This window comes from Octopus sinensis, linkage group LG10 (genome assembly GCF_006345805.1).
Source record: "Octopus sinensis linkage group LG10, ASM634580v1, whole genome shotgun sequence".
In the NCBI taxonomy this organism is placed as follows: domain Eukaryota; kingdom Metazoa; phylum Mollusca; class Cephalopoda; order Octopoda; family Octopodidae; genus Octopus; species Octopus sinensis.
In genome coordinates, this window is record NC_043006.1 from 42,324,867 (window position 1) to 42,469,045 (window position 144,179).

The window sequence follows — 144,179 nt, forward strand, 5'->3', positions numbered from 1 at the left end:
AAGGGAGTTTGTTGAGCTGCTTATCAAGGCCCTTTTTAGTGGGGGAGACATATAGAGTATTATTATTATTATTATTATTATTATTATTATTATTATTATTATTATTATTATTATTATTATTATTATTATTATTATTATTTGAAGGCGACGAGCTGGCAGAATCGTTAGCGCACCGGGCGAAATGCTTAGTGGTATTTCGTCTCCCGCTACGTTTTGAGTTCAAATTCCGCCGAAGTCGACTTTGCCCTTTCATCCTTTCGGGGTCGATAAATTAAGTACCAGTTATGTACTGAGATCGATCTAATCGACTAGTCTCCTCCCCAAAAATATTTCAGGCCTTGTACCTATAGTAGAAATTATTATTATTATTATTATTATTATTATTATTATTATTATTATTATTATTATTATTATTATTCAGTAGTCTTATTTTTATAACGTGCTTTCACTTCACTACCGAGCGCAGCTCTCTATACCTTGGGTATGTGCTGTGGTTTGCTGTGATGCTCTTATGGTTACTGTATTGAAAGTGTTTTGTGTAGGATGTGTGCATTTTCTGTATGTTATATATATTTGTTAGTCCTGGTGTTTTTTTTTATGTATTAGTCTGAATTTTTTTTATCATACCTAATGCGCCTACTATGATAGGAATTGTTTCTGTGTTTAGCTTCAACATTCGAGTTACCTCTATTTCCAGGTCTTTGTATTTTGAAAGTTTCTCCACTTCGTTTAGAGAAACGTTGCCATCTGTTGGTATTGATACATCAATTAGAAAGCATTTTTTTCTTCATAATCTCTGACAACTATATCTGGCCTATTGTCCTTAATTTCTCTATCTGTGTGTATTGGCATATCCCATAGTATTGTTGCTTTCTCATTTTCTGTAACCTTTTCTGGCGTGTTCCAATACCATCTTTTTTCTGTTGTTATTCCATAGTGTTGGCATAGCTTCCAGTGTATGTAGGTTCCAACTCTGTCGTGCCTGTGAATATATTCCTTCTTAGCAAGGACTGGGCAGCTAGAGACAATATGATTTATTGTTTCTTGTCCATCTCCACATATTCTGAAGTTACAAGTTACGTTTCTTTCCATTATTATTATTATTATTATTATTATTATTATTATTATTATTATTATTATTATTATTATTATTGTTATGAAGAAGAAGAATTAACTGAAGCAATAGTATAGCGAATGTAACGCCGAGAAGTAATTAGTTTCGTCTCTCTACGTTCCGAGTTCAAAGGGTTGTCTTTGCCTTTCATCCATCCTGGGTCTTTAAAATAAATACCGGTCTGAGGTCATTTTAATCAACCAATTCTTTCATACATTTTTTTTTTTTTTTTTAAATCTTGTTGCAATGTAAGAAATTAATATTATTGGCTGATGATGATGTTTTATTCGTGTTTTGGGGTTCCGCAATAATTTCATAGTCGTTAGATGCGTTTTCTGTTCTGTTATATTGAGTGATTCTAATAAAGCACATGTTGGTGAATTCAGCGTTTTATTTGTAGCTTTCCTTCACAAGGCAATCAAAGAAATGTTGATTTCTATGTCGGCTATTACTGGGATGTGAGTGCCATTTGCTTAGTGGCGCATGACGGTGAATGAAAATGAAAAACTTTTATCGTAGCAAGGATCTCGGTAACGGCGGCGATATAAGGCGCAAGCAACCGTGTACAAAGAAATTCGATGTTTATGACATTCATTTGAAAATTAATTACAACAACAAAAGCTGTATTAGCGGAGATAATAACAACAATAAGAAGTATTATAAGAAAACAACAAGAATTTACAAATACAGTAACAGGGAACGTAAAAACACTAACGCACAGCAAAACGAAATCTTAAACAGATTTGCAGCCAAAAAAACTTCAGAAAACTAGCAGCAGTATTATCGACATCAGCAATGGTAGCAGCGGTTACAGCAGTAGCAAAAGTAATTGCGACCCCGATGACAAAAATAACAATTTCATCAACCTTATACGTTTGTAGATCAGAACTTGCAAAAGTGAAAAATGAGAGGTTGACGGAAGCAAGTCATGAACAGTAGTAAACTTATTTTGTTTTCCCCAACACCTTGCGGGGGAAAATTCAAATTCCTTTTAGGTAAGTTGTTTGAAAGGAAGTCTATCATCGTTGCTTTTGAACACAACTATAAACCCTAGAGATCTATTACAAACAAAGGAGCATATCTAAAATTGCGACTGAAACGCATTTGATTATATGTCTTTTTAATCAAATCCAGCCTCGGGCTAAACAACCACAAGAAACAACTTCAACAGCTAAACCCCATTTATAATTAACAAGAAAATCAATAAGCCACAAGGGGAATAAAAGATCTTAGCTGACGTTACAGCAATTTCTTAATCTGTTCGGATAGTCGTAGTAAAATGAACGGTGAAAAGAACGTGATAGCATTGAAAAGCAGGGGCTTTCTTTAACATCCCTGCGAGTAATAAATAAAGAACTGCAACGTATTAAAGGAACTCCTTTTGAGCACGATTGGTATCACAGAATCCTAATTGCCAAATACTGAAGCAACGCTTGGTTATAAAATCTGGAGGCGTAAGAATGGACAAGTATGAGAACATTAACTTTTATCGGTTACTGATTTCAATCCTTGGACTGCGGCCATGCTGGAATACTGCTTTGAACAGCCTTGAACGGTTTTTAATCAAACAGGTCGACATCTACTCTTTGTTCATTTTCTTTTCTTTTTTTTAAGCCTGTAACTTATTCTATCGTTTTCTTTTACCAAACTGCTAAGTTACGGGAGTGTAATCAAATCACTACAGCTATCAAGCGATGGGTGAAAGCAGACAACCACTTCACAAAGACACCAAACGCACGCATATATATATATGTATGTATATATATATGTATATGTATATATATATATATATATATATAATATATATATAATATAATATATATATATATATATATTATATATATATATATAATATATATATATATACATATGGAACAAAAATGTAATAGAGGACAATAAAACATCCGGACGGATAGACGATACAAAGGCGGACAGGAAAAACAACAATTAGGGAAAAGGGGCGGATCATTCGTGGCCTTCTTTCGTCAGTCGAGTTACCAGATGTCCTTACAGTTTCGGGCAGTTACACTTGAGACTGTTCGATCTGGTTCCCTCCAAATAAAAGTCTAAGCTAAGAGCATCACATTTTTTGTAAGAAAGCTAGCGAATGTATACGACAAAAAATGGAAAACTTGGTACACAATTAAAAGTACAAACAACAATAATATAACGACAGGTGTCTATCGACTGAGCTGGCGTATATAAAGTGAAAGTCTTAAAGCAAGAACATAGATGATATGTATGTCTGTCTGTCTGTGTATATGTATATATATGTGTGTGTGTGTGTATATATATTATAATATATTATATATATATATATATATATATATATATGTATATATATATACATATATATATATATATAATATATATATGTATATATATATATATACCACGTGACCGACCAGTCTATCAGATGTTGCTACACATCGCTTTGTTTTAGCCTTCAGATGACGCCACCCCTCTGGCTAAGCGAGCAGGTCAACAAAAGAAAGAGTGAGAGAAAGTTGCGGCGAAAGAGTACAGCAGGGATCGCCACCACCCCCTGCCAGAGCCTCGTGGAGCTATCGGTGTTTTCGCTCAATAAACACTCACAACGCTTGGTCTGGGAATCGAAACCGCGATCACATGACCGCGAGTCCCCTGCCCTAACCACTGGACCATTGCGCCACACACACACACACACACACACACACACCACATATATATATATATATATATATATATATATATATGTATATATATATGTATATATTATATGTATATATATATATATATATATATATATATATATATATATATATATATATATATAGATATATATATATATGTATATATATATATATATATATATATAGTTGATCAAAACAAGAAAGCACAAAAAACACAACAACGCGAACACACAACGTGGAACAAATATAGTATTATTGGACGCTCAGGAAAGAAGGAAAGAAGAGCGGTGCTCTTCGTCGGAAACATAGGAGAGGGAAAGATCCAGAGAAGGGAAGACAGAGGAAAAATATCGCCAACGGTACACACGAGGTCACATTTTGAAAGATCGGAAGGAAAAGGGTGAAGAAAGATGTTTTCAAAGACAGAAGAGTAGTATTGTCAAAGACAGCAGAATGGTAGGAGGGGGAAGGTGTGTGTAAGTGTGGATATGTGCGTGGGCGGAGGTCTGCGTGTGCGTGTGTGTTTGTATGTGTGCAATGATGACATGTGTGTGTATGTGTGTGTGGTTGTAACTGTAAACAAAGGGCTAGTAGTAAGGCTGGCTAGTAGAATAAGGAGTGGTGTTTTTTTTTCCCTGCCACAGGTCAGTCCTGTTACTTTGAAGTATGTGTGTGTGTGCATATATGTATATGTATCGTGTGTGTGTTTTGTTTGTAGTGTGTGTGTGTGTGTTCGTGTGTGTATGCGTGGAGTTTGGGTGTGTGTCGAATAACTGTGCTATACTTGGTGTATGTGTGTGTGTGTGTGTGTGTGTAAGCGTATATGGATGTATATGCGTGTATCCGTGGGGTTGTGAGTTTTGGGTGTGTGCATTGGTGTGCGTGTGTGCGTGCGTATGTGTGCGCATGTTTATGTGTGCGTATGTATGTGTGTGTGTGTCTGTGCATATATGAGTATACGTATGTGTATATGTGTGCGCGCGTGTAGGCATATATTGTGTGTATGTATATGTATCGGTGTGTATGTGAATTTGTGTATGCGTGTGTGTGGGGGTGGGGTTGTGTGGGCATCAGTGGCGACTCCAAAAATCATTTGGGGCTAGAAATATTGCAGAAAAAACGTGAAATTCTTCGAGCAGGCATGTGTCTTATGCGAAATCTCTGATGAGCTCGAGTGCTGCTGATGACCTGGAGTCGCCTCTTTGTTCTTCTTTGGTGGATATTGTTAGTGGAGCGGCCATGCTTACACTGTAAAGCTAGAAAGAAAAATGGCACGATCAGGCTCAAACTTCGATCACGTGACCACAATAGTACCGACTATGAGCACGCATGCGCAGAAGGCAGTGTGACAATAATAAAGATATGTTATAGCGAAAGTGCAGATAATTTTTGACTTTCTCTTGTATTTAACTGGTCAAATTTCTCGGCGCGATACGCATATTCCCCCATTCCAGATACTCCGACTTTTTCTTACCGCTTTGATCATAAGCGTGGACAGTGTGAGATTTATTATTCTTTCACCAACATTCCTTTTATGGCCAACCTGTCTTCTACTTCAAGTGTACTGTTACATAACTGACTTCCAAATAGTTTTCCGCTTTACGTTGAAGGGTATGTATTTGGCTGCAATTTCTAGTCTGGTGTTACCCACATTTTGCACTGTATGCAGTAAGGTGATATTTGCATCGCAATTTGTCTTGATAGAACAAAATCGTTATATACATAAGATGAAAGAGATGGTACTGAAGACAACAAATAACCAGTAAAAACATCAGGAAGTATACAGTTTTTTTTTTTGTTTTTTTATGTTTTTATTGATCGCAGTTTTAAGATGCGCACAGCTTCAAGCAAAACGTGCTTCTGAAATGATTAGTTCATCGGATAGTGGCAGATTTAGTTAGTAATATTAGGAATATACTTAGCAGGCATTGATGTGATTCTGCAAGAGTATATCTATGGAAGACAATAGTGTTGAGAAATAATCCAGCTGACATTATACAGGAAAATAGTCTTGCAAAAATATTAGTGAGACCCAGAGAAGTGAAGAGAATAGGAATATATGGCAGAGCTACTGTCAGAGTTATATTCTAAGCATTTCTGTACGCAAGATCGAAAGCTGTCCACTGGATCCGGAAAGTGGGAGTATAACGTGATTCCAACGTAATGACATGATGTTTTATTAAACCAGAACGATAATGCAATGACCAGCCTAGGTTAGTTACCATAAATCCTCGAGTATAGTCCGCCCTTGAGTATAATACGCAGGGGATTTTTAGGTGGCTGTACCTCTGAAAAGACTAAACCTTGTGTATAATACGCACCCCTTCTCTAACTTGAGTCAAGGAGGTCTATATAACGTCCTTGGTTTGTAAAACTGTACACGGTAACGTCCTTTATTATTATTGTATATATATAACATAATACAAACGTGTAGTTTTTTGTGCATTTTGTTTGCAGAAAATAAAGAAATAACAGTTTAATAAATGTTGCTTACTGCAAGTTATGGATGATTCTTTTATGACTTCATTGCTTTCAGGCTTAGCTTAGGGTATTTCGCGCCCGACATCACAAAATGCGTCGGAATAAACATTGCCGGACAGCAAATAGAGACTCGGACATTGCTTAGAAAATAATTTTCATGTTTAACCTTTAAATTTTGGGGAAAGGGGAAAAATTTTGCGGATTATACACGAGGATTTACGGTATGTGGAAATTTCCGGATTATTTCGAGATAAACGCAGAATGACAGAGGTGTTCGCTAAAATATGTGGTTCTCAAACTAACACCAACCAATACATACACAGGCATATACACACACACACACACACACAAGCATACACACCACACATGCATATATTATTGGACTTCTTTGCCCCCCCCCCCTCACAACCCATCTTTGTTAATGAGAAAACAAAATTGAATTTGCATCAATATAATTCTTGTATCTTCATCACAGTGCTGGATAACTTTAATACTTTAAGACTATCTGAATTTTTCTAAATGTGGTACGAGTATCGGTGTGTAGTTAAGAAACCTGCTTTTAACCGTGCGGTTTCGAGCTCAGCATTTTCCACTACTGCCCTGGGCCGAACAATGCCTTGTGAGTTAATTTTAACAATCCTTTCTAGTATAGGTACAACGCTTGAAATTTGGGAGTAGGAGACTAGTCGATTACATCGACCCCAGTGTTTCACTGGTACTTAATTTATCGACCCAGAAAGGATGAACGGTGAAGTCGACCTCGGTGGAATTTGAACTCAGAACGTAGCCATGGGCGAAATATCGCTAAGCATTTCGTCCTGCGTGCTAGCAATTCTGCCAGCTCGCCGCCTTCGAGTTGATTTTAATAATAGAAGGAAAGATTAGAGACACTGTTCGACATGGTGGCCATCGATATCCCCGCACAGCAATCATAGAACAGCATTTCAAAACAGAAATTGGTGCATTTTCAGTATTAGTCTATTTTCAGTATTAGTCAAATTTTGGTACTAACCCAGCAAGTTCAGGGCAGGGGTTAAGCCGAATACATCGACCTCAGTGCTCAACTGGTATTTATTTACATTCCCCGGATATTTGTCCTCATCTTGTTTGTTGTTAACACAACGATTCGTCTGATATACCCTCCAGCCTTCTTCGGGTGTCTTGGGGAAATTTCGAACCTGGGTTCTCATTCCTATGGCATTTTTCGATTTTGTTATTATTATTATTATTATTATTATTATCATTTAGATCACTGTCTGGAATCGAACTCGGAAACCACTACGCCATATGTCCACGGGCATATGGCGTAATGGTTAAGAGCGCGGGCTACTAACCCCAAGATTCCGAGTTCGATTCTAAGCAGTGACAGAACAATAATAATAATAATAATAATAATAATAATAATAATAATAATAATAATAATAACAATAATAATAATAATAATAACAACAACAGCAAAATCGAAAAATACCTTAGGAATGAGAACCCAGGTTCGAAATTTCCCCAAGACACCTGAAGAAGGCTGGAAGGTATATCAGCCGAAACGTTGTGTTAACAACAAAGAAGATGAGGACAAATATCCGTCAAATGTAAATAATGTACATAATTCCTCATCTCTTAAATATAGACCTAGTACTTAATTTATCGACCCCAAAAGGATGAAAGACGCTGCCGACCTCAGGCGGAATTTGGACTCAGAACGCAAAAAACGGCCGAAATGCCGCCAAGCATTTTGCCCGGTGCAGTAGCGATTCTGTCAGCTCGCTGCTTTGCAGTATTATATTATTAGCGTCATTACAACTCCAGGCAATGTAGGTGAACTCAAATTGTCCAAAGTTGTAATTCTTATTTGGTAGACTTGAAATTTGATTAAGCCTCAAGCTAGATCACTAGATCTAACCTTTCTGGAGATCTTTATCTCCAAAAAGGCTAGATCTAGTGATTTAGCTGGCCTGTTACTCTGGTCTGCAGTCCATTGATTTGGAAACCGTTCGTGCTGGTAGTTCTGAACAATTGCGGTTATCGTTACATAAAATGTGCCTTCATGTGCTGAGAGGAATTCTGGAGAACTACTTATCTTTTTCTGTAATTAAACAAGGCTCAAAGAATTGCTTCAAAACGTCGGAAGTTGATTACATCGACCATGGCGTGTCACTGGTGCTAAACTTATCGAGCCCGAAAGGATGAAAGGCAAAGTCGGCCTCGACGAAATTTTAACTCAGAACGTAGTGACGAAAGAAATACCGCTAAACATTTTGCCCGACGTGCTAACGAGTCTGCCAGCTCACAGGGCCAGCAATTTTGGGGGAGGAGCAACGTTTCTGCCAGCTCGCCGCCTTAATAATAAAAAATAGACCTTTCTCCTACTATAGGCACAAGGCTTGAAATTTTCGGGGAGGCGGTAGTCGATTAGATCGACCCCAGTACGCATCTAGGCACGTAGCTACAGGCTCAGCACCCCCAGTTAGAATCTCAGCCCTTACACCCCCAGTATGGAGAATTTGTTTTATCCACTTTTGAAATAAAATACATTGTCGACGACACCTTGCTCATAAGCAATATCTGAAGTCGCTAAAGATGCAATAAATTGAATTTCTTTTGATTTATATATATATATATATATATATATATATATATATATATATATATATATATATATATATATACACACACACAAAACATTCAAACACTGAGGTTGAAATCAGCAGATGTCACTACTGTTCACATCATCTGTTGATAAATTTTAAAATTGAAGATATCACCAGCAGTGACATATGTGGGACGCAGGCGCAATAGCATTAAATAGCTATGAATTATAAATTTGTATGAAGCGTTAAGATGCTTAAACAAGCATCCACTTGCTAGAAATAAGAGCTAAAGTCTTAAATTTATCCACCGTACCGCACCGAGATAACAAAAAAAAGCAGTATGCGAGGAAAACAGAAAGGATTAAAACATTTAACAACACAAATAAAAATATTATATATATATATATACCATGTTTGACGGTGAAACTCGAAGCAGATAAAGCTATAAATAATTGCGCGTAAATACTGAGTTTTAAAAAAAGCAAAAACAGATGGTAAAAGCTGAAGGCTGTCCGTACGACTCGAACCCACATCTTCTGTAAACAGGACAAACGTTCTATCATTGTATATGGTATTGGGTAGCATTGTTTTGATGCTCACTATAAACCTACTTTAGAAATAGAGTAGAAACTATTTTAATTATTTGTAAGAAACAGGAATTCAACGCTTAAGAAGGAAGTCAAATTTAGTTACTTCCTCCTTTTTATCTTTCTGTCGTTTGTCTTTCACTTTTACCTCTTTGACCGATTGCAACTGGGGGTGCTATCTTGATAGCTGGGGATGCTGAACAGGGCTTCGTACAAAAGCCTTATATTTTTCGGTTATTTTTTCGGGATTTTTTTTTTTTTTTTTTTTTTTTTCACATTTCTTGACGTTGTAACCTGGTCAAAACTTCTGATGTATTTCAATTTTATTTTCATTTTACTTGTTGCAATCATTAAAATTTATGTATTTTAAAACTAAACTCGAAAGAGATTTCGGTTCAAACAATTTTTTTTCAATTTCTTCAAAGTTTTGCTTTTTTTAGTTAAACACAAAATAATTTCAGTATAAACGTTGTTCAAAGAGTAAGAAAAGATTATTCAGTGAAAGTTCTCACATGAAAAATACTTACTGAATGTATATTTTGAGAAATTTCAAAAATTTTCTTTCCTTTTTCTCGAATAATAATCCTCTCTGACTAGTAGAAATAAAATGACTTTTTAATGTCCGTCTCTGTTCGTATATATACGTGTATAGTGATGCGTTTACTACCATAAATCTCTAACGACAGCAACAATTCTTCACATAGGGGAAAACGGGGCAAGTTGACTACAGGAGCAAGTTGACACCTTTTCTCTAGAGAAAATGCGAAACTACTTTCGGACGATTTAATGACATCATAGTAGAGCTTCGTTTTGCTTTCACTGTTGGATTATGCAATGAGCTAAATTGCTTTTTTTTATCTCCCTCTCTCTCTCTCTCTTTACAGACCTAAATCTATAATTGTCAGGGTGCAACACTACAAACGCAAAAGTGAGAGGGTAACCCTTCCACAGGATGTAATCCAACAGGCTATTCAACAGGTCCGAGCTCGTGTCATCTCCTTGCGGGAAGCCTCGAGGACATTTGGCATCCCTTTAAAATATCTGTCTCGCTGCTGCACCAAGGCCGTTGAAGCAAACAACAACGATCACAGTCTTAGTGGATACAAAAAGCCACGGCAAGTTCTCACCGACGAGTTCGAGAATCAGTTGGAGGCTTATGTTTTAGTTGCCACAGAAATTTACTATGGGCTTGCTCCAAAGGATGTGCGGTAATTGGCTTTTCAGATAGCAAAGGTACATGGATGTAATATCCCTCCAACCTGTCATGGGACAGAAATGGCAGGTGAAGACTGGTTCTCTGGATATCTTCAACGACACATGAATTTATCCATAAGAAGTCCACAGGCAACAAGCTTGGCACGAGCAACAAGTTTCAACAAGACCAATGTTGCTATGTTTTTCAACCAACTTGCTGAGGTGATGCTTCGGTATAAATTTGATCCATTCAATATCTACATGGATGATACTGGCATAACAACCGTTATTGCCAGAAAAGGAACAAAGCAAGTGGGGAAAATGACAAGTGCGGAGAGGGGAACTCTGGTCAGATTGGCATGCTGTGTAAATGCCGCTGGAAACAGCATACCTCGTTTTTTTTTATTTTTCCCATGAATAACTTTATGTCATTTTTCCTGAACAATGGACCATCAGGCAGCGATGGAGGTGCTAATCCATCTGGTTGGATGTGTGAAGAGCAGTTTGTGAAATTCCTTCAACACTTTGTGAGGAATGTGAAATGTTCAAAGCATTGCTGGACAATCACGATTCCCACCTTAGTATCAAGGGGCTGACTTATGCATCAGACAATGGCATCACCATGCTTTCTTTCCCACCTCACTGCACACACAGGTTACAGCCGTTGGACATAGCGGTCTATGGACCACTGAAGAAGTACACAAACACTGCCATTGATGACTGGGATATCAACCATCCTGGCCAGACCATGACCGTTTATGACATTCCGTGTATTGTCAAAACTACATGGCCATTGACTGCAACTCCGACGAACATTCTTAATGGCTTTTCTTCTACAGGAATATGCCCTTTCAATCGCAACATTTTCACAGACAACGACTTTGCACCAAGCTATGTCACTGACCGACCGAATCCTGCACTTTCAGCACCTGGGCAAAATGCTTAGCGGTATTTCGCTCGTCACTATGTTCTGAGTTCAAATTTCGCCGCGGCCGACTTTGCCTTTCATCCTTTCGGGGTCAATAAATTTAGCACCAGTGACACGCCTGGATCGATGTAATCAACTTTCAGGCCTTGTGCCTTTTGTAGAAAAGATTATTCTTTATTATTAGTCATTGAAAAGACTGCAAGTAGCAACGAAAGAGTTTTGACAAACAAAAGCAAGACAAATTAGTTGGATATTTAACCAATTGGCAAATAATAAAGAACAGGAGTGGAATTAAATCTTGCGAACCAGATACAAAAACGAAATTCCACGATTGTTTGCTTCAAGCTTCTGTAATAAAGGTTAAATGGTTCATCATTTATGGAAAGTAAATGACATTATTAAACATGCGGGCTTGAATGAACGAATGAAATTAATTTGGAGAAGCTTTATGTCCCTTTATTATGAAGTTATGTCCCTTGGATGAATGACAATCGATAGTTTTTTGGGGTTTTTTTTTTTTTCATTGAGAAATATATACTGATAATATAAAAGGCTATTAAATGCTTGCATTTTAGTCTAACCGAAACCTACAGATAAAAAGGGTACATATATAGTTCTCTTTTATATGTACTCGCTCATGATCTTCGCAGTTTATTTCTTTTAATAGGCAAATAATTATTGTATATTGCAGAGTTGTTCCCCTTATAAAACATGTTCCCAGCAGTTAGATCTGTGAAAAATAAAATGTTGTGTTTTCTACTACTATAACATAATGAGAAAGCACTGCGAGTGAGAAATGTCAGACTTGGTGTACTTCCCCCACCCCGCCAAACAATGCCCCAGGATTCTGGTTACTAGTGACAAAATAATGTTCGTAATGCTGATTAAAACGTGCTTATCGACACCTCATCGGCTGAGCGCTGGAGGTTAATTTGGTGCGTTACACGAGTCTCTGGGTTTCAATTAGAGATCAGCATAACAATGACCAAGATCATGGCAACCAACAGACACCCCAGATAGCTTACCATGCGATTACAAGTGGTTGTCAGGCTTGGGCAGATTGCCAACTTGAACTGCCCGAGCAAACACCGGGTGCGGAATTGGTGCAAGAAGCTCTTGGGCACTCGATACGGTATGGAAGCAAAAGCATCAAGCAGAATCTCTTTTAAAAACCCCTTTGTCGATCCAGTAGTGTTGTATTAGTGTGAAGCATGGACCTAGGGTAGCTGACATCAAGTGACTGGGGAAGTTTGAGATGATGTGCTACCGGCGATCGTTGTGGATCAGTTGGACGATTCAATTCTAAAGTAGACAAAAAGCTGGCGACGATGCTCTGGTGATAGACACTGCAATATTCATTGTAACCACGTTACAAGAACTCAGAAGTCATATGACTGAGTTCGTAGATTACAAAAATTAATATGGAGCGATTGTGTCGAGGACAGGATAATGATGACCCACGTGGAGCGAGCAGCTGCTGCTGGCGACCGCTGCGTTTGGCGAGGAGTTATTGAAAATGATTATAATGCCTTTCGTAAAAATCTTGCCTCGTTTATATTAAGACTATTTCACAGTTCTTTCGCTATTTCAAAATTTACTTTAGATATTAGTTTTCATTTCTTGAGGAAACTGCATCCTTGATATTTGAAAGTCTCAAATGCCAAATCTCAGGAAAATTTATCAAAATGTAAAAACAAATTGTTCAAATGTAAGCGTTAGTTCAGTGCAGCGGTTCTCAACCGGAGTCCATGTGATCCTTGAGGGTCCACATAAGATTTTGTTGTTATCTGTGCGCAATACATTGGTTATATTTCTCCAATACACAAAATATTCTAACCATTTTTGGAAAGAGTAATTGCTAATAAATAATATTGAATTATAAAAATTGGACATTAAACGGTTATGAGGGTCCATCCCAGTAAAACTGGAATCAAAGGGATCTACAGGAAAGAAAAAAATGGTTGAGAACCACTGGTTTCGAGGGACGACTGACTACCAGGCACGTAGCTACGGGGGGTGGGGGCTATGGGGTACTTAGCACCCCCAGTTGATTATCTCAGTTATTATCTACTTTTGAAAATACCTTTTCGGCACCGAAAAAATAATCAATATCTGAAGTCGCTAAAGATGCAATAAATTGAATTTCTTTTGATTTAGTAGTTAGTAATATGAAAATGGGGGTAAATTAGAGCTAAGCATTTTGCCTGGTGTGCTAATGAGTCTGCCAGCTGACAGGGCCAGCAATTTGGTGGGAGGGGCAAGTCAATCACATCAGTATTCAACTGGTACTTATTTCATCACCCTCCTCGCTTTTCCCTCGGGATGCAAGGTAAAGTCGATCTCGGTGGCATTTGAACTCAGAGTGCAAAGACAGACGAAATACCTATTTCTTCTCTACCCACAAGGGGCTAAACACAGAGTGGACAAACAAACGGATTAAGTCAATTATATCGACCCCAGTGCATAACAGGTACTTATTTAATCAACCCCGAAAGGATGAAAGACAAAGTCAACCTCGGCGGAATTTGAACTCAGAACGTAACGGCAGACGAAATACGGCTACGCATTTCGCCCGGCATGCTGACGATTCTGCCAGCTCGCTGGCTTAATAATAAAGAATAGACCTTTCTACTATAGGCACAAGGCTTGAAATTTTGAGGAGGCGGTAGTCGATTAGATCGACCCCAGAACGCAACTTGGCACGTAGCTACAGGGGGTATGGGGTGCTCAGCACCCCCAGTTAGAATCTCAGCCCCCTACACCCCCAGTATGAGAATTTTGTTTTATCCACTTTTGAAAATTTGTTGGCACCAAAAATAAGCAATATCTGAAGTCGTTAAAGATGCAATAAATTGAATTTGTTTTGATTTAGTAGTTAGTGATATGAGTTTCAGCTTCTTGCTTTTGCTTAATTAAGACACAGTGTCTCCATACCGTATGGAGTGCCCAAGAGCTTCTTGCACCAATTCCGCACCTGGTATTTGCTTGGGCAGCTCAAGCTGTTTGCTGTCGCAGAATTGGCTGCTGACCCGGTCATCAACTGTGGGTTGAATTAAGGAGTGGGAGACGCTGGGTCAGTTGTTGTTGTTGTTGTTGTGGTGCTTGTGGTGGCAACGACAGTGCTGGTGATTGTCCTTGTTGCTGTTGAAAAGTATGTGAAGAATTGTTGCTGTAGTAAACCCATCGCTACACACATATATATATGTTTGTACATATTTATTCGCACACATTCCGATAACAAGGTTATTCATTCACGATATGGAAACGTTTCTCATGGCACCAGCAGACAAAATGAAAAGAGGAGTTACCCCGAAGGACAGCGAATGAGATACGCTAGAACAGCCACTATGACTCGCTCTTGCGGACAGCAATCTCCACTGCGATAGCGGTGAACAAGGACATGGCCCGGGAGCCAAGGACGCCGGAGGTCTCAACAGCCATAGACTCAACCATAAACCTGCCGAAGAGCGGCTGAACTTACCCAGGATATTAGTAGCATATTTTTTTTTTCTTTTCTTTTCTCAACCCCTATTTGACGGAAGCTAAAATCAGAAGGACCAAACAAAATACCGTAAGAAAGGTGTTAAGACACTAAAGAAAGTAATTTGTGAAAGCCGAAATCTTAGGACATGGGTTCTCAAAATGGGCGCTACCGCCCCCTGGTGGGCGTTGAGGGGGTCCATGTGGGCGCTGGTGTCTGAGAGGGCAGTAGAGAAAAAGGCATTGGGAAGGAGGCAGTGGTTTGGGGGATGCTATGTATTTATATTATTATAGTACTGTATACAAATTATATATTATATTAAATATCAAATGATTCATAGTATATATAAATTAGTAAAATATAAAATGTTTATTTATACATAAAAACAGGGGTGGGGCGCTGAGTGTATTATGTGACCATGAGGGGGGAGGCAAAAAAGTTTGAAAACCTGTGTTCGGGGGTCAAATTTGTCTTGTTTTTTATCCACATTCTGAATTTGTTACTTTGCTTTCTTATACTTACCGTGTTTTATAGCACATATGACGCTCTTTTTTTCCCCTAAAATGTGTCTAACGAATTACCCCGGATCCTATAAGCAAATTTGTTTTAAATATTATATGTTTCAATGCACTAAGACTTTTTTTTTTCTGAATGTTCGCTGCTGAAATTGGAGAACGTGTGTGTAATTTCTGCCGGCAAATGCGCTTATTTTGCTTTCTGGAGGTATTATGGAAATAAGCTTATACCAGTTATGCTGTCTGTTTATTACCCACGAATAATTGTGACACCACACGATTTGAATGAAAATAAGAAAATGCGCAGTTATGAAATTTGCTCGCCGCTTCTCCATAACCAGACCAATCCATTTCTCGGCCGTATTGTAACTTGCAATGAAAAGTGGATTCTGTACAATAAAAAGAACGTTCTTTGCAATGGTTGGACCAAAATAAAGCACAGAAAACCTTTCCTAAATCCAAGCTCTTCAAAAAGAATGTTATTGACTGTTTGGTGGTGTACTGCTGGATTCATTCACCAGAAAAACCATGAAATTGCCAAAATGAATGAAAAACTGCTACTTCTCTTCCCCAGACTGGTCAAAAGATGAGGGCCAATCATTCTTCATGACAATGCTCAGCCACACGTTTCACTAATAATGCTCCAGAAGTTGAGGGAACTTAGATACGAAGTTCTTCCCCGCCCAGTTTATTCGCCAGACCCTTCTCATACTAACTACCACTTTGATGGTTTCCTGCGAGAGGAAGAGCTCAAAAATCAAACTGACACTGAAAGTGCATTCAGAGTTCATCAGCTCCAGAACTTCAGATTTTTATGTTACCAGAATAAACAAACTTGTAATTCATTTGTAAAAATGTGTTGATTGTAATGGTAATTACTTTGATGAATAAAATTTCCACATTGTTGAAATATATATTACGATGAATTCCAGCTTTCAAAACGTTGCTTACCTTTTACTCAGCCCGATACATGTTGGTCTCTAGTCCAAATATCGCTGTTAAGTCGACACCTATTGCCTCCCAACGCTCTATGACAGCCTCTCATCATTATCACTTACCGTCTCTTCTATTTACCATAATAAGCTGTGTAACGAAAAATGACATTGGATTTTTTCCCCATTTTTCAGCATCATGTTGGTTGTGTAAGGAAGGATATCGGACCTAGCGATATTCACATACGCCCTACCTCCCTCTTTACCATTTCAGTTCTTTCGGCCACCATCACCAAACGTGTGTCAGGTTTCTTTCTACCCGGTTTATTCTAACATAACCTTTTCTGTTCAGTCATCACCAGTGACATCCATGTCCACCTCTACAGCCACCCCTCACTGCAATCACTGTCATTCGCTTGTTTCTTGCACCTGCTCACAGAGTAAGTCTAAAAAAAACCACCGATGCCATGATCAAGTTCACCCACCACACTTTGCTAAGTGGTTTGCGAATGAGCGAAGACAACGTTGGTAAGATATGGCCGTTTTGTCCTAACTTCTCTAGTGCTGGTGCCACGATAAAATGTACTCGGACCACTCAGAAAAAGTAGTTGGTGTTATGAAGGGTATCCAGTCATCGAAATCATATCAAAAATTAAACCTCCGCCTGAAAACATCTCCGAACCGTCACTGAATGGTGGGTGGGGGAGGGCAGCAGTAACATTTCTTAAGAACTGACTCGCAACTATGTAACAACCTATCGAGATCATGCTAAGATAAGAAGTGGATGTAAAATGGTGTTGATGATGATTGCGGTGTTCGTACTCACCTTGTTTATCAAAACCAATAAACACCGATTGCTATTCAAAGTGAAAAAAGTGAAATCAGGATCAACCAATATTCCTCATTGGAATTACACAAAACCACATGTAACATTTGGGTGATTTTTGTTGATTTTTTTTTTATAATATTTTTTAATCACTATTTTGTTACAAAACCCAAGAAGTCAACCAAAACTTATTAATCTTCAGCATCAGATCACACACACACACACAGATGAATGATCCAAGATCTGAGAGAGAGAGAGACAGAGGGGGAAAAAAACATGCTGGACATTATAACTTGATACAAACATGCATACAGAGCAGAAAAGCAAAAGGAAATGAACACACATATTCTTTATAGGTTAATAAGGCTACCACTGGTTTCATGCCACCAGAAATTTCTCAACAATTATCAAGTCTGTCACAAGGATCACTGGGACTCGTCTCCAAGATGGAGACGAGTATCAACGAGAAATTTTTCCTGATATGAAACCAATGGTAGCCAAAGTGACCCACATATAAAGAATATTTATCCACCAATGCAGTGTTGAGCACTCATTCTAACTGCTCAATATTAGCATATACACACACACACACACAAATCACATCAATAAATAAAACTATCAATAATCAATACTTTAATATAGTATACATTGTTTTGTTGTTCTTTCTTCATTTTTATTGAAATATTTATAGGTTTATTTTTTGACTTTGTCTTGACCATTCATTAGCCGCCCAGCGAGCAACTCGAACTTTTAAAACCTCACTTTTAAACTGTCTCTTTTAAGCAAGTTGAAAAGGAGAAGCTATTTCCAAACTTCCCAGCTTCCAGAGTAAAGGACAGAAATTTAGATTAAAAACAAGTTCAACATGCTTCCAAATACCAAAAACACACATATACACAGGGATGTAGACAATCATACACACAGGTACATTTATATATACATACATACATATGTAATCATAAATATATATTCATACACTATATATGTGCATATGTATTATACATGTTTATACATATATGTACATATGTGTATATATACCTGTAAATATGTATAAGCATATACACACATTTAAACACACACACATATATATATTTACAAATATATGTATGTGTATATATAATACATACAAATACATGTATATATAGGTGTATATACATACATATATATATATGTATGTATATATACACACACACACACACACGCATAACATAAGAGAGAGCGAGAGAGAGAGAGAGAGAGAGAGTGTGTGTGTGTGTGTGTGAGATTGCATGAATGTGTCTGAGCAAATAGTGAGAAAAAGTTGATATCTACATTTAATGCTTGATGGACATCCACTAGTGATCCACTGATAAACTGTTTTCCCTTCAATTCAAATTCACACCATCCCAAAAATAATGCTACGTCCACCCAACAGCCACCAAGAAACCTTCTCCTACACCTATCAACTACCTACACTTGCTAAAGCAGTGAAATCTACCCAGACAGCCATTTCAGAGTGTTTCCATTTACCCACACCCAAATCAACATTTTTCATAATGTTTTTTTTTATTTGTTTTGGTTTTTTTTTTATTTGTTTTGGTTTTTTTCCCTTCTTTTTTTACCCTTTCTGCTTTGAACTCATAGGCAGAGATTAGAAGAAAAAAACTGTCATAGATAAGGGCTTGACATTATTGTTATCTGCCCTCATTGTAACTAACTATGGCTTTATACAGAAGATTTGTCAGTGATATGATGTTAAAAAAAAAAAAGAAAAAAAACGATTTGCTGTTTCAATAATAGATAGGATCGCTGCAAAGATTTTGCAGAATGGACAAATAGTTAGAAAGAAATTCCACCCAATAATATGGGGAAAAATCTTCTAAGTCTAAAGAAAACTAGCCATAAAGTTTGGCTATTTCTGTACCAATTCTAACCTCAATACATTTCAGATTTCATTAAACCATAATTATTATAATTTATTATATATATATATATACTTTTTGTTTTAAGTAGGGAAAATTAACTGATAATCAAGAAGCTAGAAACAGACTGGTTTTGTTTCAAGATAACACAAATACATATCTACCAAGCCAGAACAAACCTTTTGCTGTGATTGGCTAAAAAAAAATTTTTTTTTTAAATCACCTCAGCCCCTCACTCTGCATTGAATAAGAGACAAAGAGGCAATAACTTCGTTTTACTCTTTTAAACTAGTAAATCTTAAAAAAATAAATAATAAAATAAAATAATTATGAAAGTAAGAACAAAAACTTATACTTTAAATGTTACATTTTTTTTTCATTTTCTTTTGTTTTTAATATGAGAAGGATAAAGCTTTGGCTTAACAAAATACATGGATAGAAGTCAGAAGCTGCTAGGAACCAACCTACATGCTTTTATACATATATATATATATATATATATATACAGAAGTGTGATGAGACCTGGCAGAACTTAACTTACAAAACAACTAAATTATAAATATCCTCTACTAAATTTTCTTCCATTAACTATTTGCTTTTGGTCCCCAAGAAGTAACCATGGTAACAATGTTAGAGAGTATGACTCGCACACACAGTCATGGAACATTGAAAAAATGCTACAAGGGAAGGAAGGCAACTGAAAAAAAAAACAAAAAAAAACACTATTTAATGACACGAAGATGTTTCACATTCTCACCCTTTCGATAAAAAAAAAAAAAGGGGTAAAATATTTGGAAAAAAAAAACCCATTTTTAAAATATAACAAAAAATAAAATAATAAACAGCAAGCAAAGATGGACTTTGCTGGTTTTACAAAAACAGAAGAATGCAGCTGTGATTCCATATCATGTCTTATTAAAAAATAAAGTTTAAAAGAAAAAACCCAAAAAGCATGAAATGTGTGCTGCTCTTAGGAACATTGATGGAAATAGAAGAAAAAAGTCTGTCAGAACTGAGAGAGAGAAAGAGGAAGCAGGTTAGACAGAGAAAAAGAGGTTAATGACCTTGACAGATATTGATGTTGCTGAAATACAAATTACCCCAAAAAGATGATAAAAAAAAAAAGCAATCAACAAGTTGTTCCAATTAATTAATTAATTAATTAATTAATTAATTAATTAATTAATTAAAGTTAAAAGTGTAGAAAACTGTTGTTGATTTTTAACCAAAAGAAATATAAATATATAATGTGTATATATAATACATATAGATATTATATTATGTGTATATATATATATACATATATATATATATACATATATATATCTCAAATGCACCCAAAAAGAAACTGCTATGCATATCCACCACAACCAAACTCCTGTTCCCTCGAAATACTTCTTCCTTTTAACAGGCAATCATTATTATTATTATTATTATTATTATTATTATTAATTTTTTTTTGTAATTTTTATTTTTTACATTTTTGTATATTTCTGAAACAGTTCAATCCATTTCGTAAAGTGATGCATCAATGAGTGTGTGTATATATATATATACATACACACACATATATATATATGCACACACACACATATATATATATATATATATATATATATATATGTATGTATGTGTGTATATATATAAGGGGTGGTAGCTGTAGTAGAAAGAACTGAGTAAACCTACTTCCATATATCATCAGATAGTCCAAAACATAAAACAGGTGAACTGTGTTGATGGCCAGCAGCCACAATAGCAGAAAGTCAGTCAAATTTACTCCCTGTCACATCAGTGCTTTTCATCTTCATTTTATTGCAGTTTCGTAATTTGTTTTCCAATCCAAATAAAACTTCTTGGATAATTTCTTCATGAGGAATTTTTGGGGTGTTTTTGTTTTTGTTTTTTTTTTTGTTGTTTTTTTTTAATTTATCTCCTTTTTTGCTGTTTTTTTCTTTCTGTTATATTGATTTGGAACTTTTTTTTTCTTTTTGTTTTCCTGTGTACATTTACACGTGTATGTGTGTATGTGCGCATGAATGTGTTTGCGTGAATGTGTGCATGCAGTGTTTCCTTCTTTCTTTAATCAACATTTTTTTTTTGCTGTTTCTCACTTTTGTTCTCAATGTTCAAAAAAAAACAAAAAAAAAAAACAAATGAAAAATCAGAGTTGGGAGACAAAGAGAGGATGATGCTACAGCTGCTGCAGCTGGCCTGTAGCTGCTGCCATTGTGGCCTTATTTACAACATATCTTTGTGGATCCTAAGAGTCCCATCACAAAGACATTTTTTTTATTTACTATATTCTGATTTGTTTTCTTTCTTTCTTACACTGCCCACATCACTTTAGTCAATTTTTACAGTAGAATAGATCTTTCTCACAAAATAACTGGTGCCTATATACCCAAATGTACCTGAAAAGAGAGAAGTGATGTTTTAGACAGACACAAACTACATTATCTTTCATAATACAAAAAGGCAGAATTCTGCTTAAAGTACCCCATATAACCCCTCGTAACTTTTTTTATTTTGCAAAATTTTCAAAAAGTCTTTGCAAATTTGTGTTCTACACATGATAATTCATATGACTATGAATGAAACAAAACAAAAGAAATTTTTGTGTGATTGAAGGGATATTTGGCTGTTACTTTTATTGCCTCTTATGACTACCTCATAACATCCTTGTTTGTTTGTCAGTCTGATGTATTGATACGGTTCTATATTTATGAGATGAGGAATTATGTATATTATTTACATTAGACGGATATTTGTCCTCATCTTTGTTAACACAAGGTTTCGGCTGATATACCCTCCAGCCTTCATCAGGTGTCTTGGGGAAATTTCGAACCTGGGTTCTCATTCCTAAGGTATTTTTCAATAATAATAACAACAACATCAAAAAAGGACAAAACGAGTTCTTCCATCAGGATAATGCTCGGCCACAGACATTCCAAAGGTAGGAGCAGTTTGAATGGGAAACTATGCCCCGTCCACCATATTCACCAGACATTGCCACATCTGATTATATCATTTATTCCACTGTCTTCAAAATCATTTGGATAGAAAAAATATGAATTCTGTAGACGAGGTCAGAACAGTACGGGAGGAATATTTTTCTTCACAGACCAGTGAATTTTGGAAGAGGGTCCTTGCAAGTCTACCAGACAGATGGAAGAGCATTGTAGAAAATGAAGGAGAGTGTATTTTAGATTAAAAAAAACTTTGCTTATCTTAATTTTGAAAAATAAAAGTTGTATAAAAAAGCCACATTATTTATGGAATGACCCAATATATACACACAATACTCATCACACATTTCCCATACTGTAAAACACAGGAATAGAAAAAGCAGTACTTACCACACATAATCCCTAGTGCTAAACTGAACAGTGCCATGTAGCCAAAGTAAAAAGTTGTCTGGAACAATCCATACATCCTGAAGAGATAAAATTCTATGGTAAAACAGCAGTAATTCCATTTATCAATATAAATTATCAACAAAAGGTGCAATCAGGAATGCTATAGACTCACCCTGCAGGTTATATATGAACCAGACCCCTCTCTTTAACCCTCTCATTACTATATTTCTAAGTAAAACACACCCCTTATGAGTTTCAATTAAATTATAAAATAATCATAAATTTAGACTAGTTTCATTAAACTGTAACTTTTTTTATATATCAACATAAGATTTTTGGAACACAATTGAAGAAAAGGTTCTTAATTCCAGTGCATAACTTTTGTCTCAGAGTAACTCTAATTACAGGTGTAAATACAAGTAAACAAAATACTATCTGTTTTCTTGGTTTGTTTACTTTCTGCGTAATGGTTTGTTTCCATAGTGATCGCTTCAAACAAGCCTACAAGCTTACATTTGCTTGATTTCTCCATACCTTCCATCGAAAAGCCCCCAAATTCAGAATCACTGCTTGATAGCATGAAACTGTTGTCCATTTTAAAAGTTGAAAAAATAGTCACCGAAGAAAAATGTGGAAAAAAATTTCCCAAAATTCGCAGAGCTAAGATATTACATCAAACAACGTTAGATACTGTGACTTGATTATTTACAAAGTGAAATCAAAGGATTTCATGCATATATTAACGAGTTTTGTACTGAAATTCACATTTAAATATCAATGGGTTTGCTCAGCTGGCTTCAGCTAAGTTGGTCGTTGGAGTCAAAAAATTTTTCAGCTGGGTTGGTAACAAAAGGGTTAAGGGTTATTTAAATCTTAGGCAGGGTGACTGGTTCACATGACATCAAGGCATGTCCACATAAGAGTGGATCTATGTGACACATATCTAGAGGCCAGCCTTTCCATGAGTCTTGTATGTTTTAGCCAGAAAAACATCTGGTGTCTGACCCATATCTGCAACCCTTCACAGGTACTATCAACTCAAGCCAGAGTGGAATTGGGAGTAGTGGTAACTAAGGGGCAGCTCAGTGCTCCCTAAAACTCATTATCAGCCAAGATGGAGCTCCACTGGATACAGTTTAGTGTGTTACCCAAGACATTTGCATATACATACACACACATAAATACATGTACGTATGTATTCATACAAACACATATATACAATTATACATGCATACATACACATATATATATACACACACACATTCATACAAATAACCAAACACACACAGCCATACACACACATACACACGTTTCAATGGTGTCTGCATGCATGTAAGCACTGCATAGAAAGAGCATCAGAATTATGATAAACCTGCCCAAATGACTTCAAACTGTCGTTTTTCTCGTCCCCAAATCTAATCCTAATCCCCAAAAGTAAAGATTACTACCCAATAATAGAGCAGAATGTCCATGAGATAGAGGGATTATGATAAAAGTCACTGTTTGTTATTCCCAATCATTTTTAATTGACTGAATTAAACGATCAAAGGATTCGTTATTCAGACAGCAAAGTCAGAACAACGATATGGAAAGAGAATGAGAGGAAACAGCATACTTACTTTGTTTTGAAAAAGAAATAGTAAAAAGAGTAGAGATAAACATAACTTGATGTAGAAGCCCCAGCCAGAAAACTGGTCCACTGCCTGCAATACACAAACATTATTAGTATTATTAGCTGGCCCCGTGCTGTCAAAAATTACAGTTAATTGTATTTTATATATAAATAAGGTATAAAATAAGGTATAAAATAAGGTACATAATAATCACAGATACAAACAATCACATACTTCCCTTGTACACACACATACTCACAGAGCTGTTTGATTTTTCTTTCAGCATTGAATGTTCACCATCCCACCTTCAGTTTGATATCACCCCCTCCTTTCACAATCATATGTTGTGACGGAGAAAGACACAAGAGTATTATTATAGTGGATTGTTTCATTATGAATAAGCATAGTCTTACACAGTGCCATCACTTCTGGAATAAGATATACAGTACTTTGGAAGAATTTCCTTGGTGCCATGTAAAGGCATCTGTGCTGGCACTATGTAAAAAGCACCCATGCCGGCGTCCTTGTATAGCACCTGTACTGGTGCCATGTACAAAGGAGCCATGCTGGTGCCATATAAAAAGCACCCAGTGCACTGTGAGAAGTGGTTGGTGTTAGGAAAGGCATCCAGCTGTAGAAAGCAGACAATTGAAGCCTGGTGCAGCTCTCTGGTTTGACAGCATCTGTCAAACCATCCAATCCATGCCAGAATAGACAACAGACAGATGATGATGTGTATCCGTTTCTAGGTAACTGGATATATTCCCTCATTAATCAGACTATCTGTCATCAATAGATTTCATGATCAACATCAATCAATATATAATCATGCTGATTGCCAAGCATTTGTAATATAAAATAAACTAGGTAAGTATCGCTGAGTTGTTAAAATGATTGCATAGCTATCATTTAGTTTATCCAACATTTCAAACACAGGGATTTGGGTTCGATCCCATGTGTAGTTTCTTGGACAAATGTAGTCTCCCATAATCTTGCATTAACCAATACACTGTGAGTGAAATATGTAAATGGAAACTGGGTGGAAGCATGTGTGTGTGTAGGTTACTGATTTTGTTTTTTGTCAATGTTTGGGGAAATGTCAACAAGAAACAAAAGTAAAAAAAAAAAAAAGAGCACAAATTGTCAAAAATAAACCAGTGGTTGATCCACTGGAAGCCTGACCAAAAATGTGATTAACTAACTGATATAACATTAGAAAAAAAATATGTAACAGTTTAAATATAAACAGTTGCAGTGTTGAAGGTGTTTATAAGCCATTTAAGAAACATATGGAAGAAATGTGCAGCATGGAATTTTGTCAATGAATATGTCACAGTCTCAAAGCGACGAAAATATTTTGGCAAATTAAATTTAAATGTTGAAGTGAATCTATTGGTTTTTGTGTGTTTTTAAATGGCTTATAAACACCTTCTATGCTGCAACTGTTTTTGTTTCAGCACACGATCTCAGCTCAGGTCACTTGCTATGGAAGTACATTTCCATAAAATTTAAATATAACTATATTTAAAAACGTTTTGCACAAAACTTTTTAGACACACTAACACACAATCTCTTTAAACACACACACACACACACACACAGAGGCACTGAAAATAAAATCCACTAATCTTTGAGAGTATCAAAATAAAAAAATAATAAAACTATACATTAAGGGGCAACACACAGAGGAGACAAACAAGGACAGACAAACAGATTAAGCCGATTATATCGACCCCAGTGTGTAACTGGTACTTGTTTAATCAACCAACCCCCCGAAACGATGAAAGCCAAAGTCGACCTTGACGGAATTTGAACTCAGAACGTAGTGGCAGACAAAATACTGCTAAGCATTTCGCCCGGCATGCTAACGTTTCTGCCAGTTCGCCATCTCTGGTTCTGCTACACAAGTTTCCTATTTTAAAGTGACCTAATTTAGAACTTCCCATCAAAATTTCATGCAAATTTATCTTCCAATCACTTGCTTAATAATGACATTTTAATAAATTCTTCGATATTATCTAAATAAATTTAAACAAAGATAATGTATTTAAACACAAATATGCTAACAAAAAGGCTAAGCAAATATAGAAAAATTGACGTATACACCAACTCCACAAATCAATATGGCTCATATTTTAATTACAATCTTGATAGCTTTAATTGAATAGTTCTGTAAATTTTCAATATTTCAATATTTGTAGGAGGGAAAGGGGGTTGTAACTTGTTTTTCACCTCAGTTATTTTTTATAACTTTCAGTGATTCGTTCTGTGGGCCAGTAACCATGCTAGGAGCAAACATGCTAGGAGCAAACAGTCACGTGTCTAGAAGAAAAGAGCCCCCAACAATAGATGTGACAATACATCAATCCGAAGGGTTGTGTCTAACCCACAGAGCTAGACTTTTGTACACCTGAACAATAATCACATCAATACATAATCTGGTTCAGCTTAACAATCTATACTAAGTATCAAATTTATTTTAAGCAATCAATCAAACAACAACAGCTGAATGTGTAAAGGATTACAATTTTTTGAAATAAAAAAAAGCAGCTTTAAAGTGGACCACTGAAGACTTACTTTAATCAATATATTGAGCACACATGGTAATTTTGGAATCCTTGATTGTCAACTTTTACTGCAAGTTAGCACAAGTACCCCACCATTGCCTGTGGTTATTAATTCTTCAAATAAATACCATCATGAATTCACTATATTTTTTATTTGAATTTTTTTTTTAAATGCTGATAATTTTTTATTGGTCCAAAAATGCAGAATTGCTACATCCAAGCCAAGCAGAAGACAGTTCAAGTTCTAGCTTCACAAAAATGACTGGGGACTGGCAAGCCAGGAGGCCGCACCAGGCTCCAATCTAATCTGGCAATGTTTCTACAGCTGGATGCCCTTCCTAATGCCAACCACTCCAAGAGTGTAGTGGACGCTTTTTACGTGCCACCGACATGGGAGACAGTCAGGCAGCACTGGCATCAGCCAAGTTCGGATGGTGCTTTTTACATACCACTGGCACAGGAGCCAGTCAGGGTGGGGGGCTGGCATCAACCACGGTCAGGTGGTGCATTTTACATGCCACTGGCACAGGGTTATGTACGAGCATATTTCTCTTAATATGTACAAGGAGAGGGAATGTGTTTAAATCAATCGTGTTCAATTAATAAATTGTAATGTTCCTCTCCTAATCTGTATGTATATCCTTCTGCACATGCCTATGTTTGCATCCAGTGCCAAAACATACAGGTCAGCATCCAAACAGCTAAGCTCAATAGCATCATTCCATTTTTTGTAATGGGAAGACTTCTTTGACATTTACCTTCTTTTTTTTTTATTGCTGTTCCTCTCTCTCTTTCGGAGAGGCACAAGCACCTACATGCACATATACACACACGGCAGTAACCTCCGCCTGCCGAATTCAATCACAAAGCTTCGGTCAGCTCGGGGCTATAGCAGAAGACACCTACCCAAAGTGCCACGCAGTGGACTGAACCCGAAGCCATATAGCTAGGAAGCAAGCTCCCTAACCACACAGCCATGCCCGTTACAATTAGAATTAGTCGGAAAGATTTGTTGTTAATCTAAACAGCTATCTAAATTATTAGAAGAGGTATGTTTATTGTTACCAGGAAACGTTACATAGAAGCAGTGTTTCTCATTCATAGGAGAGGCAGTTCAAGCTCTGGCAGAATTGTGAAAGGATTTAAAAGAAGGGAACGCAAATTGCCAATTGTAACAAAATTAAACCAGTTGACATCAATAAAGTTCAGAACTCTTTATAACAAACTTAAAACTCGACAGCAGGTCTCTCTACTTTTAACAGCAACAAAATATACACAAAACAAAAGTGGGAGATCTTTGTGAGGTGAGGTAAATTATCAAACTCATCATCATCACTATTGTTAACTGACCCCTACTAATATTTCTAGTTTCTCGTCATTTCTCTTCTACCATTATCATTTTGGCATCACTGCTCTATCACCATTATCATTGTAATGAGAAGATGAACCATAGGAGAGACATGCAGGGAAATAGAGAATTGATACTGGTGTGGCACTTACCATCGATAATCTTCAGCATTGAGCAGGAAATATGTACAGACAATGGTCACACAAATGGTAACAATGGCAAGGATCAGAAATACCAGTAACATAAAGCCATAGACATAATAGATCTTATAGGCCCAGAATGATGTGAAGATAAAGTACCTGAAATAGAAATAGAACTGAGATGCAGTTAATGTTGGAATGTAATGTAAGGTTGAACAACAAAGAGATTCTATGCTGTCTCCTGAGATGGGGGAGGGACACAATATTAAAGGCGAGTGGAATGGAGACGTTAACAGAGGAAATACAGGCATTGAAAAGAGACTGGGGAAGGGAGACACAAATAGAGAAGAATAGAGAGGGAAAAAAAGACAAGAGATAAAGAAAGAGAATGAGAGAGGAAAGACAAAATGGTGAGACAGAAAGTCAGAGAGAAGTCAGACAGTAAGAAAGAAAACTGTCAGGAGAAGAGAGAAGACCAGAGAAAACGAGAAAGAATTGTAAGGTACTATCAATAAAGACATAAAGAGAATGCTAATTTTAAGAGAGAAGCAGACAGGAAGGAACAAACATATAAAAGGAAACATCTAAAATCATAGTTAAAGATCAAAGAAAAACTTACATTTCAATGAAGATGGAACCAAACGGAAGAACTCCACCCAGTATAATGATCACAGCTGGTTCCATAAACCTGGATAGAAACAATAGCAGAATTGTTATTACAAGTGCAAATAAATTACTACTACTACTATTATTATCATTATTATTATGCAAGGTGATGAGCTGGCAGAATCATTAGCATGCTGGACGAAATGCTAAGTGGTACTTCACCAATGGCTATGTTCTGAGTTCAGTGACTCCCCACATTCTTAACATGGCCCAAAATAGGCTTGGTAAACCAGGTGTTAGAGGTATGATGCAGTTATGGTAATAAGATTTGAAAAGACGTCCATTTTTTTCCACTAACCCAGCACCTGAATCACTGAGTTTGCAAGTACCTACATTGAAAAAAATATTTTTTAAGTAAATAAGAAATTAAGTTTTTAATTTGGAGCATGGTTTACTTACCATTTCTTCTCTGGAATTGGTCTCGGCACAGCATTGATACGGCAAGGATAGTTGGGCTGTCCAGCTAAGTTCCTTCCAAGAACAGTCCCAACCAAAGTCAATGGTAAAATGACAAACAAGCAAATGCATGTTATAGCAACCTGTCAATACAAAATAAAGTAATACATGTAATGTATGTAGAGGGATAGAAGCAGAAAGAAATATCTATAAAGAGAGGGAGGGAGAAACAGAGAGAGAGATTCATACATGTGGTGGTGGAATCCAAACACCCCCGTGAATGGATGGTTCTAAATTGCGTAAGTACGCATGCATGCTGGAGATACAAAAAACAGAGTGGTACGAACAGACGCTTGTAAGACAGTCATAGAAGTTGTTTGAGAAGAGATATCGGAATTACACGTTGGTGAATTGATAATTGTTAAGTGATTATACCAGAAGCAGTTGCTAGTACCGCCTGATTGGCCCTTGTGCCGGTGGTACGTAAAAGTACCCACTACACTCTCAGAGTAGTTGGCATCAGGAAGGGCATCCAGCTGTAGAAACTCTGCCAGATCAGATTGGAGCCTGCTGCAGCCATCTGGTTCGCCAGTCCTCAGTCAAATTGTCCAACCCATGCTAGCATGGAAAGCGGACATTAAATGATAATAATGATGATTTCATAAGACCTTATTAAATCAGCGAGGACACATGGCTTAGTCGTCAGCATATTCAGATAATGATGGTAAGGACATGAGTTCAATTCCTTGTGACTCGTTGTGTCCTTAAACAAGGCACTTTATTTCACGTTGCTCCAGTTCACTCAGCTGGGAAAAAAATTAGTTATACCTGTATTTCAATAGTCTAGCTTTGTCACAATTTGTATCATGCTAAACCTCCATGAGAACAATGCTAAGCATATGTATGTCTGTGGAGTGCTCAACCATTTGCACATTTATTGTACAAGAAGGCTGTTCTGTTGATTGCATCAAATGGAACGCTCGACATTATAACTGATGGACTGCCAGTAATTAAATCAAATTATCATACATCACATATAACATATGTTGTTGTTTACTATGAGTGGGGAATGAATTTGCTAGCAATGGCATCAATATGTATGCAAATAGCTTAGCAGTTTGGTTAAGCTTCTCTGATCTGAGCAAACAGAACTGGTTTCACCTTTCTTTGTGAAACTTTTAAACAAACTAGTACGTAAGCTAACAGCTGATGGAACATTTGTCTATTATAGTGAAGCAGGGAACAATTGAATGATGATGTGTGGTTGATCATCAAAGTTTATCCATGAATGCCCATTTTTCATGCTAGAATGGGTTACAGAAATACATATTAATAAAGCACTGTTTAAAAGTTGGATGCCCTTCTTGTCACCAACCTTACCTATTTTTCAAATAAGGGGTTTTTCACAGCCATGCCTGCACCTGTATGTGCATATTGCCGTACAAGCATGTGTACATGACTTTGGTGTTTTCTTCCAGTGCCCAAGAGAGCTATCACCAAAACAGTCAGTTGTACCAAGTTGCCTGCATCCAAACTGTTGCTCCTAATCATCTTAGTCTACCTTCAGAATCTTATTCAACTTGTTTGTCATCGTTGCATCATTGCAGCTTTGTATGCAATGAGGCTATATGCAGATGTTCATTTATCATTGATCCAGGATAACAGGGTACACTTAATCATAAACCTATGTTACACTTATCACTGACTGATCTATAATATCACGGATTGTCAATCACTCGAAGATTCTGTTAGTAAAGCAAAAATGCACCCCACGACCACCAACAATCCTCTACAACAGAGAATGCATCAACTGTAGCTTGTGTTTATATGACCATGCAAATTTTACACATGGTTTTACTTGTGCCCATCAACATGGAAGCCATGAATAGGAAAAGTAAAAAGGGGCCGGATTCTAACATGCAATGCAGACAAGTGCATTCTCAACAAAGAAAGACTGCTGTGTTCCATGACTTTGGTATCAACAAATCCACTTTTCTTTACATTTTCAAAATGCATGGAGATGACTCATTCATCACTGATTCGTTTATCAATGTGTATTTCGGAGGCTATCCTCCATGGTAAATGAGGATAGATATACAGTGTTATTAAAGCAATCAGTAAGTGGACAGAAAGGAAAAGGAAAGACCAAAAACAGAGAAATGATATGACTTACCATAGTGCCAAATGGAATTGCTCTGGATGCATGGTAATAAATGGCTATGAAGTTGATGAAAAAGGCTGTACCACACACCAAAATAGGGAGGAGGAAGGCACTAAGCATCATTTGCTTGATCCATACTTTACCTAAAAGAAAATAGTTAACGATATAGTAATTTTATTATCAGTCCGAATAAGCTCCCTCTCTGTAAGTTAATGATATATCTTAATTTCACAACAAATCACAGAAATTTAGTTTAATTTATTACAAATGCTAGTCAAAAGGATGATTAAAACAAAAAAAAAACAAGAATATAAATCAGTGAGGGATACCAGTTATCCTAGTATAAGGCTTTATTTAGTTGTTTTATGTAATTGCAACATCCAAACGTGGCCAATGTCAGTACTCCCTGATTGGCTCTCGTGCTGGTGGCACGTAAAAAACACTATCCAAACGTAATCAATGCCAGGCTCACCTGACTGGCTCCTGTGCCGGTGGAACGTAAAAAGCACACACTACACTCTCAGAGTGGTTGGCTTTAGGAAGGGCATCCAGCTGTAGTAACATTACCAGATCGGATTGGAGCCTGGTGCAGCTATTGGCTCTCCAGACCTCAATCAAACCGTCTAACCCATGCCAGCATGGAAAACGGACATTAAACGATGATGATGAAGATGACTGAGTTGTTAGAATAGAATTGTTTGAATAGAGTAGATAATAAGAAATAAGGCAGTTAGAAGGTGTGCCAATACTTTCTAACAGATGTTTCAAAAACAGACACACAAATGGTGCATTTCCCAGCAGACAAAGACAAGGTGTTCATATAGTACTGAATTTAAATATATCCAGAAACATGACCATATGACAAGTCATAGCCATTGAGTAATTCATCAAGGATCCTCTCCAAAATAGAAAAATTAATCAAGAATGTAATTGTTGTAGAACTATCAAGATCAAAACAAACCAACCAGATATCATAATCAAAGACTGACAGAATAGCATGCACTCTGGCAAACATTTGATCTCTCTTTCACTATAACATCACATGGAAAGATCTTGAAAAACTATTGAAGTGCAAAGGCCTTGAAATTGAAATATGCCATCAATGGAGCATACAAATACAAATAGTACCAAATGGTGTCTACAACATAACACCATCACTAGAGCTTTTACATGGCACTATCACCAGTGCTTTTTACACAGCATCATCACTAGTGCATTTAATGTGATGCCAGCATCAGAGCATTTTACGTAGCACCATCACCAATGCGTCTAACATGGCATCATCACCAGTGCTTTTTACATAGAACCATCACTAGTGCATTTAATGTGATGCCAGCACCAGAGCTTTTTATGTGGCACCAGCACCGACAAGGTGATTAAGTAACTTACAAAAGATAAAAAACCCTCAACTGGAGGGTTTTGTCTTGCAAATAATTCTAAGTCTTTTCGCATTCAATTTTACACAACCATAAATACATTACTTAGAAGATCCCTCACTGATGCATAAACTGGAAGTAGTTTTGAAGAGGAAATAAATAAATAAAAGTAATGAGTAAAGGATGAATGAAGAAAATAAGAAATCATAGCGCAGGGAATCTATATATTACCTCCCATACGAGCATAAAGACTGCCACCAAAATAGCCATTTACAGGAGCTGTGGCAGCATATACAAATATAGCAGTACTCAGCAAAGATCCTCGCCTGCAGAGAGAAGAAGAGAAGTAAAGATAAGACAATTCGGAGAACAATTTATTTTATAAAAACAAATAAAGTTGAATAGTCTGGCAACAAAATAGTGTCAAAAATGGATTTTGTTTTACAGTCTAACAATATGAGAAATGTGACATGTGTTGGTAAGAACTGGCTAACAATGTGTTTCATCTCTATATTCTAGTAATCGGCCTATTACTTTGACATTGGTACACATTTACCCATATGTTACAATGTACAATAAATCAATTCAAAAAAAAAACAATGATAATGTACAACAGAAGAGAAATGACATACTACTTACTCAGTGTAAAGTTCTCCCAAAATGGCAAACGAGATAACACAAGTAGCAACGACCCCTATGTGGTAACCTGTGCCGACCAATGCTGAAAACAACATTGGATGGGAAGCTGGACGGAATACATCCCCATGGACCTGTTTCCAACCATACTCATCACCAAGATCTTTCTCCTAAAAATCAAGAAGAAACAGTAACAATAAAACAACCATCATTCTAAGATCATAATGAAGGTTCCTACATGAAATACCAGTTTACTACTGAGTTTACCCCAGGATCTGTTCCAAGCACAACAGTTATTACCCAAGCATGAATTACAAACATAAATTACAACTGGATACAAAATTGTTTAGTGCATCAACATCAGTGACATCTCATCTCTTCTTCTTAACTCATTTATTCCTGGAAGGGTCATGGGGGCAGAGTCCTCCAGTATACCTTCCATTGGGTCCTGTTAGAAGCAACTGCCCTCCAAGTGAGACCAATCGAGCTCATGGACGCTATCCTACGATCTGGCTAGTGATCTACCCCTAGGTCTCTTGCTGGTTGGTTTTCCTTTAAAACTTGTCTAGCAATTCTTACCCTCCTGAGACATCCTTACCACATGTCTGTAGTACTGGAGCTGTGATCTCTCAATTCGGAGAAGTAGTGGCTCTGCCTGGAGTGCCTCTCTGATCTTGAAGCTCCACACCCTATCAAGTAACTTTCCTCCAAAGACCCTTAGGAGGAACCCCATTTCAGCTGCCTGCATTCAAAATCATATTCCATCAGCCATTAACCAAGGTTCAATGACCATAGTTAACGGTAGGCATGAACAGCGAACGGAAGCTAGTGATTTTGGCTTTTACATCTACTTCTCTTCCTCTGATGACCAAATGCTGAAGATGGTGCATTGCAGCGCCAGCTCCTGCAATTTTTGCACTTAATTCAGCATCCTACCGTCCATCACCTGTAAAAACAGCTCCGAGATACCTGAACTTCACCTGTTTCAGTGGAACTCCGCTCATATGCACTGCGCAGGCCTTCTTGAGAACAAGTATCTCAGTTTCCACAGCATTGATTTTCATTCCTGCCAAGCAACACTCAGCAGCAAACCTATAAAGTATTCTGGCAGACCTTCAGTCAACTTCATAAGAAGTCTCCCTCTATCAGGAACTCATTTGGAGTCGTCCTTCTGTATGAAGATAGGTGCATCCTCCCAAGACAAAGAGAATACTTTGCTCATCTCCTAAACTCAATCACAACAACATCTTCCGACATACATGCGGTGCATCTGGAGCGATGACTAACATCTTGGAGACTGAGGTCACAAGAGCAATTAAAGAGCTCAAATGTGGCAAGGCCCTGGAAAGGAAGAAATTCACCTTGAGAAGTTAAAGGTTTTAAATACAGAAAGTATTCTCTGGTTGACTCATGTATGCTAGGCAGCCTGGATCTCTGGAAGGGCACTTAAGCAATGGCAATGTCAGTTTAAAGTTACAAATGTTACAGAGATAGTAAATCAATATATATCAGTATTAATATTCTCATCAATGGGAATGTTAACTTCCCTATGCTACTTGGGAATATCTACAATAGAGCAGTAGGCATAATGCTGTATGTAACAGAGCATTTCTTGATCTTGCAAAACTTTCAGTCCATCTATGAATCCTAGTTTCCTAAGGGTCATTATAACCAAATTTTCTCAAATCTTAGGCCAAACTTTACCATTTGAACCTACTATAACCAACTCACATCACGTGTATCATCCATTAACATTATATCTTCATGCAAGCAGTCTTCTATCCTGCAATAATTAGCCAATGCATTTGACATTTCAAACACTCCGACAATACCTGCCCAAGTACTTATTTAATCTGTCTCTAAAATCTCTGTAAGTAAATTTAATTTGGTTTTGAATTCTTCAATCATCATCCGTTTTCCATGCTGGCAAGGGTTGGACAGTTTGACAGGAGTTGGCAAGCCAGAGGACTGCACCAGACTCCAATCGTCTGTTTTGGCATAGTTTCTACGGCTGGAATCCCTACCTAATGCCAACCACTTTACAGAGTGTACTGGGTGCTTTTTATGAGGCACAAACATGAGTGCCTTTTATGTGGCACCAGCATGGGTGCTCTTTATGTGGCACCAGCACAGGTGCTCCAGATGTGGAACCAACACAAGTACTTTTTATAAGGTGTCAGCATGTAATGGAGAACAAAATATTAAATCCAAGCAATCTGTTCTATTTAACAATAGCATCCTCCTCAACTCTTCTTCTCTATCTCACACTGTAACCCCTTGCTACGAAAAATTGATTTACAAATTCATACATTTCAACAAGGACAAATTAGGTAACTACCAAAAACCTCACTAACACAAAATTGAATATATTCCAACTAGGTCAGAGTTTCTATCAATAGTACAAAACCAGGAGAAATTTTAAGATCATGATAGTTGACAAAACAATTATTTACTATATCATAACTATTTCACTAACAACAGATGTGTCTATTTGCAAAACTACAGACGGTCTGGAGCTGACATGTTGGCATCAATAAACTATCCCACATGGTACATAAAACATAGTCACACTCAGCACACGTAAAGCTAACTAAGACCATGATCAGTATTGGGTAAAAATCACAATCATGAAGGGCAACAGCTGCTTGGTTTTCTTTTTCCTCTACATTTCTAAACTAGTTAGCTGCGCCGCATACCCTCATCACAGACACTCACCTGGCCCAGCTGTCCGCCCACTGTATCACACACTAAATACTTTAGCCAGTCTTCTCTTCCCTAGACTGCAAAACCCCAATGGAATCTCTTCCATATTCACCATTGCAAACATTGATTGACAAGCATTTAAGCTGAACACCAATCACAGTCTGAGATAGCATAGAAAGAGGGGAGGGGGAGAAAAGGAGGGGAATAGATAAAGAGAGGGAGGGAGGAAGACAAATGAATGCAGGGAAGGGAAGGAAGGGAGGGGGAATGGAGGGAAGGAAAGTGGTAGGGGAGGGAAGGATGAAAGGAAGGAAGGAATGGAAGAATGAGGGAAGAAAGGAAGGAAGGAGGGAGGAAGGGAGAAAAGAAAGGAGAAAGGAGGGAAGAACAAATGAACAAAGGAAAACTGGGGCAACTGAGGTGGTGAATGTGATTCTTTTAGAACCACCAAAAGTTACCAGTTTATTCCTTCCAATCTAAACTAGCTCTTCCAGACGAAAGAATGAGGCTGCTGTTCTAAAAGAGGTCAAATGGAGAGAAGCTCAAGCTTCTTCATACAGATCTGTAAACAACAGGTGCCCCAACATGACCACAGCTTTAAAGCCGAAACTGGTTAAAGAGTTAATTACAGCATGTAGATCCCCAGTTTAACATACATACCATGAAGCAGTGAGCTGGCAGTTAGCATGCCAGTAGAAATGCTTAGTGGCATTTCGTCTGTCTTTAAGTTCTGAGTTCAAATTCTGCCAAGATCGACTTTGCCTTTCATTCTTTTCAGGGTCGATAAATTAAGTACCAGTCATGTACTGGGGTCAATCTAGTCGAACAGCCCCCATCCCAAAAATTTCGGCCCTTGTGCCTAGAGTTGAAAAGAACATACATACCCATACAACAAGATCCAGAAACTGTGCACCAATGAAGAAGACAGGAGAGAGAGCAGCTCAACATTGACAAAGAAGTGATAAATCACCATCATCATTTAATGTCTGTTGTCCATGCTGGCATGGGTTGGACAGTTTAACTGGGCTGGCATGCTGGAAGGCTGCACCAGACTCCAGTCTGAGTTGGCATGGTTTTCTACAGCTGGATGCCCTTCTTAATGCCAACCACTCCGAGAGTATAATGGGTGCTTCTACATGCCATTTGCGTGACACAGGGGTGTGTTTACGTGTCACCGGCATGGGTGCCAATTTGTGTGACACCAGTATCTATCACAACCACGATTTTGCTCAGCTTGGTGGGTCTTCTTCTCAAGCACAACATGCCAAAGGTTTTGGCCATTGTCTCTGTAAGGCCCAACACTTGAAAGGAACTCTGCCACTTTGCCTCTATGAGGACCAACAGTCTGAAGTAACAGGACCTCTTTTATCTTTTACTTGTTTCAGGTTTCAGGCATTAGACTGCGGTCATGCTGGGGCACTGCCTTGAAGAATTTCTTGTTAGAAGAATTGACTCAATACTTTTTTTTCTTCAGGATTGGTACTTATTCTATCAGGCTCTTTTGTCAAATTGCTAAGTTATGGGAACGTAACCACACCCACACCAGCCGTCAAGCAGTGATGGGGGACAACATACATGTGCTTCCATACAGTTTCCATCCACCAAATCCACTCCCATGGTTTTGGTTGGCCTGAAGCTATAGCAGAAGTCACCTGCCCAAGGTGCAACGCAGTGGGACTGAACCTGGAACCATGTGGCTAAGAAGCTTCTTACCACACAGCCAAGACCTACAAGAGTTAGTTGAATGAGGGCAGTGATCGTTATAGTAATAAGATATTAGAGTGTGAAATTTTGAAGCTTTACTTTAGTTGGAAGAGCAGTGATACCAACTTTCGCCCAGAACAACAATGATCATAAAGACATATTATGAACAGTAAAGAAAAAAAAAATATAAATTAAAATGAGAATATTTGAAATAAACTCAACTGCTCTCACAAACGAGAATATAGATTGGTGTATAAAACTATGTGTATATGTGAATATACTGTAAAGTGTTAATATGCATGTATAATATATAATATAAGGGAGATAATCAGAGAAAGACTTGAAAGTGAATGTAAGCTATTAATACTTCATGTAAAGTGAAGTAAATGTAACAAATAATCCAGAATCCTTGTCTGGTACCAGATCAATCCCAAAATCTAATCAGTTTGTGCCAGTCACAAGCCCAAACATCCCTGAAAGTTGCATCTGAATCCATCAAGTGGTTCTTGAGATATCTTATCCACAGACAGACAAACAAACACGATTGGAAACAATACCTCCGCCTTCGCTAAGGCAGAGGTAATTAATAAATAAATAAATGCTTACCATGTCGTCAAGATCTTCTTCACGGCTGTAACGAGCATAATCTTTACGTAAGGTCCTCATAAGGATCATACTGACAAGGCCAACCAAAAAGATCACCATCATGAAAGAATTGAAGATACTGAACCAATGAATCTGAATAGAGAAAAGCAAAATTATACTTTTAATGAATTATGGATGGTAGGTGGAGATGGACAGACAGACAGACTAGAATTTAATAATATTCACAGAGGATACAAAGAAATACAGAGCTTTCAGGCAAACAACAAAACCTTATTGTCTCAAGTCCATGGACTAATAGGGACAGTTCCCTGATTTTCATGGCTTATAAGAGACCAAAATCACAACATTCTCCCTAAATAGGACAACAGTCTGTAGCAGAGTTATGCATTTATATCTGAGTGGAGTGGAGCGACATGAAATGAAGTGTTTTGCTCAAGAACACAACTCGCCATCTGGTGCAGAAAATGAAACCACTATCTTACAATCTTGAGTGCAGCACCTTAACCACTACACTAGGCCACATGTGAAGGCCACGTGTGACAAAGAAAAAAAAAAAACAGGAGAAGCAGAGATAAGAGAAATGGAGACGGACGACAGATACAGGAATAAGGTTAAGAGGCTGAAGTGATAAGAGAGAATGAGAGAGAGAGAATGAGAGACAGAGGGGGACTGGCATGTGAGAAAAGCTATAAAGTCAATAATATGTAATAAAATAAGAAAAATAGTTTATTAAATAATGCACAGAATATGTTTCTGACAGGTGCACAAAACATCAATAAAAAAAGTAATAACCATAATTTTACACTTAAATAACAAGGCGGATAAAGATTGTCTTTCTCTCTCTCTTTTTTGTGTCAGCACAAATACATCAAACACTAAAGTAGTCATTTGATTTCTCAGAAAGCTGTTATTTGGTAGCCCACAGCCAAATTGCTTTCATTATTTCCTGCTCCGCTATCAATTAATGCAGTACATTATCAAATCAGACCAAGAGAGAGAGAGAGAGAGAGAGAGAGAGAGAGAGATAAAACAATATCAATGAAAGTAGCAGTTCGTTCATATCAACTCGAGTGGCTACTTCAACATTTAAACTGACCCTATCCGGCTCAAATAGTCTACCTGTTTTATGTTGAAACTGGCCAGATCCAGCCTCTCACACCTACACTACCTGCAATGTTGTTCTAAAAATAGCCACATCATTGAAATCTCAAAGACGCCAGACAATACATGCCCATGGGCATATGGCATAGTGGTTAAGAGCACAGGCTACTAACCCAACACATGACTAATTCAAAACAATGTGAATAAGCAAACATTACTTTTGTTATAATAATCTGAATGGCTACAAAGAGTCATATCAGTAACTAGGGGACTACCTTACTTCTGCCAAGGTTTATTAATGACTTTGAAAGCATATTTTGTGTTTTGTCTTTTTAAACTTTTAGTCAGGACGAATAGCAGTGCTCATGACCTTTTTATAGGGCTTCCAAGACTGAGAGGAAGGAGGGAGAAAATTGTCCTCAAACTGGAGATCAAGCCCAAACACTTGCAACAGAATGGACTCAACTAAGAGCACCCAAGGTGCCAGGTGGTCGTGGTGCTTAGCCAAGTCATGGATTTTGTCTACCACTACCCAAACAGGGTATTATGGAATCTTAACTATGAATGCAAAGAACAAAAACAAATAGTAGCAAGACACCGAGCCTGACTTTCTTACATTTCAACAAACCCAACCCAACCCAGAACCACTAGGCAGCTGGTCAGACCATGATCAAACCACAGTAGTTTGACATGATCAATCTATTAAGCAGCCGATCAGTGTCCAGCCATCACATGATTCAATCTTCTAGAATTTTCTCCTTGCACCCTAAAAAAAGGCAGTTTTTGACAGTAACTGCAGAGTGCTGAGGCAGCCATATGTTGTGTCTCCATTCTTATTTGTTTATTGCCCACAAGGGGCCAAACATAGAGGGGACAAACAAGGAGATTAAGTCGATTACATCGGCCCCAGTGTGTAACTGGTACTTAATTTATCGACCCTGAAAGGATGAAAGGCAAAGTCAACCTTGGCGGAATTTGAACTCAGAACGTAAAGACAGACGAAATACTGCTAAGCATTTCACCCAGCATGCTAACACTTCTGCCAGCTCGCCTGTTGTGTCTCCATTCTTGCCACATCCAACCAATTAAGAGAGATGGCAGATAATAGGCAGGAATTTTTGTCACAATAAATATTTTTTTTATTTTCTCTAGTTTCAGCTCAGTAAGCATCTCAATGTGATGGGCCAGTAAGCTTGTTGTAAACTCCAAGTAAGCTGCTCCTATCAGTAAGCTTGCCATAAACTCCAAGCAGTATGTCCCTCCCAGTATGTAATTGTTGTTAATATTAGTAAAGACCAACACAGTTAAAACTCCATTTGCCATAAAAAAATTTTCTGATAATTGTTCACAGATGTTTTTAATTATTTCCTCTTGCAGCCAGAGAAATACATTTCCATTCATCGACTCAACCAGTCATCAGCTCAGACTAGACCAACAGCAATAACAAAAACGCTACAACCCACAAAGCATACTTCCCACAGACTCTGGCCAAATATGAGAACAGAGAGTCTGAACAAAGACTGTCAGGAATTTTATTCAATACCTTAATGACTCTACCAGTTTGTCACCTTTTGCTAGTTCAGTACCTTGCAAATATTTCCTTTTTCCTTTTAAATCTCAGATCTTAAAATAAATGAGTAGCTGGTCAGATTTGAGCCAGCAATAGCTAAATTACCTCCCTTCAGCAAGGATATAAAAGTTTATACAGGCATTTACGGAGCTGATTTATATACTTTTCCATCAGGGTCTTGCTCTGACTAACATATTAAGGACAATATTTATGTTATAAGCCTAATGAATAAAGAATTTACACTTAGTTTAATTAATACAGCTTCAAATTTAAAATGAAGCCAGATTAAAGTTTTCAGCATCAGGAAAAGACTATCTAATAAATGTATAATAAACCTGAAGGGAAAGAAATGAAGTATCAAATTCGATGTGGATAAATTTCTGAGATTAAGGTATATAATTTAGTATTATCATCATGGTCGTCTTTTAACGTCCACTTCCACATGCCTGCATGTGGATCAGACAGAATTTTATTGGGGTAGATTTTCAATGTTGGATGCCCTTCCTGTCAGCACCCCTCACCAGTTTCCAGGTAAGGTAATATTTCCTCACAGCCAGACATATTTTTGTGGAAGATTGGAAATGAACATAGCTTGCATAATGGTGATGCTTGTTTACAATCATCATGTGCTGTCAAGATAAACACACACACACACACACACACACAGTAGAAAACACTTGACCAAAGTGCCATGCAGTGGAATTAGACCCAAGGCCACATAGTTAGAAAGCAAGCTCTTTAACTATTACATAGTCACACCTGTGCATCATCATCCTCGTCGTTTAACGTCCGCTTTCCATGCTGGCATGAGTTGAACAGTTTGACTGAGGACTAGCAAGCCAGGAGGCTGCACCAGGCTCCAATCTAATCTGGCAAGGTTTCTACATCTTGATGCCCTTCCTAATGCCAACCACTCCAAGACTGTAGCCTGTGCTTTTTACATGCCGCTGACACAGGGACTAGTCAGGCGGCACTGACATTGACCACACTCAAATGGTGCTTTTTACATGCCACCAGCATGGGTGCCAGTCAGGCAGCACTGGCATCAGCCATGACTACGATTTCACTTGACTCAACAGATCTTCTCAAGCACAACATATTACCCAACGATTGAAAGGTACTCCTAAACAGGCCAGTTATGCAACACTGGCATCGGTCATGACAATCTCACTAGGCTTGCCAGGTCTTCTCAAGCACAGCATATCTCCAAAGGTCTCAGTCATTTGTCAAGCACAAAATAATTCCTCTCGTTCAAACAAATCATTAAAACACAATATAATTCAGTCAAAAAAATCTGAATATGAAAAACAAAAGACCCACTTATACAAAATTGGTTGAGAAGTAACAAAATAATAGAATTAAAAGAAACTTACTCGATGTTGGAAAAAGCTGGGATCCAAGTATTTATCAAACCTATCTGCAAACTTAATGGATGATGGGATCCATTTTACCTGGGATTAAAGCAAAATGGAAATCATTAAGTAAGAGACACAAAATGAAACTATTCGACACAAGGCTATTCATTACAAGTGAATATGTAACTGAACTGTCCAATCAAAGTGTATGAGTGTACATCTACACTTTCTGCCATAGCAAACAAATTTATGGCTCACTAGATGAGATTCAGAACACATTCATTCAGTATACAACATTATCAATAAGTAACCTCAGTGATATAGAGAGGAGTTAAGCTGGAAGCCAGGAGGAGACGATGAGCAGTGATTTGGTCACCTCTGCTGACCCACCAACAGGAGGCTGTTATGGTTTAGAGTCAAAACACTAAATGATCATTGTATAATGTTTGATGACATCAGTTCCTCCTGACCAAAAACCCACTCACTTTGGTGAGTGGAAAAGAAACACCTTCATAATATTATCTCTTAGTATCGATACTGTTGCCAATACATATATTTTAGAAATAGGAAAACGTAACAATTTGGCCTTACCTGGTAAGTGAAGGTTAGCTTAATCTTAGGTTCAAGCTTCACCTTTGACTCGCTCGTCAAGTTTACATCAACTATTTGTTTGCCATTGAAGCCAATGTCAAACTTCTTATGTGTCCAGATGTAATAGGTTTCACCACCTTCACCAATCTCTCCAACAATACCTAGGAGTAGAACAGTTGAGCATTAAAGAGAATTAGCTGAAAACCATTGCTGAATATCATCATCATCGTAACATTTAAATTAGAAACGGAGCAAGAGTATTTACGAAGTCACTCAACATGTTAAAAATGGCAGCTAAATCGCCTGTAAATCACACACCCTACCATCTGAAAATGAAAAGATTCATTGGCTGTCTGGAAAAGTAGGAGGGGGACACCCTGTTTTTTTTAGCATTTTTTTACTTGTTTCAGTCATTGGGATGTGACAGTGCCAGAGGACAGCCTTGAAAGTTTTAGTTGAACAAATCGACCCCTGTAATTAGTTGTCTCTTTTTAAGTCTGGTGCTTATTCAAACGGTCTCTTTTGCCAAACAGATAAGACACAGTGATGCAAACAAACCCTCACCAGTTCTCAAGCAGGGGAGGAAAGAAACATACAAACACACACAACACAGGCTGCCATACAGTTTCTGTCAACCGAATTCACTCACCAGGTTCACCAGGCAATGGTCAGCCCAGGGATATAATAGAAGACACTTGCTCAAGGTAAGGTGCCATACAGTGTGACTGAACCCAAAACCACATGGCTGCAAAGTGAGCTTCTTAACCACTCAACCATGCCTGTGCTAATGGCTGAAATGCCACTGATCATGAAGCCAACCCATCAGGACTGACCTGGTGTTAATATAACTATCATAGTAAGCTGAAAGTTGAACTTAATTGTTTTCTTTGGCTAAACATGGATTTGTTGGCAACCCACTTAAAAGATTTCTGAGAACAGTTGCCAACTTCAGATTCAATAAAAACAAAATTTTCTTACTAATATATCAGTTTCCATTTCCATCTTGAAACCCTGCCGGATTAAACTAATCCCCAACATATCAGATAACAACCAAAAAATAGGAGGAGGGGAAACTTGAAGGGAAAGAAATTAAAATACATGAATACAATTGCAATTAATTAACAGTAGTGATTGCTATCAGCAAATGAGTTGAATACACAAACAAACAAACAAACAAGAAACAAACAAATGAATAAAGAGGAATATTCAACGAATAAATTGCAGAGCTTAAGATCATTTTTCATAATTTTAATGTTTGTTGTTCTTCCATGCTGGCACAAGTCAAAAATTGAAAAGTAAAAAGACCAAAATAAAACAATAAGCATTCATAAATCTTTCCAGTCCACAGCTGTTGGCTGTAATTAATATTCTAAATGAATAACCAATTAACAATAGAAATGAACAAGAAAAAAAGAATATATATATATATATATATATATATATATATATATATATATATATATATATGTATATAAAAGCAAATGTGTGTGTGTGTGAATACATATCATTTTCAATGACGATCTATTTATATTTAGCACAAACACACAAAGCAGTGAGGATGAGCATAAAAATGTCTACATATATTTTTAACACGCTCCTGCACAATAGAACATGGGGTTCTGTCTCACACATTCTAGAATTATGTCTCACAGATAAACTTATCTCTATAGACTTAGTGTGTAAAAACACAATGAGCCAAGCACTAAGAAACACCAGCAGACAACCAATGTTTTGGCATAATATCACCTCTTCAGTTATAAACACTACCTTGGTGATTGAAAGCCTAGGAACTTTCATTGCAAAATATGGCAAACAGCAAACAGTACATTTACTGGTGTGTGTCGAAGCTTACTAAGGACATATCTTTATAGCAACTCTTGTTGCCTTGAATGTTTGTATTAAGTTAATGCCAGCAGGGTAAAAGTTCCAGCTTAATTAAAAATGATCAAAACTGCATCTACCACTGAAGAGACAAAATTACACCAAAACACCCGATCTTGTAGTCTGCTGACATCATATGGAGTTTAGCTTGATGTGCTTTCACACACTAATCTTATAGAGAGATTTTTCTTTCAGGTAAGATCCCACAGTAAATGGTGGCTACTCTTGTTATAGATTATTAATGAGACAGTTTTTTATTAGAGGACAGGAAAAAGATGTGCTGCAACCACTGTTAGTAGGGCTGGATGTGTGTGTGTGTAAAATCACATATGTCTGAATGTCTGACTGTGCCTATATAGGTGTGTATGCAGGTGTAAAGAAAATTGTTTGGTTAACGAGTCTGTTTCTTAATCTCCTGGCTTTAGGCTTGGTGTTGCATCAGCAGAAGCAGTTGCTATTGCTATGACTACAACAGCTTTCTGCTATCTCTGCTACTGTTGCCATCAGCTTCCCTTCTAAAGGGGAGGAACAAACCACTCCAACTACATTTACGGCTTCTACCATTTCCACCACCACCACTACTACTACTGCAACTTCTACAGGTGAGAATGGTACAGCTGCAACTACTAATAGCTATTCCTTAAAACCAACAAAAGACAACTGCTTAAAGCACTACTACTACTACCACCACCACCACTACTACTAGTATTACTACTACAACCCAGTAACCATCAAAGGGTAACAAGCTACCAACACCATGTGAATTTATAAGAAAAACACATTAACTTTCAGAACTGTATTATGAAAGATTGATTTAATTTAAATCTAATTTCAATTTATTTTATTTTCTCTTACAGCATGACTAAATCATATTAAAAACTGAAACTGGTAGCATAATTTGATAAAAATGTAAATGCTTACTCTTTTGTCCTTGCTGAGGCTCTCAAAGTATTTTTTTTATTCTTTTAAAATAAATTTACTTGAAAGAAATCTCTCAACCTTTTTATATATATATATATATATATATATATATATATATATATATATATATATATATATATATATAAATTTTTGCTCTGCCACGTAAACAGACCATGTGCTGGTGCCACTTACAAAGCACTTGTGCCAGGGCCACGTAAAAAGTACCCATGCCAGTGTCACATAAGAAGCACTCGTGCCAGTGCCACATAGGAGGCTAACATGCCAGTGACATGTAAGAAATACGCAGTACATGGTGTAATATGGTTGGTGATAGGAGGGGTATCCAGTCACAGAAACCATGCCAAATCAGACTGGAACGTAGTCCAACTCTCCAGATGGTCGAACTGTCCAATCCATACCAGCATGAAAAACAGACATATGATGATGATGATGATGACAATGATGATGATGATTATGAATGTAATTAAATTCAAAGAATTTTATAAGTGTAATAAATCTGAAATATTTGAATACAAAGCACCCAAGTAGGATACTCACCCCAAACTGGTAGATCATCAATGTACATCTGGTACCAGTAATGATTTTTAACAGCATAAACAAATGCTTGATATTTTTCTTCTGTTAATTCTACAGTACAATATTCTGTTTTCTTAACTTCAACTGCAGAAAGAAAATAAAATAAAATAATAATTAAAGCTAAATTCAAAATTATTCCAATAATTTTTAAACGCATAAATAAATCATAACGAAAATAATAACCAAATGTTATTAATTATAAGAATATTTTACACCCATTAGTGCCCTTTTTTTTTTTATTTGATTACCAAAAATTTTTTTTTATACAACTTTATCTGATACTAAATATATTTAAAAAAAAAAAAATTATTACAATATTTGAAAGACACTCCAGACAGGATGACTAAAGATATCTCAGAAAAATACAAGTGCTGCAAGAATATGATGGATTATCCTGCTGGTCCTAAAAAAGGATCATGGGCGCTAATGGGTTAAATACAAGGTTATTCAAAAAGAATGAACTGATTTCATCATGCAATATTTTAATAAGGAAAAGCAATAGAAAACTCCAGCTAAGTTACAAGTATTTACTCACAATCAACTTTTATTTCCTGTCTCACAAGTGTTCAATGTGGCCACCACCTGCAGCCATGGGGAACATCAATGTGACAAAGAGAATTCCTCCCAGACACGTGTCAGCATGTCAAGATCCACTGAGTTGATCCCTGTTGTTATTCAATGTTTAAGATTTTTTTCTCGTGGGGATGTGTAAAAGATCGTGTTTATGTTCCACTGCTACCCACTAACCTCGATGACCTTAAATATCAAATAACAACAGCGATCAACTCAGTCGATTGTGATATGCAGATACGCGTCTGGGAGGAATTCTCTTATCGCACTGATGCTGCCTGTGCAATAGGTGATGGCCACATTGAACACTAGTAAGACAGGAAATAAAAGTTGATTGTGAATAAATACTTGTGACTTAGCTGGAGTTTTCTATTGCTTTTCCTTATTAAAATATTGCATAATGAAATCGGTTCGTTCCTTTTGAATAACCCTGTAAATACACACACACAGTGAGGTGCTTCATTTGCTGAAAAGAGCAAATACATCACACCCTGCTGGCTTAAAAACATAAAAACAATGAACACAAAGTTTTGTAATCCTAGCTGGTCACAATGTAACCAAAGAAAAAAAAAACAAGACAGTCACATCTGGAACATTTCTGATCAAACATTTACTGGATTAGAACAGACCCAAGGCTAAAGAACAAGAACTAGTATAAACACAGATTATCTATACACATTGAATATATGGAGATAGGGATAAAGCAAAGGAAATGAAAGCACATATTGTAAATAGGTCAAACACCTCAGTGAAAATTTTAGAGATCAGTATATACTTCTTTCATATAAGAAAAAATCAATTACAAAATAAAATAAACAGCAATTTGCTATTTAAAACTAAGCAAAAACGTTGCATGAATAAACAGAATCTCAATTTAATACTAGATGAAAACTGTAGCAGGAAATACTAAGTTAACATAGAAACAACAAGTACAACTGTTAAGAAATCTTTTGTACTCTAGGCACAAGGCCAGAAATTTTTGAAGAGTGGGTGGGGCAGTCGATTAGATCAACTCCAGTACACAACTAGTACTTAATTTATTGACCCTGATGTCAAAGTCGACATCGGTGGAATTTGAAATGAAAATGTAAAGACAGACAAAATACCGCTAAGCATTTCGCAAGGCGTGGTAACGATTCTGCCAGCTCGTAGCCTTACTATTATTGAGAAATCACAACAGAAATGAGTCTAGCTTTTATTTGTTTCAGATACTAAACTACGGTCATGCTGGGGCACTGCCTTGAAAAATTTAGGTTGAATGAATTAACCTTAGTACTAACTTTTTTTTTTAAGCTCTCTCACAAACACACACACAATGGGCTTCTTTCAGTTTCCATCTATCTACAAAATGCACTCACAAAGCTTTGGTCAGCCTCAGCTTAAAGTAGAAGACACTTGCCCAAGGTGCTATGCAGTGGGACTGAACCTAGAACCATGTGGTTGAGAAGCAAACTTTTCACCACACAGCAACTCCAGCGCCTGTACGAATAATAACACTGAACAACAAATTTCAGGGTCAAGCAAAAAAAAAAAACATAGTTCTCATATACATTTATGAAGTTGCTTGAGCTAAATTCGAATTTTATAACAAAAATTTCCCATGACATTACATTTTCTTGTAAATTACCAACTTAATAATTATGCAATTATACCAATTTCCACAATACCATAAATTCATTTTGCTCCTAAAGTCAGATTAAATATGTCCATTGTAATTGATTTATAAATATATAATGAATGAGCTTGTTTGTTGGCATTATATAATGTACTGACCTACATTTTAGTATTTACTTCTTTATTTATAAGACATCTCAGGTGTGTCATGCTTCAGGTTCCAGCAGAAATCAGCCAGCATTGCTGGGCTCCATTTTCCCTTATACCTGTTTTCCATTGACGCTATACCTCGATGGAAACTCTCTCCATATCCATCACTTACATCTCCTGCATTCTCTGAGAAGGACAGACGAGAATAAAGAAAGTGTATCTTCAGTGACATATTGCATCCGAGATCTTGGAAGCACTTGATTAAGCACTCCACTATACTCTCTCGCTGGGCCACTCCGTGCTTTCCCAAAATTCCTTTGCATACATCTTTGAATGCATGCCAGGCCACAAGCTCAGTTTCATCCATTGTCACCTCATCAGCTATATGTCAACAAATCTGAGGGTCTATGGATATGCCCTCTTTAACCTTGGCATCATTTATTTTAGGGAAGATCACGTTAAGGTACTGGAAATATGGCTTGTTAAGTTGCAAGTGTTAAATCACAAACTAGATCAGGTTGGGTGATAAGGTGGGGCTTCTTGTCAGATTTACCATGGATATGGATCTATATAACTACAAAAATATTGAGTGTACTTTTATAATTTTCATAGGTTAGGTTAACAAATACCTTAGGAATACCCCATTAAAATTATATCAAAATCCATTCATGACTTTCTAAAAAGCAAAAGCCCATCTAATCAAATAAAACACCTTGTACTAATTTTCACCACCATTTGTTTAACCAGTTTGAAATCAACTCATTTCATACTGAAATGCTTCTAAGTCTCTAGCATGAAACTAGTGGCTTTAGTGTGTCCATATTTAAATAAGAACCCTCAACTATAAAATTACATAAGAACAGCTTTTACTGAACCATTAAGTTATGGGGATGTAAGCAAACCATTACCAGCTATAAAGCAAGGGATGCAGGAGCGAACCCTCATACAGGGGGTGTATACAGGAATTGAACCCAAAACCATGTGGTTGCAGAGTGACAGTCTTAACCACATAGCTACCTTCCAAGCAGTAATTTCACACAGATATTTCTGAAGATCTCTCCAAATTCCTATTGACTCTTAGATTCAATTAAAACCTAAGCAATGTAATTTTGTTTTTAAAAAATATGCTTCTAAAAATAGTCAAAATTAAATATTGCTTTTTTTTTTTTAGGGAGGTGAACATAATGTACTTTCGTACTTTACTTTTAAACAGGATATCACCAGTGTACAATCACAAATTTTATTAACCAGTGTATAATCACTAAGTTTGAACAGGTAGCATAAATTAACATTAAAAAAAAAAAAAGATGTGAAAGAGATTTCAAGCAATAGCTTTTTTTTTTTTGCCCTTCTGTTTTTTGTTTTTACCTTACATGTCTGAATTAGTTACAAGGATGAAATGCAACTGTATTCAAAACTTCTATAACTATATTAGGTTATTTGACCTAATCAATAAGATTTTACAATATAACATTAATTACGTATAAAATACATAAATTGTGGTTTCAAATTAATTACTGATGCTTTGCTTTTTCCAATTATTATGAATATTAAAACAAGTCAAGATATTTTAATTACTTTATGGGAATGACATTTGCTTTAACTCATTCTCTCTCTTTCTCTACCAGTGCCTCTTAACATCTGTTGCTTCTTCATTGCTCATATTAATATCCCCCAACCTCTTTCTCTCTCTCACTGTACACTGCAACAGCAAGCATTCCTTGCAGATACAAAGAGAGAAAGTCCTCAGACACCATTCAATGTTTTTATTCAAGTTACAAAAGTCACAAACCAATTTCTGCAATTATGGCAAACGCAACGTAGTTACATTTTCAATTTTAAAAAATTATACATAACAGCATATGATACTCTGTTCACTTAAATATACCATCACTTTGAAACCATATGATGCACCCTGTCACAATTACAGCATTTGGACCTCTGCTGGTGACAAAGGGCCTCTTGCTCAGAGTAAAAGGTAGACTGTATGACGCATGTGTACGAACAGTCATGCTACATGGCAGTGAAACATGGGCCATGACTGCTGAGGACTTGCGTAAGCTAGCAAGGAATGAAGCCAGTATGCTCCAATGGATGTGTAATGTCAGTGTGCATACTCGACAGAGTGTTAGTCCCTTGAGAGAAAAGTTGGACCTAAGAAGCATCAGATGTGGTGTGCAAGAGAGACGACTGCGCTGGTATGGCCATGTGGCAAGAATGGATGTGGATAGCTGTATGAAAAAGTGCCACACCCTAGCAGTTGAGGGAACCTGTGGAAGAGGTAGACCCAGGAAAACCTGGGATGAGGTGGTGAAGCATGACCTTCGAACATTGGGCCTCACCAAGGTAATGACTAGTGACCAGGATCTTTGGAAATATGCTGTGCTTGAGAAGACTCGGCATGCCAAACGAGACCATAACCTCGTGGCCTATGCCAGGGGTATAACCAGCCCACTTATGCATACCTTTCCTTCATTGGACACTAAACTCTGCTTGCGAAGACCTGTTGAGGCAAGTGAAATCGAAATCAAAATCAAATTCGATGACTGACATCCATGCTATTGGCGCACTAAGAGTACCATACGAGCATGATCGTTGCCAGAGCAACAAACTGGCCTCCGTGCTGGTGGCACGTAAAAAGCACCATTCAAGCGTGATCGTTACCTGCGTCGCCTTACTGGTACTTGTGCTGGTGGCACACAAATAAACATACGAGCGAGGTTGTTGCTAGTGCCACTGGACTGGCTCCTGTGCAGGTAGCACATAAAAAGCACCATTTGAGCGTGGCAGTTGCCAGTACCACCTGACTGGCCCTGCCAGTGGCACGTAAAAGCACCCACTACACTCTCGGAGTGGTTGGCATTAGAAAGGGCATCCAGCTGTAGAAACTCTGCCAGATCAGATTGGAGTTTGGTGCAGTCATCTGGTTTGCCAGACCTCAGTAAAATCGTCCAACCCATGCTAGCATGGAAAGCAGACGTTAAACGATGATGATGATGATGATGATGATGTATAGCCCAACACACTTCCTCTAACTAATTCGTCATAAAAAATCTAAGAGTAGTTTAGTTATTAAAAAACCAAATTCAATTGTTACTTTTTAACTTTGATAGTAAGAAAAACACATCAACGGATATAATTACAATGCCATGCGTGACATTGACATTTTTCTCTTCAGTTATTAGAAGAAAAAAACGAAAATAAAATCAATATAACTACATGTTGACTTTCTTCTAAAGTTACAAATGGTATGTATTCACAGCCACTACTCAAATTTCTTTGTCAAATGAATGGCTTATTTTTTCACATTGCTTTGAATTCATACACCTTGTTTTGAATTAATCTTGTAGCTTCAAGATTTCAAAGGCATTCTTTTATTCTTTTATTTTTTTTCGGTCATTTGACTGCAGCCATGCTGGAGCACCGCCTTTAGTTGAGCAAATCAACCCCTGGACTTATTCTTTGTAAGCCTGGTACTTATTCTATTGGTCTCTTTCACCGAACCACTAAGTTATGGGGACGTAAGCACACCAGCATCGGTTGTCAAGTGATGTTAGGGGGACAAACACAGACGCATATACACACACAGAAAAACCAAAGCAAAGATGAAGACAGGTGTATAAACAACAATCGGGTGTATTAGTTTGACACTCGGGAAGGTGAGAAAGTGTTTTACATTTCGAGCCTATGCTCTTCAACAGAAAGAAACACAAGGAAATAAACAGAGAGAGAATAAAAAAAACTTGAGGAGCTATGGCGACTCATATATACGACAGGCTTCTTTCAGTTTCCGTCTACCAAATCCACTCACAAGGCTTTGGTCAGCTCAAAGCTATAGTAGAAGACACTTGCCCAAGGTGCCATGCAGTGGGACTGAACCCGGAACCATGTGGTTGTTTAAGCAAGCTACTTACCACACAGCCACTCCTATTTTCAGAATGACATTGTAGAGTAGGTGTGAGAAGTCAGATTTGGTCAGATTTAACATAAAACAGGTAAAATATTTGGGCCAGATAAGGCCAGATTAAATGCTAAGGGGTTAAGTCAGTGTGATTGTACCTGAAGTAACTGATCTTCAGCAGTAATAGTTCTGTTTATACCAAATTCAAATCTCATTAATCACAACTGATTTTCCTTGTATTATTAATAAAAAAAAAGCACTAGTGTTATAGGTATGAGATATATTGGCCCAGATGCTTTGGTGTCATTGATTAGATATGACTTATTCGATATCAAATGTATTAATCTATCTCTCATTCCCCCACTGCACACCAACCCTACTGTTTGTGTAGGAGCATATTTCTAGAGAAAGATTTTACATCAATAGTGTTCAATTAGCAAATTGTAATCTCTCTCTCATGGAGGCGCGTGGCTCAGTGGTTAGAGTATCAGCATCATGATCGTAAGATTGTGGTTTCAATTCCTGGACCGGGCGACGCGTTGTGTTCTTGAGCAAAACACTTCATTTCACGTTGCTCCAGTCCACTCAGCTGGCAAAAATGAGTAACGCTGCGATGGACTGGCATCCCGTCCAGCTGGGGAACACCTACGCTATAGAAACCGGGCCCTTGAGCCTGGCTAGGCTTTAAAAGGGTGCATTTATTATTTTTTTAAATCTCTCTCACACATAGTCTGTATGTGCATATTTATGTGTACATGCGTGTGCACAAAACATACAGGCACCAAAACAGGTTGAATCTCCAGTCAGCCATGCCAAATCATCAACATTCAAACAATCATACCCAATCCTCTCATTCTGTGGTATTCATTATCGGCGGCATTTTAGCATGGGTCCAATCATTTATTTGGTTTCTTTTTGACCACTTCTTCCCCTCTCTGTGTTTTTGCCTCTGATGACTAATGAGGCCAATTCTGTGGTATTACACTGAAGACAATTGACTGCAGGTGAGTTTGGCCTGAATAAGGAATGCTAATTACTTATTATAGACAGATACTGTAACTTGACAGTAATTCTTAGAGTAAATTCCAAAATACAGTAATACCTCACTTTACGAGTTTTTATGCGTTTTATTTATTGTTTATAAGTTTTCGCTTTACAAGTGTTCCCCGGGAATTAATTAACTCATATATCAAGGCATTACTGTAAATGGTTTCTACTTCCAAGCGAAATTGTTTGACTTCCAGTGCTAATGCTCCTGAGAAAAGCATGACCATTCTACTTTACACCAATATATTTGAAGTATCAAGAGTATTTTCCCTAACAAAAAGATCAAAACTAAAAGGGTTCCACAGATGCTTTCACATCTAGGAGATTGTTGAAATCTTTAAAGCGCAGGAGTAGCTTGCTTAACAACCACATGGTTCTGGGTTCAGTCCCACTGCGTGGCACCTTGGGCCGACCAAAGCCTTGTGAGTGGATTTGGTAGACAGAAACTGAAAGAAGCCTGTCATATATATATGTGTATGTGTGTTTTGTGTGTCTGTGTTTGTCCCCCCAACATTGCTTGACAACTGATGCTGGTGTGTTTACGTCCCCATAACTTAGCAGTTCAGCAAAAGAGACCAATAGAACAAGTACTAGGCTTACACAGAATAAATCCTGGGGTCGATTTGCTCAACTAAAGGCGGTGCTCCAGCATAGCTACAGTCAAATGACTGAAACAAGTAAAAGAGGTAACAGAATAGCTTTATCATCATCAGCAGCAGCTTGTTTCAATGTCCACTTTTCTATGATTGCAGGTGTCATAGAAAGTTTGTTGAGGCAGATTTTCTATGCCTGGATACCCTTCCCATCACCAACCCTCACCTGTTTCCAAGTAAGCTAATATTTCCCTAATGACCAGAGATGTTTTTTTTTTTGTTTTTTTTTACAGAAAATTGGAAACGAAGACCATTTAAACTATCACAAAATGTCATGGCAAGGAGACAGCAACACACACATGCAGACACACACACACACATGCAGACACACACATACACACATGCAGACGCATACACACGATGATGATCTTTCAGTTTCCATCTACCACATCCACACACAGGCATATAGCAGAAGACACTTGCACAAGGTGCTCATATAGTGTGAAATATTCTTTAATGCTCTCAGTAAGTAATACAGCGCTTAGATGTACAGTTAACAGCACATCAGATAAAATATTAAAAAATGTAAAGTATTTAAATGAAGCACTGGATGCCAAGAACAATGTTGATTCTGTTCCTGCAACCAATTTGTAAAATCTAAATCATTTTTTCCAATCAGAAAATGGTTGTAACATAAACACTGCTACACTCCATACTGCAAGACCCACTTAAGACAAAGAGTCTAGCTTAAACTCAGACTTGGTTCAAGCTAAGCATATGCATGTGGTGGAAGTTTTTGATCACCTGGTCATTTACCATATTTATTTATGTATAAGTCATACAACTTTATCCTTTAACTGACAAAAGCTGAGGTGTGGCTTATACACAGGACAAAGTTAATATGATCGTCATCTTCATTTAACATCCTTTTACCATGCTGGCATGGGTTAGACAGTTTGACCAAAGCTGGTGAGTCAGAGAACAGCACCAGGCTCCAGTCATCTGGGGATTAGTGTGACATTTTTCTATAACCATTATAATAACCTCTGTTCACCAGAGTGAGCTGGTCTCTTCTCAGTCTTTTCTATCACCTCCTTTCACCTCTCATTATCCACTTTGCATTCAACTACACACAAATATGTACAAGCCACCAAATCCAGTCCTTCTCCCTCAGAACACCATAAATCTAGAATAAGGTGGCGAGCTGGCAGAAACATTAGCACGCTGGGCGAAATGCTTAGCGGTATTTCGTCTGCCATTACGTTCTGAGTTCAAATTCCGCCGAGGTCGACTTTGCCTTTCATCCTTTCGAGGTCGATTAATTAAGTACCAATTACACACTGGAGTCAATGTAATCGACTTAATGTCCTTGTTTGTCCCCTCTATGTTTAGCCCCTTGTAGGCAATAAAGAAATAAGAACACCATAAATCTGGAATGTTCTTCATCACTAATGTCTATCACGCGGGAGTTAAGCTACAACAACATTTAATGGCATCGAGTTCCTTGGTCTTGGAGAGTATGCAAAAGTTATTGACGATACTCCTTCCAACAGATTCAGCCAGTAAAAAACAGAATTTATTACTTCCACAATCTCCTACTATGTATTAGTGACCTTCAACAATATATTCTTGCTTGCCAGGATCAAGTCAGAATGACCTCACCATTAACACACAATTATGTTAATGATGCTTTTGCATTGACATTCTTCTTTGCTGTCTTTCACTGGGGCTAGATATTATTACAAGTTCAGATAATTATATAAATTATCTAATAATTGCTAAAACAAATAATTTTAATACCAGCTAAAGATACCACACAATGAGTGAAGGATTTTTGTTTTTGTTTTGTTTTTTTTGAGGGGGGTTGTTTTCTTTAGATGAGAGGGTACTAGTATTTTAACTCTTGATCCATTGTTGAAGGAATTAATGACAGAATATAGCTCTTAAAAAGTCAGCGAACAAGCAGAATTGTTAACATGTCGGACAAAAAGCTTAGCAGCATTTCATCTGGCTTTTTATATACTGAGTTAAAATTCCAGAGAACTTTGCCTTTCATATCTTCGGGGTTGATAAAATAAAATACCAGACAAGTTCTGGGATTGATATAATCAACTTGTTCCTTCCCATCAAAATCATTGGCCTTGAATCCTTTCATGCCGACACCAGGTAACCAGCCTAATGAGTCTTAGGGCTTAAGAAAAATTTTTTTTTGAGTTTTAGAAAAAACAGTACCCATTTTGGGGTACATAAAGAGATTTACTAATCTTAAATATAAAGCTTAAAAATTGATCAAAGGATTTCTAACATAAGCACGAAGGACTCAAATTTAGAAGAAGAATACAGATGATCTAATTAATTCAAGTATTTGATTGGTACCTTATCAACACTCGAGAGATGAAATTGAAAGATAACCTCAGTTGAATCTGAACTCACAATAGAAGTAACATGACTAAAAATTGCAAGGAATTTTGTCAAATGCTGTACTGATTCAGCCAATGAATTGCTCCTTAATACTTGCTTCTAACATAGGCACAAGGCCTGGAATTTGTGAAGAAACAAATACAGGCATACCTCACCCTACGTTGTTAATTGGCTTCTGGAGACACAATAATAACTATTCCTGGTTCTGTACTTCCAGCGTTATAGTATAACGCTTAGCACTTTCATTATGAATTCTCTTAGGAGCCATGGGAGCAAAAAATAAAGTCACAAATGAATGACAGTGAGACAGTAGACGATAACCAGACATAAACAAATTTGAATTCAAAACAATCACAGGAATCATGAGTGACAACAATGCCTAACAGTAGATATGCAATATAAGCGCTGAAAGACTGATAAAGACAGCATAGCTGATTTCATGATTTCATTCACTAAGCTACACTACTTTATGGTGTGTATCTTAACAGTAACTGTACGTATTTTAATATGATTTTATATGCTTGTATTCTTATTTATTGTACAGTAACATGATTTTACATTCTTTTAACAGTTTTCTAGTGATTTTACGATTCCAATATTTGTGGCGGACAGATGCAAAGTCGAGTAAAATGACTTCACTTTTTATTTTTACATATTTTTGAAAACCGACGTATAATCAAGAACGACTTAAATCAAAATCACTTAAGCCAAGGTATGCCTGTAATCAATTTTATTGACCCCAGTATTTGACTGTCACTTTAATAATTCAGAGGGATGAAAGGCAGACTAAGTAAAGACAAAAGTTTTAGTTAGCAGGAAACAAAGCAAGGTTCTATCATCTGAGAAGTAACAAGGCTCACTAGGCAGAAGAGAAGTCAGTAGAAAGCGCCCCAAGAGAAAAGTTGGACTTAAGAAGCGTCAGATGTGATGTGCAAGAGATGACTGCACTGGTATTGTCATGTGTTGCATATGGATGAGAACAGCTGTGTGAAAAAGTGTCACACCCTAGAGGGAACCTGTGGAAGAGGTAGACCCAGGAAGACCTGGGATGAGGTGGTGAAGTACAACCTTTGAACGTTGGGCTTCACTGAGGCAATGTCAAGTGACCGAGACCATTAGAGATATGCTGTGCTTGCGAAGACCCGACAAGCCAAGTGAGATCATAATTGTGCCAGTGCAGCATAACCAGCCGATTTAAGAGTACCCTTCAATCATTGGGCAATAAACTATGCTTGCAAAGACCTGTTGAGGCAAGTGAAATCATTGTCGTGACCAATGACAGTACCACCTGATTGACACCCATGCCATGACGTCCTCGTCAGATGACAACAATGATGACGATATTGAGGATGGTGATGCACAAAAACTTGATTTAAATAAATGAGAAGGTGGTTTTCATTTGCAGTAAAAGATAAAGCTGAGCAACTTTCTCAAATTACTTAACATTATGTCAAACAAAGCAGTAGCATGGATTTGTTTTTTTTTTAAGTGCAAATATTGAATAATATACTAAGATATATTTCAGTGTCAATGTTTTGTGGACATCTGAATGAGAATCAATAGAACATAACCAGTTGCTCCACTTTCAGTTTTCTTACAAATGCACTCTTTTCTTTTACTGGTTTTGAAATGACTATAACAAAAGCCAGCTTGAGCAATAATGGAACTCACATCACATTTCTAAATACCATAAGATATTTTGTCCAATGCTCTGTCAATTGTCTCTACTTGGCTGCCACAGCTTGAAGATAAAGTTTATTGCATCAGTCATTTCTGTGAACATCATAAGATTCACACAGCTTTCAACACATGGCTATGATGTTTCCCCTGCTACTCCTTCTCATCATCAGAGACGCTCACATTGTCAGTCACTGAGAGACATGCTAAACTAGTTAAGGTCAAACAACTAACAAGCAAATCTAAAGAGTTGTGCTGAATAACTGCAGAAGCCCAAGACAAAACATGTACATGTTAACACTTCCAATCAGTTAAGATCAGAAACCATGAGAGCCACTGCCGGGTACTGCATCATTATTAACATTGTAATCAAGATGGTGAGCTGGCAAAACTGTTAACAAGCCAGGCAATATTCCTTTTGAATAGTTCAAATCACAAGGGACCGATATTCTGGGAAGAAAAAGTTGGGCATACTGGTTCATGTGAGATCTGGGCACAATATGGATGGTGAGAGGAAGTGGGACAAGTTAGCCAGGGGTGCCTGAGAGGAGGATGCATGAAACCAGGTAGCTTTAAAGGGCTGAAATGTAATGGTGGTCGGAAAAATGGGCAGAGAAGGGGTGTGAGACATTTTGGCACCACCGTTTTAGCACTGTCCATTTGGTATCACTGATTTGACACCAGATGTTTCTTTCATTGTCTCCTATCCTCCTCTCTCTTTCTTTCTCTCTGTACATGTATATTTCTGTGCTCACACACATACACGCACATGTGTGCATGTGTATTTAACTCCAGCACCAAAACAGGCTGAATGTCAAGTTAGCCAAGACAAATCATCAATGTCCAAATAGTTGCATCCAACCATCTCATTGAAGAGGAGAGAACATCTGTGGATCAAATGTTAGAGTGTGGTGTTGTTGCGCAATTCATGCCAATCAGTTAGATGGCCATTTTTGGATGCATTAGGATGTCCATATGTTGCAACAGCCCCACCCCAGATGTAGGAGCAATACTCAATTGAGGATTTCATTTGAGCTTCATAGGGGATTAGTAATTTTCAGCAGTTGAAGGCCCTCTGGTCGTAAAGAGAGTTATACCTTAAGGGATCTAATCGCATACTTTCTCTGTTTGAAGTGGGGTATATGATATCATTTCCTTGATAGGTATAGTGACTGAATCTCGGCATGACTTCACAGGTAGATTTTTCCAAAGTGTCCGATTCTTGGAGTCAGTACAGGACTGGCATGAAAGTACTATTACATTCAACTAAGTCAGAAAATATCAGAAAATAATGCTGAAATAAAATATTTAAGAAAACATATTTGTTTACCTTTAAAATCTATGTCAAGACCACTAAACTGCAATTCAACACCAAGTAAGGCTTCACCCAGTGTTTCATGGTAATGACTAATGCTTTCTTTTGGGCCACCACAGAAGGGCAACGAGAAATACTCGTAGGTTTCCTGCCGATTGTGGTATGGCCCTACTGTGTTCATCCATACGACCACTTCATCTGAATTGTCATACTGAAAAAACAAACAGAAAACAGAATTAGTATTCTTAATAAAAGGATGAACATACTAAATTTCAGAGGCCAGCAAGTTCTATGGAAGTGCTATATATGCATAACTCAAGCTGTAACTTTAATGTGTCCAACCAACACCTTGCTTGTTTCTTGTCTTGGATTGGTTTACAATTTTTAAAATCTATTGGAAATGTACTTGTCTAGTAAGTGACTTGATTTAAGACTATGAGTTGAAACTTAAGTAACTACATCATAGAAGGGCCATGTTTTAAATGTTGAATATGTGATGTGCATGTATTACAGACATAGCTATAAATTTCATTTTTTTTTGGCACCTCATGAAATATATTTAAATTTTTAGAGAACTTATAATTTTTGCATGTTATCAAATGCATCTTGTACAATGTGGTTGCTACTCTTTTATTAAATTCTCCAACATGGGAAAACATTAACAGAAAGACCCCCAGCATCACCACAAAATCAGATATTCAACATTAAAAAAATGGTTATCTCAGTTTAGCCCTTTTTGATACCCAGCCATCTGAAGCCACCCTGGGTTCTATGGTACAAACTTCCTTTAGCATTTAAACTGGCCAGATCTGGCCCAAGTATTCTACTTTTTTACACTTAAATCAACCAGATCCCATCTTTCACACCTACCCTACAATGTCATTCAAAAAAATATACAATCATATCAAAATCTTGAAGCTACAAAATAATACATGATTAATTCAAAGAAATGTGGATAAAAAAGCATCACATTTAACAATCTGAATCCTAAATGGTTAAAGTGAGCTAAATTTAAACATTCCATCAAAATTTTGTGTTTATGCTCACCAACTGAATAATGAGCTATTCACAAAATCCTTCATTATTTTCCTAATTAATTTAAACCAAAAGAAATATGGTGAGGAAAGGGTTAAACGAAAATTCCAGTCTTCAATACGGAAACAACAGCCAAGGCATTAATACAGCATCGCAGCCTAATGGAAGGTATGAGCATAAAGAAAAATAAGGTATTTAAACATGAATTTCAACAGTGAGAAACTCTTAAAACCTTAATCTTTGTTCCATGCTTGAACAGTCTTACTGACAACAAAAGAGAAGTTCATAAACTGGTAAAAACTTAATCTATTACTTTGCTTGCAGCCATGCTGAGGTACGACCTTGAAGTGTTTAGTCATATAAATCAACCCCAGTACTTTTTTTTTAATCTAGCACTCACTCTGTTGGTCTCTTTTGCAGAACTGCTAAGTTACAGAGATTACAAGGATATAAACAAACCAACACCAATTATCAAGTGGTGGAGGGACAAACACAAAGACACACACACACGTGTACACATACATAGACATACACAAACACATGAGCTTCCATATAGTATCTGTCAACCAAATTCAACCACAAGGCATTGATCGGCCCAGGGCTACAGTAGAAGATTCTTGTCCATGGTGCCGCACAATGAGACTGAACCCAAAACCACGTGATTGCAAAGTAAGGTTTTTAACCAAACAGCTATGTCTAGGAAAATTGGTTTGCATTCCTCATTTTTTGCTTTTTATATACTAAATGATACAAACCTAAATATACACAAATTTAAATGGAAACTTGAATTCTCTTTGAGCTGCAGTCATTTCTAAACTCAGTTTTACTTAAGCTTTATAGATTAACACTGCAAACCCAATGGACTTATTCTATTCTGTCCCAATCACTGCAAATTTACTGTTGTCAATAGTTCTATCCATATTAGTCAAAAGAAAATAGAAATTATCCATATTAAAACCCTTGAAGGATTTTGGTATAGGTCATTGCTGCCTCTTCAAGAACTAATATCATCTTCACACTGAAATTCAGTTACCCAATAGATTATCCTGTTCAATCCACAACTAATGGATTGTATACTAACTATTTCACTGCAATATCTAAAAATGTTGTTATCTGACAATCTAAGATAGTGGAAGTTTTGGTAAAATTTATGTGCAATAAACTTGTTATAATTCTATAATACATTCCGGGTCCAGTCCCACTGTGTGGCACCTTGGGCAAATGTTTTCTACTATAGCCTCAGGCTGACCAAAGCCTTGTGAGTGGATTTGGTAGACAGAAACTGAAAAGAAGCCCATCATGTATATAAAAAAAAATATATATATATATATATATATATATATATATATATATACATATTTATATATATATGTATGTATTTGTGTGACTGTGTTTGTCCCCACACCATCGCTAAACAACCAATATTGGTATGTTTACATCCCCATAACTTAGCAGTTCAGCAATAAGAGACCGATAGAATAAGTACTAGGCTTACAAAAATAAGTCCTGGGGTCACTTTGTTTGACTAAAGGCAGTGTTCCAGCATGGCCGCAGTCAAAATGATTAAAACAAGTAAAAGATTAATACATAGAATATTTTAAGAATTTTTTTTGATACAATTTGTTATAATATCCAGTTCTAAAAATAGGATTTTTTAAACATCGAATGGCTACAATGGTCCATCCAAGTAAAATAGGAATCAAAAAGGTTCACAGGTAAAAAAAAAAAAATGGTTGGGAACCACTGAGATACTAAGATACTCCACTGCAATTAATGCACTCACTGCTTGCAGTGACTATGCAGCTGCAATCAATTGTTCTCTCACTACCTACATTCTAAGCAAAACCTTTCTCTGATGTTATTGTTATGTCATGCTTTTAAGGTCCCTGCTACTGCAGAGTCTCATAAAAGGGATGTATTGATAGTCACACCATTTTGCTCTTCCCTGTTTCAAAATATATTTCATCTTTTACTCTTTTACTTGTTTCAGTCATTGGACTGCAGCCATGCTGGGGCACCTGCCTTAAATAAATTTCAGTTGAACAAACTGACCCCTGCATTTTTTGTTTTTAAGCCAGGTTCTTATTCTATTGGTCTCTTTTGATTAAGCACTAAGTTATGGGGACATAAACACACCAACACCAGTTGTCAAAGATACACACACACACATATATATATATAGCAAGCTTCTTGCAGTTTCCATCTACCAAATCCACTCACAAAGCTTTGGTCAGACTGAAGCTATAGCAGAAATCCCTTATCCAAGGTACAACACAGTGGGGCTGAATCCTGAACCATGTGGTTGGTAAGCAAACTTCTTACCACACAGCCACACTTATGCCTATTTGAAGATATACAAACAATTACAAATGATTGTAATGCAGAATTTTCCAGTCATGCAGTTCTGAAGTCATTCTGAAAGCTAGAGTGAATAAAAGAGTGACAAAAACTAGTTTTGTCAAGCACCAACAACTGCACATTAAAATATCTCTCTGTACTTACGGTCAATTTTAACAATTAAACCAACAAATATCACAAATACAAATAGTCATTTCCACAAGTCAAAACAGTACCTAATCCAAAAGCACAATATTAGTTTTATAAGAAAACATATTAGCTTTTAACTTATTAGCAGTCAGACTAATCAGGCAGATGTAGTACTTCTTTATAACGTCCGCCTTAGCGAAGGTGGAAGTATTGCTTTCAGTCATGTTTGTTTGCCCATGGACAAGATATCTCAAGACCCGCTGGAGGTATTCAAATGAAAATTTGGCCTTGTGACTGGTATGCACTGAATGGATTTTGGGATCAGACCAGGACCAGACGAGGATTCTGGATTATTTTTCCAGGTTTTTTTTTTTATTTTTGAGAGCGGTCAGGTTCATTTTTAGTATTCTCGTTTGTGAGAGCAGTCGAGTTTATTTCAGATATTCAAATTTAAAAATCATCTCCAGCTAATTGTTGAGAGGGCGTTAGTGTTGCCTTGGCAGAGATTTGCGCTCTCTTAAGTGTTCTTGTTTATACTGTTTTGAATTAATCATGTATTATTATCTTGTAGTACCAAGATGTTGATGGCGTGATTATTATTTTTAGAATGACATTTGTAAGATTGATGTGAGAGGCTGGACCTGGTCAGTTTAAACATAAAACAGACAGAACATTTGGGCCCAACAAGGTGGATTTAAATACAAAAGGGTTAACAGAAATTAATATTTTTCCTCAACATATTTCACTAAGCATTCTAAGACAAACATATACAATAAAATAGAAAATAAATCAGAAAATATTCTACAGATTTTAGTGCAACAAAGTATGGTTGCGGAGTTGAGAAGCTTGCTTCCCAACCTTGTGGTCTTGGGTTCAATTTCACTGTGTGGTACCTTGGGTAAGCGTTTTCTACCATAAGCCCCATGAAGAACAAAGCCTTGCAAGTGGAAACAAGCCCGTCAAGTATGTATATGTGTATATACAAGGGGGTGCTGAACAGTTTTGGGCTTTAAGGGTATCACAGAAGGCCAGGCTGGAAGGTCCAACCTTCCAAATTCCTTTACAGGGCTTAGAAAATATGAAGGACCACTGCAATAATGTGTGAATCTGAGAGGGGAGTATATTGAATAAAATCATAATTAACTGATCCTCCTGTATTTTCTTTTACCCAAAGCCAGGAACTTCTCAGCACCACCTCATATATATCACAGTATCAATCAGCCTATCAAATGTTGTATACACCACTGGTCACAACACGAGGGAACACATTGTTGTAACTTTCAGATGATGCCCCCACCACTGATTAGGCAGGCAAGCAGGCCAACATTCCCCCTGAATCGTGGGTCAATCTGTGACAGGTCTACCCATCTTCAGATAAGAGAAATAAATTGTTTTTCACCAGGATACAATGCACTGTCGATCTGGGAATTGAAGTCATGATCTTACAATTGTGAATACAACACCCTAACCACTAAGCCACAGGAACTTCACATGTGTGTGCGTGTGTAGTTTGGGTGTGCGTGTGTAGTTTGGGTGCGCGTGTGTGGTTTGTGTGTGCATGTGTGGTTTGTGTGTGCATGTGTGGTTGTGTGTGCATGTGTGGTTTGTGTGTGCATGTGTGGTTTGTGTGTACATGCGGTTTGTGTGTGTGTGGTTTGCGTGTGTGGTTTGTGGCTTGCATGTGTGGTTTGTGTATGTGTGCGGTTTGTGTGTGTGTGTGTATGTGTGCGGTTTGTGTGTGTGTATGTGTATGCCCTTGTCCTGACATCACGGAGGAAATCTGCCTTTACATAATCCTGTCAGACCCATGTAAGCATGAAAAAGTGGATGCTAAATGACAATGGTGATTAAATGAGACAGTGTCAACAACAGATTTAAGGTAATGATGAGTTTGGCATGGATGAATTGAATAAAGCACAATGTATTACTGGTATTTATTCTACTGATCTTCAGGGGATGAAAAACAAAAATGAAGTTGACAAACTCAAAATTTGAAGTTGACAAACTCAAAACATTATGAAGAGGATTTTAATAATAATAATGATGATAATAATAATAGATTAATTTGGCAAAAAGTTTTTCATGGCTGTGCTCCAGCTTGGTCACATTCTAATGACTAAAAACAGATAAAAAGATATCACTGTTTATGTCTATTTTCCCATGATGGCATGGGTTACATTAAACCTATTGTGACATACTTCCAACGGTTAAACACTCTTCATATTACCAAACTTTGTTTTTCAAATAAGGTATTTCTTTCATCCCATTAGTTTTTTTAGTTACACAATCTTTCACTGAAATGACGCTGATGAATAGGGCTGTGGTGTTGGAGTCGTGGAGTCAGAGTCAGTAAAATAGACCACAATCACTTAATTACATAGAGGAATTGGAGTCGAAGTTTTTTGTTTCAACTCCACAACCCTGCTGATAACAATATGTGAAATTAACACACACGGACTTCATTGCAATTTCTATCTACTGATTCCACTCTCAAGGCATTTGCTGGCCCAAGGATATGGAAACTGTTTGCTCAAAATGCTATGCAGAGTAGGTCTAAACCCCAAAGTGAACATAAAGCTAACTTTGTAACTTCATACACGCCTATGCCTTTATGTATAGAATCGCTATTATATGTGTATATGAATTCATGTGCATGTATACACCATACAACAGAAATATTATATTTAAATTCTATATATGTTCTATATTTAAATTCTATTCATACAGAGACACTAAATTCTATCCTGCTGCCTCAAGGTCATTGCAAACTCATGAAACCAAATCTTAGAAATATTCACCAACACCCTGCTGAGTTGGTTGGAATTCTTGAATTATCACGACTGCAGAATGAAGTCACTGAAATACTATATTTTATTAATCTTGACCATGAATTATACCAAAGCAATTGTTTTTTCGCTTTTTTTATTAACCAACAATTACATTTTGGAAAAGCCATTTTAACCATCTAAAACCACACAAAAACAGTTATATTAACTTCTCTTATTTCATGAGATCTCAAAATTTCCATTACCACTGTGATCCTGTGTCAGTGACAAAGTTGTAGTAAATGCAATAAAAATGCGGCCATGTGATTCCGGGTTCAGACCCACTGCACTGCACTTGGGCAAATGTCTTCTACAATAACAATGGGCTGACCAATGCCTTGTTAGTGAAATTGGTAGATGGAAACTGTATGCAAATTTGTTGTGGGTTTATCTACAACCACCACTTGACAATCAGTCTTACTTTGCTTATGTCCCCATAACTTAGCAGTTCAAAAGACACTAATAGAGTAAATACCAGGGTTTAAAAAATAAATACAAAGTTCAATTTGTTCAACTAAACTCTCAAGGTGGAGGCACATGGCCTAGTGGTTAGAGCAGCTCTAGCAGAAGGTAATGGCGAACTTCAGTTGACTCTTTCACCACAACTTTGTCTCTCTTCCTCCTGCATCTAGCAGTTTACCTGCAACAGACCAGCATCATGTCCAGGTGGGGAACTCATATGCCAATGAAACCGGGAAACCGGCCCTTATGAGCCAGACATGGCTCAAGAAGGAACAAACAACAACTAACTCTCAAGGTGGTACCCCAGCATGGCTGATAGTCGAAAAACTGAAACAAGAGATCAAAAAAAAAAAAATACAGCTTTTTGTTGGTTTTTAAATTACTAAAATGGCCTTTTCACAATGTGATTGCTCCCATTTCAAACCATGGTTTTAGAAGATCAACTCGCATCAGATGTGTACAAGACTGAAATTTCTAACAACCAATTAATAAAAATTTGTTTATCATGTTTTTTCAATCAATGCAAGAATTAGTTCATACTGTATTAGTGAAGTTAACATTAACTAGCTATGCACAAGTTGTAAAATGATGAACATACAAACAATCCACAAGATGCAAGATTTCATTCCTAGATTAATATGCAATTATAGTTTTGAATTCTTTACATTCTGAACACATACCAAACCTGAAGCTGGGTTTTTTTTTTGTTTTTTTTTTTTTGGGGGGGTGGGTTATTGTTTTAGATTTATATTTTTGGTAAGGTTTGCAAATTTTAAGATATTTTAAAGAGAATTTTCTATTCAACACAGAAATATCACTCATCTTAATTATTGCTGCTGCCCATTTTCAAAGCAACAGTATCAAGAATTTAAACAAAGAAATCGCCTAAAATCAGAATAAGGTGATTGGGTGCGGCTGTTTGGACGTAGATGATTTGGCATGGCTGACTGGACAGTTGACCTGTTTTGGCAACAGTATGTTTCAGCACTAGAGGCAAACACAATCATGCAGACACACATGCAGATACAGAAGCATACACACAGGCACAGGAGTGGCTGTGTCGTAAGAAGTTTGCCTCCCGACCACATGGTTCTGGGTTCAGTCCCACTGCACAGCACCTTAGGCAAATGTCTTCTACTATAGACTCAAGCTGACCAAAACCTTGTGAATGGATTTGGTAGATGGAAACTGAAAGAAGCCCGTTGTGTGTTTGTGTGTGTGCGCTAGCTCATACCTGTCTTTTTGCCTGAGTCCCCAACTACCACTTGAAAACTTGTGTTGGTGTGTTTATGTCCCCTGTAATTTGGCAAAACAGACCAACAGAATAAGTAACTGGCTTTAAAAAAAAAATAAGTACCAGAGTTGATTCATTTGACTAAAATTCTTCAAGGCAGTGCCCCAGCATGGCCTCAGTCTAATGACTGATAGAAGGTATAGACAAAGAGGGTCAGAAAGAGCAAGAAACAGAGAGATAGCAAGACATTACACATGCACACACACACATATTGAGAGAGGGAGAGTAGAACAAGAAAAATATTAAAACATTTGATATCAAGTAAGTGAGGAATCTGTCATATATATAATGCTGGTGCCATATAAAAAGCACCCAGTACAATGTGTAAAGTGGTTGGCATTAGGAAGGGCATCCAGCCATAGAAACCATGCCAAAACAGACAAGTGGTGCCTGGTGCAGCTCCCAGTTTGCTAGCTCAAGTTGAACCAGCCAACCCATGCCAGTATGGAAAGCAGAAGTTAAATGATGATGATGATGATGATGACGGGCTTCTTTACTTTTGTCTGCCAATTCTACTCACAATGCTTTGGCTGGCCTAAGAATATAGGAGAAGGCACTTGTTCAAGGCACCATGCAATGGGACCAATCTCAAAACCATGTGATTGCAAAAGTAAATTTTTGCAACCATTCAGCCACAATTCATTATTCACTGGCAATAAAAGATAACATTAAGTCACAAGACACACTAGTAGTGTTACAACCAGACACAAGACTAAATTTCTACCAATCACAGCGTTCACACTATTGACATTTACACACATCACACCGAGGAATATTAAAGCCGCTAAGTCTTAACATATTCACTGGTACCAACATTTCTCTAACACAAATATAGTACCAGTTTAACATTCAGATCTTATATAGAATATGTCAATCATGCAGAAGATCTCAACATCCCTGGCACAGTTCCAACAAATGAGCAATCCAAAATAGTGTTCTTTATTTTTTAAATTATACAAGCATCAAATGTTAAAAAAGGAAACTAAAACACTCAACATCAAAAACTATCTCACCATATTCCAAATCAACTATCAAACACTTGTATGCATTAGTAACACAAGTATATTAGAACATTCCACATTCAGAGTCTCACCCATTGTATATACACCAAATATAGTGAAAATAGCAATTTATTTTCAAGGTCAAAAATTGTATTCTAGGTTCTCATTCCTTTATAATGAATTTATAATAAATATGTGCAGATGTGGTTGTGTGGTTAATAAGTTTACTTCCCAATCATGCTGTCTCGGGTTCAATCTCACTGCACAGCACCTTGCGCAGATTTCTACTATAGCCACAGGTTGACCAAAACCTTGTGAGTGGATTTGCTATCCAGAAACTGGAAGAAGCCTGTCGCAAGCACACACATGTGTGTGTGTGTCTAGACATCATATGATTGCAAATGAGCATCACCATTATACATGTGAAAAACATGTCTGGTCACAGGGAAATATTATTTTGCTAAGAAACAGGAATGGGTTGACAACAAGAAGGGAATTCAACTGTAGAATATCTACCAACAAATTCCATTTGACCCATGCGAGCATAAAAAAAGTGCTCATTAAATGATGATGGTGATGATGTGAGGAATCAAGTCTAGGGAGCAATGAACATTTAAAACTTTTGAAAATACCAAATCAATCTGAACAAAGAATTACATTAAAACTACTCTAAGTGCCACTCTGTCACCATATAGTCAAAACCAAATTTCTTCACAGGACACAAGACAACATACAACCAAACACAATATGTCGATGTGTACATCATTTTTCTAGATTGAACTGAACACCATATATCTAATGTACAGGACCAACACTCTTTCAGTTCTCTCTGTACCTAGTTTTCTAGACTATGGATCTCTGAGGATACTCAACAAATTATGAAACTAGAATGATGCCATGAATGAGCTCAGATAGTGACCTAAAATAAGAAGTGATTAATCCCTCTGCAACCAACTTTCTCAAAAAAATTCATATTTTTCAAATAAGAATTTAAAGAGCAATTAGCCAAATTAGTAACTTCTCTGTTTTAAAGTTGGTGTTGGAATCAGCGCTTAAAAAAAGTTTCTTACATAAAATTACGATAAGTATAAACCTGGATATAAATATTTAAGTTCTTGATAACAACCAGCCTAAGATTGTCTAGTGACCTAAGTTAAACCTTCCATGAAAATTGCATATTAAATTAATATCCCAAACCATTTAGCATCTGAACCAGCTATATCTGGCCGTAATATTCCAATTTTCAGACCAGATGGACCTGGCTTCTCACACCTATCCTACAATGACATTCTAAAAATAAACAATTACTCTTAATTGTTTCAGTCATTTGACTGTGGCCATGCTGGAGCACCGCCTTTAGTCGAGCAAATCAACCCCACAGCTTATTCTTTGTAAGCCTAGTACTCATTCTATCAGTCTCTTTTGCCAAACTGCTAAGTTACGGGGACGTAAACACACCAGCATCGGTTGCCAAGCAATGTTGGGAAGACAAACACAAACACACAAACATATACATATACGACGGACTTCTTTCAGTTTCCATCTACCAAATCCACTCATAAGGCTTTGGTCAGCCTGAGGCTATAGTAGAAGACACTTGCCCAAGGTGTCACGCAGTGGGACTGAACCTGGGACCGTATGGTTGGTAAGCAAGTTACTTATCACACAACCACTCTTGCACCTACTACATCATTAAAATCTTGAAACTACAAGATAATGATAAACTTAAAGCATTGCATTTGGCAGGGTAATATGAATGCCAAAGGGTTGGGTAAATGACATAATTATGTTACTAAATTCTTCATTATTTTCAAAATTAATTAAAACAGAGTTATATTTCTTTCAAGAGAAATATGGAAACAAAAGGGGTTAAAACAGTTTCATATCATAAACTCTTGGGCAGTTTCTAGAATAACCATATGTTGCAAACTAGGCAGAATCTTACTTCAGTCAGCTTAGTGTTCATGAACCTTTTTACTCTTCTGTAACACCTAAAATATATTACAAGTCTCAATGAATCCTTACACAAAAAAAATTATATACCATATCGCTCTCATATTTTTTCATCATAGTTCATATGGTAAATATCATATATATAACAGGCATGTGCCATCAGTAATTACTCGGGGTAGGCAGTTGATAACATAATAGGTTAGATAGGATGATGTCTATATTAGAATAACCAATAATATGTTATGCATGTATAGTAATATCACGATCATGAAATTAGTATTAGCTTGTCTCACTCATTCTCACGGAACCCCTTAGGAACCTTTTGCAGAACCCTAGGGTTCCAGGGAATCCCAGTTGAGAAACACTGGCTTACTCTTTTACTTGTTTCAGTCATTTGATTGCAACCATGCTGGAGTACCGCCTTTAGTCGAGCAAATCGATCCCAGGATTTATTCTTTGTAAGCTTAGTACTTATTCTGTGGGTCTCTTTTGCCGAACCGGTTGTCAAGCGATGTGGGGGGGGGGGACAAACACAGACACACAAACATATACACACACATACATATATATATACATATATACAATAGGCTTCTTTCAGTTTCCGTCTACCAAATCCACTCACAAGGCTTTGGTCGGCCTGAAGCTATAGTAGAAGACACTTGCCCAAGGTGCCACGCAGTGGGACTGAACCCAGAACCATGTGGTTGCTAAGCAAGCTACTTACCACACAGTCACTCCTGCGTCTATTATTGGCTTAGAGAAACAAAAACTTTTTCTCTCAACAGAGTAGCAAATAGTAGCCTGGAAATAATTTTATTCAACCGGTCATGCTAGATATAACCAAATTAACAAAGCGATTCGGTACATATAAAACGGAAACATAATACATCTATAGAAATTATTTGGATTTTAAACATAAACAGAGCACAAAAAAAAAGAGCTTAACACAAAACTGATTAAAATTCAAACGTATAGTATGTGTGAGTGTGTGTCTTTGTGTTTGCAAGCAAGCACACACGTGAATGGGCTTAATTCAGAGAACATGGATAATTACAGAATTTAAAAGAAGCAATTTACAAAAAGACACGAGTTCTAAATCAACGCATTTGAAAGTATGGACATGTTAAATTCAACAATGCAGCAACTTGTGGAAGTAGAATTGCTTAAAAATATCTTTCACATCCAACTACGATGATTCTAGAAAGAGTATCCTTGCTAAGAAATATATATTTGTTCCATTTCAGAGTATTTTACTTTCACTTCTAAACAAAGTAATACATCAGATACAAACAGCAGTGAAAGCTATTTTCAGTAATCAATAGTTCAATATTTCACTAATTAAATAAACTGTCTCAGGATATTCAATTGAATCTAAATTGATTGCTTTTTAAACAAGATTTAATATTCAACAAACCCCACCCCCATTTTAAAGCCCTCTTCTTTCCTAAAGCAACTATTAGCCTTTTGGGACCGCATAACAGTCTTCTTATATTCATCAGGGTTACCTTTTTGAGGTAGTTTTATGGCCAGATGCCTTCCCTGTTGTTGATCCTTTTAGTTGACTCTTACGAAACACAGGGATTATGGTATTCAGGAAAGTCAGTGAGAATAGTTCATGCAGGGAGTATTAAAGACATAACTAGAAAAAAATATGCATTGCAATGGCTAAAATTATTTTGATTTGCTTAAACAAAAAAAAAGGTTACAACACTTAAGGCCAGGAAAAGATGTTACGGATTTTCAGAGGTTTCAATGTTCTAGAGACATCTTAACCTAAAGAAAAATACAAGTGTTGGGTGCAGAATAGTAAAAGGGGTAGGCAAAAACACTAAAAATGATGTAAACAACTAAAAAATTATGAACACTGCACTATATCTCTATTTCTGTTGTAAACATCAGAGTTTTATACACCATACTTGATAGCATATAGGATGCACTTTTCCCAAAAACAAGCCTCAAATTATTACCCCAGATCCTATTTGCAGAGATAGGGCCTCCCATAAGCATTAATACACTAAAACCGTTTTTTTTTTCTGAATATACACTACTAAAATAGGGTGCATCTAATATACTTGTGGATCTTTTGTCATCAAATATGGTAATTTATCTATTGTAGGCAATCATGACCAAAGTAGCTGGAAAATAAATTTGATATTCAAGGTTAACAATCATCAAATTCCTAGCACTAAAACAATGTTCTAAATGAAATGTCATGTAACTGCTGCTCCTCTATATATATATATATATATATATATATATATATGGATGAGGACAGCTGTGTGAAGAAGGGTGACACCTTAACAGTGGAGGGAACCTGTGGAAGAGGTAGACCCAGGAAGACATGGGATCTGGTGGTGAAGTATGATCTTCAAACATGCCTCACAAAGGCAATGACAAGTGACCAAGACCTTTGGAGATATGCTGTGCTTGAGAAGACCCAGCAAGCCAAGTGAGATCATAGTCATGGTTGATGCACCCTTCAATCATTGGGGAATATGCAGTGCTTGTGAAGACCTGTTGAACCGAGTGAAATCATAGCTGCGGCCGATGCTAGTGTTGCCTGACTGGCTCCCATGCCAGTGGCATGGAAATGTACCCACTACACAGTGATTGGCATTAGGAAGGGCATCCAGCTGTAGAAATCTTGCCAAATCAGATTGGAGCCTGGTACAGCTTCCCAGTTCTCAGTCAAACTGTCCAATCCATAAGAGCATGGAAAGTGGACAATAAACAACAACCAAACCAAATTGAGGTCGATCAACATCAGGGCCCCCGTGCAGGTGACACGTAAAAGTACCATCCGTTCGTAGCCGTTCGCCAGCCCTGTCTGGCCCCCGTGTAGGTGGCACGTAAAAGCACCATCCGTTCGTGTTCGTTGCCAGCCTGGCCTGGCCCCCGTGCCGGTGACACGTAAAAGTACCATCCGTTTGTGGCCGTTTGCCAGTTCTGTCTGGCCCCCGTGCCGGTGACACGTAAAAGCACCATCCGTTCGTGGCCGCTTGCCAGCCCTGTCTGGCCCCCATGTCGGTGACATGTAAAAGCACCATCCGTTCGTGTCCGTTGCCAGCCTCGCCTGGCCCCCGTGCCAGCGACACGTAAAAGCACCATCCGTTCGTGGCCGTTTGCCAGCCCTGTCTGGCCCCCATGTCGGTGGCATGTAAAAGCACCATCCGTTCGTGCCCGTTGCCAGCCTCGCCTGGCCCCCGTGCCGGTGACATGTAAAAGCACCATCCATTTCGTGGCCGTTTGCCAGCTCTGTCTGGCCCCCGTGTTGGTGGCACGTAAAAGCACCATCCGTTCGTGTCCGTTGCCAGCCTCGCCTGGCCCCGTGCCGGTGACACGTAAAAGCACCATCCGTTCGTGGCCGTTTGCCAGCTCTGTCTGGCACCTGTGCAGGTGGCACGTGAAAAGCACCCACTACACTCACGGAGTGGTTGGCGTTAGGAAGGGCATCCAGCCGTAGAAACACTGCCAGATCTGACTGGGCCTGATGAAGCCTTCCAGCTTCACAGACCCCAGTTGAACCGTCCAACCCATGCTAGCATGGAGAACGGACGCTAAATGATGATGATGATGATGATGATGATATATATAGGACTGTGCTACAACATACAGATGCTCAAGGCTGCATCCAAATGAAATACATTTTAATATCTGGAAAGGATTCAATCAAAAGGTTTTAACCACCACACATGCAGTTTCCTCTCTTTGCCTATTCTATCCCTACTACAACAGCCTCTGCTTTTTTAAAGTAGCTAACCAATATTACCTCCACCCATCTCTCTTCACCCAGGCACCTTTCCTGTGTCACCTCCAAGGCCTCAAATAAATACTCTTCCCAGTCTTTGCTGTACATCATGTAATTTCCTGCCCCCGAAGCTTTCCTTGTAAAACAAACAAATCTTCAAGTTGTATATCAAATACATCAATCCAACTATTCCAAGAAGGATTATGGAAACCATAGGCACTTTTCCTCACCCACTTTTTGTAATGATCAGCAGCAGCAGTGAAAGAGGGGTTGGCTAGTGTTTAAGAACTAGAGACAAAAACAAAACAAATAAACTATCAGTGGGAAAAGTCATATCAGATTCTTGTTCCCTTCTTTTCTCTTCAACCTTTTAGATTTGTTTAGACATCGGTTAAGTATATTTAGTTCCGATGTTGACGAGTGAGTAATCAACAGGCCAGAACTTGTGATTGACTGACCACATCAGAATAAAAATTTAGTCCCCCACATGAAAGGACTGATACTTAGAATGAACAAAAGGACCAAGCAGCATGATGGAACATGTCAAAAGAATGAAATATACATAAAAACGAATGTGTCCATAGCCTCTCTTAAGCTCACCTCCTTGTTCCTTGAGAGTTTGCTCTGACACCCCATCACTATCAACTCTTATCTTCATCTTTTTACCAGGTTCTCTCACCCACCTTTATATGTGAGGTAGCCATGTATCTCCTCTTTTAGCAACATACCTCTGTTTCACCCACTAACATATTTCAAGCTTTCAATCCACAGCATAAAGCCACCCCTACTTTCAAATACTGTAGTACCCAGGTTTTTGAACAACTCTGATCGCGAATAAATCGTGCTTTTTATTTATATATGGATGGATGGAGATAGATATATATATATATATATATATAAAGCACGATTTATTCATGATCAGAGGCATTCATAAACCGAGGTACTACTGTATAAAATGAATATGAGAAAGACAGGGGGTAAGTACTATTTATTCGTGATTAGAGTTTTTGGAAAACCAACGTTCTACTGTACTAACCCTACTTAGTCAAGGCCAGATTAAGACCCACAGGACTTAAGATAGTTTGGTGCCCCCATATATATAATTCAAAATATAAACAATAATTCATAAATCAATTTTAATTTTTCAAAAAACAAACAAAACTAATGGTAAGATGGAAAATAATGTCTATTTTTGTATACACCCACTTTATATTTGGAAAGTTTTCTCTACTTTTTTTTTTAATTGCAAAGTTTTTGATCAGATCCTCACTATGACACCATGAAGACTTCGAACTTATATTTCCAATCATATAAACTTCTAATACTATTTTAGCAAGTTTAACCCTTTCGTTACCAATACGGCTGAAACCTGCTCTGTTGTACAAATGTCTTGTTTTCATAAGGTTTTAATTAAAATCTTTGGTCACAATTTATGTTCCTAACATTAGCTTAATGATAACTAAGTTATTTTACTAAATTCTTTGTTATATTTAAAGTAACTGAAAGAAACACAGAGCATCTCAAAATAAATACAACAATGAAAGGGCTAACGTGATTTCTTTTGTGCCATAAACCATTACCTTTTCTGTGGTGCCCCCTCCTTCCCTTGATGCCTTAAATATGTGCTTATTTCGCTTAATGGTTAATCCAGCCCTCCACTTAGTGATGTTTTTTTTTTGCTTTTTCCCAATGATCTTTTTCTGCCTTGCAAGTTGCTTGGTAACCTCACTCATGCCAGTGGTATGTAAAAAGCACCCAGTACTCACAGTAAGGTGGTTAGCGTTAGGAAGGGCATCTAATAATAGAAACAATACCAAAGCTGACACTGGAGCTCAGTGCATCCCTGATGCTCACTAGACCCTGACATACACTCTAACCCATACCAACATTGAAAATGAACGTTATGATGATGATGATGAAAAACAATTGTGACATACTCTAATGATATGGTTTCAACTTTATAATTTCTTGAATGAATGACTGAGAAACAACCCAAATGTTTTTAGAGTATCTGCTTCAAGTTTGACTATTTTAAAATCTATATTTCCATCAAGGCTTCTTTGGCCATTTTACCTACGCAGAGAGCAGGCAGGTAAGTAGATCTAACAATATGATGAGTTAATTTGAGCAACTCCGTAATAAAAATGTCACTTTTATATGGAATAGAAAATAAGAATTTGATGTTTATGCCTTTGTTTTGCAAGATTCTTGAAATGAAATCATGTGTTGAAACAGAAGATGGTCATATTTTGCCAGTTAAACACATACACTATACATTTGATATTCACTTCAGATTTATTATTATTATTATTCTAGTTTCATTGTCAACGCTCTTTTGTCACACATCCTGTGACCTCTTTAGTGACTCTTTATCTATTGTGTCTCGAGGGGGTTTCTGCAAACTAAAACCACTCATAAGGCTCTGGTTGGCCCAGTGCTTTAGAAAAACGACACTTGCCCAATGTACCACACAGTGAGACTGAACCTGGAACCATGTAATTGAGAAACAAACTTCTTGCCACACAGCCATGCCTGAAAAAATTTTATAAATTATTTTTGATGGGTCAATTATAAGATTACTAAGTTCACTAGAATCCCTTGCACATGCAAGGACGGGACAAGCAAACCTTTTTAGCCCACCACAATCAATTTTTATCATCTTCAATCTTATTAGGGTGTTATTTACATTATTTACATTTGACGGAGGGTTTTATATATATTTTAATTTAAAGTAAAAAAAAAACTCATAGATAAGCTTTTTGTAACATTTTACAGGGAGATTATTTTAAAGCCTATCATGTCTAAAAACCCATAACAACCCACTGCTCATGTGTGTCATAGGTTTGCTATTACAGTTCTAGGAGAGAAACAATAACCACTTTATATGTCAACATGGTTGTGTGGTTATGAAGCTTGCTTCCCAACCATATGGTTTAGGGTTCAGTCCCACTGTACAACACCCTAAGCAAGTATCTTTTACTATGAGCCAACCAAAACCTTGTGAGTGGAGTTGGTAGACAGAAACTGTGAAAGAAAAAAGTAGTGTATAAGGCAGGGGGGGGTCATGTGTGTGGGTGTGCACTGTTGTCTTGACATAATGGCATCATCATCATCATTTAAGGTCCACTTTCCTTACTGGCAGGGTTGGATGGTCTGACGAGAGCTGGCAAGCCAGAAGACTGTTTGGGTGTAGTTTTTACGCATGGATGCTCTTTCGAAACACCAACCGCTTTACAGAATGGACAAACACGATGGTTGTAAATGAACACCACCTTTAACCCATTAATATTGAAACTGGCCACATCCAGCTCAAATGTCCTGTTTCGTGTTCAACCTGGTGAGATCAAGCCGCTCACAATTTCCTCATAATGACATTCTAAAAATAAACTATTCCATCATTGAAATCATGAAGCTACAAGGTAATGCATGATTAACTTAAAATGACAAGGATGAATAAGCATTATATTTGACAGAGTAATCTGAATGCTGACAGGTTAACCCATAAAGCGCTGCGATTTGCACTTATATAACATGGACTGCTAAGCACATTTTATGAAAATGAGACTACCATGAACACATAAAAAACAAAAAATAGTTCAAATATCTTCTTAGTGTAAAATGGTGGCAAGCATGAATAAGCATTATATTTGACAGAGTAATCTGAATGCTGACAGGTTAACCCATAAAGCGCTGCGATTTGCACTTATATAACATGGACTGCTAAGCACATTTTATGAAAATGAGACTACCATGAACACATAAAAAACAAAAAATAGTTCAAATATCTTCTTAGTGTAAAATGGTGGCAAGCATTACATCGTCTGAAAAGTCGTTAGTTGAACTATTAGTCCTCTTGCATTCTGGGGAGTATTGGAAAGTTTGAGTAATATTAGACCCCAACAAACACCTATAAATTAAATGCATCTATCTGGGCCACGATCATGGCCCACTGTGCTTTATGTATTAAATAAGGTTGTTCATTCTTAGTCTATTGTAAAAAAAAGATGTCTAGCTATGGGAAAATATTACCTTGCTTAGAAACAAGTGTTGGCAGCAGGAAGGGCATCCAGGTGTAGAAAATCTACCTCAATAAATTTCATCTGATCCAATCAAGCATGGAAAAGTGGATGTTAAGTGGTGATGGTTTGCTTATTTCACTGTACAATGGACAGGTTTGTACAATTATATTTTTACTGTAGGCTTAAATTAAGTTCCAACTACTATCATCATATCTCTACATTACTTTAACCTGCCTCTGATTTAGCTACAATTCATTATCATTTCATTCCATAGCACTCAGTGATTTCCATGGAGCTACAGTATCTCTCGAGGCTACCTTACGCCAATAACCAGAGTGCACACAATGCTAAATGCTTATCATTCCCACTTCACTTCTAACTCACATAAACCAAATACAATTATTAGAAACAATTATTAAATTACTGGAGTCAGTAAAAATATACAGACTCCAACACTGGCTAAATGTGTTAAGATTTCCAATTGAATAGCTACAAGTTGCACATTATCATTTTCTAACATCCACTTTTCTATACTCACATGACTTAGACAGAATTCATAGAGGCGCATATTTTGTTTTTCTATGGCCAGATGTCCTTCCTTGTTCACCAATTCTCACCTGTTCCCATGGCCAGACAGGTTTTCACAAAAGACTAGAAACAAAGGAATACTCTTGTATGAAGGTGAGATTTGTTCATAATTGTCTTGCAATGTCAAGACAAGGAAATCACTAAGACACACATATAAACACACACAGACATAAAGGCGTCTTTCAATTTCTGTCTACAAAAGCCACTCACAAAGCTTTGGTCATCAAAGACACTTGCCCAAGATGCTAAGAAATGGGGCTCAATGCAAAATCATGGGTTTGGAAGCAAACTTCTTACCACACAGCCACACCTGAACCTACCTACAGAAAATAATCAGATTTAAGGAAAATCAGGTAAAAAGTAATTTTATTTCCCAGCACAAATATTAGTAAATTTTGTATTTATATGTTTGACTTAACCTTTGTTCTTTAGGCACATAAACTTTTCTATTTTTTATACAATACTATTTTTATTTCAATGTAAACATTCATATCAAATTCACCTCAGAAGCACCCAAAACACTCTGTAAGGTGGTTGGCATTAGGGAGGGCATCCAGCCATAGAAACCATGCAGCAACAGACAATTGCAGTCTGAAGACCGCTTTTGGCTGATAAACTGTCATAGCCATGCCAGCATGGAAAACGGACACTAAACGATGACTCAAACAATGCTTTAACCCTCAAGCTCCCAGGCAAAATAATATATAGTTGCACACGCAGCTCAAGAGTGACAATTTCTGGTAAACTAGTGGACAGAATCACAAGAAAATTCAGGAGAATAACAATAATTGGCCTTTCTCTCAACAACCATATTGGTTTACCTAAATTGCTTCTTTCCTTATCCCTTTCACTAGTTTGTCCAAACCATTCTCATTGTCTGTGTAAGGGTTAACTGTCCAAAGAATAAATATCATCAACAGCTGCTTCAACTGTAAACAGTCTAAGCCTTGCTCGTTTACCAGACAAAGTGCCAGGTTCATTACACACTCAGTTCATCACATAGGTATGTTTTTTTTGTTTTTGCTTTTTTTTTTTTTAGTAAAAACACAAGCAAACACCATTAACAATGAGACATAAAAACACTTGACTACAAAGCTGGAACACAATTAGTCGTCTATTTTTAGTATTTTATCTTCTGTTTCTACGTCTCGTTTATTTTACCACCTTTACTGAAATCCAATAGAGATTACGTTTATACTATTCCCGCTTTACTAGGGGCACGGCGTGACAGGGTTAATCAAGAAAAAGAATGGGTATGCATTTTAATTATCATCCTCATCATTTAATGTCCCTGTTCCAGGTTGGTATGGGTTGGAGGATTTGACTAGACTGCATTGTGCTCCGGTGTCTGCTTTGGCACAGTTTCTACAGCTGGATGTTCTTAATGCCAACCACTTAAAAGAATGCATTAAATGCTCTTTTTCATGCTACCAACACTATCAATGTCCTCATTGCAGCTAACATGACAAGCCCTGAGGAAGATGGGGATGGTTTCATGGCTATGAGGGGAGTTAAAGTAAAATAGAAGCAGAGTAGGACAAAAGAGGTTCTTACTGTAGAACAGTGGTTCCCAAACTTTTTCGGACTGCCGCCCCCTTGATACCCAGGCCACATTCCTAGCGCCCCCACCCCAACTAACCATCACAAACATACACCTCTTTCTGAACCAAATTCAAAGCAAATGTATTTCACAAAAAAAACTTAACCTAATGAACCCATTATTTTGTTGTTTTTACATGAATCTCTACCCCGTTATTGCCCTACTTTTTTTAATGCTCCCTCGAAACTTTCCACCACCACCACCACCCGGGGGGGAGGGGACTATACCGCCCACTTTGGGAACCATTGCAGTAGAACTACATGGCTACTCACATTTTGGAGAGAAAACAAGACTGATTAAAATGGCCACTGAGTACAATACTGTACTTGTTTCATCTTTTACTTTTAACTTTGACGTACTTTAGAGATTTGAACTGATAAACTGAGATGTTTTTTTATTTTCTTTTATAGTATTTACAATTATTTACTGCTTTTATATCCTTCTTTTAATAAAAGCAATCATCGATAATACTTCATAAACTTACATTTAGTTGTTTGTAATGTCTTTTAATGCATAAAAAGCCATAACTGCATAACTTTAAGCTTAAAGATGTTAGGTTTCTAAAATGGGGTCTGATGATCCACAGTGCACAAATATGCAGAGTCCTTTTAATCATTATAAATAGATTAGCCTAATTACAAACAGGGAAGGTGGTGAGCTAGCAGAATCATTAGCAGATCAAACAAAATGCTTGGTGACATTTCTTCCAGTTTTTTTTACATTCTGAGTTCAAATCCTACCAAGGTCGACTTTGCCTTTCATCCCCCTCAAGGTCAATAAACTAAAATACCAGTCAAGTATTAGGGTCGATGTAATCGACTTCCTCCACCCCACCCCACATCCTCTTGAAAAAGAAAAAAATTACTGGTCTTCAACCCTGCAATGGACTGGCATCTCATTAAGAGGGAATGTTGTGAACTTAGACATTTGTAAGCCATGGAAGTCGGGTAACTGACCTATTAAGCCCTTGGGCTTGAAGAAAAATAAATTACTAACAAAAGAGCAAAGGTCAAGGATTCTATAAACTGTGAAGCTGCAGAGTTGAATGTCTTATGAACCAACACCATGATCCTAGATAAAACATCAACTATTTTTCAGATATACTGCCATGTATCTTGTCCTATACCATCACAGTTAGCACCTTACAAATTTCATACAATCATCATCATCATCGTTTAACGTCCGTTTTCCATGCTAGCATGGGTTGGACGGTTCAACTGGGGTCTGGCAAGCCAGAAGGCTGCGCCAGGCCCAGTCTGATCTGGCAGTGTTTCTACAGCTGGATGCCCTTCCTAACGCCAACCACCCCATGAGTGTAGTGGGTGCTTTTTACGTGCCACCTGCACAGGTGCCAGAAGAGTCTGGCAAACGGCCACGATTAGATGGTGCTTTTTACATGCCACCGGCAAAACCTAAAGAGAGTTCCTTTGTCAGAGACAAGGTGAAAATTTCTTTTAAATTTCTTACAGCTACAATTTGAAAGCTGGGGTCGATGGAGACCAGATGAAATCTCCAAGGAGTTTAAATGCACAAGTCTCCAATATTCAAAGTGGCTAACAAGTGCCAGCAGAAAGATACCCAGGAGTCATGAGCTGGATGCAGCTTAAGTCCCTTACAGTGTAAGGACTGAAACACTTGCCTGACTGTGATTTCTTCTCTGAGGACCTTCTGCTGTCCAGCACCCTTGAGAGTTTCTTAGCAGAGTAATCACCTATTATGTTACTATTAACTACAAAAACTAGTTTCTCACATTTTATCTGAGCAACTTGTTTGTGCAATTTTTCTAAATTCTGTGGTACAGGCCAGACTAACACTAAGCAAGGAGCAGCTTCAACTTGAGGGTTAAATTTATTTTAAACCTGGACCTAGGTTATACCTAGTATTGAATTTATGTAAATCTATCCACAATTGTTAAATATCACAAGCTGCAAAGTTTATGCAGTGTCAAAAAAGAAAGCTCAAGTTAGTCACTGAACCTCTCAGAAATAGTAGCCAAACTTACTTCAAAGCTCATGTCTTAAACCCTTTAGTATTTAAATCGACCATATCCGGCCCTAATATTGAATCTGCTTTATGTTCAAACTGACCAGATGAAGCCTTTTACACCTACCCTACAATGTTATTTTAAAACTAATTAATCACATCATCGAAATCTTACAATGTGAATGAACAAGGATTACGTATGATAGAGTAATCCGAATGCTAAAAGGTTAAAAATTTTTAAATGATGATCAGAAGTAGCTGTAGGATAAGTAGCTTGCTTATCAGCCACATGGCCCCACGTTCAGTCCCACTGTGTGGCACATTGGGTGTCTACTGCTATAGCCTTGGGCCAACCAAAGCCTTGTGAGTGGATTTGGTAGACAGAAACTGAAAGAAGCCCATCATATGTATATATATATATATATATATATATATATATATATGCGTGTGTGTGTGTGTGTTTGTCCCCGCCACCATTACTTGACAAGCAATGTTGGTGTGCTTACATCCCCGTAACTTAGCGGCTTGGCACAAGAGACCAATAGGATAAGTACTTGGCTTACAAAGAATAAGTCCTGGGGTCGATTTGTTCGACTAAAGGCGGTACTCCAGCATGGCCACAGTCACATGACTGAAACAAATACAAGAATAGCAAGAATGCCTGCATTTGTCAGGGATGTTCTATTAAAGCTGATCTCCAGCTAAACACCACCAAGTCTACATAAGTGCAGGCATGGCTGTGTGCTTAAGCAGCTCACTTTGTAACCATGTGGTTTCAAGTTCAGTCCCACTGCATGCCACCTAAGGCAAGCATCTTCTACTAGAGTTCTAAAGCAAGCAATGCTTGGGAGAGAATTTTTCTAAATGGAAACTATAAAAGCCTGCTGTGTGTGTGTGTGCTTACAGAGGCATAAACAAACCAGCCAACCCCTACAGTGCTTGACGACCAGTAATGGTTTGTTTATGTTCCCACAACTTAGTTTGGCAAAAGATATTTTTAGAATACTCTCTCTCACTCTTTACTCTTTAACTTGCTTCAGTCATTTGACTACAGCTATGCTGGAGCACTGCCTTTAGTCGAGCAAATCGACCCCGGGACTTATTCTTTGTAGGCCTAGTACTTATTCTATCGGTCTCTTTTGCCAAACCACTAAGTGACAGGGACATAAACACACCAGCATTGGTTGTCAAGCAATGCTAGGGGGACAAACAGACACAAACATACACACACATATATATATACATATATACAACAGGCTTCTTTCAGTTTCCTTCTACCAAATCCACTCACAAGGCTTTGGTTGGCCCAAGGCTATAGCAGAAGACACTTGCCCAAGATGCCAGGCAGTGGGACTGAACACGGAACCATGTGGTTGGTAAGCAAGCTACTTACCACACAACCACTCCTGCACCTATGTAAGTATCAAACACACAAAAAACAAAAAAGAAGCACAAGTACTGGGGTTAGTTTATTCAACCAAGTCAGTGCCCCTATATGGCTGCTGTCCAATGACTGAAACAAGTGAAAGATAAAAACATACTATTGTCTCTGTCATGTCCAACTTACTAGCAAACAAAAATTAAAAAATTAAGTCACACAAACAAACGAATGACAATTCTTGAATACTTTAAATGTTTCTGAAAGGTTAAAAAGTAATAACTGAAAACCAAGAAGAAATTTAACTCTTTAGCATTCAGATTTCTCTATCAAATGTAATAGTTATTTATTCACGCTGTTTTGAATTAAACACACATTGCCTTGTAGCTTTGAGATTTGAATAGTGTGCTAGTGCATTTTTAGAATGATATTGTAGGGTAGGTGTGAGAGGTGGGATTTGGTCAGTTTTAACATAAAACGGGTTGAATATTTGAGCCAGATAGGTGGCGAAGTGACAGAAACGTTAGCATGCCAGGCGAACTGCTTAATGGTATTTTGTCTGTTTGAAGGCGGCGAGCTGGCAGAAACGTTAGCGCGCCGGCCAAAATGCTTAGCAGTATTTCGTCTGTCGCTACGTTCTGAGTTCAAATTCCGCCGAGGCCGACTTTGCCTTTCATCCTTTCGGGGTCGATATAATCAACTTAATCCGTTTGTCCTCTCTGTGTTTAGCCCCTTGTGGGTAGTAAAGAAATAGGTATTTTGTCTGTCTTACGCTCTGAGTTCAAATTCTACCAAGGTTGACTTTGCCTTTCATCCTTCTGAAGTTGATAAATTAAGCACCAGTTGCATACTGGGGTCGATTTAATCGACGCCCCCCCCCCTCCCCGGCCTCCCCAAAAATTTTGGGCCTTGTGCCTAGAGTAGAAAAGAATATTTGACCCAGATATGGCTGGATTAAATGCTAAAGTGTTAATTAAGGATACATCGAAATTTATTATTTCTTCTTCAGTTTGATGTGCTTGCTACAATGCTTAATGATGGAGGCAGGGTTAGGAGCTCTGTTTAGCCCCACAAACTGACATTGTCGACTGAACATTGGTTCTGAACCCACTAAGCATGGCTCAAGAAGATGAACTGTCTAAAACTGCAACATCTATTTGCACTTGGATAAGTTAAGCTGACCAAGAAACTTCAATGTGGTTGCTTGACCTGTAAGAAATAAGAGCCAAATCTCACAGAAGTCATACCTTATTGCCTTATAAAAGGTGGGTGGAATACACTTTATTATGTTATCATCATATACTGAGCGACAAAGAAAAAAATAACAGGATGGTCACGAAATGGTGATCCTGCTTATTAGTAGCGAGTTCATTCAGCTGTGGATTTTTGTGGGCATTGTTTCTATTGTAACAGGTTGTTTTTCTTTAAAAGGTTGATTGATAACTGCAAAAACATCTTGTTACATAATATAAATCCTGTGTCCTACGACAAGAAATTATGCCAGACATTAAAGAGGAGGCGGTGATAGAGCACACAGAAGTTGAGAACAATTACCTGAGTTACTTTACATAACTTTGTAGTGAAAAAACAAAATGTGAAATCAAATTTAGTTTGTGGTGCGTAACTTCCTACCTATCTACCTTCCAAGCAGCTGGTGTAACTGCTTACGGGGCTAAAATAAGGTCATTTACGTGAAAAAAAAAAAAGGAATTCACTAGAGAAATCATTTTTTTTTTTTCTTTCTATGTCATACAATAAACAGAGGAAAATCATGCAGAAATAATTATTGAAAGTGTTTACATATGAATTTTTTTAATGAAGGAGTTAAGTATGGCAATAACGTTAGAACAACCTAATTTAAAAGGGAAAAAATGTTATTAGCGTAGATTTAAATAACCTAAGTTAAGTCTTACAGGCTCTTGAGAAACTGATTTTCCAAAGTAGGTCGAACACTCTCTAACAAAAAATGTATGGTTAGTGTTAGTAACGACCAAGATTGTTGTCATACTAGAATATCAAGTAGTATTAGTCCTTGTACAAACAGGTAATATAATTCACTCCAATCAATCAACTAACTATATTCACTATCTTTCACACATTAAATAATTTTTTTTAAAAAGCAAAAAAAACGAAAGGGTCGGTTCTGGATCGTATAAAAAAATCATTATCTGATTCAACTTGTAAAACTTAGAAAATCTTCATAATCATAAGAATCAACAGAGACACTGAATGGGAGTGTGCACAGGAAACTTGGTCAAACTCGAAGATGAGGTTACACCTGTCATTAAAAGCATTGTCAAGTTACAAGCCAGGATTAAAACGGATATAGAGGGATACTAGTTTCTTCTCAAAGCTAACCTAACAAACAACCACCCTAGCACACACGAATGAACTTGTACCTGTCACAAAGTGATAATAGAACTAGTGACCTCTCCACGCCATCAAAATGTAATTTTATCAAGTCAGAGAATGCCACGAGTAAATACAAGCTAGCACACACACACACACACATATATATATATATATATATATGTACTGCTCTTAAGACGTTATATTTTTAAGTAACAAAGCAAAAGACACACCCACATTTTTTTCTGTTAACGAAAACTATACGAAACACGAACTTCAAATAAATTATTTGAGCTTCTCTGACAAAGAATAAAGCTAATTTTTTTTATTAAAAAGAGGGTGGACAAATAAAGTGAAATAGCTACAGCGAGGAGTCAAAACCAAATTGTGGTCTCGACTAGCCGAAAATTAGATTTATTAATAATTTTATTTTCTCTTAAGATCGACGCTAATGGTAGTTACGTTGCTTAGATATGAGTTATTACCAGGATGTGATGTTAATTCCTTTTGTTTTATTTCAGGAACAACAAAAGAGAAATGGCTACAACAGGTAATGGAAATAGGATTGCTTCCAATGTAACTCCACCCGCGATCACTAATAATAGTAATGTTTTCTTTCTTATATCTGACACATCTACAAATTTATCGACCGCGTACAAGACTTATTTTATCGACCCCTTGAAAGTCTGGCACGTAAAGTCGACCCGAAGCTTAAAATAATATCAGGCATTCAACCAACCACCCAATAAAAAATATCATAGTAAATTATTTTCATTTTTTTTTCTTTTTCTTTGGCAACAAGGGAAGGAAAACCTAGATGAGAAATGCACTTGTTCATCTCTCCCACCCTAACCCCATCAATGGGGCAAAAGACGAACAAGCACCGGAAGAATATGGTGAATTCGTAAATAAATAATTTAAAGACAAGGCGAGTTAAATTTTAGTAATCACTGCTTGGAGAGAAATATAATGGGGGAAGAAGTTAATTGAGAAGGGTTTTCGTCCCTTTCTCGGTATTTCTGGCGGTGTCTTTTGTAATATATCATGCTTACGGTATACAAGGAGATGATAATAATAATAATTATACAGTTGTGCTTACACTGTATGTCAGCAGACAGAGAGGTTAGTGTTTGTATGCGCATTTCATATATATACATATATATACTGTATATGCATACATTGAAAGGTTAACTAGATACGCGATGAATAAGATAGAGAAGAAATAACAGTGATGGTCAAAGATGACAAGGGTTACGGACATTCTTATGCAATAAATAAAATACGAATAAAACGTTCCCTAAACAGAGAGCTAGTACATTGAATGAGCAACACACATATCTAAGTAAAAGGGCCTTGCCCACCCCGCTGCCACAATCCGTCAGCAAGTCTGCAGAGTATAGCGGTGTGAACACAACAAATATACCATTGACTTGACAACAAATATCTGCTTTAATACACTTCATATATATACATGTATTATTCATATACACAAACACAGATAATCCGAGCTCTATGACTACCATCGACACGTTGCAATAATCAAAGCCTGTCTATACTTCATGTCTTTTATGCAAGAACGTAAATGCACACAACATTATCGTAGTCGTAGAATGGAGCTTTGGTGCTTTCTGGTCGAGATAGTGGGCAGTATTCTACAAGAGTCACTATTTCAGAAGCAATGTTAAAATGCCCGTTCCATATCAATATAATAAAATGGCACAAAATATCGCATCTTAACCCTCAACCTCATTTAAACTGTACACTGAACTTTTTTTCCTGATATGAAAGATAACAAACGATTTTTTGTTTCTCACAAAACAGGATAAATATGAGTTTTGTGACGTTTTTTAACGATTTATAACAAAATAAATAGTAAAACATGAATTAATAGAAGAAAAAATGTTAAACAGAATCAGAAAAATTCCTGTAAATACGAAAACGTTGCTATGTGACATAACCCATGATCTAGATGTTATTTTTTGTGTGTCAAAGTTGTACTTACAATATGATTGTGTTCATCACATCCAGTGTGATGAAAGATAGAAAAAAGGATCAAGAAATAATAAGGAAGCTTTAAAGCCATCTATGTCTCTTTCTCTACTTCCGATGACTAAATGCAAAGTTATATTAACGTGGATTGCATGGGAAACTGTTCTGGGTAAATTACCAATATGGCGGCGGCATCCATCGGCCACGTCAACGACAACAACTTTATTAAGGGAGATCACTCTGCACAACAAATCTCCACAATAGTAGTTTGCTGTTTCCTACTTCCCGTTCATTCATTTTACTCAACACGGAAACCGTTTTAATAGTTCGACGGTATAGTAATATTTTACTGAAAAGAAAAGCAAAAAAATCAGACACCATGAAGTATTTTGCTATATCACATTTAGATTATTATTTTCCTAAAGGGTTTTACATTAAGAGTTCGATAGTTCTGCAAATTCGAACATTCGCCTGGATACTAGCAGCCAGGTTTTATTATTTCAAGTGAAAAGGCGGCGGCGAACTGAAAAAAATCGTTAGCTCGCCGGACAAAATGCTTAGCGGTATTTCGTCCATCTTTATGTTCTGGGCTCAAATTCCGCTGAGCGAGGTCGATGTGATCGCCTAACTCTCCGGACCAAAATTTCACGACTTGTGCCTATAGCAGAAACTATTTTTTCAAATGAAGAGTAATGTTTTACTCAAAAGAGAATCAAACACCAAAAAGTATTTTTTGTTATATCGGATTTAGAATTTAATTTTCTTAACGTTTTACGTATATGGCTTCCACAGTTCTGCAAATTAGAACATTTGCCTGAATATTTTACTAAAAAGAGAATTAGACACCTATTTCTGTCCTTCAATACTACTCCACTCAGTTGAAAAAAACTTGTCTTGCAAGTTATCCGGTGACCTCACAGCTACAAATGTCACGTTAAAAGCACCCAGTGTTCTCAATAAAGCGCATGGCATTAGAAACCATCCGGACAGTAGACCTTATTGCATTCTTCTGACTTGCCAATGCCTGGTAAATCGAGAGTGTTGTAGTTCACTTGAAGCATTATGTATTGTTCGTAAAGAATAAAATGTTTCGAATGGTACAACAGTGCACCATAATACAGAAAATGGACTATATACCTGTTGTAATTTAACCATCCATAGTCTGATAATATTTCGGAATAAAATTCCTTCCTCAGATATCCCTAGGAATTGATGGGGTCGCTGCTATAATAGGTTTTCTAGCGGCTTTTCTCTATTTTTTCTGGAGCCCATTTTTTGAATTATAGTGCATTGTGGTACAATTCGAAACATTTTATCCTGGTAAATAATTTAACCCATGCCAGATTGGAAAATGGGCTTTAAGGAATGCATATCGTGGTGATGATGATGATGATTAATGTTGTGGGTTCAACAGTTCTGCAAAGTCAAACATTTGCCTGAATACTCTCAGAGCCAGGTCTTATCATTTCAACTAGAAAATAATGTTTTATTCAAAAAAGAATTATTCACAGACAGTATTTGTTATATTAGATTCAGAATTTAATTTTCACTCAGGTGCTATAAACACAGAAAATGTGCAGAGAACAGCCTCTGTCACATTCCAGGGAGAAAAACTACAAGTAGTTGATAGCTTCCATTACCTAAGGGACCAAGGCAATAGCAGGGGTGGATGCTCTGATAGTGTAGCTGCTAGAATAAGAATAGCCTGGGCAAAGTTCAGAGAGTTCTTACATCTGCTGATGACAAAGGGCCTCTCGCTCAGAGTAAAAGGTAGACTGTATGACGCATGTGTGCGAACTGCCATGTTACATGGCAGTGAAACTTGGGCCGTGACTGCTGAGGACATGCGTAAGCTTGCAAGGAATGAAACCAGTATGCTCCAATGGATGTGTATTGTCAGTGTGCATACACAACAGAGTGTAAGCACCCTGAGAGAAAAGTAGGATTTAAGAAGCATCAGATGTGTACAAGAGAGACGATTGCACTGGTATGGTCATGTGTTGCGAATGAATGAGGACAGCTGTGTGAAAAGTGTCACACCCTAGCAGTTAAGGGAACCTGTGGAAGAGGTAGACCCAAGAAAGCCTGGGATGAAGTGGTGAAGCATGACCTTCAAACATTGGGCCTTACCGAGGCAATGAGTAGTGACCGGGACCTTTGGAGATATGCTGTGCTTGAGAAGACCCATCAAGCCAAGTAAGACCATAGTCCATGCCCTATGCCAGTGGGTGTAACTAGCCCATTTATGAACACCCCTCATTCATTGGACAATAAATCTTGCTTGTGAAGACCTACTGAGGCAAGTGAATTCAAAATCAAAATTGCAGACGTGGCCAACGACAGTACCACCTGATTGGCACTTGTACATGTGGAATGTTAAAAGCATATCCGAATGTTGGGTGTAACCGAGCTGCTTATGAGTACCCTTCATTCATTGGACAATGAACTTTGCTTGTGAGGCAAGTCAAAATCACTGATGAGGCCGATGACAGTACCGCCTGATTAGCACTCATGCCAGCGGAACGTTAAAAGCACATCCGAGCAAGATCATCGCCAGGGCCATGGATTGGCTCCCATGCCGGTGATACATGAAAAGCACCATTCAAGCATGATCATTGTCTTAACATCTGAGCTTGGTCATTGCCAGTGCCACCAGACTGGCTTCCGTGCAGGTAGCATGTAAAAACACCTTTTGAGCGAGAGCATGGTCATTGCCAGGACCACCTGACCGGCCCTCGTGCAAGTGGTACATAAAAAGCAACCACTACACTCTCGGAGTGGTTGGCGTTAGGAAGGGCATCCAGCTGTAGAAACTTTGCCAGACCAGATTGAGCCTGGTGAAGCTTCTGACTCACCAGTCCTCAGTCAAACCGTCCAACCCATGCCAGCATGGAAAGCAGACATTAAACGACGATGATGATGATGATGATGATGATGATGATGATGTCGGTGGTGGTGGTGGTGGTGATGATGATTTTACATTATGGATTCAATAGTTCTGCAAATCTAAACATTCACTTAAATACTAAGAGTCTTTTTTCATTCTTGTCTTATAATCTTATTACTGTTACATCCAAATATGACCCCATGCACAAAAAAGGGCAATATAGGAATGGGTGTGAACAAATATGCGTATTTTTAAGCAGTTGAGGCAAAAATATTCCAATAGAGACTCAACATTGTATCCTCTTAATGAGCAATTTATTCAATTTGTGAAACACTTCATCATCATCGTTTGACATCCATTTTCCAAGCTGGCATGGGTTTGATGGTTTGACTGAGGACTGGCAAGCCAGGATGCCACATCAGGCCCTTCCTAACACCAACTACTCTGAGAGTGTAGTGGGTGCTTTTTACATGCCACATGGTTTGTAATTTTGAATTAGGTGAACTATGTAAATTAATGTAGTAAAAATTTAAAACCTAACTGCTAGATCAGTGGTTCCCACCCTGTAGTCCGTGGACCCCTGACGGTCCGCAAAATTAATCCTGGAGGTCTGTGAACTAAATTCAAAATTCCATATGCCACTACTGCAACAACCACAACAGGTCACTTGATCATTAAAGTAGATTCCATGGACAGCCTCTACTACTAGGTCATACCACTCCCGTCTTCTTTTTCTTCTTCATTTACTTTTTCATCTATTTTTTTCTTCTTCTACTTCTTCTCTCCTCCTCCTTCTTTGCCTTCTTTCTTTGTTAATATTGATGATGGTGATGGTGATGGTGATGATGGTGATGGTGATGATGATGATGATGGTGGTGGTGGTGGTGATGATGATGATGATGATGATGATGATGATGATGATGATGATGGCAATAATAATGATGATGGTGGTGGTGGTGGTAATGATGATGATGTGTGTGTGTGTATGTGCATGCATGTACATGTATGTTTGTGTGCGTTGAGTTTTCTCGTCATGACATTGCATGATAGTTGTAAACGCAAGAGTTAATACCATAGAAACAATATCATTTGTTTCAAATCTTCTGTAAAACATGTAAAAAAAAACCTGTCTAATCATTGGTAAACATTACATTATGGCGCTCTGGTAAGAAATTTGCCTCCCAACCACAGAGTTTTGGGTTCAGTCTCACTGTGTGGCTCTTTAAGAAATGTCTTCTATCATAGCCCAAGGTTGACCAGAGCCATGTGTGTGAATTTAATTAGATGGAAACTGAAGTATACCAATCACATATGTACACCTATATCTATCTCTGTCTGTCAGTATATCTATATCTATCTCTGTCTGTCTGTCTGTCAGAGTTTATCTATCTTTCTATCTATTTATCTATCTATCTATCTTTCTATCTTTCTATCTATTTATATCTCTATCTTTTTTTCTATTTATCTATTCATCTATCTGTCTCATTTCCTATATATATATATACATATGTGTGTGTGTGTATACACATACATACATAATACATGCATGCATGCATGCATACATACATACATACATACATACATACATACTTACATACATACATACATACATACATACATACATACATACATATGTGTGTGTGTGATCATTCATGTAATTATTCTTAACACGTCTAGACAAGTTCAGATGCAAAGTATTCAAATAAGCATCCCTTTAAAGATGCTGAGAGTTAAAAACCGTATACTTCAAAGCCAAGCAACATGAATCACCCTGGGATAAATGAGAAAAACAGATATTGATATTTTGTTCTTATTTCAGGAACATTCTCTGGACAAATTACCGCAGCCTAAAAGCATTTAACAACACGTATATTTTGGCATGGTTTCTATGGTCGGATGCCCTTCCTAATGCCAACCACTTTACTGAGTGTACTGGGTGATTTTTATGTGGCACAAACATAAGTGCTTTTTACATGGCCCCAGAACTCATGAGTCCATAAGATTAGGAGTGCTCAGCTGAGAGAAGGATGTATGTTACATTGATAAGGTTTATATTATGAGGTTGCTTCTAATTCAAAATTTGAATTTTGTTTTACTTGTGCAGTGCTTTTTCACATCAGCTGATAGATTTTACACTATCTGTATGTATATATCAGACCAGCAATTCAAATTAGTTTTGCAGGTGAATCAAGTATATGGCATTAATGAGCTGAAATAGCAGCAAAATATTGTTACCTGTCTTTCTAGTCTACCTCCAGGACAATTTGTTTCACCTGATTTTGAAATATACTGTATGTTTTAATACTGTATATCTTTAAAAAGACCTCTCTTTGACAAAATACCACAGCTACAAGAATTTAACAACACACATACATTAAATATTTGACATATATATATATATATATAAGAAAAATATCTTAATATCCTAACAATTCTTCAAGCCAATCCCATGGAAGACTGGTATTCACCTCCATTTTGAGTGAAAGCACAGAAGTCTTGGGGAAAATTGATCCAAAATGGAGATGAACACCATTCCTCCACCGTGATTTACTAAGACTTTTCCTGAGACTTTTTGCATTTTCATTCAAAATGGGGATGAACACCATTCCTCCATGTGATCAGCTTGAAAAATTATTAAGATATTAAGATATTTCTCTTAACACGAAACCAATAGTCACCTTAATACACAAATAAAGAAATTTTATCCACCAATGCAATGCTGAACACTCATTCTCACCATTCAACATTTACTTATACATACATATACTCTTTACTCTTTACTCTTTTACTTGTTTCAGTCATTTGACTGCGGCCATGCTGGAGCACCGCCTTTAGTCGAGCAAATCAACCCCGGGACTTATTCTTTGTAAGCCCAGTACTTATTCTATTGGTCTCTTTTGCCGAACCGCTAAGTGACGTAAACACGCCAGCATCGGTTGTCAAGCAATGCTAGGGGGACAAACACAGACACACAAACACACACATACATATATATATATTTATATGATAGGCTTCTTTCAGTTTCCGTCTACCAAATCCACTCACAAGGCTTTGGTCGGCCCGGAACTATAGCAGAAGACACTTGCCCAAGATGCCACGCAGTGGGACTGAACCTGGAACCATGTGGTTGGTAAGCAAGCTACTTACCACACAGCCACTCCTGCGCCTATATATATATTTTATATAATATATTATTATTAATATCAGGAAATCAATATTAGAAAATTCTTCAGAAAAATATATACGTGTGTAAAATAATTGTTGTATTAAAAATATAAATATATGTAAATATGTATCAGTATAAATATATTATAATGACATTTTAAAAGTTTCGAATTAAGTTTTTAGAGCATCTTACAATTGTTTCGCAGAAATTCTGTCCCTATAATGGAATCCTATATTGATAAGCATTTATAGACAACTCTTCTGCTCTTCAGAGATATAAAATGTGAAATTTGTATAATTTAAGAATGGTAGATTTTTTTTTTTTAATATGAAGTAATATAGGAAACTGGTATTTGTTTGAAATATAAATTAAAATTTAAAATTACTGCTTTGGATTTTGGTAAGTACACTTTAGTATGAGAGTCTTTAAATCCATATATGCTTCCTTGGTTAGTCTTCTGTAATAATCCATAATAGTTATGTGTAAAATCCATTATATTCTCTTGTATTCGAAATATAGTTCATAGACTTAGATAATATAGAATAATGGAATCCTATATTGATAAGCATTTATAAACAACTCTTCTTCTTTTCAGTGATATCAAATGGGAAATTTATATACATACATACATACATATATATATGTATATATATATATATATATATATATATATATTATATATATATATATATATATATATATATATGTATGTATATATATATGTATATATATATATATATATATATATATATATGTGTGTGTGTGTGTGTGTGAAAGTGACACCGACACTACTCTCGGATCACAACATGGTAAAGCTGACCATGTACGGGCCAAAGAAAAGCATGGACATGCAGTCTACAAGAAACTCTCAGAATCTTTCCAGCTTGAACTTCCATAAGGCAAACTGGAAACAAATCAAGAAAGAGATCCTCAAACAAAACTGGCCTGAATGTCTCTCCTCGCCAGACATCGACATGAAACTTCAACAATTCATGTCTGTAATGCAAGCCATATGCTACAAATGTGTCCCAGAGAGAAAGGCCACTGTACACAAGAGCAAAATCCCCAGAGAGAGGAAAATTCTAATGAGACAGCATACAAAAGTTTCAAATCGCCTAAACAAACAAATTGAAAGCAGTGAAAAGTCCTGCCTGAAAATAAAACTGTTGGAAATTGAAAAATGTCTGCAACTCTCCCATGAAAAAGAAAGAGCAGACAAAGAAGCCTGGGCTATGGACAACATAAAATCTAACCCCAGAGCTTTCTACAGGTATGCCAAAGAAACAGCTACGGTGCACTGTAGGATAGGGCCACTCCTTGAAAAGGATGGCACACTCACAGGAAATCCAATGAGGGTAAGTGAAATACTAAATGAGCAATTCAAGAGTATTTTCACTCCACCCCAAAGACATTTTCAAGTCAGCAATCCAACTGACTTCTTTACCACTGCAGATATAAAATCAGAGGCAGCGATGATTGATTACATCAATATAAAGGAAGACGATGTAATAAAGGCTATTGATGAAATGAAAACAAACTCAGCTACTGGCCCCGATGGATTCCCAGCAATCCTTCAAAAAGTATGTAAGAGAGTCCTAGCAAGACCACTGCAGTTCCTCTTTCAGAGCTTCCTTGCAACTGGCAAACTTCCAAGAAAACTGAAGGAAGGTAAAATATGCCCTATTCATAAAGGAGGTAGCAGAGTGGAGGCCATGACCTCACACATCAGCAAGGTAATGGAACGAATAGTCAGAAGGAAACTAATCACCTTCCTTGAAGAAAATGACTTGCTGCCTGACACCCAACATGGTTTCCGACCAGGAAGAAGCTGCTTAACTCAGCTCCTATAACACTATGACAGGGTGCTGAAACGACTGCTCAACCACTCAAATGTGGAAGTGATATATCTCGACTTTGCAAAGGCCTTTGATAAAGTCGATCATGGAATGATATGTCACAAACTGCATGATCTTGGCATAGTTGGAAAATTGGGAGAATGGCTTCATGACTTTCTGAAGGATAGAAGTCAGGTGGTAGTAGCCAATGGGGCCACTTCCAATAACACGCAAATAGTGAGCGGTGTTCCGCAAGGCACTGTTTTGGAACCACTACTGTTCATAATGACTCTCTTAGACATGCCCTCAGCCATGCAGAGAGCCACGATCACAAGTTATGCAGATGATACAAAAGTTTCACAGGCAATACAGAACCCTGAAGACACTAAGCACCTGCAATGTGAGCTGGACAAAATATACAAGTGGGCTGAAAAGAATAGCATGCAGTTCAATGCTGAAAAGTTTCAAGCTTTATGCTATCAGCATGCAAAACTAAATGCAATACCCAATAAATACACTGGACCTGGAGGGATTGCAATCCCAGAGGCACAATCAGTGTGAGACCTGGGTATTTACATGAGTGATGATGCAACCTTTCATGTGCATGTTGCTAAATTGGCAATGAAATGTAGGCGGCTGACCGGATGGATTCTTAGAACCTTTAGAACAAGAGACCAGGAAACCATGATGGTCCTCTGGAGGACACTTGTCCTAAGCCACTTTGACTATTGCTCTCAGCTATGGTCACCATCCAGTGTCAAGTTAATCACAGAACTTGAGGTGATCCAACGAAGCTACACGAAGAAGATAGCCTCTGTGCAGCACATAAGCTATTGGGAAAGACTCAAGAGATTGAGACTCTATTCCTTAGAGCGTAGGCGAGAAAGATATGCCATAATATACATCTGGAAGATCCTAGAAGGATTTGTCCCAAACTTTGGCATTGAGAGTTACACAAATGCCAGAACTGGGCGCCACTGCATAGTGCCAAGGACTCCAAATTTGCCATCAAGATGTAGGACGAGATACTGTGATAGCCTGGGCTTCCAAGGCCCACAGCTCTTCATTATCCTCCCGAAGAACCTAAGAGACCTGCATGGGGTGGATGCAGATGTCTTTAAAATAAAACTGGATCTCTTCTTGTCAGGTGTCCCAGATGAACCAACTTCATGGCAGGAGGTGCAGATGAGGGCAGCTGCATCAAACTCTCTCATGCACCAAATGGCAATTGCTAAAAAGCATTCGTGAAGTAAAATCATGTAGCAACACCAAATGGCGGTGCCCCAGCATGGCCACAGCTTATGAGCTGAAACTAGATAAAAAAAAATGTTTTTTTAAGATGATGATGATGATATATAGTAGAAATATGTTACGAAAAGAAAATATAAAATACACGTGGAAATGTAAGGGTAAAATATGAAAAATCAACGAAAATGCATATTGTAAATAGGAAAAGGCTATCTATGACAGGTAGTGACAAATATATACATTTAGCTTGACTGAGGTAGTAATACGAGTCATAAAGGTCATTATTATGAGATGATTATAAGATGATAATAAAGTAAGAGAACAAAACAAACCAATGGTTTACGCGAAGGCTATTCATCGTATATATATATATATATATATGCATATATGCATATATATATGCATGCACGCACACACACACACATATATACGAGGGTAAGTAAGTTTTTGTACACATTGTTGTTTCTGTTCTTCCTTGGTGCATATTGTCAGCAAAGTGGCCATGTTTACTTTGCAACACAAAAAAGATACCTGGAGCGATCAAGGTCAAACCTCAGTTGCATAACCACAAGGGCACAACCTTTAGGATGCGAGCACCGAAAGTAGTGCAACCAACCGTAAGAAAGTTTTGGTGAAGGTACAGATAATTTTTGACTTAGCCTGCTATATATATTTACAAGCAAAATGCCCCCTGTGCAATGGACAGTGCTGAGTTGTCAAACATTTAAACCAAATTTTCTCAAAACAACTTGTCTGACCGTCCCATAGGCCTCCCCTTTGAGAAACACTGATTTAACCGACATTTGAGACACCAGCAAAAGAAGAAATAATGATAGACTTCTTTTCTATTCCAAAGAAAAACGATTTTATTCACATAAATATGCAACCGAAGAGTTTAAAGTACCAGTAATGGTAAGGCTATTGACTGGGAGAACACAAACATGGTTTAAACAGTAAGCTTGGCAGGAAAGAAACGTGCCTTTAAGCAGTACAAAAACAACAAAACATGGAAGGTGCAATTATATACAGGTTGACGGAAGAAAAGCAGGACAAAAGCGGCTTTATTGATCCCATTCTCACTAGTCACTGTTCCTGGACTGGACATCATCTCTAGGTGTGGCAATTGTACTGGTGGTAACATATGGTGTGGGGCTGGTCACTCTGTTGGTATCGAGGATAATGGTTTGTTCATCATCTGTGGCAGTGATATTTGGGTCATTGGTTAACTCCTCTGTGTCACTGGTCCTGGTGGTGATTGTACTGGCATGAGACCTGGTTAATCTGCTAATATTGCTGTTGGATGGTACATTGCTGGTAATGCAGATAGCTGTCTAAGTGTCACCATAGCTTCATAGATGACTCCATCAGCTTTGCATCGGCCTCCTACTGGACAGTTATTATATACCCTGCAAGAGCAACCTGCCTCCCCCCTTGTATTGTGGGTGCTTGTTAAAATTCTTTTTATGTTAGGTGCACAACTAAAGGAGACTCTTAAGTCGTGCTTGTTAAATAATTCCCTGTATCTATGTGTACATGTGAAATATATATATATATATATATATAATATATATATATATACTAGCAGAGTTGCCTGAGTTACATACAATTGAAGAATTAGACTTTTCTGTTATATTTTCTGTAATGAACTGAAATACCTATGATTTGAATTTCATCAAAATTGCAGATGAGGGTTATTTCCTTCTTTACACACCCAAACAAAATTGTAATCATGCCACATGTATCCCATACTACTGATTTTTATGCGCATATTCCAAAATTCCAGTCTTATAGACCCTGTTAAAAGGATTTTGCTCCTGAAAAATGGAGGTCATGGAGCTCTAAAATGTGAGAGTTAACACCCCTATTGGGGTGGGTATCTTAATGTCAACCAGAGAATTGTTGAGAATCTTTTTAACTTGGGTCTCATATCTATTGTTTGAATTTCTTTGAAATAGGAAATATATGTTCACTGGGTTTGTAAAAGAGAGCAAAGCTACAGGAAACCAAAAGACGAATAATCACAATAAGCAGTCAGCTACAGTACCCTAGTCGTTACCACTCCCAATGTAGTATTCCTCACCATGCAGTTGACAGATACAGCTGTAAGATGCATTACAAATCTATAGCAATTGGAAGGGCGTGACCCAACTGAAATAAACATTAACAACTGTGTGACGTGAGGGCTAAGGAGAAATGAAAGTCGGAGTTTGCAAATGACCACTATGCTGATACGTAACTGGACAGAATAAATGTACAATCTATAAATGTCTTTGAATAACCAGTCACTCATCTGGGAAGGCCTTGAAATCAATGTTACCATGTGGGGACTATGTGTGACCCAGTGATAATAAAAAGACTGAAAGGAGATCTGCAATCAAATAACTTTACTCAACACTCTGCAACTGAATCAGTGGAGGCAAAGATGCTTCTCATTTACTTGACAATTTATGCAGTACATTGCAGAAATCACAATCTAAGTGTATGTCAAAGCAAACTCTTACACTGTTGTACCATTGAATTACAAATAATGCTCATCTTCTATGCTCGGATGACTCCACAGCTTCCAAGAGTACAACTATTTGTCTTTGCTTAGATAAAATGACAAAATTGTGGGTGTTAAGTCCCCATGAAGGGGTCTTTCTAACTTGTAAGAAGATGAAATTTTATAAATATTACTTCATTTGTGTCTAATATCTATGGTTAAAATTTCATCAACTGCAAAAATATATGAATTGTCATGGGAATTGTGGCCCTTATGCATAGAATATAATTTCCAAATTTCGTAAAGATCCATTTGGTACTTTTGACTTAGTTTTGGATCATAAAAGAAATTACTAAAATTTGGGAGTTAAGGCCCCCATTAGGGTATTTTAGAATCCTCATGTGAAGTGGAAACTTTGAGAATACTTCTTGATGTGTGTCAATTTCCCATGGTTGAAATTTCATCAACATTGAAAATTTATGAATTTTCATGGGGGTTTCTGCCCCCTTTAAGCCATCTGAAATTCAAACCAAACATATTGCATTATACCCGCCCTTATGCATTGAATCTAAGTTTCAAATATCATAAGGATCCATTCAGTAATTTTGGTCCATGAAATTGTATGAAGCACACAGCATTACTCTTCTCCCTAGGCTTCTAGAATCAAATTAACAATCAGTAGTTATATAGTATACAATACAATAAAACTTCTTAAAATATCTTAAATAGAAAAGTTTTACTTATCTTTCAAAAAAACTACTGATTGTTAATTTGATTTTATAATTATTTAGTTGTTGATGATATGTATTTAATTATTAGATTATAACTGTACGCTATTTGTAAGATATTACTTAGTCACTGAAGTATATAGATCGTAAAATAGTTATATGGTTCTTTTAAGATATGTTGTACGTTTTTAATTTGATTTTTAATCTTTAATTTTTAAAAGTATTTCATAAATATATTATATTGATATTTATAATATTTATGTAAGTAATAATGGACTAATTAATTTATTTATTTGTCATTATATGTCTATATATTTATTGATAGAGTAAATTTTAGATTTTAATTACTATATTTGTTGATTATAATTTAGATACTTATTTTTAAATATTTTATAATTATTAGATGTGAACTTAAATCTAAAAATATGAATAGTGATTATTTTGTTAAATAATTTGGTAATCAAATATTAGACTATAACTGAGTTAAGGATATTCAAGAGTTTATTATGTTTTTTAAAGCCATATTATATCTTCATAAATAAATACATATTTCTATCTATTTTTTTACCTTAAAAATAAATATTTAACATAATAAATGGGTTGTATGAAATAATCCTAATGTTCTAAGTTATATACAAACTGAGGGAGTGGTGCAGGCAAAATGCAAATAAATGGTCACACATAAGGAGACCAGCACCAAAAGACAATTCTGTTGTCCCTACAATTTCCCAGCTAGCCTGTGAAGTCTGTGGCTGCATATGAAGGGGTACCCAAAAGAAACTGGAATTTTGCAATATTTCTTTTATTCGCTTAGTTTTTACATGTTTACACTTATATCTCCTTCGAAGTATTCTCCATTTGAAGCATTGCATCAGTCAAGCCGTGTTTTCCACTATTTGAAGTAGTGTTGGATCTATTGCAATGTGATGCCTTTTAACGCCTCTGTCGTATTTTTCTTCATCTCTTCAACATCTGCAAACTCCGTAGCACCAGCTTTCATCATCAGAGATGACTTTTGAAAAAAGGTCCGGATCAACTTCCAACTGTTCTTTCAGTTCACTACATGCATTCACTCGTGACTCCTTTTGATCTTCCATGAGCAAGCGAGGCAAAAATTTTGCTGCAACTCTTTTCATTCGCAACTCCTTGCTCAAAATTCGTTGGCAGGAGCTTCAGGACATACCACTCATATCAACAAATTCGTCAATTGTTTGGTGATGGTCCTCCAAGATCAGTTACTCTCTTTTACTCTCTTTTACTTGTTTCAGTCATTTGACTGTGGCCATGCTGGAGCACCGCCTTTAGTCGAGCAAATTGACCCCAGGACTTATACTTTGGAAGCCTAGCACTTATTCTATCGGACTCTTTTGCTGAACCGCTAAGTTACCGGGACGTAAACACACCACCATCAGTTGTCAAGCGATGTTGGGGAGACAAACACAAACACACAAACATATACACACACATGCATATATATATATATACATATATACAACGGGCTTCTTTCAGTTTCCGTCTACCAGATCCACTCACAAGGCTTTGGTCAGCCCGAGGCTACAGTAGAAGACACTTGCGCAAGGTGCCATGCAGTGGGAATGAACCCAGAACCATGTGGTTGATAAGCAAGCTACTTACCACACAGCCCCTTCTGCACCTATAATTCATGAATTTTTATGATGTTTTCATTCATTCAGATGGTTGATGGACACCCTGGATGAGGTTGATCTTCAAGCAACAAGTGACCGTTCTTAAAGCACGGAAACCACTCATAAACTTGTGTTTTGCTCATGACAGCATCCTTGTAAGCTGTTAGAAGCATGACAACTGCTTTGGTGGCTGTTTTCTCCAGCAGAAAACAGAATTTCATGGAAGCATGCTATTCCTTCAATTCATCCGTCACAAAAATCCACAGGAGAGAAACACTACAAAGCAAAGACGCACCATGTGGTAGTAGGGCAACACTTAACGACGCCGGTTGGCATACTGATGCCTGAGGGTCACATCAAGTGGCTTCTAGCAGTGGAAGTGTGAAGATGTGAACATTCAATAACAGGTTATTGAACATTGATATGTTTACATTTTTTTCTTGGGATGTCTACTATATCAGGACTTTAACCCATATGGATATATGCAGGATTGTACCTAAAGTCTTACACTCATGGATCTATGCAGGATTGCGCCTAAGGACTCATGCTCTGGTTTCTATAACTTAGGAAAGTTGAACTATGAACTTTTATGCTTCTTTTTTCTTCTCTCCTTCCATCTCTTTATTCTTTTACTCCCTTCCTCTATATTGTCATCTTATTAACATATACAGGCACAAGAGTGGCTGTGTGGTAAGTAGCTTGTTTACCAACCACATGGTTCCGGGTTCAGTCCCACTGCATGGCACCTTGGGCAAGTGTCTTCTACTATAGCCTCGGGCTGACCAAAGCCTTGTGAGTGGATTTGGTAGACGGAAACTGAAAGAAGCCCGTCGTATATATGTATATATATATATATATATATATATGCGTGTGTGTGTTTGTCCTCCTAGCGTTGCTTGACAACTGATGCTGGTGTGTTTATGTCCTCGTTACATAGCAGTTCGGCAAAAGAGACCGATAGAATAAGTACTGGGCTTACAAAAGAATAAATCCCGGGGTCGAGTTGCTCGATTAAAGGCAGTGCTCCAGCATGGCCGCAGTCAAATGACTGAAACAAGTAAAAGAGTAAGAGTAAAGTGTATACCATTTTCATTTTCCCTATTTGTCTCTGATGATGGAATATCCCATACTTGAGGATATCCCAGAAACAGCTGAAATATTTTGAATTTCTTCTTATAATAATAATAATGTATATGACTTAAGATGTTTGCCTTGCCTTAACGCTTGTTTGTCCTCTTTAACAATTATATATCCGCTGCATTGGAAATCTGTAATGGCTCCATAACTACTGTCTCAACTATAAACATGGAGCCCCAGTAATCCGTTACAGCACTTAACTAGCATACTTAATCGCTTAGATCATCTGTCAACTAAACCCCCATACTTTGTATATATATATATATATGTGTGTGTGTGTGTGTGTGTGTGTGTATACAAGTGTAAGCACATAAATGTGAAACAAGGTGGAAAAATAGTACTCGAATACCGGAAGTAGAGTAATATGCTTTATTAATAAAGCTGCAAAGATGACAAAAAATCTGTTACTCAGAGTTCCCATTTGTCGGATAGTTTTGGTTGAGAGACTGTCCGATGAATGAGAAGTGAAACTCTGAGTAACAGTTCTTTTTTTTTTTTTGCAGCCTTATTAATAAAACATATATATGTATATATACATAGATATATACATACATTCATACACACACACACACACATATATATATTTTTATGTATATATATATATATATATATATATATATATATATTTATTTATATGTAGGTATATATATTTATTTATATGTATGTATATATATATATATATATACTACATATATATATTTATATAAATACATAAATATATATATATATATATATGCATATATACATATATATATATATATATATATGTATGTATGTACACACACACACATAAAATTAAAAGCTGATAAGCGAAATGCAGTAGTTTAAACAACTTCAGAATACCTCATAAATCTTGTGTTATCTATTTTATAAGACAATTCATACTATAAATAGGCCGAACACTATAATCAACAAAAATCGTCAGTAACCTTAGAATATTAGAAAACTGATACTAAGGACACATCCACACAGAACATGACTGTATGCTAGCCTATAATCAGCCTTTTTTTTATGACATGGCAAAAGAAGTGAACCTTGTAAAGAAACCACAACTATTGTCTCATCAAATAAAGTGAAATTACGACCAATATCTAGTGAGGGTGCCACGTAAAAATCACTCTGTCTACTCTGTAAGGTGAATGGTGTTAGGAAGGGCATCCAGCCATAAAAACCATGCCAAATCAGACCTCGCTGGGTCTGGTCCCACGTAAAAAGTACTGTCCATTATGTGAAGTGGTTGATATTAGGAAGGGCATCCAGCCATAAGAACCCTGCCAAAACAGAAATCACTGGGCTTGGTGCCATGTAAAGAGTACTGTCTATTATGTGAGAGGGTTGATGTTAGAAAGGGCATCCAACCATGAAAACCCTGCCAAAATAGACCTCACTGGGCCTGATGTCATGTAAAAAGTACTGTTCACTATGTGAGGGGGTTGATGCTAGGAAGGACATCCAGTCATGAAAACCCTGCCAAAACAGAAATCATTGGGCTTGGTGCCATGTAAAGAGTACTGTCCATTATGTGAGAGGGTTGATGTTAGAAAGGGGCATCCAGCCATGAAAACCCTGCCAAAACAGACCTCACTGGGCCTGGTGTCATGTAAAAAGTACTGTCCTCTAAACCATGCCAAATCAGACCTTGCTGGGCCTAGTGCCACGTAAAAAGTACTGCCCTCTATGTGAGGTGGTTGATGTTAGGAAGGGCATCAAGCCATAAAAACCCTGCCAAAACAGACCTCACTGGGCCTGGTGCCACATAAAAAGTACTGTTCACTATGCGAGGAAATTAATGTTGGGAAGGGCATCAAGCCATAAAAACCCTGCCAAAACAGATCTTGCCAGTCTTGGTGTCACATGAAAAGTACTGTCTACTATGTGAAGTGATTGATGTTAGGAAGGGCATCCAGCCATAAAATCCCTGCCAGTGAGGCCTGGTGTAGTCCTCTGCCTAGCCAGCTCCTGTCAAACTGTCCAACCCATGATAGCATGGAAAACAGACATTAAATGATGATGAGGAGAAGGAGGATCAGCTGGTCTGGTGCATGAACCTTATCATTTGAGTAACTTTTCAGGCCAAACAGGGATGTCCTTAAGGCAAGAACTAACAAAACTTTATGACTTTCCCTTTATGTTAATTTGCTAATTGGGAAAGAAAGGTTGACTTTTACTAAGGCTGCTGCTACTGCTGCTACTACTACTACTATTAGAAGACTCCCTTCAGTCATGAATGACCATGCAATTGCATCTAGAAAGTTACCCTCCGAGGTACAAGTTTGGGCAAGGTTGTTTATGGAAAACCAGCAGTCGCCCATGCATGCCGGCCTCCCCTCTCCATGCCACCAGTGTTATCCAAGGGAAAGGCAATGGCTGATACAGCTTGGCACCAGTGATGTCGCAACTCATTTCTACAGCTGAGTGAACTGGAGCAACATGAAATAAAGTTTCTTGCTCAAGAACACAACACACAGCCCGGTCCGGGAATCAAACTCACAACCTCACGATCGTAAGCTCGATGCTCTAACCACTGAGCCATGCGCCTTCACACTACTGCTGCTGCTACTACTACTACTACTACTTCTAAAGAATTTCTGGAACCACTGTTGACAGTGGCTTACGCTTATTGTCCAATCCCCATATACAGCATTAATATTCCTCACACTTTCCATGGCATTGTTGCCTTCATTGAACTTATAAAGCAAAATATGCTGAATATGCTCCTTTGTCACTTTCATTAGAGCTTTGAAAAAATAACTTTGAAAATAAAATCGAACTGCACTCTTCAAAACTTGCACCAAGAATAAAGACAAGGTAAAATTACTACCTGCTTTTATAGCAAGTTGATGCAGGTAGTTTATCCCGTCCCCCTCTGACTTTTAGTTCATGCTATTGAAAAAACCCACATTATTTATGGGATGAGGTAAAGCAGTGAGGTGACAGAAATGTTAGCATGCCATGCGAAATGCTTAGTGGTATTTCGTTTGTCTTTATATTCTGAGTTCAAATTCTGCTGAGGTCGACTTTGCCTATCATTCTTTCGGGGTCAATAAATTAAGTACCAGTTGCGTACTAGGGTCAATCTAATCAACTGGCCCCATCCCTAAAAATTTCAGGCCTAGAGTAGAAAGGATTATTTATGGGATGACCCAAAATATATATATATATACATATATATATATATATATACATATTATGATATGTAGAAAAATACAAACTGAGACAAGAACGCATAAAAACCCAGAAGACGACACAACAAACACAGACAGGACATTCGAAGGCCCCAGCCCCCAGTCAAGAACCGGATCATCGTAGCAATTTCGGCAATCTTTCTATTATATTCTTGGTTTACGCTGAGGTCATTACCCAGTGTGTAATTAACTGTAAAAAAGTTGTTTTGGTAGTTTTTACTCATTCATGCCTGGTCTTAAAAGGCATACGAGGGTAAATAAGGATGACATCCCACAAGCCGCCCAAGACAGATTTTTGGAGCTGATGATGATGGTTGATGGGGGGAAAACATGGGGAGGTGGCAATCATTTGCAAAGGTGAATCAATTACCATATATTTTTTCTTTTCTCTTTCTCTTTTACTTGTTTCAGTCATTTGACTGTGGCCATGCTGGAGCACCACCTTTAGTCAAGCAAATCGACCCCAGGACTTATTCTTTTGAAGCGTAGTACTTATTCTATGAGTCTCTTTTGCCAAACCGCTGAGTTATGGGGATGTAAACACACCACCATCGGTTGTCAAGCGATGTTGGGGGGAAAAACACAAATACACAAACATACACACACACACACACACACACACAACACACACACACACACATATATATATATATATATAATATATATATATATATATATATATATATATATTATATATATATATATATACATATATACGATGGACTGCTTTCAGTTTCCGTCTAACAAATCCACTCACAAGGCTTTGGTCAGCCCAAGGCTATAGTAGAAGACACTTGTCCAAGGTGCCACACAGTGGGAATGAACCTGGAACTATGTTGTTGGTAAGCAAGCTACTTACCACACAGCCATTCCTGCAAGAACAAAAAGACTAAGACAGGTGGATGAACAACAAGCAGGTGTACTAGTTTAACACTCGGGAAGAACGGAAAAGTCTTTTATGTTTCGAGCCTACACTATATATACACACCACTTATATCATAGGATACTACTACTACTACTACTACTACTTCTACTACCACCACCACCACCACCACTACCATCTATATATATATGACGATCCTTTAGTATTGATATGCAGTGTCAGTAATAGGAGAGGATATCATTCATCCTGCTTTTCATCCTAGCCTCTTTGTCTATGCCATGAGGGAAGGTTGTGTGGGCGAATGACATCATCTACCAATACTGAAGGATTGCCATATATGTGTGGTAAGAAGCTTGCTTCCCAAACACATGGTTCTGGGTTCAGACCCACTGTGTGACACCTTGGGCAAGTGTGTTCTACTAGAGCCTCGTGCCGACCAAATCCTTGCAAGTGGAATTGGTAGATGGAAACTGAAGAAGCCCATCCTATGTGTGTGTGTGTGTGTGTGTGTGTATGTGTGTGTGTGTGTGGGGGGGGATTAAGACCTTCGGCAGTATACTGTGTAGACCTGTCAAGTCAAGTGAGACTGTAGTCATGGCCAATGCTGTTGTCAGGTCAATGGCACCCGTGCCAGTGGTACATAAAAAACACCCGCTAGACTCTCGAAGTGGTTGGCATTAGGAAGGGAATCCAGCCGTAGAAACCTTACCAAATCAGATCGGAACCTAGTGGAGCACCCTGGCTCACCAGTTTTCAGTCAAACCTTCTAACCCATGCCAGCATGGAAAGCAGACGTAAAATTATTATGATTATGATGATATACATTTGTCCATCTATCTAGCTCTCTCTCTCTCTTCATATATATATATATATATATATAATATATATATACATACATTATTTACATTTGACGGATATTTGTCCTCATCTTGTTTGTTGTTAACACAACATTTTGGCTGATATACCCTCCAGCCTTCATCAGGTGCCTTGGGGAAATTTCAAACCTGGGTTCTCATTCCTAAGGTATTTTTCAATTTTGTTGTTGTCCTTCTTCTTCTTTTTATTATTCAGCTCACTGCCTGGAATCGAACTCGGAATATTGGGGTTAGTAGCCCACACTCTTAATCACTACGCTATATGCCCGTGGGCATATAGAACTGTATTAATATATATATATATAATACAAATAAGAAAATGGAAAAACAAATTCAGTTTGTTCATCAACTTATGGATATTACACTGTTACATTATTTATTCATTTTACAAATGAGAACATCAAAAGCAAACAAAATGTTATATAAATCAATAGGAAATATAATAATACAAATTATATATATACATATATATATATTATAATAAATTAGAGATAAAACCACTATTAGGCAAATCAAACAGTGAAAATCATAAGCCAATACATAGAAATAAAATTAATTAAAAGATATATAAAAAATATAAAATATAAAATATAAAAATCCAATTAAAATATTTAAATTAAAGTTAAAATTTTTTAAAATTATTTAAATTAATAATTTAAACTTATAAATATATATATATTTTTATTATAATAAAAAATATATATAATACTTTAAACTTATAAATTATAAATATATATATATTTTTATTATAATAAATATATATATATATTTATAATTTATAAGTTTAAATTATTAATTTAAATAATTTAAACAAATTTTAACTTTAATTTAAATATTTTAATTGGATTTTTATATTTTATATTTTATATTTTTTATATATTTTTTAATTGATTTTATTTCTATGTATTGGCTTATGATTTTCACTGTTTGATTTGCCTAATAGTGGTTTTATCTCTAATTTAATATAATATATATTTATACTATAAAATTAGATTTAATCCTAAATCTAATTTTTTCCTGTAAGTTTGGATTTACTCCCTAATATTATTATTATTATTATATATATATAATATATATATATATCATACATACATATATATATATATCTGTATGTATGTATACATATATATATATATATATATCTACATACATACATACATACATACATACATACATACATGTGTGAGTGTGTGTTGGCCCACTACTACCACTTGACAACAGATGTTGGTTTGTTTATGTCCACATAAGCTAGCAGTTAGGCAAAATTTACCGATAGTATAAATATCAGACTTGAAAAACGAAAATAAAAAACATAAGAACTGGATTTGTTCGAGTAAATCCCTTCAAGGCGGTGCCCCAGCATGGCCGTAGTCAAATGATTAAAAAAAGTAAAAGATAAATGATAAATATTTTCTCTAAAGGAACACCAGGCTTGAAAGAATTATCTCCCTTGTTCGCATCAACCTAAATTTTTATAATCTAAGGGAGATAACAGCATAAAACACTCCTCAAAACGATATATGAATACAACGGAAAAGTTATTTAATATAAGCTTAAAGCATAATTAAACGCTAAAAATTATAAGTAAAATATATGGTATGAGACTTGATCTGCAATTGCGTTGCAGTTAAAATATTTGTCTCGCGCTCGAATTCCCGTTGCTTCTGTTTTTACTTCGTATGTGATGGGAAAAGACCTGACAGCCTCGCCCTTTGCTCCTGGTCGCGAGGCAGATGCTTTGTCTGGTATGTCACAGTTAGCGACTCTTTTGGTTCTTTTCACATCCTGGGTCCTGGGGTCAGGGCGAGATCCACTGCTTCTGCGGCCGAGCGGATCAAAATGCTGAAATACAGCGATTTGTCTGCAAATTACATTTTCCATCCTGTGGCGTTCGAGACGTTTGGTGGGTTCGGGCCACTAACTGCGAGATTCCTGTCTTCACTGGCAACTCGCCTTGCAGAGGTAACTGGTGAGGCTCATGAGAATGCTTGGCTGTTCCAGCGCATCAGCCTCGCCATCACCCGCAGCAACGCTGCAAACGTGCTGGCGTGCCTCAATAGCTTTTAGAGAAGTTTATCAGCGACCCCAAATTTTCCACCTAAGATGGTGAATTGTTTTGTGGGTGTAGTGACGTTATTTTGGAAGTTTTCAGCGGGCATGTCCTCATCTTGTTTGTTGCTAATACAACGTTTTGGCTGATGTACTCTCCATCCTTCATCAGGTGTCCTGGGGAAATGTCGAACCTAAGTTCTCATTCCTAAGGTATTTTTTCGATGTTGTTGTTGCTTTTATTATTATTATTATTGTTATTATTATTGTTATTATTATTATTATTATTATTATTATTATTATTATTATTGTTATTATTATTATTATTATTATATTATTATTCAGGTTACTGTCTGGCGTAGTGGTTAAGAGCGCGGGCTACTAACCCCAAGATTCCGAGTTCGATTCCAGGCGGTGACCTGAATAATAATAATAATAATAATAATAACATCGAAAAAAAAAGAAAAAAATCTCAAGAATGAGAACCCAAATTCGAAATTTCCCCAGGTTACCTGAAGAAGGCTGGAGGGTATATCAGCCGAAACGTTGTGTTAACAACAAACAAGATGAAGACAAATATCCGTCAAATGTAGATAATGTAAATAATGTAAATAACGTACATAATTCCTCATCTCTCAAATACAGAACTGTATTTAGAAAAAGGAAGTGAGAAAGTTAGCATCAATTCAGTACCAAGTGCCTCAATTGGTCGCACACCATAAGGTTTGCTGAAGAGAGCCAACATGCGGCATTACCACGGGCGATGGCGAGGCTAAGGCGTTGGAACAGCCAATCACCCCACAAGCATCACCTGAAGGATTCTTACTTTGTAACTAGTACCGTTATTTTATCGAGCGTCGAAGAGATGGAAGGTAAATTTGACCTCTAATCCTATCGAGGTTACCTCTGCCTTTCATCATCTCAGAAGTTGATAAACTAAAGTACCAGTTAAGTATTGTAATCTATGCTCCCAATTCTTGCTAGACGTCTGGCAAAATTTGAAATATTAGTAGTGTGTGACCAACGCATACATGCACTCATTCATACATGTATACATACGTACATAATTCTCTCTATCTATCTATCTAGCTAGCTTCTGCCTGTCAACCTACTTACCTGTCTGTCTAGCTAGCTAACTACCTATCTCTCTCTCTCTCTCTCTCTCTCCTCTCTCTCTCTCTCTATATATATATATATATATATATATCTATATATATATATATATATATATATGTAGCAATATCGTCTCTCATTGCTATCTTCACTGTTTGAGAAGAGTATTAAGAATGACCTCGGTCGAGATTACAAACAGCTTTGGCTAGTTTAACATTGTTATAAACACTAATTCGATTGGCTGACACGTTGGTCTCTACTACGCTCGCACCGCTGGTTATAACTTGGCGCAAAATGTCTCGACTTATTTTCGCGCCATAGTCCAAGCAGCCAATCACAGCTTTCCATTTCTGAAGTTCACTGGGAGCCTGGTGAAGCTTATAAAACAAGGTTTCTCAGAAAAAATATTCGTCTTAGGTTTCCAGTCCTTCTCAGGGCGAACCTCTGACCACACAGAGCTCGTCGTAGGCTTTTAGTTCTTTTAAGAGCTAAGTCTCTGACCACACAGAGAATACTCGACCAAGTTCCAGTTTCGAGGCAGGCGACCACCATTAATACAAGATGTTACAGATACCTCTCATACTGTTAGTGTGAAAAATCACCATGAAGAAAACGGTTACAAGATATCTATAACTAGAGAAACATAACCAAGCAGAACATATAATGAAGAAGCAGCAAGAACCAATCGACAAACATCGAAGATTTAAATTGTACACGAGACAACTACAGATTCAACTATAGCGGTTAGGTGAAATTCTCGCCACGAAGAAAACGGCTACAGAAACATGTCTGGAAGTATATTCATATCAAGAGAAAGATAAACACAACGAGTGATTCAATTAATCTCAACTGCGACATGCAATATCTTGATATGGGACTCTTACAGTGTACCTCATAAACGGTAAATCAATTATCTGTTCTTGGGTTCTAGTTTCTTCTAAGAACTACCTTAAGCCATCTGTTATTACCTGTTGCCAAGCCGATACCAACAACATTAACTGTGAATCAAATCCCATCGACAATTCACTGGTCAGTAACTTTTTACGCCTAACGAACACACAGACACAAAAAACATGCGAACACTTACAAACTTCCAACATCAAACATGATTGTAAAATATGTAAAATAAATAATGTATATATCTTAAAAAGAAATCTTGTTGTCATTCCAAACTTATGTGTATTGCCGCTGCATGTAAAAGATAGTCAGTAAAATATAACTTAATAAGAATAGGATCACGTAACTATTTTTATATATATATATATATATATATCTACGTAGCTACCTACCTACCTACCTACCTACCTACCTGCCTGCCTGCCTACCTTTCTATCAACCTACCTACCTACCTACATACATACCTGTCTGTCTATCTAGCTAACTACCTCTCTCTCTTTCTCTCTCTATCTATCTATCTATCTACTTACCTGTCTGTCTGTCTGTCTGTCTATTTACCTACTTATTTCACCATTCGTTCCTGACCACATATTTGACATCAAAACTGCACATGATAAAAATGAATAAAATAAGATAATAGATAACTCTTGTTCTGTCTTGGAAGGTCATCATACGCAATAATAATAACAATTACACTGGTGCGTGTGTTTTTTCTATTGGTGTAATGGCCTTCAACACACGAATTCACATCAAGAACTTTGCATACCAAAAACAAAAGCAAGAAATAAAAAACAGTAATAAAGGACTTATACAAAATGCGCAGGAGTAGATGTGTGGTAAGTAGCTTGCTTACCAATCACATGGTTCCGGGTTCAGTCCCACTGGGTGGCACCTTGGTCAAGTGTCTTCTACTATAGCCTCGGGCCGATCAAAGCCTTGTGAGTGGATTTGGTAGACGGAAACTGAAAGAAGCCCGTCGTATATATATGCGTGTGTATGTTTGTGTGCCTGCATTTGTTCCCCCTACGTCGCTTGACAACCGATGTTGGCGTGTTTACGTCCCCGAAACCTAGCGGTTCGGCAAAAGAGAACCGATAGAATAAGTACTAGGCTTACAAAGAATAAGTCCTGGTGTCGATTTGCTCGACTAAAGGCGGTGCTCCAGCATAGCCGCAGTCAGATGACTGAAACAAATTAAAGAACTAGTGCATTTTAATATTGATTTCCACTTCTGGCACAAGGCCAGCAATTTCGGGGTGGGGTGGATGGTAAAGTCGATTACATCAACTCCTGTGGCGGTGGCGGCGGTGGTGGTGGCGGTAGCGGTGGTGACGGTCGTGTTGGTGGTGGTGGTGATGATGATGAGGAGGAGGAGGAGGAGTGTGACGACGATGAATTAATATTGATCGAAATTGGAAAATTTTTTATTTAAATCGTTAAATAAAGCTACACAGATACATATTTAGTATCAACAAGAGTATTCTCCCTTGATAATAAAGGCTTGAGTTTTGAGATTAATTTGCTGGAAAGCATTTCAATACTTTTTTAAAGTGTTTTTTATCATTTTTTTAAAGCACTTTTATAATTAGGACCCAACCGCTTCATGTAACCACGTCATTTTCGGCCGTAGGCTGTGTAATTTCCTGGTGCATGGTGTTGTTTGTTTACTTTTACTAATATTTTGTAAACATTTCGTACTTTCAAGTTGTCTTTTGTAAATCCATTATGAATGAACAGAAAAATATGGATATTTACTCAAATGGTGAAGCAAATTATAAAGATAATACTCTTACGAAAAAGAAACAAAATCCACAACTTGTTACAAAAGACAAGTGCTATCTATGTGAAAAATATTTACATGTTTACATGTGAAAAATATTCTGCCTGGTTTGTTAGTAAATTTTTCTGCAAATCATTTGTGAAATATCTGGTAGTTTAAATTAAACTGAAAGACATTAAAACGCAAGAAAATATAGTTAAAAATACAGACAAAAGTTGATAAAGAAGCTAGCAGTGATTTGAACCCAAACTAACCGGTAACAGGTCAGACACCACAACTGAACTTCAATAATTTCACGTGATCACTCCGTTAAGCCACCAATCAGCATCAAGCTATAGTGTGATACAATCTTCTAGAATATTCTTCTTGTGCCCTGTAAAAAAACCGTTTTGGTACTAAATTCATTGCAGTCAGCTGAGTGCCATGTGTCTCCATTCCTGCCAGACAGACGGCCCTTGCAGAGCATTGAGAGTAGCCAACTCTTTTACATGTCTCACTTCTTGCCAAGCAGAATATTGAAAGCTGTCTTCTGAGAGATATGCGCCTCCATTCTTGTCATCTGATGGCTCCAGATATTTGTCTGATTCTTGGACAAACCAAACTGAACATTTACGCAATGTCTCACAAGTGACTTCTTTGAACACAGTGCATTTTTCCTTTCTCTCCCAATCTGTAATTACTGCTGTTGCTAATTTTTGGCTATCTCTGTTGCTATTTCTGTTGTAAATGGCCAAGTTTGTTTTTATGTGCAACAATAAATATTTTAGTTAAACGTTCATGAGTTTTGTTTCAATTATTCATGCAACCAATGAAATATACCTTTATTACCAAAACAAGAACAAATCCGAAACCTGATATACATAGAATTAATGTTTGTGATCCTTCAACATATTCAGAATACTTTCTGTAGTAGCCAGGGATATTCAGCTCTTGATAATAAGGTTGTGGGTTCGATTCCCAGTGGTGTGCTGTGTCCTTGAGCAAGATACTTTATTTATCATTGCTCCAGTGTATTCAGTTGGTAAAAATAAGTTGTACCAATAATTCAAAGAGCCAGCCTTGTCACTCTCTGTGTCATGCTGAATCTCCCTCAGAACTCCATTAGGGGTACACGTATATGTGGAGTGCTCAGCCAGCCACATGCACGTTAATTTCTCTTTGGTTGATCAGATTAACTGTAACTTTTACTGCTGTAACTGACAGAGATCCAGTCCAATCACTACTTTCATAGTTCTATTCCATCGAATCAAATTTTACCGTAAAACAGCAACAAATGAAAGAACCATTAAGTGGTTATCCAAACTGTTAAAAACAACTGCCAAATCTCCTTCAAATCACATACTACAGCCTTGGACAGTATAGTCCCTGATACACAAATGGACAGGATGGTCCCAACTTGGAGAGCCTTGTATAATAGGTTTAGTGAATTAGACTTAACTGAGGGCTATACAACAAAAACTATCAGAGCCTCACTGCATTAGATTGACCTGCTAAAACCAGCAGCCAGAGATTTCATAAAACACATTCTACTACCTTGAAAATAAAAAATTTAGTCCTTGATACACACAAAGAGGCATTGAAGGGTTTCACAATAGGTTTACTCAGACTAGAAATAATCAGCCATCAAATTTCCCTCTAAATCACACATCCTTTCAACTTTAAAAAGGAAGATCAGAATGAAGGAAAACCAATGTCAATGTTTAATACTTTCAGATAACTAAGTCATGCTAGTATATAGTGTTTATTCATTTGTTTTACATCTGTTTTTCTATGCTAGCATGGATTAGAGCTGTGATTCTCAACCAGGGTCCATATAAGATTTTGTTGTTAACATTTATCGCAGGAGTGGCTGTGTGGTAAGTAGCTTGCTTACCAACCACATGGTTCCAGGTTCAGTCCACTGCATGGCACCTTGGGCAAGTATCTTCTACTATAGCCTCAGGCCGACCAAAGCCTTGTGAATGGATTTGGTAGACGGAAACTGAAAGAAGCCCATCATATATATGTATATATATATGTGTGTGTGTGTGGGTCTGTGTTTGTCCCCCCAACATCGCTTGACAACTGATGCTGGTGTGTTTGCATCTCTGTAACTTACCGGTTCAGCAAAAGAGGCCGATAGAATAAGTACTAGGCTTACAAAGAATAAGTCCTGGGGTTGATTTGCTCGACTAAAGGCGGTGCTCCAGCATGGCCGCAGTCAAATGACTGAAACAAGTAAAAGAGTAAAGAGTAATAAATTAGTTATACTTCAATACACAAAATATTTTAGTAAGTTTTTAAAACAATTTCTAATAATATTTAATTACTAGCTTAAAAGCCACACTCCATGTGGACTTTTAAGGCTAGCTCCTGCAGAGGGCTAATTAGGCCTATGGCCCAAAACTAAAGAGAACGAAATAGCATGAATATAATACAACTATAAAGACTCTATGCCCTGGTGGTGTTTGATTAGAGGTTAAGGACGGATGAGAATTAATTCTATAATGCAATTATTCTATTGTTCCAGTCCCAAGTTGAATTCCAACTATTGGCCAATTTGTCCCAAAGTTCTAATCTCGGCATAAAATTAACGAAGCAAATGTCATTTATCTCTCCCTTGATCTCTGGCGTCATCTGACAAATGCCAACCAAGATGTCATGAACCAGCCAAGCTTTACCTGCTAGAAATAGCAATCCAAATGCCTTTAAATCAGATCCCAATGCTGATATTCAAGAATCAAATGAGGGGCAGATTTTCAATCCTAGGATCATCCTGATTCCAAAATGTCTAATATGTCTATCTGGAGCAAATGTAGGCTGAGATTCAGGGTTCCCGGATGGACAGACAGCATTTTGCTTTCATTATAACAGATAAAAGTATAATATGATTTTTTTTTTTAACTCAGGGGTCCAGTAGAGAAAAAACAGGATTGCAAAAGGGTTCCATAAGCAAAAATGGTTGAGAACCACAGGGTTAGATAAATGTATTATTGAGACTTTGCTTTATAGCTGGATGCTTTTACTGTCATTAACCTTGACCAGTTTCTCAAGTAAGGAAACTCTTATTTCTCTCACTCCCCTCTTTTCACAACATTTGCATTTCCTCCTGCACTCTTGCAACCTATCCACTTACACATCCTCTCCCTCCTCCTCCTCCTGTCTACTGTATTATTATTATTATTATTATTATTATTATTATTATTATTATTATTCTGTTGCTCTTTACCTCCCTTTTCGTCTCAGCACTGCCAGTCGTCTCCTACTCTCCTCTACTGCCAACCCAATTCTTATGTATTAATATCACCAGTCCATCCCTGTCCACCATTCACCACATCTACCCCTCAACCCTACCCAATTGCTATAGTTGTCACCCACTCTTCTCCAACCTCCCCTACTCATTTCCCAACTTGGTCTTCCTTATATTCTCCCCACCCTCTTCCCCATTTACCATCTCTAACCATCTCTCACTCTCCCATATTTTTACAGCCTTAACTCACCTGTATGAAGGCACATGGTTTTGTGGTTAGAGTATTTTGATTTATTTCACCTTGCTCCAGTCCACTCAGTTCCCAAAATGAGTAGTACCTGTATCTCAAAGGGCCGGCCTTGTTACATTTTCTGTCAAGCTGCATCTCCCAGAGAACTACATTAACCCTTTCATTAATGTATTTATTTTAAGATGCTCTGTGTTTCTTTCAGTTACTTTAAATATAACAAAAAATTTAGTAAAATAACTTAGTTATCATTAAACTAGGGTTAGGAACATAAATTGTGACTAAGGTTTGATGGAAGATTTTAATTCAGAACTTTTGGAAACAAGACATTTGTACTACAGAGCCAGAGTTGGTTTTAGGTGGGTTGGTATCAAAAGGGTTAAGAATTGTTTCTATTATATATTTTAACCCTTTCATTACCATATTTCTGTTGAGATGCTTTGTGTTTCTTTCAGTTACTTTAAATATAACAAAAAATTTAGTAAAATAACTTAATTATTCAGCTGGTGTTAAGAACATAAATTGTGACTAAGGTTTGGTGGAAGATTTTAATTCAAAACTTATGAAAACAAGAGGTTTGTACTCAGATCCAGAGGCAGTTTCAGCTGGGTTGGTAATGAAAGGGTTAAAAGTATGCCTGTCTGTGGAACACTCAGCCACTTGCACGTTAATTTCACGAGCAGGTTATTCTGTCGATCGGATCAACTGGAACACTTGTGATAACTGATGCAGTGCCACCTACACTTACTCAATCATTTACCTACACTCCCTGTTCTCTTGTCTTCACTCACTTCTATTCACTTCATATCTTGAGTATTCACCCTGACATTGCATTATCACTATTTCTATCATTTTCCAGCTCCACCCAGACCACTTCTACTCTTTCTTCTAAAATATGGGCAGCCATGAAGTTCTTCTATAACTGGTTCTCGATAGTGGTTCATGTGGTACTTGGAGGGGTCCATAAAACATTTTCCTGTTAAAGTTTATCTGCAATAAATAGTTTATACTTCTATAATACACAAAATGTTTTAACAATTTTATTTATTTTTTTTTGTATACAATTCCTAATATATAGGTGTAGGAGTGGCTGTGTTGTAAGTAGCTTGCTTACAAACCACATGGTTCCGGGTTCAGCCCCACTGCATGTCACCTAGGGCAAGTATTTTCTGCTATAGCCTGGGCCGACCAAAGCCTTGTGAGTGGATTTGGTAGATGGAAACTGAAAGAAGCCAATCGTATATATATATATATATATATATATATATATATATAGAGCTCCGCTCGAAACATTAAATCTTCTTTCTTTTCTTTCTTTTCCTGAGTGTCCAATAACACTGTACTTATTCCACGTCCTCGCGTTGTTCTTTTTTCTTGCTTGTTCATGTTTGGATTAACTATATTTATATATATATGTGGAGGTGCATGGCTTAGTGGTTAGGGTGTCAGCATCATGATTGTAAGATTGTGGTTTCGATTCCTGGACCGCGTGACACGTTGTGTTCTTGAGAAAAACAATTCATTTCCCGTTGCTCCAGTCCACTCAGCTGGCAAAAATGAGTAACGCTGTGATGGACTGGCATCCTGTCTAGCTGGGGAGCACATACACCATTGAAACCGGGAAATTGGGCCTATGAGCCTGGCTAGGCTTTAAAAGGGCGCATTTATTTGTTTATTTTATATATATATATATATATACATAAATATGTATGTGTGTGTGTATGTATTTGTGTGTATGTGTTTGTGTGTCTGTGTTTGTTCATCCCAACATCGCTTGACAACCGATGCTGGTGTGTTTACATCCCCGTAACTTAGCGGTTCGGCAAAAGAGGCTGATAGAATAAGTACTAGGCTTATAAAGAATAAATCCTGGGGTTGATTTGCTCGACTAAATGTGGTGCTCCAGCATGGCCACAATCAAATGACTGAAACAAGTCAAAGAGTATATTTAATCATAAAAACACAATATGATTTTTTTAAAAACATTAAATGGCTAGGAGGGTCCATCTGAGTAAAATAGGAGTCAAAGGTGTCCATAGGTTAAACAATGGTTGAAAAAAACTGCTCAATGGCAAGAAAACTGTTCTGTTCTGGTTCCTTCTCTCAGACCTTATTGCCTCATCACCCAGTATAAAGCTGCCTTCCTCTCCCTTTACTATAATCCCACTTGGTTGAAGAAGATCTTAGTCTTGCAAGTTACACGGTGACCTCACTAATGCTGGTGCCATGGAAAAAAAGGCACCCTGGAACATAATGTGAAGTGGTTGGTACTACGAAGGACATCGATCCATAGAAACCAATGATAACCCAGGTTTGAAATTTCCTCAAGACACTGGATGAAGGCTGGTGGATATATCAGCTGAAACGTTGTGTTAACAACAAACAAGATGAGGACAAATATCCATCGAATGTAAATAACGTACATAACTCCTCATCTCTTAAATATAGAACTGAATTATTTTCCACTTGTGATGAACCAGCTGCAGATTGCTATATCAGATAACTTGTCACAGATCCCAGCAGTATGTCTCTCCCAATGTGTCACTGTTTTTGTTAGTATTTGTTGAAAGACTGACATGGAAAACATCGCATGTAGTCATAAAATATTTTGTTTGTTGTTTGCGAGTGTTGTTGGTTGCTTCTACAGGCAGCCTTGGAAATACGTTTTCATTCACCTGCAGCAAAACCCTGCTTGTGACGTGACGTCTTGTGTCACCCAACACTGTCAACAAAGCAGCCACCACAACCACAGTCCACGACACCAACAAATGCATGCAACAGCCTCAGCAAATTTCTGACCCACGCAACAACAACGGTGACGATGGTGGTGATAATGATGATGATGATGATGATGGTGGTGGTGGTGGTGGTGGTGGTGGTGGTGGTGGTGGTGGCGGTGGTGATGGTGTAGGTGGTGGTGGTGGTGGTAATGGTGGTGGTGGTGTTGGTGGTGGTGGTGTAGGTGGTGGTGGCAGTGGTGGTGGCAGTGGTGGTGATGACGATGATGATGATGATGACGACGTTGATGATGATGATGACGTTGATGACGACGACGATGATGATGATGGTGGTGGTGGTGGTAGTGATGCTGATGTTGATAATGGTGGTGGTTGTGATGACGATGATGACGATAACAATGACAATGACAATGACACCGACGATGACAACGACACCGACGACTACGAGGAGGAGGAGGAGTGGAGGAAGTAGGAGGAGGAGGAGGTGTGTTGTGCGCCGCAATCCTTTAGTAGACATCAACAGGTAAAAACAGAAGAAAATAAGACAATTGTGACAGAAGCAGGCTGTTGATCATTTTGCTTGAAGTGTTTTGAATATAGAAATGTCATTGTAATGCGAGTGACTATTATTCTAGTATAGAATTCATTCAATATTTGTCTGATTTTCTATACCACAATAAGCTGTGTAATTACAGAATTATGTCAGTTATGTTTTTAACAATGCACTATATATGTATCTAATTATATTTATATATATATATATATATATATATATATGTATATATATATGTTGTGTGTGTGTGTGTGTGTGTATATATGTATATATATATATATCATCATCATCATCATCATCATTTAACGTCCGCTTTCCATGCTAGCATGGGTTGGACGGTTCAACTGGGGTCTGGGGAGCCCGAAAGCTGCACCAGTCCAGTCAGATCTGGCAGTGTTTCTACAGCTGGATGCCCTTCCTAACGCCAACCACTCCGAGAGTGTAGTGGGTGATTTTATGTGCCACCGACACAGGTGCCAGACGAGGCTGACAAACGGCCACGCTCGGATGGTGTTTTTTATGTGCCACCGACACAGGTGCCAGACGAGGCTGGCAGACGGCCACGCTCGGATGGTGTTTTTTATGTGCCACCGACACAGGTGCCAGACGAGGCTGGCAGACGGCCACGCTTGGATGGTGTTTTTATGTGCCACCGACCGACACAGGTGCCAGACGAGGCTGGCAGACGGCCACGCTCGGATGGTGTTTTTATGTGCCACCAGACACAGGTGCCAGATGAGGCTGGCAAACGGCCACGATCGGATGGTGCTTGTTACGTGCCCACAGCACGGAGGCCAGTCGATGCGGTACTGGCTACGGCCACGTTCGGATGGTTTTCTTATGTGCCACGTGCCACCGGCACTGGTACCACAAAGATACAATTCCATTGATGTTCATCTATTTTGATTTGTTTTGATTTGATTTTCACTTGCCTCAACAGGTCTTCACAAGTGTCACAAGAAGGAAGGTATGCACAGGTGGACTGACTACGTCCCAGGTAGGGGCCATGGGTTATGGCCTGACTAGTCTTGCCGGGTCTTCGGATGGTGTTTTTATGTGCCACCGACACAGGTGCTAGATGAGGCTGGCGAACGGCCACGATCGGATGGTGTTTGTCATGTGCCCACCACTGACTACGGCACTGATGGATTTCTTGTGTGCCACAGGCACTGGTACCACAAGATACAAATTCCATTGATGTTCATCTATTTTGTCTATTTTGATTTGATTTGATTTGATTTTCACTTGCCTCAACTGGTCTTCACAAGTGTCACAAGAAGGAAGGAAGGTATGCACAGGTGGACTGACTAGTCTTGCCGGGTCTTCGGAAGGTGTTTTTATGTGCCACCGACACAGGTGCCAGATGAGGCTGGCGAACGCCATGATCGGATGGTGTTTGTTACGTGCCCACAGCACGGAGGCCGGTCGATGCGGAACTGGCTACGGCCACGTTCGGATGGTTCTCATGTGTGCCACCGGCACTGGTACCACAAAGTGTGTGCCACCGGCACTGGTACCACAAAGATACAGATTCCATTGATGTTCATCTATTTTGATTTGTTTTGATTTGATTTTCACTTGCCTCAACAGGTCTTCACAAGTGTCACAAGAAGGAAGGTATGCACAGGTGGACTGACTACGTCCCAGGTAGGGGCCATGGGTTATGGCCTGACTAGTCTTGCCGGGTCTTCGGATGGTGTTTTTATGTGCCACCGACACAGGTGCTAGATGAGGCTGGCGAACGGCCATGATCGGATGGTGTTTGTCATGTGCCCACAGAACGGAGGCCAGTCGATGCGGTACTGGCTACGGCCACACCGGCACTGGTACCACAAAGATACAAATTCCATTGATGTTCATCTATTTTGATTTGTTTTGATTTGATTTTGATTTTGATTTTCACTTGCCTCAACAGGCCTTTGATTTTCACTTGCCTCAACAGGCCTTCACAAGTATCACAAGGAGGAAGGTATGCACAGGTGGACTGACTACGTCCCAGGTAGGGGCCATGGTTTATGGCCTGACTAGTCTTGCCGGGTCTTCGGAAGGTGTTTTTATGTGCCACCGACACAGGTGCTAGATGAGGCTGGCGAACGGCCACGACCGGATGGTGTTTGTTATGTGCCCACAGCACGATGGCCAGTAATGCGGTACTGACTACGGCCATGTTCGGATGGATTCTTGTGTGCCACCGGCACTGGTACCACAAGCGGTACTGACTACTTTTTATGTGCCACCGACACAGGTGCTAGATGAGGCTGGCGAACGGCCACGACCGGATGGTGTTTGTTATGTGCCCACAGCACGATGGCCAGTGATGCGGTACTGACTACGGCCACGTTCGGATGGATTCTTGTGTGCCACCGGCACTGGTACCACAAGCGGTACTGACTACGGCCACGTTCGGATGGATTCTTGTGTGCCACCGGCACTGGTGCCACAAGCGGTACTGACTACGGCCACGTTCGGATGGATTCTTGTGTGCCACTGGCACTGGTACCACAAGGATACAAATTCCATTGATGTTCATCTATTTTGATTTGTTTTGATTTGATTTGATTTGATTTTCACTTGCCTCAGCAGGTCTTCACAAGTCGGAAGGTATGTACAGGTGGACTGACTACGTCCCAGGTAGGGCCCACGGGTTATGACCTGACTAGTCTTGCCGGGTCTTCGGATGGTGTTTTTATGTGCCACCATGTTCCCACAGCACGGAGGCCAGTCGATGCGGTACTGGCTACGGCCACGTTCGGATGGTTTTCTTGTGTGCCACAGGCACTGGTACCACAAAGATACAAATTCCATTGATGTTCATCTATTTTGATTGATTTTCACTTGCCTCAGCAGGTCTTCACAAGTCACACAAGAAGGAAGGTATGCACAGGTGGATCGACTACGTCCCAGGTAGGGGCCACGGGATATGGCCTGACTAGTCCTGCCAGGTCCTCTCATGCACAGCACACTTCCATAGGACTCGGTCTTCAGTCATTTCCTTGGTGAGACCTAAAGTTCGAAGGTCGTGCTTCACCACCTCGTCCCAGGTTTTCCTGGGTCTACCTCTTCCACAGGTTCCCTCAACTGCTAGGTTGTAGCACTTTTGCACACAACTATCTTCAGCCATTCTCGTCACATGACCATACCAGCGCAGCCGTCTCTCTTGCACACCACAAATATATATATATCTAAATATTTATCTCTCACCAGATGGAGTACTTTTTTGTTCAATTTTCTATCATGAACAGTACATTAGAGATAGATAGACAGACAGACAGATAGATAGATAGATAGATAGATAGATAGATAGATAGATAGATAGATAGATAGATAGATAGATAGATAGATAGATAGATAGATAGATAGATAGACAGACAGACAGACAAACAGATAGATAGATAGATGGATAGGCAGACAGATAGATAGATAGACAGACAGACAGACAGACAGACAGACAGACAGACAGACAGACAGATAGATAGATAGAGAGAGAGAGAGATAGACAGGCAGACAGATAGACAGACAGACAGACAGATTGGTAGACAGGCAGACAGACAGATAAATAGGTATGTACTTAGGTAGGTAGGTAGGTAGGTAGACAGTTCAGTGTATAGGTAGATAAGTATTTAAATTAGTAGTAGATAGATAAATGGATTCATTGGTAGGTAAATATAGACATTAATACAATGGTAGGTTGGTAACTATTAACAATTCATTAACAATTAGAATAATGGTACATTTAGCTACACACCAAGATATTTGCCTGCTTATCTACATACAAACATACATTTCCTATATACATACATTCATAGATGCAGACAAATACTATATATAATATATATATATATATATATACACATACATATATATATATATATATATATATATATATATAATATATATATATATATATACATATATATATATATATATATGCATATATGTGTGTGTGTATATATATATGCATGTATGTATATATGTGTGTGTGTGTTTGTGTGTATAAACAAAACAAAAAATGGAACAAGAATGTAACAGGCAATACCAAAACATCTGGACAGTTTGATGGTGCAAAAAAGGACAGGAAAAAACAAGGAAAAGTAATTCGGAGCTTTCTCTCGTCAGTCGAGTTCCTGATCATCATTGCAGTTTTGGCCAGTTATACTCAAGACTGCTCTAATCTGGCCGACCCCAAGAAAATCTAAGCTAAGAGCACTAGATTCTTTGGAAGAAAGCAAGTGAATGTATATGAAAACAAGGACGATAAAAGCAAGGAATGGTACACAGTTACAAATACAAACACTTTAGAGGACTTCCCCCATGGGCTTTCACAAAGTGGCTGCTGTACTACAACCGCAAGTGCATAGAAGTTAGAGGATCCTGCTTTGAAGGTGATTAGAGTTTTGTACTTCTTTGAAATTAATAAATTAATAAATGCCTTTTCTGAAAATGTCTGGAAACCTCTGGAATGCACCATGTACACTTCATGCAATTTATACTGATGAATAACCCAAGCAAAAGAGATCTCTCTGAGCAATGAAAATATATAAATAGTAACTATAGACGGTTTTAGAACAATATGAAAGTCAACCCTACCAGATAAATTGAAGAAACAGTTCTTCAGAGTAGTTGTTGAATCTGTGCTTGTATATGGATCTCTGACTTAGACTCTCACCAAGAGATTTAGGTATATGCTGGATGGTGCCTACACCAGAATGTTACTTGCAGTGCTCAACATCTCTTGCGGGGAGCATCCAACAACATAGCAGTTATATGGGAATGTACCAACTTACTCTCATCAACCATCCAAGAGTGGAGATTGAGGCTTGCTGGTCATTGGAGAATTCTTTTACTTGTTTCAGTCATTTGACTGTGGCCATGTTTGAGCACCACCTTTAGTCGAGTAAACTGACCCCAGGACTTATTCTTTGTAAGCCTAGTACTTATTCTATTGGCCTCTTATGCTGAACCGCTAAGTTACAGGGACTAAACACACCAGCATTGGTTGTCAAGCGATGTTGGGGAGACAAACACAGACACACAAACATATATATATATATATATATGTTTCTGTCTACCAAATCTTTCAGTTTCTGCCTACCAAATCCACTCACAAGGCTTTGGTTGGCCCAAGGCTATAGTAGAAAACACTTGCCCAAGGTGCCATGCAGTGGGACTGAACCCGGAACCATGTGGTTCATAAGCAAGCTACTTACCACTCCTATGCAAAGAAGAACTTGTGAATAATGTGTTGCTGTGGACACCAAATCCTGTTGCCACAGTGGCTGGAAGACCACGGAAGATGTATATACAACAGCTTGCAGAAGATGGTGGATGCCAAGTTGAAGACCTAAAACCATTAATGGAAGATTGGGAGGGATGGAGAAAGTTAGTCAGGCTGGCCCAGACAATCAGCCTGACTGGATGATACCTTAATAAAAACCATAAAAAAAAACTTCTGCTGTAATGTGTCTACTCTCTTATACCAAACAAATTTTCTCCAAGTTTGCTGAGCGCTACCTAAGCGTGCACTGATGATTGAAATGATTCTGTCAACAGGTACTGTCTCCTGCAGAATGAGTTATTGCACTCATTCCCTGGCTTGTTGTCAATTACACTCTCAAAGCATTCAACAAATCCACATCTGGATTGGCTTAAAGACAGTCGAAGATTCGTAACTGACTAATCCATTACAGTTAACCAAATACTACGACAGTTGAGTACATAGCAACTTGTTTGATATTAAATATTATTTTATACAGAAAATAAAAGAGAGAAATACTTCAGATATCAAAATAAAAAAAAACAAAGAAAGCTCGAAACTGTTTTATAATATTAAATATTTTTTATTATATCAAAATGTTAAATTTCAAAAAAAAAAAAAAAAAACAGTAAGAAAAGAAAGGAAAAATAAAAGAAGAGAAAATGACATTCTTGTTTATTGTCGAAAAGTATATTTAGATATATTCAGTTTAGAATCAAATTTAAAAAATAATTAAAGAATACAGGACAAGAAACACTATTCAGTGAGCTGTGAACAGTTGTAGAAAGAAACAATGACATTCCAGACAGACGCTCTTAACAACACTGACAAATATATGACATGAGAAAAGTAAAAAACATTATACTTATTCATGTACCATTCCGTTTATTAATCACTATACATCACACAGACAGCAGCGCTTTGGTCTTGACTGTTATTCTCTTTTGCAATTCAATTTCATAGAATTTGATAATGCAATAATGGTATAAGTTATAGTTGTGAAATATGGAACCGATCCTAGAGAATAAAAGAATTGTATGTATGTGTGTGTGTGCATTTGAGTGTGTTTGTGTGTGTGTATGTATGTATGTATGTATGTATGTATGTATGTATGTATGTATGTATGTATGTGTATGTATGTATGTATGTGTGTATGTATGTATGTATGAATGTATGTATGTATGTGTGTATGTATGTACATATGTATGTGTGTATGTACGTATGTATGTGTGTTTGTATGTATGTATGTATGTGCGTATGTATGTGTGTATGTGTGTATGCATGTATGTGTGTATGTATGTCTTTGTGTATGTGTGTCTTTGTGTATGTGTGTATGAATGCATGCATATACGTATAGATATATGCATGTTTTACTGTACATATGTATGTATGCATACATGTATGTGTGTATGTATCTATGCATGTATGTATGTAACATATATGTATGAATGTATCATATGTGTGTATGTATCTATGAATGTATGTATGTATGCATGTATGCATATATGCATGTATGTATGGTGATATATCTATGCATATATGTATGTATGAATATATGTATGTATATGTGTATGTATGTTTTATGTATGTATGTATGTATGTATGTATGTATGTATGTATGTATGTATGCATGTATGTATGTATGAATATATATATGTATGTATGTATGTATTGTGTGTGTGTATGTATATATCTATGTACATATCTATGTATGAATATATATATGTATGTATGTATTGTAATATATTTATAAATGTATGTATGTATATATGTATATATGTATGCATGTGCATATGTATGTTTGAATATATATATGTTTGTATGTATTGTAATATATTTATAAATGTATGTATGTATGTATGTGCATATGTATGTATTGTAATATATTTATAAATGTATGTATGTATATATGTATATAAGTATGTATGTGCATATGTATGTTTGAATATATATATGTATGTATGTATTGTAATATATTTATAAATGTATGTATGTATGTGCATATGTATGTATGAGTATATATATGTATGTATTGTAATATATTTATAAATGTATGTATATATGTATATAAGTATGTTTGTGCATATGTATGTTTGAATATATATATGTATGTATGCATTGTAATATGTCTATAAATGCATGTATGTATGTATGTGTGTGTGTATGTGTGTGTGTATGTATGTATGTATGTATGTATGTATGTATGTTGTATGTATGTATGTATGTATGTATATGTATGTATGCATTTGTGTATGTATGCATGTACATATGTATAATGCAAGAAATTATATATTTTCAGTTATGGAAAGAAGCAATGTTAAGTTTCATTCACTTTGAAGATGGAAAAAAAAATGAAAAAAAAAAAAGCAAAGAAATTCTAGTTCATATAATGGAATATTTTCATTGCAATTAAATCAAATCTGAGTAAATTTTGAGCAGAGCTAATATAGTTAATATTGCTAAATAAAATAAACAGTTAAAAATAATATAGTTAAATATAATGTATGAACTATATATTTTCTAGATAGCCTCAGAATGTTAAAAACCACTTTTAAAATGATTAGCAATGCATATTAGTTGCAAATATTCCTAGATTGCTGTTGTTTTTGCTGTTGTTGTTATTTCCTTGATTCAAAGTAAAAATTGGTTGGGCATGGTGGTGTGGTTAAGAAGCTTGTTTTGTAACCATGTGGTTTCAGGTTCAGTCGCACTGTGTGGCAGCTTCGGCAAATGCCTTCTTCTATGGTGCTGGGACAAGCAATGAGTTGCGAGTGAATTTCGGTTGACAGAAATTGTATGGAAGCCCATTGTGTGTGTGCATACGTGTGCACGTGTGTGTGTGTTTGCATGCATGTGTGACTCCCACTCCCACCTTGTCCTCTACCATTTGGCAACTGGTGTTGGTGTGTTTACATCCCTGTAACTTAGTAGTTCAGCAATAGAGATTGATAGACTAAGTACCAGAGTACTGGAGGTCAGTTTGTTCGACTATACCCTTTCGGGTGGTGCTCCAGCATGGCTGCAATCCACTGATTGAAACAAGTAAGAGATAACAATTTCAATGACAGCTTCAAAATATTGGTTTCAAATTTTAGCACAAAGCTGGGAAATTTGGGGGTGGGAGTGAGTCGATTATGTCCACCCCAGTGCTCAAATGGTACTTATTTTATCCTTTTCTTTTCTACTCTAAGCACAAGGCCTGAAATTTTCGGCGAGGGGGCCAGTTGATTAGATCGACCCCAGTATGCAACTGGTACTTAATTTATTGACCCCAAAAGGATGAAAGGCAAAGTCGACCTCAGTGGAATTTGAACTCAGAACATAAAGACAGACAAAATACTGCCAAGTATTTTCCCCGGTATGCTAATGTTTCTTATTTCTTTATTGCCTACAAGAGGCTAAACATGGAGGGGACAAACAAGGACAGACAAGGAGATTAAGTCGATTACATTGACTCCAGTGCATAACTGGTACTTAATTTACCGACCCCGAAAGGATGAAAGGCAAGGTCGACCTCGGCGGAATTTGAACTCAGAACGTAACGGCAGAGTTCAAATTCCACTCAACTGATGCAGGTAGTTTGTTCCATGCTTCAGCAACTCTGAATGGAATTTGAACTCAACTTTGTCTTTCATCTTCTTGGAGTCCATAAAAAAAAAATGGTACTTACTTTATTGACCCCCAAGAGAATGAAAGGCAAAGTCGAGTTCAAATTCCACTCAGAGTTGCTGAAGCATAGAACAAACTACCTGCATCAGTTGTTAGTTGCTGAGACATTGCATCCTTTAAAACCTCCATGCTTCCTGAAATTTGCTAACACTATACCTGATATCCCACCGCCCATACACATGCACACATGTATATCATGATTCATACACTGTTCACTTTCCTGACTTTTGTATATAATTCTATGTACTGAGCATGCACCTTTGATGAGTTGTAGTGCACCTGAGCACTATACACAATAATTTCATTATTATTACTATTATTATAAGACCAACGAGCTGGCAGAATCATTAGCACGCTGGGCGAAATGCTTAGCTGTATTTCACTATGTTCTGAGTTCAAATTCCACTGAGATCGACTTTACTTTTCATCCTTTTGGGGTTGATAAATTAAGTACCAGTTGCGTACTGGGGTCAATCTAATCGTCTGTCCCCCACTCCCTAAAAATTTCGGGCCTTGTGCTTAAAGTAGAAAAGATTATTATAAGATCAACTCAGGGTAGTGAGCCAGCAGAATTGTTAGCACGCTGACGAAATGCTTAACTATTTTGCCCGTCTCTACATTCTGAGTTCAAATTCCACCAAGGTCGACTTTACCATTCATCCTTTTGGGGTCAATAAACTAAGTACCAGTTGTGTACTGGGTCGATGTAATTGACTATACCCCTCCCCCAAATTTCAGGCCTTGTGCCTATAATAGAAAGGGTTATTATATGATCAACTTTGCTCTTTATCCTTATGGGGTCGAAAAATAAACACTAGATGAGCACTGAGGTTGATATAATCGATATGTCCGGCCCTTGAAATTGCTGGCCTTGTGCCAAAAATTGAAACCATTATTAATTTACAGAGCAAAGTGGTGAGCTGCTAGATTGTTAGTTCACTGGACAAAATTCATAGCAGCATTTTGTCAGTCTTAACATTTTGAGTTCAAATTCCACTGAGATAAACATCGCGCAGGAGTGGCTGTGTGGTAAGTAGCTTGCTTACCAACCACATGGTTCCGGGTTCATTCCCACTGTGTGGCACCTCGGGCAAGTGTCTTCTACTATAGTCTCAGGCTGACCAAAGCCTTGCGAGTGGATTTGGTAGACGGAAAACTGAAAGAAGCCCGTCGATATATGTATATAGATATATATATGTATATATATATATATATATATATATATATATATATATATATATTATATATATATATATATATATCAGTCTATCTACTATTATCTATCTATAATATAATATATATATATATATACTTATATATATATAGTATATAATATATTATATATATAAGTATGTGTTGTGTGTATATGTTTGTGTGTCTGGTTTGTCCTCCCCAACATCGCTTGGCAACCAATGCTGGTGTGTTTACGTCCCCCATAGCTTAGCGGTTCGGCAAAAGAGACCAATAGAATAAGTACTAAGCTTACAAAGAATAAGTCCTGGGGTCGATTTGCTTGACTAAAAGCAGTGCTCCAGCATGGCCACAGTCAAATGACTGAAACAAGTAAAAGAGTATTGCTTTTTACTCTTCTGTGGTTGCTAAAACATGTACCAAACAAGTACTGGAGTCAATACAATTGACTAAAAATCCCACCTGCAAAATTCCAGGCCTTGTGCACATTGTAGAAAAGTATTTGCTCTGATTTCTTACATTAAGAAATCAAATGCCATGAACCTCAACTTTCTCTTCCAGTCCTCTGGGGCTATTTAAAAATACAAATCAAGTACAGGGGTTCACATAATTAACTAACCCCTGCCCCTCAAAGTCAGTAGTTTTATGTCTAGATTAGGGATAATTTATTCTTTTATTCTTTTATTCTTTTACTTGTTTCAGTCATTTGACTGTGGCCATGCTGGAGCACCACCTTTAGCCGAGCAAATCGACCCCAGGACTTGTTCTTTGTAAGCCAACTACTTATTCTATTGGTCTCTTTTGCCGAACCGCTAATGTTATGGGGATGGTAAACACACCAGCATTGGTTGTCAGGCAATATTGGATGGGGACAAACACAGACACAGACACACACACATGCGTACATACATATATATATATATAATATATATAGTATATATATATATATATATACACGACGGGCTTCTTTCATTTTTCTCTACCAAATCCATCACAAGGCTTTGATCAGCCTGAGGTTATAGTAGAAGACAAAACACTTCCCCAAAGTGCCATGCAGTGGGACTGAACCGAAAACCACGTGGTTGGTAAGCAAGCTCCTTACCACACAGCCACTCCTGCACCTACAATTTCTGTATAATATGATTAACATCATCTGTAAATTATGTACCTACTAGTGTCTACTAGGCATAACTATTACTAACATTACTATACATAACTTGTTGACTTTTTAGGAATATGAAATTACTAAGAGGATTGAATTCTCAGGCTCTTTGCTTCTGTCCCTTTTAGTCACCTCTTCTGCCATGCAGGGAATACAGCAACTGCCTTCTACTGTTTCCCCAGTCGCAGAGGGGTTTGCTAGTTAAACCATAGCTGGGACCCTTACAGGTGCTACCACTCCAGACCAGAGTAGACCTGGAAAGAATTGTGGCTAAGAGGTGGTTCTACACTCCTCAAAGAGCCTGAAACCAGGGCCCCAGGGTCATACCAGCTGGTAAATGAATGGAATGCCTGGTGTGGGCCTTGTTGTGGCTACTTTCTCCTACAAAAATGGGGAATAGGCCTGGGTGTATAAAAAGAAAATAACAGTCTGGTGACCCTGTTGGTGCTGGTGCCATGTGAAAAGAGTCACATGAAGAGCACTGGTGATGGTGACATGTAGAATGTTCTAGTACTGGTGCCTTGTAAAAAGCACTGCTGTTGGTATATATATATATCTCCTGAGCGCCTATTAATAATAATACTGTAATTGTTCCTGTTGTTGTTGTTTTTTTGTTTCCCTTTGGATTAAAATTATATATATATATATTATTATATATATATATATCTATATCTATCTATATATCTATATCTATATATCTATATCTATATATCTATATCTATATCTATATCTATACTATATCTATATCTATATATCTATATCTATATATGTATATATATCTATATATATATATATATATTAATATATATATATATATATATATGTTTATATATAAATACATACATACATACGTGGGTGACCAAGTTAGTAGTGGAGGTGGATGCACAGAGAGTATCACCACTAGAATACGAATAGCCTGGGCAAAGTTCAGAAAGCTCCTACCCCTACTGGCGACAAAGGGTCTCTCCCTCAGAGCGAAAGGTAGATTGTATGATGTGTGTGCGAACTGCCATGCTTCACGGTAGAAACATGGGCTTGACTGCAGAGGACATGCGTAGACTTGAAAGAAATGAAGCTAGCATGATCCGCTGGATGTGTAATGTCAGTGTGCACACACGACAGAGTGTAAACACCCTGAGAGAAATGCTGGATATAAGAAGCATCAGATTGTGTGTGCAAGAGCGACGCTGCGATGGTATGGTCATGTGCTGTGGATGGATGAGGAGAGATGTGTGAAGAAGTGCCACTCCCAAACAGTTGAAGGTATCAGGGGGAGAGGTAGACCCAGGAAGACATGGGATGAGGTAGTCAAGCATGACCTCAGAGCGTTGGGCCTCACTGAGGCAATGGCGAAGGACCGAGATCTCTGGAGATATGCTGTGACTGCAAAGACCCGGGCTGCTTCCTGCGTCAGTTCCGCATAGCCCCTGCCCATTCGAAGTACCCCGGATCCCAGAACGTTCCGCTGTGCTTGAGGAGACCTGTTGAGTCAAGTACATGAACATGAACATGAACGTCGAAATAAATATCAATGGAATTGATATGATGTGATGCCTGTGCCAGTGACACATAAAAAGCACTATCCGAACGTGGCCGATGCCAGCGCCGCCCCGACTGGCTTCTGTGCCGGTGGCACATAAAAAGCACCATCCGAACGTGGCCGATGCCAGCACTGCCCCGACTGGCTCCTGTGTGCCGGTGGCACATAAAAAGCACTATCCGAACATGGCCGATGCCAGCGCCGCCCCGACTGGCTTCTGTGCTGGTGGCACATAAAAAGCACCATCCGAACGTGGCCGATGCCAGCGCTGCCCCAACTGGGTCCTGTGCCGATGGCACATAAAAAGACCATCCGAACGTTGCCAGTGCCGCCTTCGCTGGCTTCCGTGCCGCTGGCACGTTAAAAGCTCCTACCGATCGTGACCGATGCCGGACCCCCCCTGGCACCTGTGCAGGTGGCACGTAAAAAGCACCCACTATACTCGCGGAGTGGCGTTAGGAAGGGCATCCAGCCGTAGAAACTCTGCCAGATCAGACTGGAGCCTGGAGCAGCCCCTGGCTTCCCAGACCCTGGTCGAACCGTCCAACCCGTGCTAGCGCGGAAAACGGACGTTAAACGATGATGATGATGATGATGATGAAGTTTGTGTGTGTGTGTGTGCGTGTATATGTATATATATATGTTTATGTGTGTGTGTGTGCTTGTGTATGCATGTGTATGTATATATATATTTATTTATATATATATGTATATACACACACATATATATGTATATATATACATATGTATATGTATATATATATATATGTAGGTGTATATATCTATATATATATCTATATCTATCTTTATATTATATATATATATTATATATATATATAGTGTATATATATGTATATGTATGTATGTATGTTTACATTATATCTTTGAATGTAATTTATTAGAGAAGCCATATCTAGTCACTATTCATTATGGCTTGTGAATGTTCATATGGTGTCCTTCCCATTAGAATATATAACAGATACTTATCTGAAAACAGATAGAAAAAAAAATAGCTGCATTCGATTTCAAAATAGGTTTTATTCTTGATAATAAAATCTTTCTTTACATCAGAAGTTTTGACTTGTTATGTAAGAAATAATTCATTATCGAAACTAAAAACTGTTTTCAAAATGAATAAGCTACTTTCTTTGTGTTTTAATTCAGGTGTCCGTAGTCTATCAAATTAACATTTTGAGGTGTATTGATGCTGTCCAATGTGAAGTATCTTACTCTTTTACTCTTTTACTGGTTTCAGTTATTTGACTGCGGCCATGCTTGGTCACCGCCTTTAATCGAACAAATCGACCCCAGGACTTATTCTTTGTAAGTCTAGTACTTATTCTATTGGTCTCTTAGGCCCAACCGCTAAGTTACGGGGATGTAAATGCACCAGCATCGGTTGTCAAGCGATGTTGAGGGAACAAACACAAACACACAAACACACACACACACACATATAATTATTTACATATATCAGGCATTAGGAAGGGCATCCAGCTGTAGAAACTCTGCCAAATCAAGATTGGAGCCTGGTGCAGCCATCTGGTTCACCAGCCCTCAGTCAAAATCGTCCAACCCATGCTAGCATGGAAAGCAGACGTTAAACGATGATGATGATGATGATGATGATGATACGACAGGCTTCTTTCAGTTTCCATCTACCAAATCTATTCACAAGGCTTTGGTCAGCCCGAGGCTGTAGTAGAAGACACTTGCCCAAGGTGTCACGCAGTGGGACTGAACCTGGGACCATGTGTATGGTAAGCAAGCTATTTTATTTCAAAATTTTGCCATAAAGGCATGATGTAAAGTAGCTTGTGGGCTGGACAAAAACATTGATGAGATGAATGATGAAAAAGGATGATATTGATGGGGGAAGACAAAAAACGCCCACTGATTTTTTGCTTCTCTAAAACATTTTTCTTTTTTTGTTTTACACAGGAAAAAAACAAAACGAGGTATTAAACCTCTTACTTCAGTTCTTACAATTAATAGTCCATTACAAATTGAGGCACTGAGCCTCTTACATGAGGGAACCTGTGGAAGAGGTAGACCCAGGAAGACCTGGGATGAGGTGGTGAAGCATGACCTTTAAACATTGGGCCTCACTGAAGCAATGACTAGTGACTGGGACCTTTGGAAATATGCTGTGCTTGAGAAGACTTGGCAAGCTCAAGTGAGACCATAACCTTGTGGCCTATGCCAGAGATGTAACCAGCCCACTTATGCATATCTTTCCTTCTTTGGACACTAAACTCTGCTTGCGAAGACCTGTTGAGGCAAGTGAAATCGAAATCAAATTCGATGACTGGCATCCGTGCTAGTGGAGCACTAAGAGTACCATACGCGTGTGATCGTTGCCAGTGCAACAAACTGGCCTCCCTGCCAGTGGCACGTAAAAAACGCCATTCGAGCGTGATTGTTACCTGCGTTGCCTTACTGGCACTTGTGCTGGTGGCATGTGAAAAAACATTCAAGCGAGGTCGTTGGCAGTGCTGCTGGACTGGCTCCTGTTCCGGTGGCACATAAAAAGTACCATTTGAGCATGGCCATTGCCAGTACCGCCTGACTGGCCCTCGTGCCGGTCGCATGTAAAAGCACCCACCACACTCTCAGAGTGGTTGGCGTTTGGAAGGGCATCCAGCTGTAGAAACTCTGCCAGATCAGATTGGAATCTGGTGCAGCCATCTAGTTCGCCAGACCTCAGTCAAGTCATCCAACCCATGCTAGCATGGAAAGTGGACGTCAAACGATGATGATGTCGATGATGAAGAATAAGATAGTTATTTAAATATTGATATTATCAAGTAGCCAGCATGGGAAAACAAACCTTCAAAGGTAATAATTATTATTAAAATTATAATTTAGGGTATCTAAGAGATACCACCACGCTGGAAATAGCAGCCAAAACTTGACTCTAAAACCACATTAAATGTTCATACAGCACCTGTAATATGTAGGTGCTGTTTAATGCAGCAAAATAAAAACAAAATACTCTACTTTAAGAAGTAACGATCCATTTTGGACACAATAGAAACTTTCTTTTAACAACAGTTACTTAACAAAAATTACAGTAAATTCTCCAGACTAAATAGTAAAGCAGTTTCCATTATTATTTATTTATTTATTTATTTTCTTCGGGATGCCGAATAGTTGACAGTAACGGATGAGAGGGAGTTTATTGTAAGTTTAAAATCTTCTGTTGAGGAATAAAGGGAACTTGCAGAGTAGTCTCCCTTACATCATACGTCGTCGCCGTAGTATTAAAAAGCATGTTATTTAATTAATCTGTATATAATAATACTTAATTCTAAAGAATGTTACGATATTATTTACGGATTATTTTAATATAAAGAATGTTTATCTTCTATCTTTCACTTGTTTCAGTAATTTAGAAAGTGGCCATGCTGGGGCACCCTATTAATGAATTTTTAGTCGATGCATCGATCCGGGTCCTTTTTATTTTTTTAAAACTTGGTATTTATTCTATCGGCTCTTTTTGACGCACTGCTTGGTAACAGGGACGTAACACAGCAAACCGGTGTGTATATATATATATATAATATATATATATATATATTATACACACACACACAAACGTACATACATATAATCATATATATAGATAGATAGATAGATAGGTAGATAGATAGATAGATAGATAGATAGATAGATAGATAGATAGATAGATAGATAGATAGATAGATAGATAGATAGATAGATAGATAGATCGCTGCTATTATGCAAAAGAATCGTAAGCCTAAATTGTTGCTTTTCCAGAAAACAGAAATAGTTTCACCATTCCATAACAAAACCATTGTATTACACTTTGACAATTTTTCATATCTTAGCATCTGAAGCAGCTGGAGATATGCTAGTTTAACTAAAAGAACCGGCTATAGCAAGAAAATATAAATATTGAAAAAAAACCCATTTAGCCAAATTTGGACATACGATAGTTTAACATAACAGCAAAAAAAAAAAAAAAAAATATATATATATATACACCAAATTACACCAAAATCTCAGACAATAACAAATAATATCGTATTTATTGTCTGTGAAAATTATAGCATATAAAACACTTTGATAAAAAATTATACCTACTTTTCTGACGAAAACAATGCCGTTCTAAACATTTTGTCGCATGTGTATATATACATATATATATATATACAATATAATATATACATACACACACACAACATATATATATATGTATTGTATAAATATTTATGTGTTGTCTTTGTTTCTGCGTTTGTTCCCGCCCCACCACATGCTTGGCAACCGATGTTGGTGTGTTTCGTATGCGTAAACTAGCGGTTCGGCAACAAAGGGGTGATAGAATAAGTAATCGGAGGATCACAAAGAATAGGTTCCTGGGTCGATTTCTTCAACTAAAACCCGTTAGGTGGCGCTCCAGCATGGCCGCAGTCAAGTGATTGAAACAAGTAAAAAAAAACCATATATATGTATGTATATATATATATATATTATATATAATATATATATATATATATATATATATATATATATATATCGATATATGCGAAAGGATGCTTTCACTTTCCGTCTATCAAATCCACTCACAAGGCCCAAAGCTATAGTAGAAGATACCCGTTCAAGGTGCCTCGCACTGGAATTGAAATTGGAACCCTGTAGTAGGGAAGGAAGCTTCTTACCTCACAGCCACACCTACACCTATATCAGTTATTTTGATTAAAGCAAAACGTTTGATATGCAGGTTTTAATAAATAGGAATTCATCGTTACAATATTTACTTCAATTGCAGTATTCCGTCTGTCCTTACGTTCTGAGTTCAAATTCCGCCGAGGTCGACTTTAAAATAATAATGAAATTATTGTATACAGTGCTCAGGTGCACCACAACTTGTCAGAAAGTGAATATAAAGTACATGCAGTAGTGTAGAAATGTCTGGAAAGTGAACATGCTTGTGTGTGTATCAAGTGTAGTGTTGGCGAATCTCAGGAAGCATGGAAGTTTTGAAGGATGCTCGACAACTAACAACCGATGCCGGCAGTTTGTTCCCGCTTCAGCAACTCTCAGCGTGAAAAAATGTTTCCTGAAGTCATGGGAGCTGTGCTGTTTTCTTACTTGTAAATATGTCCACGGGTGTTAGATGGGTGAGTTTGAAGAGGTGCTCAGAGTTATTGTTTGTGCGATGGTTGATAAATCTATGGGTGTCTGCCAAGTCAGCTGCCAGACGTCGGAGTTTCAATGTGTCCATGCCCAGGGAAGTAAGGCGTTCAGGATATGGGCAAGAGATGTCCTGGGCAAGATAGGGGTTCCAGACCGGTGATGCAAATTCCAGGTGAGGTCTTACCATAGCTATATAAAGCCGCAGATAGATAGCCGGAGAGCGGCTCACAAAGGATTTGGTGAGTGATGCCAAGACACCCTCAGCCTTCTTGACAATTTTAGTGATGTGTTTTGTCCAACGCAAATCACTCGACAATAACACCCAGGTCACGTTCACTTGAAGACTTTTTGAGACTATGTTGTGGAGGGAGTAGGTGGACGCTGGGTTTCTCCTCCCAAAATGCATGTGGTACATTTGTCCACAGCCAGCTTGAGTTGCCAGTCCATGATCCACTGCTGCATTGTGTCCGGTCTGCTTGCAATAGAGATCCATAGTGTACAGGATTTGACCTCTTTATTTCGAGGTACAGCTTGATGTCATCTGCATATTTCAGCACTGTGGCATTCTTTAAGTGGCATCTATGTCATTAACATATGCAACAAATAAAAGGGGGCCAAGAACAGATCCCTGCGGCACACCAGATGTCATCTCATAGGGCGAAGAGTGCTGTCCTAGAACTGTAACAACCTCTTTTCGGCCGAAAATAAAGGACTTTAACCAGTTATAGAGTTCGTCTCTTACACCCAACGCAGAAAGCTTCACCATAAGTCTTTTGTGTGGCACAGAGTTAAAAGCCTTAGCAAAGTCCAGGTAAACAACATCCACCCAGGATCCGCGATCAGTGATTTGGGTAACGTCCTCAAGAAACTCGATGAGTTGATTACAGCAGCTGGAGTTAGGAATAAATCCGAATTGTGACGGCTGGATGAGGCTGTGAGACTTCCAGAAGTTCCAGAGGGTTTCTCTGATACAGGATTCCATCAGTTGGCGATGCAGCTAGTAAGCTGACGGGGGCGATAGTTGACAGGCGATGTGCGGTCGCCTTTTTTGAACAGAGGGATGACACTGGCAGTTTTCCACTGTTCTGGAGTAACACCATTGTCAAGACAGAATTGGAAGAATAGAGAAAGTTGGCCTAGAAAAGTACCCACCGCGTTTGAGAAGTAGGTATGTAACACCATCGAGACCAGGAGAGGCATAATTGCGTTTATTCTTTAGGTGGCGTTGCAGCATTGCTGGTGTAAATTGCATAGAAGATATAGAGTCCGATGTCAGTGGTGATGATGATGGAACATTTTGGTCTTCGACAGTAAAGATGCCGGCATAGCATCCAGCAATGATTTCTGCACATTCTTCGGGATTGCCAGTAATCTGTCCTGTGTGGGGATTGCGAAGGTGACCAACAGGACAGTGGGGTCTCTGCTTTGAGTGCACATACTTCCAGAACCCTTTGCTGTCAGGGTTAGCTGCAATGCGTTGTTCAAATTCAAGCACTGCCTTTTTTGTCGCCTGCTTGAGGTGGTTGGCTGACCTATTGCGCTTTTTCCTGTTGCTCTCTGATTTGTGCAACTTGTATTCCCGTTCAGCATTACGGCGTTCTTTCCTGGCAAGTCAGACTGCTGCAGTCTCCCAAATTGCAGTCTCCCAGACTTTGCCTTTCATCCTTTCGGGGTCGATAAATTAAGTACCAGTTGCGTACTGGGTTCGATCTAATCGACTGCCCCAACCCCGCCAAAAAAAAATACAATTTCGGGCCTTCTGCTTGGAGTAGAAAAGAAAATTTACTTCAGTTGTCATAAATACAAGATGTCTTGCAAACAACTTGCACATGCAAGTGCTACCAGTCGAGAACTCCACATACCGGAAGCCAGCAAGTGTATGGGGGTCATCAGGAGAGAATGCGCGCCGTTTCGGGGCCTACCTCTCGACGGCATCACTGCGCACCGGCCCCACTCACTGATCTAGCGTAAGCTAGATCAACTGTTTATTGAATATCGCTCATTGTCTCTTTTTAACCAAATCCAGTGACTAGCCTTCTCCACAGTAGTTTGGATGTTGGTCATGGTGGTATTTACTTTACGATGAGTTAGGCCTAACGATAACAACAGTCGTCTCACACTGTGTCCAAGAAACCCTCTACATCCAATTTCTTTATTAGCCACATGGGCCCAAACATAGAGGGGGACAATACAGCCTGATTGGGGTCAGACACACAATGATTATATGACTTTTAAAATTTTACAAAATATAATGAAATCGAATGAAATCGAATGAGATACAACAAGGACGAAATACAAACATGAGATGAAGCAGAGAGATGGCTTACGCTCCGACCCCACGAGCCCCATTCTCCTACTGAAACTTTTGTATGCAGACTTATGACATGTTCACGAGGAATCTTTCATTCCCAGCACCCTCGCAACATGCAACCATCTTTCTTTGAACATTTTCTTTGACAGGCATCTTCTTTCCAGCCTCACCTTCCTTTAAGGTGGGAGATAAAATATTTCACCAACCCGAGACCGGAGATGAGGTTGCCTGTCGCTAAACCTTTCATTCGCGACTTCCATACCACCTCTTTCGCTATTGCTACTACTGCGAGAAAACATTGCTTACCTTCTTTCGTGAGGAAATCCGGCGGGTCAATTTTTACGATTGACTCAGACGACAGCTGTACTCTTCCCGAAGCTGACAGCAGATGTTCGGCATAAACCCACACTTCAGACACTCCCGGACACTGAACAATAGCGTGCAGGACAGTTTCCCTATACCGTCCGCATCTTGGACAGTCGGCAGTGGTGGTTCGACCGTGTCGTGCGAGCTTATCCCGAACGGGTAAGGCTCCTCGGTAACATTGCCAGGCCAGAGATTTTTGGAAATTATCCAAACACCCCAGCCCGAACGTCCTTCGGAACAGACTGTCTAACTGGTTATCTCCGAGACCTAGGGTTTCCTCTAGGGTATCGTCGTTCCCAGCCTCTACCAACCTGCTATAGAAAAATGTGGTGGTACCAAAACCGCTAGCATTACCCGAGCGATGGAACTGTAGGAGTGCTTTACGGCACTCCGTAAACCATGTACCCAACCTCGTTCTACGAAGGAACCAGCTTTCTTGTCCACTAAAACTAGTGAACCTGAGAAACATCCGTTTCGCGAGCGGAGACCACACCTGTTCACCATTCAGGAGTAGCCAGAGATGCCTCAACCTCAGCGCATGTTTGCGCATCAACAGCCAAAGCATCCCCAGTCCTCCATTCAACGGCGTCTGGCAGCAGATAGAACGCCTCACGAGAGGAGTGGTGCCCTTCCACAAAAAGCGGAAGATCTGCCTCTCCAGCTTGCTCAACCACGAACCGGGACAGGGCACGGCGGTTAGGCGGTAAATGATGACCGATGCGATAAACATATTGGCCACCTACGCCCTCCCTTTCGACTTCGATTGGAAAATGCTCCGCTTTCCAGCCTGCGTCTTCACATTCCTCCAAGAGGTTTGCATAACGGTCAGTCTTTCGATCCCGAGCGGTGTCCATGTTATCTTCACGAAGAACAGTTAACTCGACTAGATTCACAACTTTTTTTTCCTTTACACCACATTAAAATGTCCGGTTTTTTCATAACTGGGATGGGAAAGAGTTCCTGGCTCCCTTGTATATCTGTAGTCACTTCCCAATAGCCGTTCCACTTATCATCGCTCACAGGAAGTTTGTTGTTCTTCTTGAAACGGACATGCTGTCCTGAGCGCACGAAGGTAATGAAATCTTTAGTCGGTACTTTCAGCGGTTTTTTTCACTGTTGTTGAGATCAATTTGGTTCTTTATAGCATTGAAGATGACCTTAAGGACCAGTTTGTGTCTCCATGTATACCTGTTCAATTCTAATGAACGGTTGGAAAGAATATGTTTCAGTGTTCCGACCTTTCCGCATTTGCATATATCATTCTCTGAGGCGTTCCATCTTACTAGATTTGTAGGTGATGGCAAAACATCATAGGATGAACGAATCAGAAATATGTAAGGGCCCGGAGAAGGCAAACTGAAGGGCTGCCCCGGGCGGCACACACTTTAGCTACACTAGTGTATACGTGTGTGTGTGTGTGGAGGGGGAATAATTGATGTAAATCCATCGAAATAAAACAAGGTTTACTGCGGTATTCATCCGAAGATAATATCTCTTTTGGACCTGTTGTGTTTAAAAATACAAACTATTTCGGTAATAAACGAAAATATTTCATCAGCAGCAGGTGAGAACGTTAGATGCGCATTTCTGCTTCGTTAGATTTTATCAGCAGCATGCACTCACTGCCAGCAGAATGTTACGACGAAATCTGTGGCCACCAATATGGAAAAAGAATGACTGAACAATCACTGGGGTTGCGATTAGCTGTCCAGCTCAGTGGTCTCCAAACTTTTCTTAGTGATTCTCAACAGCAGTTCCCAACAGTGGCTTCCAACCCTTCTATTTCAATAAGTTTTCCCACGGATTCCTTTTAATATGCTTATCCTTATGGATATGTGGAGGGGCAATGGCCCAATGGTTCGGGCAGCGGACTCACGGTCGTAGGATCGTGGTTTCGATTCCCAGACCGAGCGTTGTGAGTGTTTATTGAGCGAAAACACCTAAAGCTCCACGAGGCTCCGGCAGGGGTGGTGGCGAGCCCTGCTGTACTCTTTCACCACAACTTTCACTCTTTCTTCCTGTTTCTGTTGTACCTGTATTTCAAAGGGTCACCCTTGCCACACCTAACCCTAACCCTAACCTTAACCCTGATAAATTGTTTCATGATTTTACTGATGAGTAAAGTCAGAGAGATAGGCCTGTCACTTTTAGTTATTGCCCCGCTTCCTCTTTTCTGAAGAGAACATATATTTGCCTTCTTTTAACATTTAAGGAAGTTTACCACATTGCAAAAGCGTCGCTAATTGTCGAGAATCAAGACCACAAAGTTATAATATTTTGGACTTACGAAACGCACCACAAGCCACTGCTCTACACCATCCTGACAGGAAATGTGGAGTGGA

General features: G+C 37.9%; 1 protein-coding gene across 1 annotated transcript; it reads right to left on the minus strand.

The window, feature by feature from the left end:
* Positions 1 to 21,319: 21,319 nt before the first annotated feature.
* Positions 21,320 to 88,736, minus strand: LOC115216380 (transmembrane 9 superfamily member 3). Its single transcript, XM_029785675.2, has 15 exons — positions 88,520 to 88,736; positions 59,811 to 60,006; positions 46,469 to 46,591; positions 43,109 to 43,269; positions 42,536 to 42,613; positions 38,492 to 38,623; positions 33,482 to 33,648; positions 33,074 to 33,168; positions 31,479 to 31,609; positions 29,309 to 29,448; positions 28,863 to 28,931; positions 28,256 to 28,402; positions 24,195 to 24,278; positions 22,576 to 22,652; positions 21,320 to 21,630 (listed from the first exon to the last, which is right to left on the minus strand). The coding sequence occupies exons 1-15, from the start codon at positions 88,598 to 88,600 to the stop codon at positions 21,563 to 21,565; spliced, it is 1,749 nt and encodes a 582-aa protein (XP_029641535.1). The 5' UTR covers positions 88,601 to 88,736; the 3' UTR covers positions 21,320 to 21,562.
* Positions 88,737 to 144,179: the final 55,443 nt, after the last annotated feature.

Bases quoted from the DNA above. Each gene is read 5' to 3' on its own strand.
- LOC115216380 (XM_029785675.2), bottom strand. From the start codon at position 88,600: ATGGCTTTAAAGCTTCCTTATTATTTCTTGATCCTTTTTTCTATCTTT. The intron at 42,614-43,108 runs GTAAGGCCAAAT...CTTTAATCCCAG, and splicing joins AGCTAACCTTCACTTACCAG to GTAAAATGGATCCCATCATC. The intron at 29,449-31,478 runs GTAAGTCATATC...TTGTATTGACAG, and splicing joins CAATTCCATTTGGCACTATG to GTTGCTATAACATGCATTTG.